The 130,203-nt window shown below is 45.9% G+C and overlaps 7 protein-coding genes and 1 pseudogene across 10 annotated transcripts; 7 read left to right on the top strand and 1 right to left on the bottom strand.

Annotated features, from left to right (window-relative positions):
- The first annotated feature begins 51,050 nt into the window (after positions 1-51,050).
- Positions 51,051-52,505, top strand: LOC117190738 (GTP-binding protein 128up-like). The gene is made up of 4 exons (XM_033395801.1): positions 51,051-51,162; positions 51,248-51,368; positions 51,425-52,265; positions 52,326-52,505. Exons 1-4 carry the CDS (start codon positions 51,121-51,123, stop codon positions 52,426-52,428), a joined length of 1,107 nt encoding a protein of 368 aa, XP_033251692.1. The 5' UTR covers positions 51,051-51,120; the 3' UTR covers positions 52,429-52,505.
- A 159-nt stretch (positions 52,506-52,664) lies between these two features.
- On the top strand, positions 52,665-56,442 carry LOC117190885 (annotated as a pseudogene).
- Positions 56,443-59,416: 2,974 nt separating this feature from the next.
- LOC117191642 (DNA-directed RNA polymerase III subunit RPC2-like) lies at positions 59,417-59,998 on the top strand. The gene has a single exon (XM_033396450.1). It carries the CDS (start codon positions 59,417-59,419, stop codon positions 59,996-59,998), a length of 582 nt encoding a protein of 193 aa, XP_033252341.1.
- Positions 59,999-61,215: 1,217 nt separating this feature from the next.
- Positions 61,216-96,712, top strand: LOC117190119. The gene is made up of 4 exons (XM_033395206.1): positions 61,216-61,501; positions 94,433-94,648; positions 94,781-95,085; positions 95,162-96,712. The coding sequence occupies exons 1-4, from the start codon at positions 61,454-61,456 to the stop codon at positions 95,523-95,525; spliced, it is 933 nt and encodes a 310-aa protein (XP_033251097.1). The 5' UTR covers positions 61,216-61,453; the 3' UTR covers positions 95,526-96,712.
- On the top strand, positions 84,853-92,916 carry LOC117190118. The gene is made up of 2 exons (XM_033395205.1): positions 84,853-84,984; positions 90,534-92,916. The coding sequence occupies exons 1-2, from the start codon at positions 84,877-84,879 to the stop codon at positions 92,547-92,549; spliced, it is 2,124 nt and encodes a 707-aa protein (XP_033251096.1). The 5' UTR covers positions 84,853-84,876; the 3' UTR covers positions 92,550-92,916.
- A 7,036-nt stretch (positions 96,713-103,748) lies between the features above and the next one.
- On the top strand, positions 103,749-104,888 carry LOC117191835. Of its 2 annotated transcripts, XM_033396605.1 has the most exons (3): positions 103,749-103,903; positions 104,136-104,197; positions 104,250-104,888. In XM_033396605.1, exon 3 carries the CDS (start codon positions 104,295-104,297, stop codon positions 104,664-104,666), a length of 372 nt encoding a protein of 123 aa, XP_033252496.1. In that variant the 5' UTR covers positions 103,749-103,903; positions 104,136-104,197; positions 104,250-104,294; the 3' UTR covers positions 104,667-104,888. The 2 variants fall into 2 exon arrangements, with proteins under 2 accessions (XP_033252496.1, XP_033252495.1); XM_033396604.1 differs by lacking the exon at positions 104,136-104,197 and having other exon boundaries at positions 104,250-104,887.
- Positions 104,889-112,252: 7,364 nt separating this feature from the next.
- LOC117185856 lies at positions 112,253-123,981 on the top strand. 3 transcript variants are annotated; one of them, XM_033396787.1, is made up of 5 exons: positions 112,253-112,410; positions 112,642-112,703; positions 112,756-113,151; positions 122,675-122,884; positions 122,961-123,981. In XM_033396787.1, exons 3-5 carry the CDS (start codon positions 112,801-112,803, stop codon positions 123,183-123,185), a joined length of 786 nt encoding a protein of 261 aa, XP_033252678.1. In that variant the 5' UTR covers positions 112,253-112,410; positions 112,642-112,703; positions 112,756-112,800; the 3' UTR covers positions 123,186-123,981. The 3 variants fall into 3 exon arrangements, with proteins under 3 accessions (XP_033252678.1, XP_033252676.1, XP_033252677.1); XM_033396785.1 differs by lacking the exon at positions 112,642-112,703; XM_033396786.1 differs by lacking the exon at positions 112,253-112,410 and having other exon boundaries at positions 112,577-112,703.
- Positions 123,982-125,573: 1,592 nt separating this feature from the next.
- LOC117191641 (D-beta-hydroxybutyrate dehydrogenase, mitochondrial-like) lies at positions 125,574-127,284 on the bottom strand. Its single transcript, XM_033396449.1, has 6 exons — positions 127,274-127,284; positions 126,960-127,221; positions 126,722-126,875; positions 126,391-126,647; positions 126,113-126,214; positions 125,574-126,046 (listed from the first exon to the last, which is right to left on the bottom strand). Exons 1-4 carry the CDS (start codon positions 127,282-127,284, stop codon positions 126,439-126,441), a joined length of 636 nt encoding a protein of 211 aa, XP_033252340.1. The 3' UTR covers positions 125,574-126,046; positions 126,113-126,214; positions 126,391-126,438.
- Positions 127,285-130,203: the final 2,919 nt, after the last annotated feature.

The following is a 130,203-nucleotide window of genomic DNA, read 5'->3' as shown; positions in this document are numbered from 1 at the left end:
TTGATGGACCACTGCCACAAAATAAATGAAGAATGGGCAGGGGGTGGGGGTATGGTACACTAGGGCGCGGGAAATGAAATAAAAGCTGTTATTTGTTTGATTTATACCACAAAATATAAAATATTACAATAATATAATTACACATTTATTTCCTTACTATACCCGATACTCAAAATGAGTACTGGGGTATATTAGATTTGTGGTAAAAGTGGATGTGTGTAACGTCCAGAAGGAATCGTTTCCGACCCCATAAAGTATATATATTCTTGATCAGCATCAATAGCCGAGTCGATTGAGCCATGTCTGTCTGTCCGTCCGTCCGTCTGTCCGTCCGTCCGTCTGTCCGTCTGTCCGTCCCCTTCAGCGCCTAGTGCTCAAAGACTATAAGAGCTCGAGCAACGATGTTTTGGATCTAGACTTCTGTGATATGTCACTGCTACAAAAATATTTCAAAACTTCGCCCCGCCCACTTCCGCCCCCACAAAGGACGAAAATCTGTGGCATCCACATTTTTAAAGATATGATAAAACCAAAAACGCAGAATCGTAGAGGATGACTCTACGTGTAAAATCTCAACCAGATCGTATAATTATTATAGCCAGAGTCAAGAAAACAATTTCATTCTTTCTCGCTCTGTCTCTCTCTAACACAGAGGTTTCATGGTCTGTTTTGCCAATTGCAAAATATGAGTTCAAGGATCTCAGAACCTATAAGAGCCAGAGCAACCAAATTTGGTATCCACACTCCTGTGATATCGGACCTTGCCCGTTTCGTGTCCAAATTTCGCCACACCCCCTTCCGCCCCAGCAAAGGACGAAAATCTGGGGCATCCACAAATCTCAGAGACTATTAAGGCTAGAGTAACCAAATTTGGTATCCGCACTTCTGTTAGATCTCACTATAAAACGTATATCTCAGAATTTCGCCCCACCCCCTTCCGCCCCCACAAAGGACGAAAATCTGTTGCATCCACAATATTGCACATTCGAGAAAACTAAAAACGCAAAATCATAGATAATGACCATATCTATCAGATTCCTGAATCTGGATCAGATCAGATAATTTTTATAGCCAAAAGGAACAAATCAATTTGCAGTGGCTACGCAGCTCCCGACGTCACGATCATACTGATTTTCTGTCTCTCTCGCACGCACTCTTTGTCGTGTCGTTTAATATTAGCGGCGTCTGCCGGAGGAGAGCCATACTGACTAAGTATCGGGTATAAATGTAGAGTTGCGGTCTCCGCAGCAACTCACAACGTTCCCCGTCGTTTTAAACAGGTTTATTATAAATTATAAAAATTATGCAAACGCCGTCGGTTCTCGACTTTTTTGTTTATTATAACTAAAACAATGATGTATCTAAATGCATAAATATAAATGGAATTGGTTTTACATATATTTCAAATCAATTGACAATCGCGCGCTTTCCGACGGGAATCTGCAAAGCAAAATTTAGATGCCGGTCGCACCTTGAATACTCTCATGGACAATACCCATACATTTTCTAATTCAATTATAAAATATCTTATGTACATATATATGTACATATGATTTTGATATATTATATTATCGTATCGTATATATATCGTATTTTTTATTTTGATATATTTAATCAGCATTTCGAGACAAGGTCTCACAAATTCAATTTAAAAAGAAGCATAGTCCAAAAATGTATAATTTTAACGTCAAAAATAGATAAATATGCAGACTGGTTTAAATTTTCCGATCCGTGCTTTGTACACCGAAATCATCTGCTCAATCAGTTTGTATTAATTTTGATTAGAAAATAGGATGATAGGGAATCAAAATGCAAAATCATACGAGAAGCTCAAAATTTTGCGGCAGTAGGATTTTTAATTTCTTTTTATAAAATGTATGTAAGTTAACGACAAAGTTGCCAAAACACCAGCAACCGACACGAGCCGCTCCAGATCGCCAAAACTGCTGGATCAGCGTCTGGACGATATCCGCCAACGGCGAGGGATTCCGAGAAATACCTCGCCACGGCTGAACTGCTGTCGTTGCATCGCTGCAACATTCCGCGGTCGCGAACCCACAGTAAGAATAGGGCCTCAAAATATATTGAAAAGTAGTCTTTAATTATTCGTCAAATAAAGAACACGGACTTCGTCCGCAAGAAAACTCAATACGTTGAATTTATTAATATAAAAATTTAACTTGTATAAGTTTATTATATTTTGCTTATTTTTTATTTTCATTTATATGTATGTACATATATCTAACAGATTTAATTTTAGGCGGGGAACATGGATGTGACTTAATTACTTAAAAGTCTTGAAATGAAGTCATATCAAGTCGACTCAAAGGTCAGATTAATTTTTGACCCCATTTAATATATAATGGCCTCCTCGTGGTGTTCCCTGGGTACCGATCTTCAATCGGGAGCCAATTTGAGCGGCGACTTTAAGTACATATGTATGTATGTATGTATTTACGTTGTAACGTGTCACCTACGCACGTCTGTGTATATAAATCCTGCCAGGCTAGCTGTTATTCAGCGAAGGGAAGCACACGCTTTGGGTTTCCGGCCTCTGCTCGTCGGGGGACAACTCTTTATTCTCCCTTAGCCCTTCTCTTCTCTTCCCGCAGCACTTACCCTAATCGGACTCAGCGCTATACGGCTTCTGACGACTGAATAGCCCACTCGCCTTCAACCAAGAATCTCGCAGTCGAATCTTGGATTTAGATATTTAGATTCCCTAGAGTTTTTTTCTTCACTAAATTCTTGCTTTTTCCTTTTCGTCGGACCGATACGCAACCGACTCAATTGACTTTAACGAGGGAATAGCCGATAGGGACGCCAACGTTCTGGCGGCAAATCCTCTAACAGGTCCCTGGATGCATTTTCAACAGAGATAGCCTGACGTTTTGACCTGTTACCGTCTTTTTGGTTTTCCCTTGACCCATCGTTCGCCTGCCACTCTGAGCACTAGATGGCGCCACAAAAAAACTCAGCATTTCCTGCTACAAGCGCTACAACGTATATATACATATATAGTTACATATATGAACATTCTTAAGGCATATCCTCTTTTTATAGAAAGAAATATATATATTTATGCAAATTTATTTAAGTATATATAGTGACATATCCATAATTCCCCACATCCCATACACATTATGTTTATGTACAATTCATCCACCCCATCCACACAAGTAACAGGACCCCACTCAAGAATCAATAACTGTTTCTTCCCATACTCCAAGCTAGGGCCCCCCATAATATAAACAATGGACCACATTATTTCATCAACATTAGAATCACGCCACTCTCGAGAAATCGATTCTTTAGAATCACGCCACTCATGAGGACCAATCAAAGCTAGACATAAAACCAAGGAGTATCACATTCCTAGCTCCGTCATGTAATGCAACACCGATCGCCAGCAGTGGATGCCTTTCATCAAAGCCGACGCATCCCCAAATATCGATCCAGGCACGTACGCCACCGACACGAAGATGCAGCCGAGGAAAGCAACGCCCGAAGCCAGAGTCGGGAGTTCCAAGAGAAGGGCTCATGGAAACTAGCCAGCAGCAGAGAGATCAGTTCCGTTTGAGACAAGCAGACGTAAAGTTAAGTCGGGGAATTCAACCAATCTTGTGACATAAAGAAATTAAGTACTAAAAATAAAATCTTTTTTAAAAACTAAATTTCGAGTTGCGGATATTTAACTGGCGCAGTCGGTAGGATTTCGTTTAAAATTAACTCCTATATTTCGGTAATGGTCAGCTTGAGTAATTTCTAATTACTGTGATCACGTAATCCCGGAATCGTTAATAAAATTGTGAGATCCGCCAAAGAACCTATGTGTTACGAGCACATACGATTTGCAAAACTAAAATTAGGTGAACTGAAGTAAGCGGAGATAGTGATCCACCAAAAACAGTGAAACACTAAATACAAAATCAAAAAACTTACAAGTGAACCAAAATAAAGTTAAAAACTACTGAAAACAAAACAAAACCCAATCAACACCAACAACATGGCGTTACCACCACTATCATTGAGCGAAATCCACTTGAACCAGGCACTGCTGTCGATCAGACAAATACCTGCCTATGACGGTTCATCTGGACAGCTAAGCTCATTTATCAAACGAATCGAATATGTATGCGGATTATATCCAACTGAAGATCTTCGCCAACAAAGGATCCTATTTGGAGCGACCGAGATCCAACTGTCAGGAGAGGCACAACGCATATCGCAAATGATACAACCCAACACGTGGCTCGAACTGAAGACGGCGCTGATCAACGAGTTCAAAAATCACACACCATATGAAGAACTCTTACGACAACTATACACCACCAGATTCAACGGCAGTCTTCGTAAGTTTATAGAAGAATTAGAGATAAAAGCATTATTAATAAACAATAAGCTAAACTTAGAAAACATACCAGAAAATAATGTCATTTATAAAAACGCTTTAAACAACACAATTAAAGATGTCATTACTCGAAAACTTCCTGACAGAATGTTCATGACCTTAGCAAGAAAAGATATTACCACATTGTCTAATCTTAAGAAGGCAGCACAAGAAGAAGGATTGTACGAAGCTAGTTCAACAGATTCAGGTACAAATAAAGATCAATCGAAATCGTCTAAATCAAATCGAAAGAATGTTGGAAACTATTATCCAAATTATAATACTACTAACTATCACAATCAAACTCAGAGTTCATCTGGAACAGGTCAGACTAATCGAACAAATCAAAATCAAAATTCCCAAAATCCTGGATTATACAATGAGTTCAAAAATTCCTTGAATCAAGGTAGGGCTCAGAATCTATTCAATCAGCAAATATCTCAAAACCAAGCTAGTGGGAGTGGACCCAACTAACCTACTAAAAGAGGGAGGGAGAGCCAGAGTGGCCAAACGAAGATGGACGTAAATTTTCATCAAGCCGCCTCGGAAGAAACCGAGGAGGACCCTATATAAACATTACCATTAATAAAAGAATATTAAGGTGTATCGCTGACTCGGGATCATCGATCAACATCATGAAAGAAAATTATACAGATATCGAGAGAAAAGACGATAACCTTACGGTCCATACCATCAATGGACCTGTCCGTTTAACTAAGAGTATAATGAGGAATGCGAACAAAACATGTCTGTCCGTACAAAAGTTCTACATACATAACTTTTCCGAAAATTATGATATTTTATTAGGAAGAGAATACTTGATGGCAAGTAAAGCCGTGATCGATTACAGAAATGACACTGTAACACTAGGAGCTAGGTCGTACCCAATCATTCAGAGTGGAGAAGCTATTAAAGCCGGCAAGACCGCACAGAAGTGAACTGATCCCTCTACAAAAGAAGAGAAGATCGCACCTAAGTGCCTTGACCCATCTCCAGAGGGAGATCAATACTTCGCTTCCGCTCTAGACAGTGAATTAAGGGAATGTAATCAATTAAGATTGGAACACTTAAACGACGATGAGAGGGAAGAGTTAAAGAAGGTCTTATATGAGTTTAAGGATGTGCAGTACAGAGAAGGTGAAAATTTGACTTTCACAAGTACAATCAAGCACGAGATCAAAACTCTACATGAAGACCCGGTCTACAGACGACCATACAAATATGCCCAGATACATGATCAGGAGGTAAACCAGCAAATCAAAGATATGATCAGGCAGGGAATAATTCGAAAGTCGAATTCTCCTTACTGCTCGCCCATATCTATGATTCCGAAGAAGATAGATGCTTCAGGAAAGCAAAAATATCGAATGGTAGTAGACTATAGAAGTCTAAATGAAATAACAGTTAAGGAAAAATTCCCAACTCCACGAATGGATGAAATCCTAGACAAACTAGGTAAATGTCAGTATTTTACGACAATCGATTTAGCAAAAGGTTTCCATCAAATACCCATGGAACCTAGCTCAATCCCCAAAACTGCGTTCTCCACTAAGCATGGACATTACGAGTTCACTCGTATGCCCTTTGGGCTAACCACTGCCCCAGCTACCTTCCAAAGATGTATGAACAATCTGATAGAAGAGTTAATCTTCAAAGATTGCTTTGTATACTTAGATGACATCATTATATTTTCCACTTCATTGGAAGAACACTTGTTGTCACTAAGGAGAGTATTTGGAAAGTTGAGAGACGCCAACTTGAAGCTACAAATGGATAAATGTGAATTCATGAAAAAGGAAACTGAATTCCTAGGTCATGTAGTCACTACTGAAGGAATAGTACCAAGTCCAGGCAAAATCGCTGCCATAGTCAAATTTCCATTACCAGAAACGACTAAACAAATAAAGTCATTCTTAGGTCTGTGCGGGTTCTACAGGAAATTCATTCCTAATTTTGCAAACATAGCAAAACCCATGACACTCAAACTAAAGAAAGGAGCTGTCATAGACCCCAAGGAAGAAAAGTACGTCGAGGCATTTGAGAGACTAAAAGTACTCATCACCTCAGACCCTATCCTTGCGTTCCCAGACTTTGACAAAATGTTCACGGAAACAACCGACGCTAGTAACATAGCATTGGGAGCGGTTTTGTCACAAGAACACAAACCGATCTGCTACGCTAGCAGAACCCTAAATGAACATGAAATAAACTATTCAGCCATCGAAAAGGAATTATTAGCGATCTTATGGGCAACCAAGTATTTCCGTTCATACGTTCATGTTCGGTAGAACATTCGAGATACAAAGCGATCATAAACCCTTGATTTGGTTGAACAACCTCAAGGAGCCAAATATGAAATTACAAAGGTGGAAAGTAAAACTGAATGAGTTTGATTTTAAAATGAAATATCTACCAGGCAAAGAAAATCATGTAGCTGATGCCTTATCAAGGGTAAAGATTAATGAAAATCTCCTTGGAGAAGCTTCCAATAGCGTTGGTGCAACTGTACATAGCGCACAGGAAGACAATCTAAATCACATTGCTATCACGGAAAGACCAATTAACTATTACAGTCGGCAAATTGAGCTAATAAAAGGCAATGAAGATAAGGTAGAAACAATTCGTTATTTTCACAAGCTAATCATCAAGATCACGTATAAGGAAATGACTAACACCTTAGCGAAGGATATAATAAAGGAATATCTATGCACCAAAAAGAGCGCATTATATTTCCATAACGAAATAGATTTTCCTCCATTCCAAAAAGCCTATTTAGAAATCATTAATTCTAACAATATAACCAAAGCTATTAAATCAAGCACGAAACTCCTAGATATTCAGAATTACGCTGCATTTAAAGAAACCATATTAAAGAATCATAAAGGCTTACTCCATCCAGGGATAGAGAAAACCGTCAATTGGTTTAGGGGAAAATACTATTACCCGGATTATCAAAAACTAATCCAAAATCCATCCATAAACGAATGTCCTACTTGTAATATTGTCAAATCAGAGCATAGAAATACGAAGTTGGCATTCGAAACTACACCGGAAATACTGAACATCAGAGAGAAATACGTTATAGATTTCTATATGGTTGGTAACCAACAGTTCCTATCATGTATTGACGTATACTCGAAGTTTGCCACTCTTGTAGAAGTAAAAAGTCGTGACTGGTTAGAAGCAAAAAGAGCCATCATGAAAGTTTTTAACGAGATGGGCAAACCAATTGAAATCAAAGCCGATGAAGATTCAGCTTTTATGTGCACAGCATTGCAAGCATGGCTGAATGCGGAAAACGTCAAAATAGAGATCACTTCCAGCAAAAATGGAATATCTGACGTAGAAAGATTTCATAAAACAGTGAATGAAAAATTAACAATAATATCTAGCGAGGATAACCCAGAAGATAGATTCACGAAGTTTGAATTAATTCTTTATACTTATAATCATAAAACCAAACATAATACCACAAATAGGACACCAGCTGATATATTCATTTATGCAGGCTTGTAGCGGGCCTGAAGCGACGTAGAAGAAGTCGATAGGATTGGCGGGAAGGATTAATCGGCTAAGATTTGAAAGAAAAATTGAAAGTCAAGACCATGATATCGATCTCGGGGCCAGGGATGCATGCTGCCACCCTTTGACAGGAACAGGGTTACTTTGACCTGTTAACAGGCGCAGGGTTACTTTGACCTGTTAACGCGCAGAGATGCTTTGGACATCTGACAGGCCATGTCAAATTCCTTTTCCGGTTAAAGATCTCGTTGAGAACGGGTGTGGGCGCAAACGAATCTTTTGTAAGAAGTGCCATCATAGGAAAATTCCATTGTGAAACAACTCGACACGGTACGGAAAAGACATACCTTTCGGTTGATCGCGATATTTTGGGTGAGTGCGATTGGAAAAATCCACAGAACAGGTTTTCATCTGATTTTCTGCAGCTCACGCAACCGCTGATTCCCTTGCTCGTACAAGTGGAGTGACGGGGCGACAGATCCTGCTCGGAGGAAAGACGCCACAGCTTCAAAGACCGGACGGTCTTTCGCTTATTGCGTGGGGCAGCGACCCACGCCATTTAAACGCACCCCATCGTCCAGTCGCCGGCTAAGTAAGCCGCAGAGCGCAGTCAGCCGGGGCTGGAATAAGCAAACGCCTTCCCGCTTGGGACCCTTCGCCTGCGAGGAGCACCCTAGACAGGGTTAAACAGCAGCGCGCGCCAAGGCGCGTGAAGAAGAAGCAGGAGCAAATCAGCGATGCTGCAATGCTAAAGCCACCTGCGGCCTTCGTTTTCTCGGTTGCCCGAGCGCAGACCATGCTGCAGTGATGAAGCCAACTGCGGCCATCGTCTTCCTGGTTGCCCAATCGTCGGCCAAACAGAGGCAGAATTCTCCGCCTTCGGCTGTCCTCTTCGCCCCGACTCTGTCCAGGATTCCACTTCCAGCAGCTTCAGGGAGCACAGTTCACCAAATCATAGGGTTCAGCGGAGGCTAGCCTCGTCTATTACCATCCTAATGTTTAAAGTATAAAAATCTCACAAAATTTGTATATTCATGAAGAATAATTATCAGCCAACCTCATTAACGTTCAAGTTCCCCCTGGGAGTTCGGGAAATGTGTTCAGAATTTGCAGTTATAAGTATTGTTAAGACATCGCTAGTTAATTCATTTTTCGTTACACATTCGTTAAACTCATATCATGCTTAAGCAATCTTTACAAATATTCACAAGCTATTGTTGTCAGTTAAGTTCGGATTGAATTGTCAGGGAGAAAATTCGCCCAAAAGTTCTGTGGCTCCACATACAAGGAGTAGGTCGAAGTTGGGAATTCTGAGTTGTAGCAAGAGATAGAGTCTTCGTACTGTAAACCACCTTTCCGAATTAACGCTTGTTTTCAGCCTACGCCGGGAGATCGATCTTTCGTCGTTGGAAATTGAACAGTGAGTGAGTAAGCATACCTTCCAAAAGTTGAAATGTACGTAGTTTTGAAAACCAACTGATCCTTGCCCAACCTCGCGAATTTGAAACCTCTGGCCCCTGCCTATTGAGGCTTTGCCTTGAGCGATCTGATCGTTGGCTAATTAGAGATGCCATCTGCATCCAGTCATCGACTGAACTCCGCATAGGAGATCACGTTTTGTCAGCCAGACCGCCTCTTTGATTTTCGACTCATTCCGAAGTTAAAAGATTTAATGATTTTTCCACATTTGTGCGAAAAGCGAAAGTAACGAACTTAAAGTATTCAATGATTTTCCCATGTTATGCGAAAAGCGAAATTTATGAATATAATTAGAATTTAACTCGAATTACAGTCTTATTATATATATACTCAATACATTATCAAATATCTTTATATACCCAACCATTACGAATCCCCTATTTTTAGTAATTATTAAGATCATTTACTATGTTGCCATATCGGATTTAATTTTTGTGTTGAGGAAATAATGTTGAAGTTTAGATAAAAGAACAAAATGGACTCAATGCTAGCTCGCGCGTTTTCGTAAAAGGTCAAAAGGGGTCATCGAAAAACGGCTATTCCGTGAGGATGACGAAAGGCAGGGTGGGTTTAGACTCCGCATAACATCTGCGGACATATACACCGATGTCTCTCCGTTTTCCTTGGTTCTCACTTCCCTTTCCTCTTTATCCTTCTTTCCTTTCGCCTCCCTCTCTCTTCCTGTTCTCTATCCTCTTTAGCTTCGTATCTTTTTCTCGTCAAATCTACCGTTCTAGCACAAGTCGCAGCACGCTAAATTCTGGCAATATTATTGGTAATTGAAGCCTCGAGTCTGGGTTGATCTGAGGGAGCAACAACTCCACCCCCAAAGCCGACGAGCTAGAGCCGGATGATTATTAGCGTGCCCAGCTCTCTCAAATCGTAACGCCCGTTTTCGAACAGGACTCGTTGCACGTTACAGTTATAATTATTAATAATATTAAAAGTGGCGCCCAACGTGGGGCCCCAGTGGGTACTTCGAAATATTCCACGGGGACTCCTGGATGATTATATAGATTCTTTCATTTTTTCCTTTTTCTAAATTTTCCGCTTTTATTTTCCGGAGGAGTTATTGCCGTGTTAGAGTCCGCTTGGAAGACAGATAGAGAGAATACCCGTATTCCCTTCTGACCGCGGATTACTGGTTCGGTGACGATTTTTCTAAATATGCAAGCGACGTTAGGCCACTTTAAGCGGAGGAATTGCAGGACGAGGTCGACTCCGATTGACCACCCGACCCTGTAGAGAGTGCCGCGTCATTGGCTTATTGGTGTTCGATGTTAGATTGGTTCTTTTACGCTGCCGCGTCGGAAAATAAATAGACAGCTTTCGAGAGTCTCTTTATCCAAGGACGCTGGAGAAAATCTTCGGTTGATTTTTCTGAAGAAGCATTAGAGGTAGCCATCGAAAGCTGGAAAACCGACAAACCGTTGTTGAACAGTTGTCTGTCCGCTGCGGTGTGAGCTGCTGACGGGAACATCGTTCGTTTTGAGGAATAAGTCTGGAGATTCCTGACTGCCCACGACCAAGCGATTTACTTGAGAGTAGTAACTCTAATCTTTTTCCGTGGTGAGGGAGATATCGGTTGTATGATTAGGACCTTACGATTCGCTGCGTAGCTGCATTGAGTTCAAGCTAGTCCAAGTTAGTTAAAGTTAGTTCAAGTGAGTTCAAGTTAGTCAATTGAGTTCATCATTGGTATTAAAGTTATTATCGGAATTGTAGGTGAATACAACAAAGTTAGGAAGAATTATAGGCACGACTTTGAGTATAGTATTTCTGGCCATGGGTTTGGACAGATCTCCCGGCAAGGAAGCCCAAGGGGCAGGTGAAGGCGTCAGCCCGCTGTGCGCGCTGTGCCAGAAAGCCATACTGACCACGGATGAGGTATTCAGATCGGTTTGCGAGCACGTGTTCCATCTTCCCTGTATGACCACCCATTTAAAGACTAGCAATGTTTGCCCGGTATGTAAAGGCAGGTGTAGAACTGTAAGCGGGGCGGTGCCGAAGGTAGTAGCGCAAAATACTCGCGCTCAGTCTAAGGAACGTGCCAAAGGGGGAGAAGAAGCGAGTTCTTCTAAAAATATAGATCTGGTGGCAATGGAACAGAGATTGCTCACTTCACTAAGCAAACGAATGGCAGAACTGATTCAAAGCTTGGTAGTTGATTCAATGCAACAGTTAACCCGAACCTCAAGTCAGTCCACTGTCACCGCAGCTTTAGACCGTTCTTCAACGCCGTTGTCCGAGCAGTTGCAAGCAACCAACTATGGTGAGGGAACTAGTCCTGGCCATAGACTAGAACCCCAAAGCATAGCTCATCCGTCACTATTGAGAAGCGGGTTTTCTGATTTATCCCAGAGACCGGACAAAGTAGTCCATATACTTAATGGCTGGAAAATTAAGTTCTCGGGAGTCGGAGTATCGATAGATAACTTCATATATAGAGTAGAGGCATTGACCCATCAAACTTTGGAAGGAAATTTTTCCGTGCTTTGCCGGAATGTGAGTGTTTTGTTTGAAGGCAAAGCTAACGAGTTCTACTGGCGACATCACAAGGCCGTAGTTGAAGTTCAATGGAATACTTTATGTGCTGCCTTACGACTTCAGTTTCGCCAAGAAAAAGATGACGTCGACATCGAAGAGCTGATCCGAAACCGAAAGCAAAGGGCAAGCGAGACTTTCGATAGTTTTTACGATAGCATCTCTAACTTGACCGATCAGTTGGAAGTACACTGGACCATTCGGAAGTTGGTCTGTTGAATATCGATTTAAAAAGTGTACAGGAGCTCAGGGAAGAGTGCCGCAGGCGGGAGATGTTTTTAGAAGACGTCAAAAGTACGAATGGGTATACCAAAGCTGTTCCATTTCGACGTGAAGTATCAGAACTACTGCTAGATCGGGACCTACGAGAAGACTCAGACACCGAGAGGGAGTTGGCGGTAGAAGCCATCTCGTTAATCTGCTGGAACTGTCATCAGACCGGTCACAGATATCAAGATTGCGTTTCAGAACGAAACGCTGTTACGGCTGTGGAGCCGCGAACACTTATAAACCAAGTTGCGAAAAGTGTACAAAAAACTCCAAGTCCAGCACGCCGAAGTCGCAGTACAAACTGAAGACTTCGAGTGTGCTTCGCCATCAAGGCACAAACACCGATTAACTTCGGAGCCAACAACAGTGACATCACTGATTACACCGGACTTTCAAAAAAGCAACAATGATTTAGCGTTGGATTGCAAACTCGAATCAAAAAAAATTTTAACTGGCTGTGAATTACCAGAGACCGTAGGGAAGAATAAATCTCGGGGAAAGAAGCGAATGATACGATTCTGGCAAGAAGTAAAGAAGAGTAAATCAGGTGTGGCGTATCTAAGCGCTCTCTCTGAAATGGCTAGAGATCCTCGTCCGTTTTTACCGATTCAACTGTTAGACCGCACAGTATACGGTTTGCTGGATTCGGGAGCGTCCATCAGCTGTATAGGAGGTAACTTAGCGAGCGAAGTGATGTGCGGAAACGTACCTTACAAGAGAATCACGGAAAAGGCTAAAACCGCTGATGGAAGAGCACAACGGATAGCAGGGAAAATGAGGATAGACATCGAATACGGAGGTGATAAAAGGTCACTAGAGATTTATTTGATTCCTTCATTGAAACATGACCTATATCTCGGAATTGATTTCTGGAATTTATACGATTTACTGCCTAGTAGGTTGCGGGTATCAGAAATAGAGGCTCCGCCAACGAAGGATAGTGAGGAACAACATTCGTTAACCAGAACCCAAAAGGACCAACTGTCCAAGGTCATAGACGCCTTTCCCTCGTTCGCTGTAAATGGCTTAGGTAAAACGAACTTAATCACACACGTGATCGACGTAGGAAATGCCAAGCCAGTAAAACAAAGGCATTTTCCTGTTTCGCCAGCCGTTGAAAAGGCCATGTATACCGAAATAGACCGGATGTTACAGTTAGGTGTGATTGAGGAATCGGACAGTCCGTGGTCCTCACCGATAGTAATGGTTACTAAGCCCGGAAAGGTTCGGATCTGCTTAGATTGTCGAAAGGTAAACGGTTTCACAGAAAAGGACGCTTATCCTTTGCCTCAGATTAGTGGCATTCTTAGCCGACTGCCGAAGCCAGAATACATCACGAGTCTCGATTTGAAGGACGCCTACTGGCAAGTACCGTTACAGCTCAAGTCTCGTGATAAGACCGCGTTTACGGTTCCGGGTAGGCCTCTATAACAATTCAAGTTAATGCCGTTTGGATTGTGTAATGCCACCAGCACCATGTCTCGCTTAATGGATAAAGTAGTTCCAGCCCGGTTGCGGAACGAAGTATTCGTTTATTTAGACGATTTATTAGTTGTTTCCTCGAATTTTGAAAAGCACCTAGAGGTTTTGTCAGAGATATCTAGGCATCTGAAACAAGCAGGATTGACGATCAATATTGCTAAAAGTCATTTCTGCATGCGACGAGTGCGTTACCTAGGTCATGTCATAGGAGATGGGGGTATCCGGACAGATCCCGAGAAGATCAAGGCGATCACCAGTTATCCCTTACCCAAAACTCTAAAGGGACTGAGAAGTTTTATGGGTTTATGTGGATGGTATCGTAAATTCGTACCAAATTTCGCTTCGCTCTCTGCTCCATTATCGGACGTCATGACCACCAAACGGAAATTCACTTTGACGGATGAAGCGGTAAAAGCTTTTGACGCCTTGAAGCATGTCTCTGTGAAGCCCCGGTACTGAGAAGTCCAGATTTTACAAAACCTTTCTACATTCATTGCGACGCCAGCAAAACAGGAGTGGGAGGAGTATTAGTACAGTTGTCAAAAGAGGGAGACGAATGCCCTATTGCCTTCGTTTCAAAGAAGTTGAACAGAGCGCAACGTAATTACACTGTGACGGAGCAGGAATGCTTGGCGGCAATAGTTTCTTTGAAGAACTTCAGAACATACGTGGAAGGTCATGAGTTCACGATCATAACCGATCACGCCTCGTTAAAATGGCTTATTTCCAACACAGATCTAAGTTCCCGGTTAGCTCGTTGGGCCATTGCTCTGCAGAGGTATCGATTCAAGATCGAACATCGTAAAGGTGCGCAGAACGTAGTACCCGATTTTTTGTCCCGGGTCAACGAAGCTGAAGTAGCAGCTTTGGATTCACCTGATGGGTCGTTGGTCGATTTATCTTCTAAACACTTCTTATCGTCCGAATATACGGATTTAGTACAGAAGGTCCAGGCTAACCAGAACCAGCTGCCTGACTTAAAAACGGATAAGGGATTTGTGTACCGTCGCGCTGAACATCTGACCGGAGAACAAGTTCACGACGAGTACGCTTGGAAACTGTGGATACCAAAGATAATGGTTCCCGACGTGCTTGCGCGCGCTCACGACAATTCGTTAGCGTCCCACGGAGGAATCCACAAGACTATTGAACGCATAAGGCGACATTATTTCTGGCCTGGTCTAGTATCCGACGTAAAAGCACACATCAATGCTTGTCTCGTGTGTAAGACGACCAAAGCCCCGAATTATGTTCTTCGACCTCCGTTAGGGAAAGCACCGGAGAGTCAGCGGTTCTTTCAAAGACTGTTCGTGGATTTCCTGGGACCTTATCCCAGGTCGAGAGGCGGAAACATAGGCATTTTTATCGCACTGGACCACTTCTCGAAATACATCTTCCTGAAGCCCGTCAAGAAAATAAGCGCTGACGTGGTGGTTAAGTATCTCGAAACTGAATTACTCATGGCGTTTGGTGTTCCCGAAACAATCGTATCTGATAATGGATCCCAGCTCCGATCCGAAACGTTTCGAAAGCTTTTAAGTCGGTTTGAAATAACACACACTTTAACGGCCGTGCATTCACCGCAAGCGAACGCCTCTGAGCGTGTGAACCGGTCAGTGATTAGCGGGATCAGGGCGTACCTACGAACCGATCGGAAGGATTGGGACGAGCACCTAAGTCGCATTTCATGTGCGCTAAGATCCGCGTCTCATGCTAGTATAGGGACTACCCCGTACTACATGGTGTTTGGCCAGCATATGGTCACCGCCGGGTCGACATATTCGCTACTCAGGAAATTAAAGTTACTAGACGATCGATCCTTGGTATTCAACAGACCCGACTCGCTTGAAATCATACGCAAGGGCGCCTGTGTACAAATGCAGAAGATGCACGATCAAAACGAGAAGCGATACAACCTGCGCTCAAGACAAGTAGATTTCGCCGTAGGTCAGGAAGTGTTCCGGAGGAACTTCAAGCAAAGCTGCTTCCAAGCAGGGTACAGTGCCAAATTCGGACAAGCGTTTGTGAAGGCTCGAGTTCGAAGAAAGCTTGGCGGGGCGTATTATGAATTGGAAGACTTGCAAGGACGATCTTTGGGGAACTACCACGCAAAGGACATACGACAATGATAAGTCGCTTCAGGCGGTATCAGCCTAGGAGATGTAACCACCCCTAGTCTGATCTGGTGGGGGGGCTTTGTAGCGGGCCTGAAGCGACGTAGAAGAAGTCGATAGGATTGGCGGGAAGGATTAATCGGCTAAGATTTGAAAGAAAAATTGAAAGTCAAGACCATGATATCGATCTCGGGGCCAGGGATGCATGCTGCCACCCTTTGACAGGCACAGGGTTACTTTGACCTGTTAACAGGCGCAGGGTTACTTTGACCTGTTAACGCGCAGAGATGCTTTGGACATCTGACAGGCCATGTCAAATTCCTTTTCCGGTTAAAGATCTCGTTGAGAACGGGTGTGGGCGCAAACGAATCTTTTGTAAGAAGTGCCATCATAGGAAAATTCCATTGTGAAACAACTCGACACGGTACGGAAAAGACATACCTTTCGGTTGATCGCGATATTTTGGGTGAGTGCGATTGGAAAAATCCACAGAACAGGTTTTCATCTGATTTTCTGCAGCTCACGCAACCGCTGATTCCCTTGCTCGTACAAGTGGAGTGACGGGGCGACAGATCCTGCTCGGAGGAAAGACGCCACAGCTTCAAAGACCGGACGGTCTTTCGCTTATTGCGTGGGGCAGCGACCCACGCCATTTAAACGCACCCCATCGTCCAGTCGCCGGCTAAGTAAGCCGCAGAGCGCAGTCAGCCGGGGGCTGGAATAAGCAAACGCCTTCCCGCTTGGGACCCTTCGCCTGCGAGGAGCACCCTAGACAGGGTTAAACAGCAGCGCGCGCCAAGGCGCGTGAAGAAGAAGCAGGAGCAAATCAGGGATGCTGCAATGCTAAAGCCACCTGCGGCCTTCGTTTTCTCGGTTGCCCGAGCGCAGACCATGCTGCAGTGATGAAGCCAACTGCGGCCATCGTCTTCCTGGTTGCCCAATCGTCGGCCAAACAGAGGCAGAATTCTCCGCCTTCGGCTGTCCTCTTCGCCCCGACTCTGTCCAGGATTCCACTTCCAGCAGCTTCAGGGAGCACAGTTCACCAAATCATAGGGTTCAGCGGAGGCTAGCCTCGTCTATTACCATCCTAATGTTTAAAGTATAAAAATCTCACAAAATTTGTATATTCATGAAGAATAATTATCAGCCAACCTCATTAACGTTCAAGTTCCCCCTGGGAGTTCGGGAAATGTGTTCAGAATTTGCAGTTATAAGTATTGTTAAGACATCGCTAGTTTAATTCATTTTTCGTTACACATTCGTTAAACTCATATCATGCTTAAGCAATCTTTACAAATATTCACAAGCTATTGTTGTCAGTTAAGTTCGGATTGAATTGTCAGGGAGAAAATTCCCCCAAAAGTTCTGTGGCTCCACATACAAGGAGTAGGTCGAAGTTGGGAATTCTGAGTTGTAGCAAGAGATAGAGTCTTCGTACTGTAAACCACCTTTCCGAATTAACGCTTGTTTTCAGCCTACGCCGGGAGATCGATCTTTCGTCGTTGGAAATTGAACAGTGAGTGAGTAAGCATACCTTCCAAAAGTTGAAATGTACGTAGTTTTGAAAACCAACTGATCCTTGCCCAACCTCGCGAATTTGAAACCTCTGGCCCCTGCCTATTGAGGCTTTGCCTTGAGCGATCTGATCGTTGGCTAATTAGAGATGCCATCTGCATCCAGTCATCGACTGAACTCCGCATAGGAGATCACGTTTTGTCAGCCAGACCGCCTCTTTGATTTTCGACTCATTCCGAAGTTAAAAGATTTAATGATTTTTCCACATTTGTGCGAAAAGCGAAAGTAACGAACTTAAAGTATTCAATGATTTTCCCATGTTATGCGAAAAGCGAAATTTATGAATATAATTAGAATTTAACTCGAATTACAGTCTTATTATATATATACTCAATACATTATCAAATATCTTTATATACCCAACCATTACGAATCACCTATTTTTAGTAATTATTAAGATCATTTACTATGTTGCCATATCGGATTTAATTTTTGTGTTGAGGAAATAATGTTGAAGTTTAGATAAAAGAACAAAATGGACTCAATGCTAGCTCGCGCGTTTTCGTAAAAGGTCAAAAGGGGTCATCGAAGAACGGCTATTCCGTGAGGATGACCAAAGGCAGGGTGGGTTTAGACTCCGCATAACATCTGCGGACATATACACCGATGTCTCTCCGTTTTCCTTGGTTCTCACTTCCCTTTCCTCTTTATCCTTCTTTCCTTTCGCCTCCCTCTCTCTTCCTGTTCTCTATCCTCTTTAGCTTCGTATCTTTTTCTCGTCAAATCTACCGTTCTAGCACAAGTCGCAGCACGCTAAATTCTGGCAATATTATTGGTAATTGAAGCCTCGAGTCTGGGTTGATCTGAGGGAGCAACAACTCCACCCCCAAAGCCGACGAGCTAGAGCCGGATGATTATTAGCGTGCCCAGCTCTCTCAAATCGTAACGCCCGTTTTCGAACAGGACTCGTTGCACGTTACAGTTATAATTATTAATAATATTAAAAGTGGCGCCCAACGTGGGGCCCCAGTGGGTACTTCGAAATATTCCACGGGGACTCCTGGATGATTATATAGATTCTTTCATTTTTTCCTTTTTCTAAATTTTCCGCTTTTATTTTCCGGAGGCGTTATTGCCGTGTTAGAGTCCGCTTGGAAGACAGATAGAGAGAATACCCGTATTCCCTTCTGACCGCGGATTACTGGTTCGGTGACGATTTTTTTAAATATGCAAGCGACGTTAGGCCACTTTAAGCGGAGGAATTGCAGGACGAGGTCGACTCCGATTGACCACCTGACCCTGTAGAGAGTGCCGCGTCATTGGCTTATTGGTGTTCGATGTTAGATTGGTTCTTTTACGCTGCCGCGTCGGAAAATAAATAGACAGCTTTCGAGAGTCTCTTTATCCACGGACGCTGGAGAAAATCTTCGGTTGATTTTTCTGAAGAAGCATTAGAGGTAGCCATCGAAAGCTGGAAAACCGACAAACCGTTGTTGAACAGTTGTCTGTCCGCTGCGGTGTGAGCTGCTGACGGGAACATCGTTCGTTTTGAGGAATAAGTCTGGAGATTCCTGACTGCCCACGACCAAGCGATTTACTTGAGAGTAGTAACTCTAATCTTTTTCCGTGGTGAGGGAGATATCGGTTTTATGATTAGGACCTTACGATTCGCTGCGTAGCTGCATTGAGTTCAAGCTAGTCCAAGTTAGTTAAAGTTAGTTCAAGTGAGTTCAAGTTAGTCAATTGAGTTCATCATTGGTATTAAAGTTATTATCGGAATTGTAGGTGAATACAACAAAGTTAGGAAGAATTATAGGCACGACTTTGAGTATAGTATTTCTGGCCATGGGTTTGGACAGATCTCCCGGAAAGGAAGCCCAAGGGGCAGGTGAAGGCGTCAGCCCGCTGTGCGCGCTGTGCCAGAAAGCCATACTGACCACGGATGAGGTATTCAGATCGGTTTGCGAGCACGTGTTCCATCTTCCCTGTATGACCACCCATTTAAAGACTAGCAATGTTTGCCCGATATGTAAAGGCAGGTGTAGAACTGTAAGCGGGGCGGTGCCGAAAGTAGTAGCGAAAAATACTCGCGCTCAGTCTAAGGAACGTGCCAAAGGGGGAGAAGAAGCGAGTTCTAAAAATATAGATCTGGTGGCAATGGAACAGAGATTGCTCACTTCACTAAGCAAACGAATGGCAGAACTGATTCAAAGCTTGGTAGTTGATTCAATGCAACAGTTAACCCGAACCTCAAGTCAGTCCACTGTCACCGCAGCTTTAGACCGTTCTTCAACGCCGTTGTCCGAGCAGTTGCAAGCAACCAACTATGGTGAGGGAACTAGTCCTGGCCATAGACTAGAACCCCAAGGCATAGCTCATCCGTCACTATTGAGAAGCGGTTTTTCTGATTTATCCCAGAGACCGGACAAAGTAGTCCATATACTTAATGGCTGGAAAATTAAGTTCTCGGGAGTCGGAGTATCGATAGATAACTTCATATATAGAGTAGAGGCATTGACCCATCAAACTTTGGAAGGAAATTTTTCCGTGCTTTGCCGGAATGTGAGTGTTTTGTTTGAAGGCAAAGCTAACGAGTTCTACTGGCGACATCACAAGGCCGTAGTTGAAGTTCAATGGAATACTTTATGTGCTGCCTTACGACTTCAGTTTCGCCAAGAAAAAGATGACGTCGACATCGAAGAGCTGATCCGAAACCGAAAGCAAAGGGCAAGCGAGACTTTCGATAGTTTTTACGATAGCATCTCTAACTTGACCGATCAGTTGGAAGTACACTGGACCATTCGGAAGTTGGTCTGTTGAATATCGATTTAAAAAGTGTACAGGAGCTCAGGGAAGAGTGCCGCAGGCGGGAGATGTTTTTAGAAGACGTCAAAAGTACGAATGGGTATACCAAAGCTGTTCCATTTCGACGTGAAGTATCAGAACTACTGCTAGATCGGGACCTACGAGAAGACTCAGACACCGAGAGGGAGTTGGCGGTAGAAGCCATCTCGTTAATCTGCTGGAACTGTCATCAGACCGGTCACAGATATCAAGATTGCGTTTCAGAACGAAACGCTGTTACGGCTGTGGAGCCGCGAACACTTATAAACCAAGTTGCGAAAAGTGTACAAAAAACTCCAAGTCCAGCACGCCGAAGTCGCAGTACAAACTGAAGACTTCGAGTGTGCTTCGCCATCAAGGCACAAACACCGATTAACTTCGGAGCCAACAACAGTGACATCACTGATTACACCGGACTTTCAAAAAAGCAACAATGATTTAGCGTTGGATTGCAAACTCGAATCAAAAAAAATTTTAACTGGCTGTGAATTACCAGAGACCGTAGGGAAGAATAAATCTCGGGGAAAGAAGCGAATGATACGATTCTGGCAAGAAGTAAAGAAGAGTAAATCAGGTGTGGCGTATCTAAGCGCTCTCTCTGAAATGGCTAGAGATCCTCGTCCGTTTTTACCGATTCAACTGTTAGACCGCACAGTATACGGTTTGCTGGATTCGGGAGCGTCCATCAGCTGTATAGGAGGTAACTTAGCGAGCGAAGTGATGTGCGGAAACGTACCTTACAAGAGAATCACGGAAAAGGCTAAAACCGCTGATGGAAGAGCACAACGGATAGCAGGGAAAATGAGGATAGACATCGAATACGGAGGTGATAAAAAGTCACTAGAGATTTATTTGATTCCTTCATTGAAACATGACCTATATCTCGGAATTGATTTCTGGAATTTATACGATTTACTGCCTAGTAGGTTGCGGGTATCAGAAATAGAGGCTCCGCCAACGAAGGATAGTGAGGAACAACATTCGTTAACCAGAACCCAAAAGGACCAACTGTCCAAGGTCATAGACGCCTTTCCCTCGTTCGCTGTAAATGGCTTAGGTAAAACGAACTTAATCACACACGTGATCGACGTAGGAAATGCCAAGCCAGTAAAACAAAGGCATTTTCCTGTTTCGCCAGCCGTTGAAAAGGCCATGTATACCGAAATAGACCGGATGTTACAGTTAGGTGTGATTGAGGAATCGGACAGTCCGTGGTCCTCACCGATAGTAATGGTTACTAAGCCCGGAAAGGTTCGGATCTGCTTAGATTGTCGAAAGGTAAACGGTTTCACAGAAAAGGACGCTTATCCTTTGCCTCAGATTAGTGGCATTCTTAGCCGACTGCCGAAGCCAGAATACATCACGAGTCTCGATTTGAAGGACGCCTACTGGCAAGTACCGTTACAGCTCAAGTCTCGTGATAAGACCGCGTTTACGGTTCCGGGTAGGCCTCTGTACCAATTCAAGGTAATGCCGTTTGGATTGTGTAATGCCACCAGCACCATGTCTCGCTTAATGGATAAAGTAGTTCCAGCCCGGTTGCGGAACGAAGTATTCGTTTATTTAGACGATTTATTAGTTGTTTCCTCGAATTTTGAAAAGCACCTAGAGGTTTTGTCAGAGATATCTAGGCATCTGAAACAAGCAGGATTGACGATCAATATTGCTAAAAGTCATTTCTGCATGCGACGAGTGCGTTACCTAGGTCATGTCATAGGAGATGGGGGTATCCGGACAGATCCCGAGAAGATCAAGGCGATCACCAGTTATCCCTTACCCAAAACTCTAAAGGGACTGAGAAGTTTTATGGGTTTATGTGGATGGTATCGTAAATTCGTACCAAATTTCGCTTCGCTCTCTGCTCCATTATCGGACGTCATGACCACCAAACGGAAATTCACTTTGACGGATGAAGCGGTAAAAGCTTTTGACGCCTTGAAGCATGTCTCTGTGAAGCCCCGGTACTGAGAAGTCCAGATTTTACAAAACCTTTCTACATTCATTGCGACGCCAGCAAAACAGGAGTGGAAGGAGTATTAGTACAGTTGTCAAAAGAGGGAGACGAATGCCCTATTGCCTTCGTTTCAAAGAAGTTGAACAGAGCGCAACGTAATTACACTGTGACGGAGCAGGAATGCTTGGCGGCAATAGTATCTTTGAAGAACTTCAGAACATACGTGGAAGGTCATGAGTTCACGATCATAACCGATCACGCCTCGTTAAAATGGCTTATTTCCAACACAGATCTAAGTTCCCGGTTAGCTCGTTGGGCCATTGCTCTGCAGAGGTATCGATTCAAGATCGAACATCGTAAAGGTGCGCAGAACGTAGTACCCGATTTTTTGTCCCGGGTCAACGAAGCTGAAGTAGCAGCTTTGGATTCACCTGATGGGTCGTTGGTCGATTTATCTTCTAAACACTTCTTATCGTCCGAATATACGGATTTAGTACAGAAGGTCCAGGCTAACCAGAACCAGCTGCCTGACTTAAAAACGGATAAGGGATTTGTGTACCGTCGCGCTGAACATCTGACCGGAGAACAAGTTCACGACGAGTACGCTTGGAAACTGTGGATACCAAAGATAATGGTTCCCGACGTGCTTGCGCGCGCTCACGACAATTCGTTAGCGTCCCACGGAGGAATCCACAAGACTATTGAACGCATAAGGCGACATTATTTCTGGCCTGGTCTAGTATCCGACGTAAAAGCACACATCAATGCTTGTCTCGTGTGTAAGACGACCAAAGCCCCGAATTATGTTCTTCGACCTCCGTTAGGGAAAGCGCCGGAGAGTCAGCGGTTCTTTCAAAGACTGTTCGTGGATTTCCTGGGACCTTATCCCAGGTCGAGAGGCGGAAACATAGGCATTTTTATCGTACTGGACCACTTCTCGAAATACATCTTCCTGAAGCCCGTCAAGAAAATAAGCGCTGACGTGGTGGTTAAGTATCTCGAAACTGAATTATTCATGGCGTTTGGTGTTCCCGAAACAATCGTATCTGATAATGGATCCCAGCTCCGATCCGAAACGTTTCGAAAGCTTTTAAGTCGGTTTGAAATAACACACACTTTAACGGCCGTGCATTCACCGCAAGCGAACGCCTCTGAGCGTGTGAACCGGTCAGTGATTAGCGGGATCAGGGCGTACCTACGAACCGATCAGAAGGATTGGGACGAGCACCTAAGTCGCATTTCATGTGCGCTAAGATCCGCGTCTCATGCTAGTATAGGGACTACCCCGTACTACATGGTGTTTGGCCAGCATATGGTCACCGCCGGGTCGACATATTCGCTACTCAGGAAATTAAAGTTACTAGACGATCGATCCTTGGTATTCAACAGACCCGACTCGCTTGAAATCATACGCAAGGGCGCCTGTGTACAAATGCAGAAGATGCACGATCAAAACGAGAAGCGATACAACCTGCGCTCAAGACAAGTAGATTTCGCCGTAGGTCAGGAAGTGTTCCGGAGGAACTTCAAGCAAAGCTGCTTCCAAGCAGGGTACAGTGCCAAATTCGGACAAGCGTTTGTGAAGGCTCGAGTTCGAAGAAAGCTTGGCGGTGCGTATTATGAATTGGAAGACTTGCAAGGACGATCTTTGGGGAACTACCACGCAAAGGACATACGACAATGATAAGTCGCTTCAGGCGGTATCAGCCTAGGAGATGTAACCACCCCTAGTCTGATCTGGTGGGGGGGCTTTGTAGCGGGCCTGAAGCGACGTAGAAGAAGTCGATAGGATTGGCGGGAAGGATTAATCGGCTAAGATTTGAAAGAAAAATTGAAAGTCAAGACCATGATATCGATCTCGGGGCCAGGGATGCATGCTGCCACCCTTTGACAGGCACAGGGTTACTTTGACCTGTTAACAGGCGCAGGGTTACTTTGACCTGTTAACGCGCAGAGATGCTTTGGACATCTGACAGGCCATGTCAAATTCCTTTTCCGGTTAAAGATCTCGTTGAGAACGGGTGTGGGCGCAAACGAATCTTTTGTAAGAAGTGCCATCATAGGAAAATTCCATTGTGAAACAACTCGACACGGTACGGAAAAGACATACCTTTCGGTTGATCGCGATATTTTGGGTGAGTGCGATTGGAAAAATCCACAGAACAGGTTTTCATCTGATTTTCTGCAGCTCACGCAACCGCTGATTCCCTTGCTCGTACAAGTGGTGTGACGGGGCGACAGATCCTGCTCGGAGGAAAGACGCCACAGCTTCAAAGACCGGACGGTCTTTCGCTTATTGCGTGGGGCAGCGACCCACGCCATTTAAACGCACCCCATCGTCCAGTCGCCGGCTAAGTAAGCCTCAGAGCGCAGTCAGCCGGGGGCTGGAATAAGCAAACGCCTTCCCGCTTGGGACCCTTCGCCTGCGAGGAGCACCCTAGACAGGGTTAAACAGCAGCGCGCGCCAAGGCGCGTGAAGAAGAAGCAGGAGCAAATCAGGGATGCTGCAATGCTAAAGCCACCTGCGGCCTTCGTTTTCTCGGTTGCCCGAGCGCAGACCATGCTGCAGTGATGAAGCCAACTGCGGCCATCGTCTTCCTGGTTGCCCAATCGTCGGCCAAACAGAGGCAGAATTCTCCGCCTTCGGCTGTCCTCTTCGCCCCGACTCTGTCCAGGATTCCACTTCCAGCAGCTTCAGGGAGCACAGTTCACCAAATCATAGGGTTCAGCGGAGGCTAGCCTCGTCTATTACCATCCTAATGTTTAAAGTATAAAAATCTCACAAAATTTGTATATTCATGAAGAATAATTATCAGCCAACCTCATTAACGTTCAAGTTCCCCCTGGGAGTTCGGGAAATGTGTTCAGAATTTGCAGTTATAAGTATTGTTAAGACATCGCTAGTTTAATTCATTTTTCGTTACACATTCGTTAAACTCATATCATGCTTAAGCAATCTTTACAAATATTCACAAGCTATTGTTGTCAGTTAAGTTCGGATTGAATTGTCAGGGAGAAAATTCCCCCAAAAGTTCTGTGGCTCCACATACAAGGAGTAGGTCGAAGTTGGGAATTCTGAGTTGTAGCAAGAGATAGAGTCTTCGTACTGTAAACCACCTTTCCGAATTAACGCTTGTTTTCAGCCTACGCCGGGAGATCGATCTTTCGTCGTTGGAAATTGAACAGTGAGTGAGTAAGCATACCTTCCAAAAGTTGAAATGTACGTAGTTTTGAAAACCAACTGATCCTTGCCCAACCTCGCGAATTTGAAACCTCTGGCCCCTGCCTATTGAGGCTTTGCCTTGAGCGATCTGATCGTTGGCTAATTAGAGATGCCATCTGCATCCAGTCATCGACTGAACTCCGCATAGGAGATCACGTTTTGTCAGCCAGACCGCCTCTTTGATTTTCGACTCATTCCGAAGTTAAAAGATTTAATGATTTTTCCACATTTGTGCGAAAAGCGAAAGTAACGAACTTAAAGTATTCTATGATTTTCCCATGTTATGCGAAAAGCGAAATTTATGAATATAATTAGAATTTAACTCGAATTACAGTCTTATTATATATATACTCAATACATTATCAAATATCTTTATATACCCAACCATTACGAATCACCTATTTTTAGTAATTATTAAGATCATTTACTATGTTGCCATATCGGATTTAATTTTTGTGTTGAGGAAATAATGTTGAAGTTTAGATAAAAGAACAAAATGGACTCAATGCTAGCTCGCGCGTTTTCGTAAAAGGTCAAAAGGGGTCATCGAAGAACGGCTATTCCGTGAGGATGACGAAAGGCAGGGTGGGTTTAGACTCCGCATAACATCTGCGGACATATACACCGATGTCTCTCCGTTTTCCTTGGTTCTCACTTCCCTTTCCTCTTTATCCTTCTTTCCTTTCGCCTCCCTCTCCCTGTTCTCTATCCTCTTTAGCTTCGTATCTTTTTCTCGTCAAATCTACCGTTCTAGCACAAGTCGCAGCACGCTAAATTCTGGCAATATTGAAGCCTCGAGTCTGGGTTGATCTGAGGGAGCAACAACTCCACCCCCAAAGCCGACGAGCTAGAGCCGGATGATTATTAGCGTGCCCAGCTCTCTCAAATCGTAACGCCCGTTTTCGAACAGGACTCGTTGCACGTTACAGGCTCACCTGATTATGACACCCAACTAAATAAAGTGAATAAAATCACCCAATTAAATAAAAACCGCATAGAGTATGAAGTAGATACCCGCTATAAACTATCACATCTAGTTAAGTCTAAGGTAACAAATCCTTTCAAAAGGACGGGCGAAATTAGACAGGTAGACGAAAAACATTATGAAGAAAAGAATAGGGGTAGGAAAATAACTCATTATAAATCAAAATTCAAGAAAAAGAAGAAATCTAATAGAAGCAAATATAATAATTCCAGAGAAACCGAGGAAGTTAATGGAATCGGCGAACTTCAACACAATTAAAATCCTCATCTTCCTCATAATTACCATCGTAATGGCACAGGGCCAAAACATAGAAATAAATCCTATAAAATCCCAAAACGGATATATGATATTCAAAACTGGATCGATTAACATACCTATCAATTACGAATACCATTATCTAACTGTTAATGTAACTAAAACCGAAGAACTATACCAAAATTTATTAATGCAAGCCACTAAATTCCAGGACATAATCCAAATAAAATATCTAGTAGACAAATTGCAAAGAGAAATGAACGGGCTAAAAATAACCAAAAGAAATAAAAGAGGCCTAATCAATATAGTAGGAACAGCCTACAAATATCTCTTTGGAACACTAGATCAGAAAGATTTGGAACAAAAAATAGAAAATTTAGCCAGCCATAGCATTCAAATGAATGAACTAAATTTGGTAATAGATGCAGTTAATAGCGGAATAAACGTTATAAACAAACTAAATGAATAAAAAGACAGGAATCAACAAATAGAAATTTTGATATTCAATCTACAACATTTCACAGAATATATCGAAGATATAAAACTAGGTATGCAATTAACTAGGCTCGGTATATTTAATCCAAAATTATTAAAACAAGACTACCTGGAACAAATAAATTCTGAGAAAATACTAAATATAACGAGGGGGAACGTTGTGAGTTGCTGCGGACACCGCAACTCTACGGTTATACCCGATACTAAGTCAGTGGGGCTCTCCTCCGGCAGACGCCGCTAATATTAAACGACACGACAAAGAGTGCGTGCGAGAGAGACAGAAAATCAGTCTGAGCGTGACGTCGGGCGCTGCGTAGCCACTGCAAATTGATTTGTTCCTATTGGCTATAAAAATGATCTGATCTGATCCAGATTCAGCAATCTGATAGATATGGTCATTATCTATGATTCTGCTATTATTATCTAGTTTTCTCGAATGTGCAATATTGTGGATGCAACAGATTTTCGTCCTTTGTGTGGGCGGAAGGGAATGGGGCGAAATTTTAAGATACACGTTTTATAGTAAGATCTAACAGGAGTGCGGATAACAAATTTGGTTACTCTAGCTTTAATAGTCTCTGAGATTTTTGAATATCCCCAGATTTTCGTCCTTTGCGGGGGCGGAAGGGGGTGTGGCGAAATTTTGAAACAAACTCGTCTCGGTCCGATATATTAGGAGTGTGGATACCAAATTTGGTTGCTCTAGCTTTAATAGTCTCTGAGATCTAGGCGCTAATGTTTTACTCTAAGCAAAGCCGCCTATGCTACGTGTGCGTTAGAGAGAGACAGAGCGAGAAAGAATGAAATTGTTTTCTTGATGCTGGCTATAATAATAATACGATCCAATTCAGCTTCCGCAGTCTTTAAGATATGGACATTCTCTACAATTCTACGTTTTTGGTTTTCTCATATCTTTAAAATTGTGGATGCCACAGATTTTCGTCCTTTGTAGAGGCGGAAGTGGGCGGGGCGAAGTTTTGAAATATTTTTGTAGCAGTGACATATCACAGAAGTCTGGATCCAAAACATCGTTGCTCTAGCTCTTATAGTCTTTGAGCACTAGGCGCTGAAGGGGACGGACGGACGGACGGACGGACGGACAGACGGACAGACGGACAGACAGACAGGGCTCAATCGACTCGGCTATTGATGCTGATCAAGAATATATATACTTTATGGGGTCGGAAACGATTCCTTCTGGACGTTACACACATCCACTTTTACCACAAATCTAATATACCCCAATACTCATTTTGAGTATCGGGTATAAAAACCTCCACATGTCTTAAATCCGATACCAACGAAATTCTAATAATTTCCAACATTCCCAAAGACATTACAAAAGTACCAATCTATAAAATCGTTCCGTATCCAGACGAATTAAATAACATGTTAACAGATATGAAATACGACAAGTACTACATAAAAAATGAAGAAGTATTTGTTAAAGAAACTAGATTGAAAACCAATGACCATTGTATAAAAGGAATTTTAATGCAAATTCCCACTAAATGTCCATATTCCAAAACTTTTCAAAACTTACAAATAAACTTTATTGAACCCAATATACTAATCACATGGAATCTTCCAAAAACAACGCTAAACCAGAATTGTGTAAACCAAGAAATCATAGCGGAAGGAAATACCATTATAAAAATCTACAACTGTTCAATCCAATTAAATGAATTCACAATATCAAACACAATGTTAGATTTTGCCCAGAATGTTTATGTCAACAACAACATAACTAAAATAAAACCACTGTCGTATGTCCAAACTAATGAAATAATTATGCAATACACCAAATATAGTAACCTATTACAAATAAGTCTACTAATTTCATTTGTCATAATTATATTAGTACTACTAAGTTATGTAGCTGTTAAATTTAAGAAAACTTCTAAAAGAGTCACGGTTAAATGTATTAACCCTATAATAGAAGCAGAAGAGGAACCAACCTCAGCCACCGCACTTGACACCCCGTCACTATACCCGAGGGTAATCGCCTAGGGACAGGCTAATAACAAACGTTGGGGGAGTGACATATCCATAATTCCCCACATCCCATACACATTATGTTTATGTACAATTCATCCACCCCATCCACACAAGTAACAGGACCCCACTCAAGAATCAATAACTGTTTCTTCCCATACTCCAAGCTAGGGCCCCCCATAATATAAACAATGGACCACATTGTTTCATCAACATTAGAATCACGCCACTCTCGAGAAATCGATTCTTTAGAATCACGCCACTCATGAGGACCAATCAAAGCTAGACATAAAACCAAGGAGTATCACATTCCTAGCTCCGTCATGTAATGCAACACCGATCGCCAGCAGTGGATGCCTTTCATCAAAACCGACGCATCCCCAAATATCGATCCAGGCACGTACGCCACCGACACGAAGATGCAGCCGAGGAAAGCAACGCCCGAAGCCAGAGTCGGGAGTTCCAAGAGAAGGGCTCATGGAAACTAGCCAGCAGAAGAGAGATCAGTTCCGTTTGAGACAAGCAGACGTAAAGTTAAGTCGGGGAATTCAACCAATCTTGTGACATAAAGAAATTAAGTACTAAAAATAAAATCTTTTTTAAAAACTAAATTTCGAGTTGCGGATATTTAACTATATACATAACTATAATTTGTTGCCTTTGCAAAGGCATGTTCTGAGAGGCTGAAAGCACTCAATCTTCCATTTAGACAAATAAATTCAACAGTATTGGATTTAATTTTGTTTCTTCTTTTGTATCTACTGATGTAATAGTAGGTATTTTATTTGTTATATCCAATAGTGCCAGTGTAGTTCCTTTGAGGATACTTTTCCGCTAGCTTATAAGTATTAGCGAATGTTATTTGTACCATTAATGTAGAGAGTCAAAAATGAAAATATACCGGAAAGCAACCGTCTGGTCTAAGAGTTTTGTGGAGCAAAACTAATTATGCGCATTGATTTGCATTAAAATATATCTTGATACATTTTCTATGCGCATAAATTGCTGTTCCCAGTCCAAAATATTCACCTCGTTGAATCTAAACGTCTGCAATCGGTTCGGTCCAACGAAGCGGCCCACCAGATGGACAGTGCAACCTTAAAAGCAGTTCAGAGATATTAAAATAAAAATATGTAGTATGTAAACTTTTAATAGCACGGTTTTATTATATGTTCTTCTTTTTTGATCGTCGTATTCGAATCAATGTGTGTTGGCATATCGATACTTGTCCTCGACAAGTATCGATATATCGAGTACATTGGTATTTCTTATAATACTATCGATGAGTAAATCTTAAACTAATATTCAAATCTTATAAACTAATATTCATATCTTACATTCGGGCAACCTGACTACAGATCGCCCACGATCTACACACTAAGGCATACAGTTGGTTAAACATTTCTTATTCGGTATTGTCTTACTTAACATACTATTTCATCGATTAACAACATGAGACCATGGTTTTATCCTTACACTCTACCCAGGGTTTAAGCCTTGCTGGTTCTAGTATACTTCGGAATGGCATTTGCGTCAACTGACAGTCCTCAATGTCGACAACCTCATAACGATCATTATCCAATACTCTATTGATCCTGTACGGTCCTCGATACTTTGGTGCGAACTTCTTATTGATCCCCGGTGTTGTGTCCACATGCCGGACTGCTACATAGTCACCGGGTTCATACTTTAATGGGGCTCTATGTTTATGGGCATACATCTTCTCATTTCTTTTCTGCGACAACCGTATGTTCTCACTTGCTATTTCTCTTATAGTTTCCAACTCTCTAAGTTCTGACGCTAACTTCTCCTCTAGGTATTCGGTTAATTCATCTACAACGGGTCCTTTCTGGGGTATTCCAAGTAACAATGTGCTAGGTGTCTTTTTCGTACTGCTGTTAGCGGAGTTATTAATGGCGTGCTCTACCTTGCTCATCAGCCTATACCAATCGGCTTGGTCCAGGGGCTCTGACAGTTTTTCTAACATAGGAGTAAGAACACGATTCACCCGCTCCACTTGGCCATTCGCCTGCGGTGCACCTGTAGCTACCTTAATGTGCTCTATCCCTCTCTCCTGCAGAAAACTAGAGAACTCTAACGAGGTGAAACAGGTCCCACGATCTGATATTATCCTAGTAGGGCGACTATAGAAATCAAAATATTTACTTAAGGCATCCTTCGCTTCCCGCGTGCTGGTACTATTAACCGGGAACAATTTGACAAACTTAGTGAATACATCTACCACAAGGAGGTGTTTTCGCTTAGATCTAATACTCGGCAACGGACCCAAATGATCAACATGTAGGGTATGAAAAGGAACACACGACTTTGGGATACTATGGAGCGTTCTGTTATGGATTGTTTTAGGCATCGAGTGTAGTATACACGGTAGACAGTTTCTGATGAACCTTGCAGCTTTACTTCTCATTGACGGAAACCAGTAGGTCCTCAAAAGGTCACTCACGCACTTCTCTGCGGCCAGATGTCCTAGTTTTTCGTGTGACCGCCTTATCAACTGCTCTTCCATACACATTGGTACATAGAAACATAGTTTGTTTTCACAACTCCTCTTGTAAACAATACCATCTATCATTTCAAAATCTACTTCAATTCCATCCTCTAGCATTTTTCGAATCCTAACTACTTCCTTGTCTCGCATCTGTTCTGTTTGCAATATCAAATCAACATCTTCTGGCGTTGCACCTACTACCCCAACTATCAATGATTTTAGTAATCTTTCCTCCTGAAACTCTAACTTGTCCCTCTCTACTGTATCCTCAACACATTTTTTCTCTTTATCTGAATTCCTACTACTAGTGTACTTTACTCCCCCCACCACATCGTTAACGCTTCCTCTACATTGGCTCAAATCTCTAATTTCAATCTTCGATCCATCCTCTTCCCTATATTCACTATTCTCTATGTTATCTCTACAATCACTACCAAGGTTCTCTCTATCATCAGACTTCCACCTATTTCCCAATCTACTTCCTACTGCACTTGATTCTCCACACTCAATCGCAGGGTTCTGTACGGTACTACTACGCTCTCTACTGATATTTAATTCTCTACACTTAATCACAGGGTTCTCTACGGTACCTCTATGCTCACTACCAGGCTTGTCTCTACGTACACTATTCCTTGTATATTGCTTTCTACTCTCATCTTTTTCTAAATTAGACTTTTCTAAACAGTATTTGACTCTATAACCATCCTCTAACATATTCGTCACTTGATCTTGTCTGCTCAGCGCATCAACGTGCGCCATACTGGCCCCAGGTCTGTGCATAATGGAGTAATCTTAGGACTAATTGACTTTCTGGTTAACGTCTGTACTAACGAATTACAATCCGTGATTATTTTGAAGGACCTATGCTCCAAATATGCTCTAAAACGCCTCAATGCATAAATTATAGCCAATGTCTCTAGTTCGAAACTATGATAACGTGATTCTCTTTCTGTTGTTTTGCCGGAATAATAGGACACAGGGTGCATCTTCCCATCATCTTGTCTTTGCATCAGTAGTGCGCCATAACCGTATGAACTTGCGTCTGTATGTAATTCCGTTTCTCTATTTGGGCTAAAAATGGTTAATACCGGAGGATTTGCCAACGCATTCTTAAGAGTTTCAAACGTCTTCACCTGTTCTCTATTCATGGGAAACGGACCACTTTCTTTTAACAACTGCACCAAGGGCTTAGCTGTCGTCGCAAATGACAACATGAAACGTCGAAAATACGAAAAGAATCCCAAGCATGAGTGCAGTGCTTTTACATTTTGAGGGACTGGGCATTTTTTCAAGGCCTCAATATGGGAATCACTTCCGTTTTGATTAACTTTATACCCCAGGAAATCGATGTTTCGATTGACAAACCTACACTTTTTTAGATTTATCTCTAAATTTTGCTCGCTAAACCGAATGCATAGTCTTTTTAATATATCCATGTGTTTTTCAACTGTTTTAGTCGCTACTAATATATCATCCATGTACACTACAATGCTTTTGTTCCTAATAAAGTCTCTCAAGAGCTCCGAAATAAATCTTTGAAAAATAGCGGATCCATTTTTTAACCCCAAGGGCATTCTCAAGTACTCATACTGTCCTTGCGGTGTCACAAACGATGTATACGGAACTGATTTTTCTTCTACGCCTATTTGATGATACCCACTTTTCAAATCTATAATGGAAAAACAGCACTTGTTTTCTAAAAACTCAAGACAGTCCTCAATAAGTGGCAATGGGAAATTATCTTTAACAATTCGTTTGTTCAGACCACGGTAATCGACACACATTCGAAGTTCTCCTGATTTTTATACCCGATACTCAAAATGAGTATTGGGGTATATTAGATTTGTGGTAAAAGTGGATGTGTGTAACGTCCAGAAGGAATCGTTTCCGACCCCATAAAGTATATATATTCTTGATCAGCATCAATAGCCGAGTCGATTGGGCCCTGTCTGTCTGTCTGTCTGTCCGTCTGTCCGTCCGTCCGTCTGTCCGTCTGTCCGTCCCCTTCAGCGCCTAGTGCTCAAAGACTATAAGAGCTAGAGCAACGATGTTTTGGATCCAGACTTCTGTGATATGTCACTGCTACAAAAATATTTCAAAACTTCGCCCCGCCCACTTCCGCCCCCACAAAGGACGAAAATCTGTGGCATTCACAATTTTAAAGATATGAGAAAACCAAAAACGTAGAATTGTAGAGAATGACCATATCTTTAAGACTGCGGAATCTGAATTGGATCCTATTATTATTATAGCCAGCATCAAGAAAACAATTTCATTCTTTCTCGCTCTGTCTCTCTCTAACACACACGTAGCATAGGCGGCTTTGCTTAGAGTAAAACATTAGCGCCTAGATCTCAGAGACTATAAAAGCTAGATCAACCAAATTTGGTATCCACACTCCTAATATATCGGACCGAGACGAGTTTGTTTCAAAATTTCGCCACACCCCCTTCCGCCCCCGCAAAGGACGAAAATCTGGATATATTCAAAAATCTCAGAGACTATTAAAGCTAGAGTAACCAAATTTGTTATCCGCACTCCTGTTAGATCTTACTATAAAACGTGTATCTTAAAATTTCGCCCCATTCCCTTCCGCCCACACAAAGGACGAAAATCTGTTGCATCCACAATATTGCACATTCGAGAAAACTAAAAACGCAGAATCATAGATAATGACCATATCTATCAGATTGCTGAATCTGGATCAGATCAGATCATTTTTATAGCCAATAGGAACAAATCAATTTGCAGTGGCTACGCAGCGCCCGACGTCACGCTCAGACTGATTTTCTGTCTCTCTCGCACGCACTCTTTGTCGTGTCGTTTAATATTAGCGGCGTCTGCCGGAGGAGAGCCATACTGACTTAGTATCGGGTATAACCGTAGAGTTGCGGTGTCCGCAGCAACTCACAACGTTCCCCCTCGTTTTTTTACTAGGACCAACGGGGAAGCATAAGGAGACTCACTGTTGCAGCAGACGATCGTAATTACCCTATCGTAGCGTGTGCGATGTTGTGAGCAGAGCTTTTGCTCTCACACGCCGCGCTCTTGTACTGCTCTCTGCGCATTCAAGATCGGCTCGACGGTGGAGTCGGGGAGTTTTGCTATCTCTGGCTGCGACCAGCCCAATAAATGCTTTGAAGTCGAGCACTTGTTTTTTTTTAGTCATACATTACCTGACAATTTAAGGTAAAAACCGAAACTAGAGCCCGCTGGACCGGAGTCATCATCACGTTTGTTTTTGGAAAAAGTCTTCCGAATTTACATTGGCGCCCGAGCATGGACATCGGCATCCAGCATTTCGTGGAAATTCGCACGACAAACCAGTGACCTACAGTGCATCTTCGTTGTCTCGGCACAAGTCATTGGTTTTTTTTGTTCTGTTGCGAATAGAGCTCTAGCTGGCTGGTTTTGTGCGACAAATTGGATTCATCTTTACTCAACAAAAAAGGAAAGTGTTCGGCTAATCTATGCCGAATTCTCAGGTATTTAGTGCGAAAAAAATTGAGTGCTAGAACCAAGCCACCATTTTGTGCGCTGTGTTTCTCTATTTGGCCACTGATCTCAATTTCATTGGCACCTCGTTGAATTGGAATACCAATTAAATAAAACACAAAGTGATAAAATAAACCAAAGTGAACAGCCAGCAACATAAAATATTTATTATATGCGGAATATTGGTGGATTGAAGAAAAGTGCAAATTGATGAGGGTTTACGGTACTTGCTAATCAGACGCTCCGGTCATTGCCGCTGTTTTCAATTCTCTTTTGCGAAGTACCGCTTATTGGTGCTGCCTTTACTTCGGTAACGCTATCGTTGCGCCAAATTGTGCATAATTTGGCTGCGTTTGGTTGTGTGCATTGGCAGCATAATTTGTGTTTGTTTCGCTGCGTTAACCCTTTGAAGCCGATACATAGTTTTTTGTGGAAATTTCGCGTTCTTTCATAGTTTTTGCATACCCTACAGTATTTTGGTTAACCATTGTCTAAACCCAGTGCATTACTTTCCGACCCTCTTGAAGTAAGAGAAAGCGCCAGAATGAGTGAAAAGGAAAGGGAAATTGTGACCAGGGAAGGAGGTTCAAAAGAAGGAGGGGGTCCAAAAGTCCTACAAAAGTTAGCAACAGCAATGCAAAGACACGATAGGGTGATGGGCGATCTAAGGCGTGTGAGAACGGCCTTTGAAGAAAAAACTATTTCGTTCGACTCTCTTCAAATTAAATGCAGACTCGAGCTGATCGAAAATTATTGTGAAAAGTTGATGGATATACAGGCAGACGTGGATTGTTTAAATCCCAACAACGATCTACGAGCATCGGTCGAGGATATGTGTGTTACCACAAAGGCTCTGTACATGTCTGCACTTAAAGAACCCGAAACTCAGCGAATACAGAGGAGGGATAGGAGTAGCCAGCGTCATTCATCACATCTGCCTAAAATGAATCGCCCCAAGTTTAGTGGAAAACATTCTGAATTTAAAAACTTTATAAGCCTTTTCGAGAGTTTGGTGCATAACGACCCAATATTATCAAATGTGGAAAAATTCAACCACTTACTGTCGTGTCTCGTTGACGATGCATTGGGAACAGTGAAGGCGTTTCAGATCTCTGCAGACAATTATGAGAAGGCTCTTGATAGTTTGAAGGAGGTTTACGACAAAAAATATTTGATCTTTTCTGATACTGTTTCGCAGTTGTTTGACATTCCCAGCACAACAAAAGCTTCTGCTTCATGCCTTAGGTCCCTCATTGACACGGTGTCAGCCATATATTCTTCTCTGCAGTCGTTAGGAAGTGAAAAAGACATAAATAGCGCGATGCTAATTCACATAGCGCTGTCTAAAGTAGATCCCACAACGAAGTCTCGGTTCGAAGAGCAACTGGATTACGATAAACTACCGTCCTGGTCCGAGTGCGCAGCCCAGCTGAATCGGCGCTATCAGCATCTAGCTGCCGAAGAGTCAACACGGAATAAGGGTAAAACTAAACAAGAGACAAGTAAAGGACCCACTAAATCGTCATTTTCATGTGCAAAGACGGATAGGCGAGCTGATTCGAAATGTAGCTATTGCCACGCGGGGAATCATACTATAAGCAATTGTCAATCGTTTAGTGCTCTTCCTGTTCTTCAACGGTTCGATATCACCAAGCAACTCCGACTGTGCATAAATTGTTTGAAGCCAGGTCATACAGTGACGAGGTTCAAGACAGCAAAATGTCGAGTGTGCTCTAAGCCCCATAACACTCTGCTTCATACGGGGTTGAGCCACAGCAAAATGGGCCTAGTTCTGTGCCAGTAGAACATTCGTCATCGTCTGAGCCTCAGACAGCTTATTCTAGTCACGTTGCTAGTGCTGACCAGGTTATTCTTGCTACCGCTGTTGTAAAGGTGCAAGATCGGTCCGGACAATTTCAGTATGCACGTGCACTTCTAGATTCCGGCTCCCAAATTAATTTTATATCCGAGGATCTAGCCCAGCGCTTACGATTGCGCCGTGATGAGTCGTGCCTTAATATCACAACTGTTGGAAAAAACTCGTCCGTCATAAAGCACAAGATTCATACTTCTGTCCAATCTCGTATCAACGATCACAACTTTGATTCCGATTTTTGGGTGTTAAGGTCGATTTCCACATACCAACCCGATCATGTTGTCAATTTCGCCCAATGGAAGATACCAGCAAACCTGCAGATGGCAGACCCGCAGTTTTACAAGCCTGCTAAGGTTGACTTATTGATAGGGGCAGAAACCTTTTTTGAGTTAATGTGTGTAGGCCAATTAAAGGAAAGTTCCGAACATCCAACAATCCAGAAAACATTGTTGGGATGGATTGTATCAGGAAAATATAAGGCATCAGCACAGGATGCTGTATGCAATATCGCTGTTGGTAGCGATCATTGTTTTCTCGACTCTCTGGTGGAGCGCTTTTGGGAATTGGAACAGGTCCCAGAGAAGTCGAAGGCTGTATATACAGCTGAACAATTGGCTTGCGAACAAAACTTTAAGCAGATTTTACGCAGGCTCGAATCGGGTCGTTTTGAAGTGGTGCTGCCATTTAAAATAAATCCCAACGTGTTGGGTTTCTCGTTCGAGACGGCAAAACGCCGCTTTCTACCCCTAGAACGCAGACTTGCACGAGATCAGTATTTTCATGATCTGTATATGGAGTTTATGAAAGAGTATCTCATCCTTGGCCACATGTAATTGCTTCCAGACACTCCTCCAGGACGCCATTACTACATTCCACATCAATGTGTCCTGAGACCTGATAGTAAAACCACCAAGCTACGCGTCGTTTTCGATGCATCGAGCAAAACATCGACTTCAATCTCATTAAATGAGACTTTGATGGTGGGTGCAACTATTCAGAGGGAGCTTTACGCAACTCTTGCCCGATTTCGATTAAATGGTTTTGCGCTCACAGCTGAAATCTCCAAAATGTATAGGCAAGTTCAGGTCGCCGAAGAAGACCGAAATTTCCAATTGATTCTATGGAGGGATAAGGCAAATGTAGATGGTCAAACGTATCGCCTGAATACGGTTACTCATGGGACAGCCTCAGCTCCATTTCTGGCCATCCGCTGTCTCGTTGAATTGGCAGACGTTTATGCTGAGTCCCATCCTATTGCATCACAAGTCATAAAAAGTGACTTTTACGTCGATGATATGCTTACTGGAGCAAACAGTCTGGAAGATTTAGAACGTATTCGGCTGGAAGTGTGTGAGGTCTTAGAATCCGGGGGTTTTAAGTTGGCCAAGTGGGCGTCAAATCATCCCCAGCTGCTGTCCGATAGTGGCCAGGAGAAATCGCTGCAGTTTGATCCTTCGTCGTCTGTTAAAACGCTATCATTTAGATGACTCATTTGATTCATTGACCCCTACAAAGCGAAACATTTTGTCAGTTGCGTCCCGATTGTTCGACCCATTAGGGTTATTATGTCCCTTAATAACGAGGGCAAAAATATTGCTGCAGCAATTGTGGCGGCAAAAGTTGGATTGGGACGAGTCGGTTCCCATGAGTTTGCACACGAGTTGGAACCACTTCAAGCAAAATTTGTTTGAATTAGACAAGATAACCATACCTCGCTACATTGGCCTTCCCACGCATAAAAGCGTTCAGATTCACGGATTCGCAGACGCATCAGGTGAAGCGTACGGATGCTGCATTTACATCCGTACCAGTGATGGTAAAAATGTCGTGTCTAAGCTTCTTACCGCAAAGTCTCGAGTAGCTCCTCTCAAAACGAAATCGATTCCAAGACTCGAATTGTGCGCAGCACTCCTGTTATCCACTTTATGGGCTCAAGTAAAACCGCTCCTGGACAAGTTCATGATCGAAAGTGTGAACTTTTGGTCGGACTCCCAAGTCACCTTCTACTGGCTGGAAAGGGATCCAGCCACGCTCGCAACGTTTGTGGCCAATAGGGTTGCTGAAATCCAGGAATCGTCAAGCGGTGTGACTTGGCGGCACGTTCCTACTGAGCAAAACCCAGCCGACTTGGTGTCACGTGGCACAGACGTAGACGGTGTAACGTGCTCATTGTGGACTGAGGGTCCCCAATTTCTGCTCAGGAATTCTGAGGAGTGGCCATGTCTACATCAGGTTGAGTTGTCCCCAGAAATGGAACGGTCGGAAAACAAGAAGTGTTTGGCAACACATTCAGTGGCAAAGTGTCAGGCCAATGATTTCATCGAGTTGATTGAAAGATGCTCTTCCTTTGAGAAATTGATTCGGATTATGGCATATGTAAACCGGTTCCTACAAGGAAGCAAGCGTAGTCGAGAGGTCGTTCTGTCAGCCAAAGAACTTAAGGTCTCATTTCTAAGGCTGGTAGAAGTAGTCCAAAGACACGAGTTGGGACCAGAATTCCACAAGCTAGCGAGGTCGGAAATCCTGTCACCGCATCTTCAACGACTAAACCCGTTCATACATACGAGCGAACTCGACGGAGTAACGCTGCGACTGATTCGAGTGGGAGGAAGGTTGCTCAACGCAGAGATTCCGTATGACGCCAAATTTCCTCTGCTGCTGTCGCAAAAGTCGCAGTACGTGACGCTTTATCTTCGCAATTTGCATCGGACTCACTACCATGCAGGCGCCAAAGTCATGGTTTCGTTGCTAAGGCAGCAGATATGGCTAATCAATGCTCGAGAAGCATGTACAAGGATCCTGAGAAATTGTGTGCACTGCTTCCGATACAAGCCAGTCCTACAGGGACAGATCATGGGAAACCTGCCAGCTGATAGAGTGCGAAGAGCTCGGCCCTTTTTGATTTGTGGGGTAGATTTCTGCGGCCCATTCTACGTGTCTCTCAAGATTCGCGGCAGGCCCCTATTAAGACATATGTAGCCGTCTTCGTCTGCTTTGTATCAAAGGCTGTTCACCTGGAGCTTGTAGCAGATTTGTCCACTGATAGTTTTTTATCTGTTTTTAAAAGGTTCATCGGGAGAAGAGGCCTTCCGGAGAAGGTGTACAGCGACAACGCCACCAACTTCGCGGGCGCGAGCAAGGTGCTGAACGAGCTGCATCAAGCGTACCAGAGGGACCAGGACCGGCTCAAGGCGTACGCAACGCGCCAAGGCGTCGAGTGGTGGTTCATACCACCGAGAGCACCACACTTCGGCGGATTGTGGGAGGCAGCCGTCAAATCAGCCAAGCAGAGGTTGGTACGCGGAGTGGGCAACGCCAAGCTCACCGCGGACGAGCTGTGCACCCACCTGGTAGAGGTAGAGGCTCTTCTCAACTCCCGGCCAATCGCGTCCCCAGGCAACGATCCCAGCGATGGAGAAGCGCTAACGCCAGGGCACCTGCTGATCGGGCAGCCGCTTCTTTCGCTGCCGCCCGAATCAGATCACGACGACAGATGCAGCAGGGGAAGCTTCGCGTACTTGAAGCGGTGGCGAATGCTGTCAGCGCTCAAGCAGCAGTTTTGGCAGGGCTGGTCCAAGGACTAAATGGTCAGCCTGCAGAAGCGTCACCAGTGGGCTACCAAAGGGCCAGACTTGGACATTGGCTGTCTAGTGCTCGTCCACGAGGACAACACACCGCCACAGAAGTGGACCACAGGACGAGTGGTGGCCGCAATCAAGGGAGAAGATGGGAGAGTGCGCGTCGCCGAGGTGCGAACACCCGCGGGCGTAATTAAACGCCCCATACATAAATTGGCAAAACTGCCAATAGACGGTTGAAGCACCGGAGGTCTTCAACGGGGCCGGAATGTTGCAGCAGACGATCGTAATTACCCTATCGTAGCGTGTGCGATGTTGTGAGCAGAGCTTTTGCTCTCACACGCCGCGCTCTTGTACTGCTCTCTGCGCATTCAAGATCGGCTCGACGGTGGAGTCGGGGAGTTTTGCTATCTCTGGCTGCGACCAGCCCAATAAATGCTTTGAAGTCGAGCACTTGTTTTTTTTTAGTCATACATTACCTGACAATTTAAGGTAAAAACCGAAACTAGAGCCCGCTTGACCGGAGTCTTCATCACGTTTGTTTTTGGAAAAAGTCTTCCGAATTTACACTCACTATGACGGATTACTTTCATTTCTAACAGATCATCTACTATTTCAGCTAATTTCTCTCTCTCATGGTAGGATAAACGACGCGGAGTACAATGAAATGGTGTTGTTTCTGTTACACGAATCTGCATCTGATACTTTGGTGGGGCTTTGAAGGCAAATTCTTTGTGTAAATAGTATGTCTTAATAACTTCCCTACACTTTTCCGCAAGAGTGGGGCCAAATTCGAAACCTACGTTAATATGTTCCTCTTCATCAATCTCTACCGACGCACAAAAGTTACTGAATTCGTCGCCTTGATTCATATTCTCGATGACCATTTTGTCATTCCTTGAGTTTTCTTGTGTCTGATTTTTAATGGATTAGAACGTTTGATTAGCTCGCTTCTTTCTGATTGATTACCATCTAACTTATCATATAGTCTTATGTTAATATTATTTTTACTTTCGGTGAATAAAGACGCGCAGGTTAAACTAATAGCTTTTTGCTTTAACGAACTTAATGGTGTGTGTTGCTTTGCATTGATATTTTTCTTATGAAATAATTTTACTTCAATAACTTTAAGGGCATCGCGTCCCAACAATACCGGCAAAGGCAGCATGTTATCATCTACGATGATTAATAAAACGATATATTTCTTTGTGCAAAATTCAATATGGCACTTAAATTTTCCCCATATGGGAATTGGTTGTCCTCCTAGTCCATAGTATTTCCTAACTTCATTATAGGCTTCAACTATAGCCGACTTCGGTATCAAAGACTTATGAATAAAACTTACAGGGCTACCTGTATCAAAGAGACTAAAAATACTGACGCCTCTTTGTTCACCAAACGGAAGTCATAAAGTGATTAACTGGACAGCCGCTAAATCGTCGTTGTTTTTTTCTCCTGGTCGCTCCTCATCTTGAACTGCAGCTACCCTAGTGGCCATCTTTCGTTTCGGGCACTGCGAATATAGGTGGTTGGTACTCCAACAGTTAAAACATGCCCCATCCGGTCTCTTTGGCTGACTGCATTCCTTCATAACGTGCCCAAATTGCCGACAGTTGTAGCAACGCATTGCGCCACCACCTTGCTGCTGCCCAACTGCCATACTCACATTTAGTTTTCCCTTTGTCATACCTTCGCTACGAATTGCTACGACGCCAGGAGCTCTTCTGACCTTATCATAGGTGACCATCTTGTCACGCAACTCGTTGAGTGTGCTGCAATATAGCATGGATGCTGCCATGCCCGTCTTGTCCTGCAGTCCCTCTACGATGAATTTTACCACATCGCTCGTGGCCATGTCTGCTTGCGACGCTATGCTGCACATTGCGACGAAATATTGCAATGCGCTTTCATTATTTGCAATTTTCCGTGCCTCCAGTCGCTTTCCAATGTCCCACGCTGTCACTTTCTGCTCAAAGACGTTGAGCAATTCTGCTCGCATCAATTGCCAAGTCAAAGGCGCCACATGGTCGATGTACGCCTTCGCCGATCCGCCTAGCAGCCGCTTCGCTAATATCCAGCATTTTGACTCGGATACACCATGGAAGTTCATAATGTCCTCAAAGTTACTTATCCAACTGGTTACAGCCTGGTCGTCATCTCCAGAAAATGGACGCATCAACGCCTCAATGTGTGTCAAGTCGATGCAATCTCTCGGCGTTTCCATTTCCATAGCCTCTTTCTCCGTTTTCAATATGCTTAATTTGAGATCAGCTAAGCGCTTGCGAGAAACGTACAATTGTTCCAACTGCTGCAAACGGCGCGATTCTTCTTCGTATTCATCTGATCGCATGGTCAATTTCGAACAAGCGTTGCCTTGTCGCGGCATGATTGCTTCTCGAGCCTTCTGCACATTTTCACCATATTCTTCTGGCGCCGCTTTTACTGCGTGTTGTGCACTACGGTTGTCTCTATCTATCTCGCGCTCAACCGGGTCTGCAAAAATGTCTGCCTGCATAGCCTCGTCTGCGCTTTGCGCCGTATTTCCTAGCTCCTGCGTGTCTTCCATGATTTTTTTCACTGCTGTACGTAATTGGTGTATGTTGGCATCTTGATCAAAATATACGTTTTGCCTACGCAATATGTCGCTAAGTTCACTTTTGGTTTTCGCTCTTATGTCTGCATAGTTCATCGCAGAGTTTTTTTTTTTTTTTTTTTGGGCAAACCCCACACCTGATATGTAAACTTTTAATAGCACGGTTTTATTATATGTTCTTCTTTCTTGATCGTCGTATTCGAATGAATGTGTGTTGGCATATCGATACTTGTCCTCGACAAGTCCTCGACAAGTATCGATATATCGAGTACATTGGTATTTCTTATAATACTATCGATGAGTAAATCTTAAACTAATATTCAAATCTTATAAACTAACATTCATATCTTACAATTAAAAATTGTTTGAGCTTGCCAATGGACAATGTGTTCAGATCGCCTTCAAAATCGTAGTATATGCCTTGGAGGATGGGTCCTTCACAACGCACCAGTAGGGTGTGCTTACACCTCTTTCCTTCGATAATGCGTGCCAGTTTCCCTGTGAAATGTTAAATTATTAAATGTCTGATAGCTATAAGCATTTAAATAATAATCAGCCCCACCATATACGTTCCAAATAGCATTCAAATCAGGATACATTTTGTGCCTGGTCAAACAAAAATCCACGCGCCCTACTAGACTTAGCAAATCACGACCCCGCTTGGAAATTGGGGAGGCTGGCGGCTCTGCCATTCCCATGGGCTCCATTTTGATGGGTGCGGTGGTCGTTTTGGATGCCACGCAAAGGGATTTCGACTGCAGCTTTGGTGGTGGCATATAAATAAATTCATGCGGTGCCCTAATTCTGGGAACCTCCTCTACAAAGCCTTCATATTTCAGTTTTTTATCTTTTAGACAGACAGTTAGCTTTGTTTGCCGGAGCTGGCTGCCACTTTTGCGAGAAAGTTCTGCGGCCGTTGGAAAGCTGCGATTCAACAGCGACGAATTACTTTCAAGCTGGCTCTTGAATTTCGCCTGGCTATTAAACGACGATGTCCTTGGTTTTCCTTTAAAGAAGAAAAAACTTCATATTTATGTTGGGAAATGCATTAATATTAATAAATTTACCTTTGGTGAACATTTCAACGTAACGTTTGTTTAATAACTGTAAAAATATAGATATCTTAATCGATACATCGATACCATATTTTATGGTTCATATAGTATATATTGGGATAAGTAAACGATTTCAACAATGAATTTAAATATAAAAAAAATTTTCACAAGTACTGCGTATATTGCCAGTTTCTTATGCATCATGTGAAAGTATTTTCTCCGAAGCGAACTTAACAAAAACAAATACAAGAAATAGATTTAAGAATATAAATGTTTCAAACCTTTTGTAGGCTTATGTCTTCAAATACCAGCAACATTGCGCCTGTTTTTTTTGTTAAACTATTTTGTTTAAGCCTTGTTTTAGCCAAAATACAATAAAAGCAAGGACTAAAAACTAGACAATCTTGAAGACAATTTATTCATCAACGGCCTAAAATTATGTGGGCAGAACTAAGGGTTTTAGTTAGCCAGAATTATTCAACGGAAACTCTAAATTGAGCAATATGAACGACTATCCTCTTTCGTTCTTTCTTTTTTTTTTTTTGTTACATATTTTGCTAAAACCTTATTTTAGACAAGATCCAATAAAAAAAGTATTCAGAATAAGTCAGTTAAGTAAAAATTGATTCTTAAATCGTATAAAAGTATTTGGGCATTGCAAAATGTTTTATCTAGCGAATAATATTCGACGGAATATCAAAATTACACAATAGGAATGACTATCCTCTTTGGTTTTTTTTGTTTTACCATTTTTGTTACAACCTCTTTTGAGGCAAAATGCAACAAAAACAAGAGTTTAAAATAAACCAGTCAAGTGGAAAATACATTAATTAATTGTATAAAATTATGTGGGCATAGCGTGGGCGCTTTTATCTAGCTAGTAATATTCGATGGAATATCAAAAACGGGGAATATGTAAAATAGAACGAATTCGTCAGTATATTTACGGTATATTTTGAAATTGAGACGGTATGTTTCGGTATATTTGTGATGGTCGGTCACACTGCTCCCGCTGTCCACGCGAGTGCCCAGTTTTTATATTTTTTACATCACTTCCTTTTCATCAGCGAGCGAGACCGGTCGTGTTTTTTCTTAACAGTCTGAAAAGTGACTTTTTCCAAGCAACAAAGGCTTAATTAAAAGTGATTGTAAAAATTGGATCATTGTTTATTTCATACAAATCTTCATCAATATATAAATTATTCCTCTTTTCATTTCCCAAAGGAGAGGTAAGTCTTTGGCAATCTGGTTAAACCAGCAAGTATGGCGGACGCCGGTCACTCGGTGTCTGCCAAATTGAAACCCCCTGATCAGGTGGCAAAAAGAAAAAAAGCAAAATTCAAACCCAAAAAACAATAGCAAAAAACTTCAGTGCTTTGTGTTCAGGTGTGAAAGAGGACATATTCGTTAGCTTGACTAACGAAAATTACCCAGCAAAAAAGATGCGCAAGGAACAAAAAAGCGACAACACCAATACAGACATAAATAACAAAATGCTGATAGACGATGACAGTAACAAAATGGTGGAGGCTTCTGACGGTGTGACCGTTCACAATTCTCACACAAATGCCATAAATGGTTTTACTGGAAATACTGAAATGACTAAAACACTGAACAAAAATACTAATCCGATTATAAACCCATCAAATGTAGGTATCGAAAGAGAAACAGTGCTGTATAGTGAGTGCCACATCGGTGATGCGGCTGTACTAGTATCGACTAAGAACAGTACCATCTTCGAAAACAAAAACACCAAAAATGGCTTATTCTTTTTTGAAAAAATAAGACACCTTAAAATCAAAGGAATTAAAGAAAACGTAGCTCTTGCGCCTACACTATACAAGATTTATTTTAAGGTTTTCAGCGAAGCAAATGATTTAGTTTTAAATGAGGAGTTAAAAATTTAGTGGTATTTATACCAAAAGACTATGTGGAATCCAATGGAGTAATTAATGGGGTGCCCCTCGGTTTTTCTGAGAATGAAATTATGGATAATATTACTTCTAACATAAAAATTAAGTCAATTGAAAGATTAGCAAGAAGGCAGAAAATTACAACCTATGACAACAACGAAACATTCAAGCTCATACCATTAGAAACAGTCAAAATTGGTTTTGAGGGTTCAGACATCCCAGAAAAGGTATCTCTTTTTGGGATATGTGGGATGAAAGTAAGCATATATGTTCCCAGAGTAAGGCAATGTTATAATTGTGGCAGACTTGGTCACACTTCGACCAGATGCAAATCAGCTAGGAGGTGCTATAAATGCGGAGTCGAGGAGTGCAATGGGTCGTGCACTGGTCTCAAGTGTATCCTTTGCAATGGGAAAAATCACTCAGCTAGGGACAGACTGATGTGCCCAGTATGGGAAAAGGAGATGGACATTAACAAAATAATGACAATCAAAAAAATCGCGCGTAAGGAAGTGCTTAGCACTTACTCAATCCATCAAAATTTTTCGCTGTTAGATAATTATGAAAAAAAAACAATCCAAAACTAGACATAAATAAGGAAAATGTTCAAAACAAAAACGTTAAAGCAAATGAAGTTTTAAAAAAACACGGTTATGCGAGCAGGTTAGTGCAGAGACCTTTGGTTCCTGCACAAAAACCCCACTATCACTTAGAATCATATACCAGCGATTCTAGTAATCACGTACCATTTTTTGAAAACAAAGAACTAAAAGAAAACAAATTTACCATTCAACAGATGGTTGACATGTTGTCTCGTTTAGTCGACTCAAATGATGTGTCACATCCATCAAAAAAAGTGACCAGTACAAATGATTACAATATGGAACATAATGCAGACAGAAAAATGAACAAACAGAGAGAAACGAACCTTTTTAAAACATCTAAATAAATATGAAATTTTTACAACATAACATTCAATCTATTAAAGCCAATAAAAACGACCTAGTATTCTACTTAAACAATGAAAACTTCGACTTTGCCATTCTGGCTGAAGTTTTCTCTCACGATCTCCGTTTTAGGAAACTAGCCAACTTTAATATGTTAGAAAAACATAGAGAGGACGGTTATGGAGGAGTGGCGATTTCCTACAAAAAAGAATTAAGAGTTAAAAGACTGATATATGAGACAGAGCAAGATATAATTATAGCAAGAACCATCAACAACAAAGATAAATTTCTTATCACCTCAGTATATTTTGAACCTTTGTTGTCTCTTGCATCCTTCAAGCAAGCGATTAACAATCTCCTTGAATATTTAGATGCATTCGGAAAAGTCATAATTGCAGGAGATTTTAACGCAAGACATACCTTTTCTGGAGACAGAACCAACAGTGGAAAGGGAACTTTTCTCATGCAAGCTATGTCAAATGCTGGCTACAGTCTAGCAAATGACCACAGTCTCACATTCAGAAGACACATCGACTCAACATCAGGGTCTGTACTCGATTTAACTTTCACAAAGGGTATTCATATAGAGAATTGGAAATGCGAAAAGTTTTACCTAGGAGGCACCCACCATCACCCAATAACCTTTGAAACAGCAGGATATCAACACAAACTTAAAATTGCCAAAAGAACTAGCTATACCAGGAAGTTAACAGAGTTAAATGTAAAATCGAACTCAAGAGAAGCCTGGAGATTCCTCAGAAATCTAAAAAACTGTCAAGAGGACACCCCAGAAATTTTCGACCCTGACAAAGCTGGGCCATACCTGGAATTCCTTAACGAACAAATAACCTCAGAAGCAAAGGATGTAGACGAAGAAATGTACTCAACCAAGAACAATGAAAATCATTTCTTTTCCTTGGAAGAGTTAGAGGCTGTGTTAGTCAGAAACAGAAAAACGGCAGGAGGAATAGATCACCTCACATACGAGATGCTGAGTGCTCTTAACACTAGTATAAAGACAGAACTTGTACATTTTTACAACCGTCGAGTGGCTATGTGCGATTTCCTAGTCGAATGGAGATCTATCAGAATTGCACCAATACCGAAAAAAAACATGGATCTGACTGACTTAAAACATTTTCGACCCATATTCCTCATTTCGGTTCTAGCCAAGACAGTAAATGGCATGGTGAAAGCCAGGCTGGAAAAGCTTATACAAGAAAACAAGATTATACCCTACAGATCTTATGCATACCAAAAAAACAAGTCTGCAGCGATGTGCATAAATGATGTCATCAATGTGGTAGCGGCAAAGAAAAAGAACAAGGAACACGTTACTCTTGTGGTTGTTGACCTCAACAATGCCTACAATTGTGTCAACCTGAAATTCTTAAAAAGACTAATGGAAAATGAGTGTTTTCGTAAAACATACATTGACTGGATCATCAGTTTTATGTCTATGAGACTACTGAAAATAGGGGAAGCTGTTCAGGTAGTTCAGGGAGGAATCCCACAGGGCTCTTGTCTGTCGCCCCTCCTTTTTAATGTATACACAAAAAGACTACATCAGATCTGTGATAGAAATACTCATATGATGCAATTTGCAGATGACTTCGTTATAATCTCTCACAACAGAGAGTTTACTGTAGCGGTTGAAAACCTTAATAAGAAACTAAATGACTTTAACCTTCTATGTGGTGATCTCGGTTTTAGCTTCAATCCAAGCAAATCTGCAGCAATGAATGTATGAAAAAGACAGGTCAGAGCGGTAAATATTTCTGTTGGAAATGTGCCTATACCAAATCGAAAAGATATCCGTTTCTTAGGCAGACTGATTAGCGCAAACATGTCAAATGTCAGTTATGTAAAAATGGTTAAAGAACACACAAAACGAGGGGGAATGTTGTGAGTTGCTGCGGACACCGCAACTCTACAGTTATACCCGATACTTAGTCAGTATGGCTCTCCTCCGGCAGACGCCGCTAATATTAAACGACACGACAAAGAGTGCGTGCGAGAGAGACAGAAAATCAGTCTGAGCGTGACGTCGGGCGCTGCGTAGCCACTGCAAATTGATTTGTTCCTATTGGCTATAAAAATGATCTGATCTGATCCAGATTCAGCAATCTGATATATATGATCATTATCTATGATTCTGCGTTTTTAGTTTTCTCGTATCCTCAATATTGTGGATGCAACAGATTTTCGTCCTTTGTGGGGGCGGAAGTGGGCGGGGCAAAGTTTTGAAGTATTCTTGTAGCAGTGACATATCACAGAAATCTGGATCCAAAACATCGTTGCTCTCGCTCTTATAGTCTTTGAGCACTAGGCGCTGAAGGGGACGGACAGACGGACAGACACGACATGGCTCAATCGACTCGGCTATTGATGCTGATCAAGAATATATATACTTTATATACATCCACTTTTACCACAAATCTAATATACCCCAATACTCATTTTGAGTATCGGGTATAAAAATGCAACAGACTCCTCCAGCTTGCGACTACTATCAAATCAGGTCTAAAACCTAAAACAAGTACCAACATCTTCAAAGCTTTTATTAGAACAAAACAAGAATATGCTATCACAAGTTTTTCAGACATGGGATCTGGAGCAAGTAAAGATATAGAAATAGCGCAAGCTAAATCACTCAGAAGGTGTGTTGGGGTGCCACCTGACACAAGCAAACACGAAATTTTTGTCCTCGCTGGTGTAATGACACCTGTTTTCAGGGCGAAATGGCTTACAGCCAAAGAACTGCTTAAAATTAAAAGGTTCAATCCAACAATGTTTGACGAGCTAATACGCTCAAAAGCGGATACGAGTTACACACGTACTTTAAGAGAATTTAATTCCATCTTTGTAAACACTCAAGAATGTGATAGTGTTAACACATGTAACAAAATCCATGTATTAGATAAATTTTTAACTAAGGGTAAAGAAGAATACTCGAATGAAGAAATAAAAACTATATTTTATGAGATTCTGAACAAGTACAGAAAGGACGACTGGAACATTCTATCAACAGATGCCTCAGTTACAGAAAGTACATGTGGCATAGGAATAGTAGAATGGCCTAGTGGAAATATCCACAAGTACAAAATAGAAAACAGATTATCCTCAGTAGGTGCCGAACTCGTAGGCCTTAAAAAGGCCTGCGAACTATGTCTTAAATATAATTACAAAACGGCATTGATTTTAAGTGATGGATTAGGAGCTATTAATTTAATTAAAAATAAGAATACAGACTCGTACCTAGTGAATGATATTCACAACATAATTAACCAATCAGACATTCAGAAACTTGACATTCTATGGGTCCCTGGTCACAAGGGTGTGGCCATCAACGAAAAGACTGACATAGCAGCAAAGGCTGCTACAAGTGAGGGGTTTACAATAAATATAAAATACAGCTACAAGGAGGCTCAAAGAGAAATTATGAACTTTTTAGTATACAAATGGAATGAGGACTACAGGACGAAGTGTAGGACGAAGGGATCCAGCCTCATAGACATATTTCTAGACATACCCAGTAAACCCTGGCATTTTTCTCTTAAATGGAATGCTAAAAGCATCAAGACCATTAACAGACTTATGACGGGACACACATACGACAAAGTCTTCCTACACAGAATCAAAGCAATTGACTCAAATATCTGCGAAACGTGCAATGTAACTGAATATGCCGAACACCTGATCTTCGATTGCCAAAGATTTGCCGGGCTCAGAAGGAAATTCAAAATCTTTAAATATTATAACAATTTACATCAATTATTAATAAAAAAAGAGCCGCTACATCTCAGAGAGCTGGCAAACTTTATCAAAACTGCTGACTTAAACTTTTGACCCCTTTTTTCTTCATCATGTTATAAAGTAATTTCAGTTTATTTTCTAAAACAGTTAAGTAATTTTCCTCTTTTTTTTTATATACCGACCTGTCAAACTCGCCAAACTACATCACCAGTATCCGATCATCCTTGAGATGATTTAAAACCAAAAAAAAAAAAAAAAAAAATATTTTTTACATGCATATTTAATAATAAAGCAGTTCGTTGATCAAATAAAATTTACCTGAGACGTAGCCATGAGTACGATTCTGGAGAAAATTTCGGCCATCGAGTCGGAGGTAAGCGAAGCCACAATCAATAGCAGAGCACACAGAAACTAACCTGTCTGGTATCGTTCCCCTCTTCACCTTCTTTACCGCACAGATGGCACGCACGCAGAAGAACAAGGCGACATCGGCGCATTTGGGTCTGCTAAAGGCGAAGCTCGCGAAGCTTCGGCGTGAGCTGATCTCCCCCAAAGGAGGCGGCGGTGGCACTGGAGAAGGTACGTCGACACTCGCCCTCCTTTAAATAGATAATTAACTGGTAATTAACTTTTAGCCGGCTTTGAGGTGGCCAAAACTGGAGATGCACGAGTGGGTTTCGTCGGCTTTCCTTCAGTGGGCAAGTCTACGTTGCTATCAAATTTAGCCGGAGTGTACTCGGAGGTGGCCGCCTACGAGTTCACAACCCTGACGACGGTGCCTGGATGCATCAAGTACAAAGGAGCCAAGATCCAGCTGCTTGATTTGCCCGGTATCATCGAAGGAGCAAAGGATGGCAAGGGTCGAGGTCGTCAGGTGATTGCCGTGGCCCGTACCTGCAATCTAATCTTCATGGTGTGGGATTGCCTCAAGCCGTTGGGCCATAAAAAGCTGTTGGAGCACGAATTGGAAGGTTTCGGCATTCGGATAAACAAGAAGCCGCCAAACATTTACTACAACCGGAAGGACAAGGGCGGCATCAATCTCAATTCAATGGTTACTCAATCGGAGCTGGACACGGATCTGGTTAAGACGATTCTCTCGGAATACAAAATACACAATGCTGATATTACGCTGCGTTACGATGCTACCAGCGACGACCTGATCGATGTCATTGAGGGCAATCGCATTTATATACCCTGTATCTATTTGCTGAACAAGATCGACCAGATCTCCATTGAAGAATTGTACGTCATATACAAGATTCCCCATTGTGTACCCATTTCGGCGCATCACCACTGGAACTTTGACGACTTGCTCGAATTGATGTGGGAATATCTAAGGCTGATTCGGATTTACACCAAGCCCAAAGGACAGTTGCCAGACTACAATTCGCCCGTGGTTTTGCACAATGAGCGGACCAGCATCGAAGACTTTTGCAACAAGCTGCATCGCACCATAGTCAAGGAGTTCAAATAGTGAGTGTAAATCGAGCATAATTGTGTGAATTTAGATTTCAAATATTCTTGAATTTTTAGTGCGCTCGTTTGGGGCTCTTCGGTCAAGCACCAGCCGCAAAAGGTGGGAATTGAGCACGTACTGAACGACGAGGATGTGGTGCAGATTGTGAAAAATGTTTAAAGCTTCGTGTTTATTACATTTTGATTATGTTTGATTGCAGTTTTGCATTTGAAAATAAAAAAACGAATACGCTGTAATCTATTGACTTTTTCCATTTGATTTTCGAGCCAACTTAACATGGCTCTGCTAAGTCCATGCGATAGGTGGGCTGTTAAGCGCATGTGGTTCTAAATAGCGTTTACCAACACTTGAACCGTGCATGCCGTTTTGTTATTTATTTTTACGAAATACAAATAATCTGAATCGCATAGATGGTGGAGCTAAAGAAAGGCGACGCCCATATCGAGGCCAATATCTGGGACCCAGTCGACAGCAAGGAATGGGCCACACCCATCAAGCCGCTGGAGGAGAAGTTGAAATTGCTGCCGGCGTTTCTACAGGTGAAGGGCCTCGTCAGGCAGCACACTGATTCCTTCAACCACTTTATCAATGTGGACATCAAGATAGTTCGTGCGAACGAGCTCGTCACCAGCGGCGCCGACCCCCTCTTCTACCTCAAGTACATGGATGTGCGGGTGGGCAAGCCCGACATCGATGATGGCTATAACATAACCAAGGCGACCACGCCGCATGAGTGCCGCGTGAGGGACACCACGCGGGACGCAGCGCATCAAGAGGAACAACCTGCTCATCGGCAGGATGCCTCTCATGTTAAGATGTTCCAACTGCGTGCTGACTGGAAAGTCCGAGTTTGAATTATCCAAACTGAACGAGTGTCCACTGGATCCTGGCGGCTACTTTGTGGTGCGTGGTCAGGAGAAGGTGATACTCATCCAGGAGCAGTTGTCGTGGAACAAAATGCTAACCGAGGACTTCAATGGCGTAGTCCAGTGCCAGGTGACGTCCTCCACCCATGAGAAGAAGTCCCGAACTCTGGTGCTGAGCAAGCACGGACGCTATTACATGAAGCACAACTCCATGACGGACGATATACCAATTGTGGTCATATTCAAGGCGTTGGGCATTGTCTCCGACCAGGAGATTATGGCACACATTGGCATAGACACAAAGTCGCAGAATCGGCTTGGTGCCTCCTTGCTGGAGGCCTTCAACTTAAAGGTGTTTACCCAGCAGCGGGCTCTGAACTACATGGGTGAGAGCTTACTGTTAACTTCGAAACTAGCCGTCTAATTTGCACACGTTTCAGGCTCCAAATTAGTGGTAAAGCGCTTCCAAAGCTCCACCACAAAGACACCCGCAGGAGAGGCACGTGAGCTGCTGCTCACCACGATTCTTGCGCACGTTCCAGTGGACAACTTCAACTTCCAAATGAAGGCCATCTACGTTTCCATGATGGTGCGACGTGTGATGTCCGCAGAGCTGGAAAAGACGCTCTTCGACGATCGGGACTATTATGGCAACAAGCGTTTGGAATTGGCTGGCTCACTCATCTCGCTCATGTTCGAGGATCTGTTCAAGCGCATGAACTGGGAGCTGAAAATGATCGCGGACAAGAACATACCCAAAGTGAAGGCTGCGCAGTTCGATGTGGTGAAGCATATGAGAGCGGCACAGATTACCGCCGGCCTGGAGTCGGCCATCAGTTCGGGCAATTGGACCATCAAACGATTCAAAATGGAGCGAGCTGGCGTAACGCAGGTGCTCACCCGCCTCAGCTATATCTCCGCTCTGGGCATGATGACGCGAGTGAACTCGCAGTTCGAGAAGACCAGGACCAGGTCGTTGCAGCCCAGTCAGTGGGGCATGCTCTGTCCATCGGATACGCCCGAGGGAGAGGCCTGTGGCTTGGTTAAGAATCTGGTTTTGATGCCGCACATCACGACGGAGGTGGAGGAGCGTCCGGTGATGATTTTGGCATTCAACGCCGGTGTGGAAGACATACGGGAAGTGAGCGGTAATCCCATCAACAATCCCAATGTCTTCTTGGTATTCATCAACGGCAATGTCCTCGGTCTCACGCTGAATCACAAGCATCTGGTGCGGAATCTTCGCTACATGCGCAGAAAGGGTCGCATGGGCAGCTTTGTGTCTGTGCACACCTCCTACACCCAGCGGTGCATCTATATACACACCGACGGCGGACGCCTGTGCCATCCCTATATAATTGTTGAGAAGCGCCGCCCTAGTGTCAAACAATTCCATCTGGACGAGCTGGAGAGAGGCGTGCGAAAGTTTGACGATTTCCTCTTGGATGGACTCATCGAGTACTTAGATGTGAACGAGGAGAACGATTCGTTTATTGCGTGAAACGAGGAGCACATAGAGGAGGGCACTACACACCTGGAAATTGAACCATTCACGCTGCTGGGGGTGTGTGCGGGCCTCGTCCCCTATCCGCATCACAACCAAAGCCCCAGGAACACCTATCAATGCGCCATGAGCAAGCAAGCCATGGGCATGATTGGCTACAATCAAAAGAAGCGCATCGACTCGCTGATGTACAACCTGGTCTATCCCCAGGCACCAATGGTCAAGACCAAAACTATAGAGTTGACAAACTTTGACAAATTGCCGGCAGGACAGAACGCCACTGTGGCCGTGATGAGCTTTTCGGGTTACGACATCGAGGATGCCTTGATCCTGAACAAGGCCTCCATCGATCGCGGGTACGGACGCTGCCTGGTCTACAAGAACTCCAAGTGCACGGTGAAGCGTTATGCCAACCAGACCTTTGACAGGATTATGGGTCCCGTGAAGGATGCCCTCACCAACAAGGTGATATTCAAGCACGATGTTCTAGACACAGATGGCATTGTGGCACCGGGCGAGCAGATACTAAATAAGCAGATTATGATCAAAAAAGGAGATGCCAATCGACTCAGCTCCCCTACACAGCGGTGCCCATCAGCTACAAGGGGCCCGAGCCCAGCTATGTGGAGCGTGTGATGGTCTCTGCCAACTCGGAAGAGGACTTCCTCATCAAGATCCTTCTGCGCCAGACGCGCATTCCGGAGATTGGCGACAAGTTCAGCTCGCGGCACGGTCAGAAGGGTATCACAGGGCTCATTGTGGACCAGGAGGACATGCCTTACAATGATTCTGGCATCTGTCCGGACATGATCATGAACCCCCACGGTTTCCCCTCCCGTATGACAGTGGGTAAGACTCTAGAGCTGCTCGGCGGCAAGGCTGGAGTACTCGAGGGAAAATTCCACTACGGCACGGCCTTTGGTGGCTCAAAGGTGTGCGACATTCAGGCGGAGTTGGAGCGCCACGGCTTCAATTACATGGGCAAGGACTTCTTCTACTCGGGCATCACTGGAGCTCCCTTGCAGGCATACATCTACTCCGGCCCGGTCTACTATCAGAAGCTGAAGCACATGGTCCAGGACAAAATGCACGCCAGGGCGCGGGGTCTCAAGGCCGTGCTCACACGCCAGCCCACCCAAGGCCGGGAGTCGGGAGGGAGGCCTGCGCCTGGGCGAAATGGAACGCGACTGTTTCATCTCGTACGGCGCCAGCATGCTGATTATGGAGGAGAGGAGGTGATGAAGGTACTGCCCCACAAGGACTCGGATTTCACGGAGGAATCCATGAAGAACGTTCCCTATTTGCGTGCCAGCATCAAAGAGTCGCATCGGATGTACCCGCTGGCTGTTATGAATGCCCGAGTTCTCAATCGGGACAGCGTTTTGAGCGGATTCCAAGTGCCAGCTGGTACCTGTGTGTCGATGGTTCCCCTGAGCTTGCTATCAAGCGAGGAGCACTTCCCCAAGGCTGCTGTGTTCCTGCCAGAACGTTGGACTCGTAACGCCACAGACTCCACCGGGCAATGCCTGGCAAATGACTTGAAGCTGAAGAAGATTATGATGATTATCTGATGATTTCCTCCGATGTCTTTGAGGTGGATGTGTGTCACACCTGTGGCCGCCTGGCCTACTGCTCCTGGTGCCACTTCTGCCAGTCGTCGGCTCACGTCTCGAAGATATCCATGCCGTATGCTTGCAAGCTGCTCTTCCAGGAGTTGACCAGCATGAATGTTGTACCCAAAATGATCCTGGAGGACTATTAATGGATGGACCTCGTACTTTAAAATAAAATGTTTGCCTTTCTGTAATCTACCAATTGCAGTGTTTGCTCGCTCTAGAATCCTGGTTTGATAAATGTCTATGGCTGTCACCAAGGACTGGACTGCCCCCAGGCGGTTCACTTTAGTTGCTTTACTTTACAGTTTTACATATTTATGAAGGTCCTGTCACCCCCCAACGAAGGAGCGGAACCAAGGAGTCCGTTTGCTTAGCAGAGCTGGTAGCTAACATCAGCTTAGCAGCTTTTAATTGCTTCTGTTATCCCTTTTTAGTCCTTTTTAATTGATAATTAATGTGGATTTTGTTGTCTTTCTACTATTTATGGTTGTCGTTCCTCTTATATTGGGTGTTTAAAGGAGCTGCATTCAAGGGGCTTCTTACGTTGGTTGTACCGTAATTTACTCGCCTTCTTTTGTGTCACCTGACTGTGAATAAAAGCCTCAACCCAGATAGGAGCTCGAGTCAACGTCTCTCAGTGGTCAATGCACTGTCCGGGGCACGTGACTCGGCACATAACACCCACACAAGGCAATGTCCTTGTGCGTCATTTCAAGTGACTTGCGCTCGAAATAGTCAAAGCCACCTGCCAGGCCCCCAATCCGCCACTCAGAGTGACTGCCACAGATGCTGTTGTTGTTGCTGTTGTTCCTGTGTTGGAGGCAGTGCAATGAAAAGACTGCAACAAGGGGCAAGCTGCCAGCAACAGTAGCAAAAGCAACAGCAGCCAATGGGGCGCACAATGATGACAATTTAAGGCTGCCGCCAGCACCCCACCCCATCGCCTAGCCCACCGTCTATCCATACCAGGCCATACCATTCCTTCCATTCAGCTTCCAGAGCAACTCAACTCAATCTGGGGTCACCTTCCGGCTTCGCTTCAGTTTTCCTTTCAGGTCTTTTGGCTATTTGTCAAAAAGTTTGCTGTTTGCTCCCTAGCAACAAGGGGTCTGGGGTGGGATTTGTGTGTGTCTGTGAGTGTGTATAGATATTATAGATTTAAATGGGTGTTGGCCACTTGGGCGGAAAGTTAAGTGCTGTTTAACTGTCCTGCTGGGGGAGGTACGATGGATGGTCAAAGGTGGGGATGGATGATTGCACTGATGAAATGACCCATGGTTGTCCCCTTTGATGCACCTTCTGAGTGGGATAGGAATCAGTGCGGGGATTAGCTTTGCTTTGTACTCCTATTTAATGCCCACAAATGTTGAATCTAGTAAATTCCGGCTAAATTTCATCCTTACCTGATAACAGCGCTCTGCTGATAACATAGTAAGCTTGGGACTTCTCTCTCTCTCTCTCTCTCTTTCTCTCAATTTTCGTGCTCTTTTGTAAGCTCTACATTGACATGCTCTCTTTTACTTTTCAGTGATGCCGATTCTGCGGGGCTAGAATTCAAATTCCGCAAGTTAGTTTCTAGTAATATAATATAATTTTGTTTTAAAAGGAAAAAAAGAAAGGATACCCTTTGATAACCTTGCAGATTCATCCTTCATATTGAAAATATACTCGTAGGTATCCGATTTTCAAAAACACTTGATTTATATATGTAAAAACATGTAAGCCACACCATTATGATATAGATGTATAATGAAACTATGGGACGGCTACATTTAGGTTGTATAGTTCGCCACTTCAGCCTGCGTTCAGAAGCCACTTTTGTACTGGATTAATTCCTAGCTTTTTTCCAGTTAAAAGACCTGGAATGGGCTATAGAATGGGCTATAAAAGCAGGCGCCTGGCGTTGCCAGAAGCTGAGTCGAAACCGGCGCTCTCTGCACGTCGCACAAAGAACTCAGCTAAGAAAACTGAACTTATTCTGACTTCAAGTGCAACTTCTAAAGGAATTCAAAAGTCAAACATTGTTAGTGTGGTGCGGGTGCGGCAGTGTAACAATTAGTAACAGATCGGGGAATAGTGAATGATGTATGCTGTGTAGAAGATACTATACGCTTGGAGCGAGCATAATTTAAAGTTTTAGATAAAGATAAGTTTCAGAAGTGAATTTAAACAATGCCCAACGCCATGGAAACAACAACGAGCTCGAAAAAACCATTCAAAGTGAGTTTTTAGAAGGAGCTCATTATATTTTTATAATCATACAAAGCCCAGAAGGCAAACAAAGCGACGCCTGGCCGAGCTGGCCATGGCCTTTTTTGGGCGTTGTGTCTCGCTGTTGTTGTTGTGTTGGCCGCGTGCTGCGTTTGGGTTTTATTTGTTCCTTTTTTTATGGAAACTGGGTGAACTTTTAGTTGTAAGGCAATGAAGAGAGTGTAAAAGCTGTGGCAGCCTAAAGAGAGGCGAAAGCTCAGTAATGTGCTCTCTTCGAAAGGCAGAAACTTGACACCAATTCTCACCTCTGTGTTTTTGTTTGCCTTTGCTTGGCTTTGCTTGTGCAATTGTTTGTGTTTGGCACCCGGCTTGGGGCTGGGACCTTTGTTCCCGACTAATTTGTTTATTTGCCGTTTAAAGAGCACAAGCCCTGCCTCCACCCCTTCCTGTGCATCCTGAAGCCGGTAAAACCCACACGCAGTACATGCAACATGCAACACAGAGAAAACTTTAAAAATCCAAAAGCCGCAGCGCAATTTCAACTGTCTGTCAGAAGCAGAGATATAGAACATCTTTCTTGCTGACCGCACCTACAGAAGTTTGGAATTGGGTTCCATTTCTGCCAGATCAGATCCATTGAAATTCCGCAGCTTATGAAAATAATTAATTCAAAAACCGCCAAGCACAAATCGGCTTAACAGCCCTGTCGCATGCCCAGACAGCCATGAAAATGCCATTAGGTTAGGTTAGGTTAAGGCGGTAGCCGGGAGGGGGGTAAGAGCCTCCCGCCCCCAAGCTCACTTGGACCTATAAAAGGTCCGTTGTGTTGCCGCATGGGCATGTGCCCCTTCGCGTTACCCGAACCGTGAGAGCATACTACTGCAGGTTAAGGGCAGTCCCATCCGGTGGCTTGGATGTATTTGGACAAGTTCCCTGGTTTCCCCTCACGTATGACAGTGGGTAAGACTCTAGAGCTGCTCGGCGGCAAGGCTGGAGTACTCGAGGGAAAATTCCACTACGGCACGGCCTTTGGTGGCTCAAAGGTGGGCGACATTCAGGCGGAGTTGGAGCGCCACGGCTTCAATTACATGGGCAAGGACTTCTTCTACTCGGGCATCACTGGAGCTCCCTTGCAGGCATACATCTACTCCGGCCCGGTCTACTATCAGAAGCTGAAGCACATGGTCCAGGACAAAATGCACGCCAGGGCGCGGGGTCTCAAGGCCGTGCTCACACGCCAGCCCACCCAAGGCCGGGAGTCGGGAGGGAGGCCTCCGCCTGGGCGAAATGGAACGCGACTGTTTCATCTCGTACGGCGCCAGCATGCTGATTATGGAGGAGAGGAGGTGATGAAGGTACTGCCCCACAAGGACTCGGATTTCACGGAGGAATCCATGAAGAACGTTCCCTATTTGCGTGCCAGCATCAAAGATTCATTCAATGTCTCTCAGTGGTCAATGCACTGTCCGGGGCACGTGACTCGGCACATAACAACCACACAAGGCAATGTCCTTGTGCGTCATTTCAAGTGACTTGCGCTCGAAATAGTCAAAGCCACCTGCCAGGCCCCCAATCCGCCACTCAGAGTGACTGCCACAGATGCTGTTGTTGTTGCTGTTGTTCCTGTGTTGGAGGCAGTGCAATGAAAAGACTGCAACAAGGGGCAAGCTGCCAGCAACAGTAGCAAAAGCAACAGCAGCCAATGGGGCGCACAATGATGACAATTTAAGGCTGCCGCCAGCACCCCACCCCATCGCCTAGCCCACCGTCTATCCATACCCGGCCATACCATTCCTTCCATTCAGCTTCCAGAGCAACTCAACTCAATCTGGGGTCACCTTCCGGCTTCGCTTCAGTTTTCCTTTCAGGTCTTTTGGCTATTTGTCAAAAAGTTTGGTGTTTGCTCCCTAGCAACAAGGGGTCTGGGGATGGGATTTGTGTGTGTCTGTGAGTGTGTATAGATATTATAGATTTAAATGGGTGTTGGCCACTTGGGCGGAAAGTTAAGTGCTGTTTAACTGTCCTGCTGGGGGAGGTACGATGGATGGTCAAAGGTGGGGATGGATGATTGCACTGATGAAATGACCCATGGTTGTCCCCTTTGATGCACCTTCTGAGTGGGATAGGAATCAGTGCGGGGATTAGCTTTGCTTTGTACTCCTATTTAATGCCCACAAATGTTGAATCTAGTAAATTCCAGCTAAATTTCATCCTTACCTGATAACAGCGCTCTGCTGATAACATAGTAAGCTTGGGACTTCTCTCTCTCTCTCTCTCTCTTTCTCTCAATTTTCGTGCTCTTTTGTAAGCTCTACATTGACATGCTCTCTTTTACTTTTCAGTGATGCCGATTCTGCGGGGCTAGAATTCAAATTCCGCAAGTTAGTTTCTAGTAATATAATATAATTTTGTTTTAAAAGGAAAAAAAGAAAGGATACCCTTTGATAACCTTGCAGATTCATCCTTCCTATTGAAAATATACTCGTAGGTATCCGATTTTCAAAAACACTTGATTTATATATGTAAAAACATGTAAGCCACACCATTATGATATAGATGTATAATGAAACTATGGGACGGCTACATTTTAGGTTGTATAGTTCGCCACTTCAGCCTGCGTTCAGAAGCCACTTTTGTACTGGATTAATTCCTAGCTTTTTTCCAGTTAAAAGACCTGGACTACTCTATAGAATGGGCTATAAAAGCAGGCGCCTGGCGTTGCCAGAAGCTGAGTCGAAACCGGCGCTCTCTGCACGTCGCACAAAGAACTCAGCTAAGAAAACTGAACTTATTCTGACTTCAAGTGCAACTTCTAAAGGAATTCAAAAGTCAAACATTGTTAGTGTGGTGCGGGTGCGGCAGTGTAACAATTAGTAACAGATCGGGGAATAGTGAATGATGTATGCTGTGTAGAAGATACTATACGCTTGGAGCGAGCATAATTTAAAGTTTTAGATAAAGATAAGTCTCAGAAGTGAATTTAAACAATGCCCAACGCCATGGAAACAACAACGAGCTCGAAAAAACCATTCAAAGTGAGTTTTTAGAAGGAGCTCATTATATTTTTATAATCATACAAAGCCCAGAAGGCAAACAAAGCGACGCCTGGCCGAGCTGGCCATGCCCTTTTTTGGGCGTTGTGTCTCGCTGTTGTTGTTGTGTTGGCCGCGTGCTGCGTTTGGGTTTTATTTGTTCCTTTTTTTATGGAAACTCGGTGAACTTTTAGTTGTAAGGCAATGAAGAGAGTGTAAAAGCTGTGGCAGCCTAAAGAGAGGCGAAAGCTCAGTAATGTGCTCTCTTCGAAAGGCAGAAACTTGACACCAATTCTCACCTCTGTGTTTTTGTTTGCCTTTGCTTGGCTTTGCTTGTGCAATTGTTTGTGTTTGCCACCCGTCTGGGGGCTGGGACCTTTGTTCCCGACTAATTTGTTTATTTGCCGTTTAAAGAGCACAATCCCTGCCTCCACACCTTCCTGTGCATCCTGAAGCCGGTAAAACCCACACGCAGTACATGCAACATGCAACACAGAGAAAACTTTAAAAATCCAAAAGCCGCAGCGCAATTTCAACTGTCTGTCAGAAGCAGAGATATAGAACATCTTTCTTGCTGACCGCACCTCCAGAAGTTTGGAATTGGGTTCCATTTCTGCCAGATCAGATCCATTGAAATTCCGCAGCTTATGAAAATAATTAATTCAAAAACCGCCAAGCACAAATCGGCTTAACAGCCCTGTCGCATGCCCAGACAGCCATGAAAATGCCATTAGGTTAGGTTAGGTTAAGGCGGTAGCCGGGAGGGGGTAAGAGCCTCCCGCCCCCAAGCTCACTTGGACCTATAAAAGGTCTGTTGTGTTGCCGCATGGGCATGTGCCCCTTCGCGTTACCCGAACCGTGAGAGCATACTACTGCAGGTTAAGGGCAGTCCCATCCGGTGGCTTGGATGTATTTGGACAAGTTCCCTGGTTTGATTACGGACAGGTCCGAAATGTCCGTGAGGAAAGCGGCCCCGAGAATACGAAGACGACGATTTCCAAGGGCTGGGCAGTGGCAGAAGAAGTGGGGGACCGATTCCTCCTCCTCCTCGTCGCGACAAGGTTAAGGGCAGTCCCATCCGGTGGCTTGGATGTATTTGGACAAGGTCCCTGGTTTGATTACGGACAGGTCCGAAATTTCCGTGAGGAAAGCGGCCCCGAGAATACGAAGACGACGATTTCCAAGGGCTGGGCAGTGGCAGAAGAAGTGGGGACCGATTCCTCCTCCTCCTCGTCGCGACAACTCCTGCAGAAGTCGTTATGAGGGATTGACAGTCTAGAGGCGTGAGTGCCGATCTGCCAGTGTCCCGTAATGGCTCTAGTAACTGCAGAGCACTGTGCTCTGCTGAGTTTATACAGCTCTGCTGAGCGCTTCTTCGATCGATATGGCCATATCAATCTTGAGACTTTACAGGAAACGGTTTGCTGCCATCTCCTATTGGCATTTTGTTCGAACAATTCGTGCGTTAGGAGCCTGCACGTAGCCAAGGGCATCGCTACTTGCTCCCTCTCCGATAGGAGAGGAATCGTAGTACCCTGCCTGGCTAGCTCGTCGGCGGCGTCATTCCCCTCGATGTCCCTGTGGCTGGGGACCCATATAAGGAAAAGATCTAACTGCTCTGCGATCTCGTGCAGAGACCTGCAGAGTCTCATCAGGATTCCCGAGTGCCCAACCGCGGATGCTTTCCACAGTCTGGCTTCTCTCATTCTGAGGGCGGAAAGTGTTGCCACCTTCTTTCCCATGAGATCCACAGGGAGGAGGTCCAGCACAGTATCCAGGGCTTCCCCTGGAGTAGTGCGTAGCCCGCCAGTTATGCATAGCTCTGCCATGCGTTGAACTCTGCTGAGTTTATTGAGGCATGTCCTTCTGTCCAAGGCTGGCCACCATACCACCACTCCATAGAGCATGATTGGTCGTATGATGGCGGTGTAGAGCCACCGAACTATATAGGGCGTCATTCCCCATTTTAGTCCGATGGCTTTCCTGCAAGTATGGAGGGCCACTGTGGCCTTCTTTACTCTATCCTCTATGCTCAATTTCCAATCGAGCTTTCTATCGAGGATTAGGCCAAGATACTTGGCGTTGTTGCTGAAGACTAGCGTTTCCCCACATAGTCTTGGGGAATCAGTACCGGAACTTTGTACTTCCTAGTGAAAAGCACCAGTTCCGTTTTAGACGGGTTGACGCCTAACCCGCATTTGTCTGCCCATTTCGACATTTTCGTGAGAGTACTTGTAATGCACTCACACAACGTCTGCGGAAATTTTCCGGAGAATGCTATGGCAACATCGTCCGCGTACGCCACCACACGGCAGCCACCCCCCTCTATCTCCAGCAGCAGTGTGTTCACTGCCACGTTCCATAGGAGGGGCGAGAGGACGCCGCCCTGCGGTGTGCCTCTGCTGACAAATCTGGTACACGTTGACGTCCCCAGTGATGCCTCAACCGTCCTACATTGTAGCATCTGATCGATCAGGCTCACCGTCCTGGAGTCAACGCCCAGATCTGTCAGTGCGCCCGTGATGGCGGTCGGAAGGATGTTGTTAAAGGCGCCTTCTATGTCGAGGAAGGCTACTAGGGTGTACTCCTTAAAGTTAAGGGACGCTTCGATGATCAATGTGATCGAGTGTAGGGCCGTTTCGGTGGATCTTCCCTTCCGATAGGCATGCTGGGAGTCTGAGATCAGACTGGACGGAATGCACGCCGTTAGATGCAGCCCCAGGAGCCGCTCCATCGCCTTATCCATAGACTTATGGGTCTGAAATCTTTTGAAGCCAGGTGTCAGGAATGCACCCGTGGGAGAAGATTCCCTCGTAAATTATTTTGAGCCAGTTAATGGCTTTATGTCCCGCGTAAATCAGTTGGGCAGGGAAAATGCCGTCTGGCTCCGCGAACTTGTAGCGTTTAAAACTTCTGATCGCCCAGGAAATGTTCTCCTGGCTTAGCAGTCTCAGGATGGCATTTGAGGCGACAGAAGGAGGCGCGAGGTAGTTGGGTCTGTTTTCATCGCAGCCAGGGAAGTGGGTATTTAGGAGAAGATTTAGCGACTCATCGCTGGACGTAGTCCACGACTGGTTGGTGTTCTTCAAGTAGCCCAGGGTGGGTGTTGTCTTCGAGAGACCTCTGCGCAAGCGTGAGGCTTCTGAGTTACTCTCGATTTCGCTGCAGAACTTACGCCAGGAGGCGCGTTTGGCTTTTCTAAGTTCTTTGTTGTAGGTTGACAGACTGGCCTTGTATTCGGCCCAGTTTTGCTCAACGTTTTCAGCCTTAGCTTTATTGAAGTCTCCGGGAGGCTTTCCGGAGCTCACCCAGTTTCGGATTCCACCATTCAGGTTTCTTCCGGCCTCTGTTCTTGCCAGAGGGGCATGCTTTGTCGAGCGCCTTATTGCAGATCTTAAGAAGACGAGTCGTGGCCTCCGTGGAGAACTCCTCCTCAGATGGGGGCTCTAGGAGAACACGACAGAGGTAATCAGAGTACCGAGTCCAGTTTGTCCGCCTGATGTTCCGGAATCGGACTGGCTTCGGTACTGAGAAGGAGAAGACAGTTTCCACGTACCTGTGGTCCGAGAAGGAGTGCTCTTCCAGGACCCTCCAGGATACAATGTTACGCTGTATCTCATGAGAGGCAAGCGTGAGGTCCAGGACCTCCTTGCGGTTTTTAATGATAAAGGTGGGATCACTACCCCGGTTTAATAAGACCATCTGAGTGGTCAGTAAGTAACTGAAAAGGTACTCACCCCTTTCGTTTGTGTCAGTGCTTCCCCACTGACAGTGATGTGCATTGGCATCGCACCCCACAATTAGGCCGATATCCTTGGCCGAGCAGTCTGCGATTAGAGCCCGGAGAGGCGCGTGTGGAGGGGGGTCTGGTTGTTCATGCCCCATGTATGCGGAGCAGATCCTCAGTGAGCGCTCCTGGCCTTCGAGGCTCACTGCGGTGTGGTCTTCATTGCTGAAATTTGGGAGCAAAAATAAGTGCAACTCTCTTTTTGCAAGAATGCAGGTACGAATTTTACCTGCGGTTTTAGCTACATATAGCTTGTAGTCAGAAGTCCTCAGACCGGAGACCCTGTTTCCGAGGATCCAGGGCTCCTGAATGAGGACTATGTCGGCTCCACCCTTGGCCAGGGGGAGCAGTAGAGCAGCGCATGCTGCCTTACAATGGTGGAGGTTTATCTGCAGGAGCGTCAACGACATTCCTGAGGCTCGCCTCCACCATTGTTGCTTCTAGATCGCTGTCAGGGGACTCCGGCTCCTCCCCGACAACGATGTGGCTGAGACCTCTGGATAGGTTGCTCTCGTCGAACGCGTAGTCGTCCAAGATGTCGTCCGACATCATGGACGCCGCATCCGACGCCGGGTTGTCTTCCTCGCACGAGGCCCCCTCTTTCGGGATCTCCGGCAGCTCCGGGTCTGGCTCGACCTCCGCTTGCCTGCCCTTCCGATCGGACTTGTAAGTGGATATGGTGACCTTCTTGTAGCCATAATCCACTACACCGTCCGACTTTGCGAGGAGATCAATGGATTTCTCATTTAGGACGAGGATAATCTGGCGCCTCTGCCCTTGGATATCGTCCACCTTTGCCACCTTCCAATCGGCTTTAGGAAGGTGGGGGTTGCAGACCTGCAGTAACCTGAGGATCTTCTCAGGCTCTGCAGGCTTAGCCGAGACCCACGCTCTGGCTCTCGGGCGACTAGGGACATCTTCCCACTTCACGGCGTCCAGTTTCGCCCCTGGATAGACCTCTTTTAGGGACGCCACCGCCTTCATGTAGAGGACCGCAGAGCGAGCGTCTTGGCAGGCGATGGCTTTCACCTTGCCTTGATGCCACCCTGCGTCCTCACACTTTGGCGGTGGTCCGCCGTTCTCCTCCAGTTCCAGTAGGAACCGGTCCTGGAGCTCGTTCTCCACCAGGTGCCACTTATCGCGAGGGACATGGCCGTCCTCGGCGCCCCTGTCCAGGACACCGATCAGGGTCTTGCCCCTCGCCACCTCAGCGAACGACCGGTTCGTGAGGTGGGTCTTCACCCGCTTGGCTTGCTGGGCTTGGCCTGGCTGATTTGCCGCTTGTTGGGGGCCTTGGATGCGCCCTTTCCGGGTTTGGCTGGCTGGAACAGTGGAAGGATTGAGCAGGCCCACAGCCTCTGCTCCTTTCCTTCGGCTGACGCCTTGAAGTTCGGGTCTTCGTTGGACAGGATGAAAGCCGCTCGTCTCCTGTCCTGGTACGACGGCTTTCCTCCCCGTGGTGCAGAGACGCTGCCCGCCGGGGCTCCCATGGGTTCTTCGGTCCCGGTGCGCTTACCAGCCGCGATTACGCTCTGCTTGGCAGCCACCCCGGTATCCGCTTCGCCCTTGGAGCCACCCGACTTGGAAGGACCCGATTGGCTTTTCGGGCCCCCCCTCGCTGCGGCTGCTGCCTGAAGACGGTGGACCGACTCAGTCTCCTTCCCCGTCTTCTTTGGACCCGGTTTCCCAGGCGCTGGTGCAGAGGGATTGGCTTGTCGCTCCGGTACTTTAAGAGGAGTACCGAGCTCCTTTGCGGTTTTGTTGGTTTTTATATATTTAGTATTTGGCATAGTAGTTCCCACGAGTAGGCGGGAAGGGGATGGTCACCCGAGTCATAGCCCGCTTGCCCCGGGAAGCCTGATTTAAACTGGAGGTCGGCAGGTATCCAGAGTCCGCATATTAGCGACCGGGCACCCCCCCGGCCATGCATCCCTCGGCATATAACAGTGTCACCTTGGCCCTCACGGGGAGAGTATAGTCGCACTTCCACCGGTGTGCCCAGTTACGGCGGGTGACGGTTCGCTCGCAACCCTCTGTGTCCTAGGGGGGGTGTGAGACGCAGACCGCACCGGGTGTTACTAACCGGAGCGGCTGCGCCTCAGTTCCGAGCTCACAGTTGTGCGAGCCGACCCGTCATCCGTTTGTCCCCCTGTAGCACCCGATGGCTGACGGCCAAAAATGCCATTAAAAAGGGAAACTTTTCACCCCGTCATGTCTCTGCAATTAGCGCAGCGCCACGCCCACCGCCCACCGCCCACCGACCACCGCCCACCGACCACCGCCCACCGCCTATTCAGCCCCTTGGCTTAAATAATTTATTAAACAATTTACATAATTCCATGTCAAGTCATAGTTGGAAAGCAATTTAAGGCTGTACTAAAGCATAATTTCCCCGGGGCCGTGAATATCTGCGGCGTACGCCCATCAAATATTTAAAGGGCGACCTGTGGATCCGATCCAAGATGATGCAGGTGACTGGGAAGTGAAGCCTCTGCTCTGCCACAGAGTCCCAGACATGTAGGCGACAGGACTGCCTTTATGGGGATCCCCCGATAGTTGAGCAGTTTGAGCTGGTTGTGATTGAAGGGCCATCAGGCTAATGCCACATGCAGAATCCGTACAACTTTGTTTGGAAGCCTGTCAGGCTAAAACAAAAAAGTTATCGTCTACCAAATTTCTATGGAATTTAGTCCCCCGTTAATTGCTTGCTTTTCTGTGGCTTTTTATACCCGATACTCAAAATGAGTATTGGGGCATATTAGATTTGTGGGGAAAATGGATGTGTGTAACGTCCAGAAGGAATCGTTTCCGACCCCATAAAGTATATATATTCTTGATCAGCATCAATAGCCGAGTCGATTGAGCCATGTCTGTCTGTCCGTCCGTCCGTCCGTCCGTCTGTCCGTCTGTCCGTCCCCTTCATCGCCTAATGCTCAAAGACTATAAGAGCTAGAGCAACGATGTTTTGGATCCAGACTTCTGTGATATGTCACTGCTACAAAACTATTTCAAAACTTCGCCCCGCCCACTTCCGCCCCCACAAAGGATGAAAATCTGTGGCATCCACATTTTTAAAGGTACGATAAAACCAAAAACGCAGAATCGTAGAGAATGACCATATCTTTTAGACTGCAGAATCTGAATTGGATCGTATTATTATTATAGCCAGCATCAAGAAAACAATTTATTTTTTTCTCGCCCTGTCTCTCTCTAAAACACACGTAGCATAGGCGGCTTTGCTTAGAGTAAAACATTAGCGCCTTGATCTCAGAGACTATAAAAGCTAGAGCAACCAAATTTGGTATCCAGACTCCTAATATATCGTACCATATTGTTGTTGTGTTGGCCGCGTGTGCTCTCTTCGAAAGGCAGAAACTTGACACCAATTCTCACCTCTGTGTTTTTGTTTGCCTTTGCTTGGCTTTGCTTGTGCAATTGTTTGTGTTTGCCACCCGTCTGGGGGCTGGGACCTTTGTTCCCGACTAATTTGTTTATTTGCCGTTTAAAGAGCTCAATCCCTGCCTCCACACCTTCCTGTGCATCCTGAAGCCGGTAAAACCCACACGCAGTACATGCAACATGCAACACAGAGAAAACTTTAAAAATCCAAAAGCCGCAGCGCAATTTCAACTGTCTGTCAGAAGCAGAGATATAGAACATCTTTCTTGCTGACCGCACCTCCAGAAGTTTGGAATTGGGTTCCATTTCTGCCAGATCATATCCATTGAAATTCCGCAGCTTATGAAAATAATTAATTCAAAACCCGCCAAGCACAAATCGGCTTAACAGCCCTGTCGCATGCCCAGACAGCCATGAAAATGCCATTAGGTTAGGTTAGGTTAAGGCGGTAGCCGGGAGGGGGGTAAGAGCCTCCCGCCCCCAAGCTCACTTGGACCTATAAAAGGTCTGTTGTGTTGCCGCATGGGCATGTGCCCCTTCGCGTTACCCGAACCGTGAGAGCATACTACTGCAGGTTAAGGGCAGTCCCCTCCGGTGGCTTGGATGTATTTGGACAAGTTCCCTGGTTTGATTACGGACAGGTCCGAAATGTCCGTGAGGAAAGCGGCCCCGAGAATACGAAGACGACGATTTCCAAGGGCTGGGCAGTGGCAGAAGAAGTGGGGGACCGATTCCTCCTCCTCCTCGTCGCGACAAGGTTAAGGGCAGTCCCATCCGGTGGCTTCGATGTATTTGGACAAGGTCCCTGGTTTGATTACGGACAGGTCCGAAATTTCCGTGAGGAAAGCGGCCCCGAGAATACGAAGACGACGATTTCCAAGGGCTGGGCAGTGGCAGAAGAAGTGGGGGACCGATTCCTCCTCCTCCTCGTCGCGACAACTCCTGCAGAAGTCGTTATGAGGGATTGACAGTCTAGAGGCGTGAGTGCCGATCTGCCAGTGTCCCGTAATGGCTCTAGTAACTGCAGAGCACTGTGCTCTGCTGAGGTTATACAGCTCTGCTGAGCGCTTCTTCGATCGATATGGCCATATCAATCTTGAGACTTTACAGGAAACGGTTTGCTGCCATCTCCTATTGGCATTTTGCTCGAACAATTCGTGCGTTAGGAGCCTGCACGTAGCCAAGGGCATCGCTACTTGCTCCCTCTCCGATAGGAGAGGAATCGTAGTACCCTGCCTGGCTAGCTCGTCGGCGGCGTCATTCCCCTCGATGTCCCTGTGGCTGGGGACCCATATAAGGAAAAGATCTAACTGCTCTGCGATCTCGTGCAGAGACCTGCAGAGTCTCATCAGGATTCCCGAGTGCCCAACCGCGGATGCTTTCCACAGTCTGGCTTCTCTCATTCTGAGGGCGGAAAGTGTTGCCACCTTCTTTCCCATGAGATCCACAGGGAGGAGGTCCAGCACAGTATCCAGGGCTTCCCCTGGAGTAGTGCGTAGCCCGCCAGTTATGCATAGCTCTGCCATGCGTTGAACTCTGCTGAGTTTATTGAGGCATGTCCTTCTGTCCAAGGCTGGCCACCATACCACCACTCCATAGAGCATGATTGGTCGTATGATGGCGGTGTAGAGCCACCGAACTATATAGGGCGTCATTCCCCATTTTAGTCCGATGGCTTTCCTGCAAGTATGGAGGGCCACTGTGGCCTTCATTACTCTATCCTCTATGCTCAATTTCCAATCGAGCTTTCTATCGAGGATTAGGCCAAGATACTTGGCGTTGTTGCTGAAGACTAGCGTTTCCCCACATAGTCTTGGGGGAATCAGTACCGGAACTTTGTACTTCCTAGTGAAAAGCACCAGTTCCGTTTTAGACGGGGTTGACGCCTAACCCGCATTTGTCTGCCCATTTCGACATTTTCGTGAGAGTACTTGTAATGCACTCACACAACGTCTGCGGAAATTTTCCGGAGAATGCTATGGCAACATCGTCCGCGTACGCCACCACACGGCAGCCACCCCCCTCTATCTCCCGCAGCAGTGTGTTCACTGCCACGTTCCATAGGAGGGGCGAGAGGACTCCGCCCTGCGGTGTGCCTCTGCTGACAAATCTGGTACACGTTGACGTCCCCAGTGATGCCTCAACCGTCCTACATTGTAGCATCTGATCGATCAGGCTCACCGTCCTGGAGTCAACGCCCAGATCTGTCAGTGCGCCCGTGATGGCGGTCGGAAGGATGTTGTTAAAGGCGCCTTCTATGTCGAGGAAGGCTACTAGGGTGTACTCCTTAAAGTTAAGGGACGCTTCGATGATCGATGTGATCGAGTGTAGGGCCGTTTCGGTGGATCTTCCCTTCCGATAGGCATGCTGGGAGTCTGAGATCAGACTGGACGGAATGCACGCCGTTAGATGCAGCCCCAGGAGCCGCTCCATCGCCTTATCCATAGACTTATGGGTCTGAAATCTTTTGAAGCCAGGTGTCAGGAATGCACCCGTGGGAGAAGATTCCCTCGTAAATTATTTTGAGCCAGTTGATGGCTTTATGTCCCGCGTAAATCAGTTGGGCAGGGAAAATGCCGTCTGGCTCCGCGAACTTGTAGCGTTTAAAACTTCTGATCGCCCAGGAAATGTTCTCCTGGCTTAGCAGTCTCAGGATGGCATTTGAGGCGACAGAAGGAGGCGCGAGGTAGTTGGGTCTGTTTTCATCGCAGCCAGGGAAGTGGGTATTTAGGAGGACGTAGTCCACGACTGGTTGGTGTTCTTCAAGTAGCCCAGGGTGGGTGTTGTCTTCGAGAGACCTCTGCGCAAGCGTGAGGCTTCTGAGTTACTCTCGATTTCGCTGCAGAACTTACGCCAGGAGGCGCGTTTGGCTTTTCTAAGTTCTTTGTTGTAGGTTGACAGACTGGCCTTGTATTCGGCCCAGTTTTGCTCAACGTTTTCAGCCTTAGCTTTATTGAAGTCTCCGGGAGGCTTTCCGGAGCTCACCCAGTTTCGGATTCCACCATTCAGGTTTCTTCCGGCCTCTGTTCTTGCCAGAGGGGCATGCTTTGTCGAGCGCCTTATTGCAGATCTTAAGAAGACGAGTCGTGGCCTCCGTGGAGAACTCCTCCTCAGATGGGGGCTCTAGGAGAACACGACAGAGGTAATCAGAGTACCGAGTCCAGTTTGTCCGCCTGATGTTCCGGAATCGGACTGGCTTCGGTACTGAGAAGGAGAAGACAGTTTCCACGTTCCTGTGGTCCGAGAAGGAGTGCTCTTCCAGGACCCTCCAGGATACAATGTTACGCTGTATCTCATGAGAGGCAAGCGTGAGGTCCAGGACCTCCTTGCGGTTTTTAATGATAAAGGTGGGATCACTACCCCGGTTTAATAAGACCATCTGAGTGGTCAGTAAGTAACTGAAAAGGTACTCACCCCTTTCGTTTGTGTCAGTGCTTCCCACTGACAGTGATGTGCATTGGCATCGCACCCCACAATTAGGCCGATATTCTTGGCCGAGCAGTCTGAGATTAGAGCCAGGAGAGGCGCGTGTGGAGGGGGGTCTGGTTGTTCATGCCCCATGTATGCGGAGCAGATCCTCAGTGAGCGCTCCTGGCCTTCGAGGCTCACTGCGGTGTGGTCTTCATTGCTGAAATTTGGGAGCAAAAATAAGTGCAACTCTCTTTTTGCAAGAATGCAGGTACGAATTTTACCTGCGGTTTTAGCTACATATAGCTTGTAGTCAGAAGTCCTCAGACCGGCGACCCTGTTTCCGAGGATCCAGGGCTCCTGAATGAGGACTATGTCGGCTCCACCCTTGGCCAGGTGGAGCAGTAGAGCAGCGCATGCTGCCTTACAATGGTGGAGGTTTATCTGCAGGAGCGTCAACGACATTCCTGAGGCTCGCCTCCACCATTGTTGCTTCTAGATCGCTGTCAGGGGACTCCGGCTCCTCCCCGACAACGATGTGGCTGAGACCTCTGGCTAGGTTGCTCTCGTCGAACGCGTAGTCGTCCAAGATGTCGTCCGACATCATGGACGCCGCATCCGACGCCGGGTTGTCTTCCTCGCACGAGGCCCCCTCTTTCGGGATCTCCGGCAGCTCCGGGTCTGGCTCGACCTCCGCTTGCCTGCCCTTCCGATCGGACTTGTAAGTGGATATGGTGTCCTTCTTGTAGCCATAATCCACTACACCGTCCGACTTTGCGAGGAGATCAATGGATTTCTCATTTAGGACGAGGATAATCTGGCGCCTCTGCCCTTGGATATCGTCCACCTTTGCCACCTTCCAATCGGCTTTAGGAAGGTGGGGGTTGCAGACCTGCAGTAACCTGAGGATCTTCTCAGGCTCTGCAGGCTTAGCCGAGACCCACGCTCTGGCTCTCGGGCGACTAGGGACATCTTCCCACTTCACGGCGTCCAGTTTCGCCCCTGGATAGACCTCTTTTAGGGCCGCCACCGCCTTCATGTAGAGGACCGCAGAGCGAGCGTCTTGGCAGGCGATGGCTTTCACCTTGCCTTGATGCCACCCTGCGTCCTCACACTTTGGCGGTGGTCCGCCGTTCTCCTCCAGTTCCAGTAGGAACCGGTCCTGGAGGTCGTTCTCCACCAGGTGCCACTTATCGCGAGGGACATGGCCGTCCTCGGCGCCCCTGTCCAGGACACCGATCAGGGTCTTGCCCCTCGCCACCTCAGCGAACGACCGGTTCGTGAGGTGGGTCTTCACCCGCTTGGCTTGCTGGGCTTGGCCTGGCTGATTTGCCGCTTGTTGGGGGCCTTGGATGCGCCCTTTCCGGGTTTGGCTGGCTGGAACAGTGGAAGGATTGAGCAGGCCCACAGCCTCTGCTCCTTTCCTTCGGCTGACGCCTTGAAGTTCGGGTCTTCGTTGGACAGGATGAAAGCCGCTCGTCTCCTGTCCTGGTACGACGGCTTTCCTCCCCGTGGTGCAGAGACGCTGCCCGCCGGGGCTCCCATGGGTTCTTCGGTCCCGGTGCGCTTACCAGCCGCGATTACGCTCTGCTTGGCAGCCACCCCGGTATCCGCTTCGCCCTTGGAGCCACCCGACTTGGAAGGACCCGATTGGCTTTTCGGGCCCCCCCTCGCTGCGGCTGCTGCCTGAAGACGGTGGACCGACTCAGTCTCCTTCCCCGTCTTCTTTGGACCCGGTTTCCCAGGCGCTGGTGCAGAGGGATTGGCTTGTCCCTCCGGTACTTTAAGAGGAGTACCGAGCTCCTTTGCGGTTTTGTTGGTTTTTATATATTTAGTATTTGGCATAGTAGTTCCCACGAGTAGGCGGGAAGGGGATGGTCACCCGAGTCATAGCCCGCTTGCCCCGGGAAGCCTGATTTAAACTGGAGGTCGGCAGGTATCCAGAGTCCGCATATTAGCGACCGGGCACCCCCCCGGCCATGCATCCCTCGGCATATAACAGTGTCACCTTGGCCCTCACGGGGAGAGTATAGTCGCACTTCCACCGGTGTGCACAGTTACGGCGGGTGACGGTACGCTCGCAACCCTCTGTGTCCTAGGGGGGTGTGAGACGCAGACCGCACCGGGTGTTACTAACCGGAGCGGCTGCGCCTCAGTTCCGAGCTCACAGTTGTGCGAGCCGACCCGGCATCCGTTTGTCCCCCTGTAGCACCCGATGGCTGACGGCCAAAAATGCCATTAAAAAGGGAAACTTTTCATCCCGTCATGTCTCTGCAATTAGCGCAGCGCCACGCCCACCGCCCACCGACCACCGCCCACCGCCTATTCAGCCCCTTGGCTTAAATAATTTATTAAACAATTTACATAATTCCATGTCAAGTCATAGTTGGAAAGCAATTTAAGGCTGTACTAAAGCATAATTTCCCCGGGGCCGTGAATATCTGCGGCGTACGCCCATCAAATATTTAAAGGGCGACTTGTGGATCCGATCCAAGATGATGCAGGTGACTGGGAAGTGAAGCCTCTGCTCTGCCACAGAGTCCCAGACATGTAGGCGACAGGACTGCCTTTATGGGGATCCCCCGATAGTTGAGCAGTTTGAGCTGGTTGTGATTGAAGGGCCATCAGGCTAATGCCACATGCAGAATCCGTACAACTTTGTTTGGAAGCCTGTCAGGCTAAAACAAAAAAGTTATCGTCTACCAAATTTCTATGGAATTTAGTCCCCCGTTAATTGCTTGCTTTTCTGTGGCTTTTTATACCCGATACTCAAAATGAGTATTGGGGTATATTAGATTTGTGGTGAAAATGGATGTGTGTAACGTCCAGAAGGAATCGTTTCCGACCCCATAAAGTATATATATTCTTGATCAGCATCAATAGCCGAGTCGATTGAGCCATGTCTGTCTGTCCGTCCGTCCGTCCGTCCGTCTGTCCGTCCCCTTCATCGCCTAATGCTCAAAGACTATAAGAGCTAGAGCAACGATGTTTTGGATCCAGACTTCTGTGATATGTCACTGCTACAAAACTATTTCAAAACTTCGCACCGCCCACTTCCGCCCCCACAAAGGATGAAAATCTGTGGCATCCACATTTTTAAAGGTACGATAAAACCAAAAACGCAGAATCGTAGAGAATGACCATATCTTTTAGACTGCAGAATCTGAATTGGATCGTATTATTATTATAGCCAGCATCAAGAAAACAATTTATTTTTTTCTCGCCCTGTCTCTCTCTAAAACACACGTAGCATAGGCGGCTTTGCTTAGAGTAAAACATTAGCGCCTAGATCTCAGAGACTATAAAAGCTAGAGCAACCAAATTTGGTATCCAGACTCCTAATATATCGTACCAAGACGAGTTTGTTTCAAAATTTCGCCACACCCCCTTCCGCTTCCGCAAAGGACGAAAATCTGGGGATATTCACAAATCTCAAAGACTATTAAGGCTAGAGTAACCAAATTTAGTATCCGCACTCCCGTTAGATCTCACTATAAAACGTATATCTCAAAATTTCGCCCCACCCCCTTCCGCCTACACAAAGGACGAAAATCTGTTGCATGCACAATATTGCAGATTTGAGAAAACTAAAAACGCAGAATCATAGATAATGACCATATCTATCTGATTGCTGAATCTGGATCAGATCAGATCATTTTTATAGCCAAAGGAAACAAATCAATTTGCAGTGGCTACGTAGCGCGTGACGTCACGCTCAGACTGATTTTCTGTCTCTCTCGCACGCACTCTTTGCCGTGTCGTTTAATATTAGCGGCGTCTGCCGGAGGGGAGCCATACTGACTTAGTATCGGGTATAACTGTAGAGTTGCGGTGTCCGCAGCAACTCACAACGTTCCCCTTCGTTTCCATTAGTTTAGTTGAAAATTCGGCGAATACCATATAATACATTTGTGCTGCCAAAAATTTTAATTAAGTAGCACGAAAGAGAAAACCTCAACTTTTCACAAGTTTCATTTCAGAACAAACAACTCAATTATATTTTCGCTTCTAGAAGAGCTCCCCACATCTTTGAAATACATACATACATACATATGTATCTGCTGCATTCGGGAAAGTTTTCAATGTGGAACAGTTTTTCAGTCAAAGTGTTGAGGAACGTATAACAAGTCCATCGCTAAGCGAAGAACCATCGGCAAAGGAGAACAAGATGAGAATGGAAGAGACGAAAATTTGTATACACACATATTCTTACCGCCGCTGCGACGGCATTTTCTCAGTACCAAATAGACATCGAACTGGACAAGAACAAAATAAATACAGTCCACTAAAATCAAATCCGTCGAGCATATTATTCGCGAACATTCTTTGGTCCTTCGAGACGGATTCTTGAACAGTTTTGTGTGCTTTGGTGTTCATTGAAAATTGTTTACAATGGAACAATTAAAGGCATTGGTAAAAGCCCGTGGCAGACTCAAGGCCATTATCACAAGTGCATTGGCTTGGGCTGAACGGGAGGAACCAACTACAACGGCGCAGGTCACCTCACGAATGGAACTGCTCCAATCGGCTTGGAAAGAGTTCTCACAACTTGGAGATTCCATAGCCCTTCTCGAACACGTGGATGGGTATGGGGATCCAGAGGAAGACAATGCACTCTACGAGGAAAAGTATCTATTGGCACATGCAATGATTTTGGAGAAAAAGGGGTTAGTACAACCAACTACAACTGCAACGATCAAAGGGGATGACAGCAGAGAGCTTCATCTAAACAACGACGCAGTACTCAGCCTGCTACAACAGCAACAACAGCTATTTGAACAGTTAGCTGCAAGCCAGAACACGACGAACATGTCTATGCGTGCTGCTGGAGAGAGCGAGAGCGTCGAGTTTAGAGGCGCGGTAAATTCGAATTCTGCAGTTGGTGCGGTCACACCAATACAGAGCGAATTGCCAAAAATTCAAATCAAACGGTTCGCTGGCAGCTACACAGAGTGGCCAGAATTTCAGGATATCTATGAAAGTACAATTCATAGCAAGCAGCATTTGACGAACACACAAGTTTCTTCATTTGAAAACACTACTCATCGATGAGGCTGCCAACTTGGTACGACATTTGGCGATCACGGACACTGCTTACAACACTGCATGGGAGCGTCTCAAGGAAAGGTACAATCGGCCGAGGCATATCGTAAACTCGTTTTTGGAACAATTTATGAGGTTGCCCACAACTACTAAAATTGATGCGGCGATTTTGCGTAAAGTGTCCGACGGTGCAAACGAAATTGTACGTGGTCTGGACGCCGTAAATCAAACGGGACGCGACTGTTGGATTATATATCTAGCACTGGAAAAACTTGATGCCGACACGAGGCGCAGGTGGATTGAACGCAGTTTGAATAAAGACTCACCCACTCTCGACGACTTCTTCAAGTTCTTGGATGCTCGTTGCGAGGAATTGGAACTAAGCAAAGGGGAGCCTGCGTCTGAAGGGAAAACAGTAACTCACGGGGACAAATCAAAAAGAATCACACACTCGATGGTGGCAGTTGAATACAGCAACTGCACCAAATGCCATTCGACACAACACATTCTGTATGGCTGTCCACAATTTTTGGAAATGACAGGTTTGCAAAGGCGCTCTTTTGTAAAAGATAAAAATCTATGCTATAACTGTTTGAAGCCTGGTCATTTGAGCAACAAGTGTAAATCAAAATACACATGTAAACAATGCAAAGGTCATCACCATTCACTCCTCCATTTACCAGATACTACATCGGGTATTATCGGGATCTTTGCGCAAACAAAAGGGGATAATCAGAGCAATTCAAACGCGCATTATAACACTTCGGTGACTTCAAGTCACATTGCCCAAGCAGAGGGCACACCATCGATTGTATGTGCGCAAGGCACTGCACAATCTACTCAAGCAAAAGGATTGAACAGAAGCACATTACCCACGGCCATGGTTTATGTTAAAAACGCAAATGGGGACTACATAACATGGCGCCTCTTATTGGATACTGGCTCAGAACTCTCGTATATATCGGAACGTTGAATTCACGCTCTTGGATTGGCACGTTCACAATCACGCATCCTTGTTTCGGGAATATCTTCAGTAAAAGCCGACACCACAAGGGGATTCAGCACACTTCACATCAAGTCCCGAATTTCTGAGGATTATTTGACTGTAAACGCCCATGTACTTGGCAGAATCACTTCATCAATGGGAAGGCAAAACATTGATGCATCGGCACTCGATGTGTTTAGTGATCTTCAATTGGCTGACACACACTTCTGCACAAACGCACCAATTGACATACTATTGGGTAGCGAACACGTATGGTCTACATTTACAGGAAGGAAGATGTATGACAGCAAGGGCAATCTTATCGCCATTTCATCAATTTTTGGATGGGTTATTACGGCACTCATGACACCCCAAGCAAGCAACGCAATTTCACTAACAACAACATTGGATATAGATGCTTCGCTCCAGAAGTTTTGGGAGCTGGAGAACGTCGACTGCACGACCAAACTTGAACCCGAAGATGAACAGGTCGAGAAACACTTTCTCACCACACACACTCGCGATGCAAATGGGAAGTATATCGTGGAGCTTCCATTCCACACCACACACCCGGAATTTGGAGATACTCTACAAGGAGCTCTACAGCGTTTCGAAATGGTTGAACGTCGCTTGCAACAGAATGAGCAGCTACGAATACAATACATACATTTCATGCGAGAATATCAGACTTTGGGACACATGCGACAACTGCCAACTGAAGAAATCACCTCTGGGCAACATTTCTACATGCCACACCACCACCCTGTGTTGGGTCGAAAACTCCGAGTAGTTTTCGACGGGTCATTCCGCGACGCCAATGGTAAGACTTTGAACGACACTCTCTTTACAGGGCCGATCATTCAACGCGATCTGTTTGCTGTGTGCCTGCGCTTCAGAATGTACAAATTCGTATTCTCAGCGGATATTGTGAAAATGTTCCGCCAAATATGGGTCTGCAATAAGCATCGAGATTTTCAGAGAATCGTTTGGAGGGAAGATCCAACCGATCCAATCAAGCACTTTCAACTATGTACCGTCACCTACGGAACTTCATGTGCGCCATTCCTAGCGGTTCGGGTGTTGCAACAACTGGCTTCGGATCATCATCATGAATTTCCGAATGCTGCAAAAATCCTACTGGAAGATTTCTACGTTGACGATGTTCTTAGCGGATCAAACAATGAGGATGAGCTACTGCGGAACCGGAACGAACTTATACAACTAATGTCCTGCGCCAAGCTAGAGCTCGGGAAATGGGTATCCAATACCAAAGGCATAGCAGAGGAGGATACCGACGCCTACACACAACCAACCCAACGGTCACCAGTAAAGGTTCTGGGACTCTACTGGCATCCTGGAAAGGATACGCTAACATACAATGTGGGTCTATCTGCAAATCCTAACTGCACAAAAAGACAAGTCTTGTCCGATGTTTCACGGATATTCGACCCACTTGGACTCTTGGCACCCGTCGTGGTTCAGTTCAAGATTCTTTTTCAGCGACTATGGTTACTCAATCTGGATTGGGATGATCCACTTCCAACAAAACTGGCGGACAATTGGCTGAAGTGGCGCGCTGACCTCGACACATTGCAGCAGTTTCAACTACCACGTTTGGTTGTCAACTACGCAGACAACATCGAGTTGCACGGATTCTCCGATGCTTCTATCAAGGCATACGCGGCTGTAGTTTACAGCAGAGTAATACACGACGACGGCTCTGTGTCCGTATCTTTAGTGGCTGCAAAGACAAGGGTGGCTCCACTCAAGCAGCAATCCTTGCCACGCCTGGAGCTTTGCGGAGCACTTCTTCTGAGCCAACTCATACGATCAATTAAGGCTGGATTACGACACAAAGATACAACTGTATTTGCATGGTGCGACTCTACAATTGTATTATCGTGGTTATCATATGCACCAGCCCAGCTGAAGACGTTTGTTGGGAATCGAACCTCGGAAATTCTGGATTCCATTCCATGCCATGCTTGGCGTCATGTGGACTCCAAAACAAACCCAGCTGACTGTGCGTCCAGAGGCCTCATGGCTGCCGATCTCATCGACTTTCGGCTGTGGTGGACTGGTCCTTCATGGCTACGTGACAACGATCAATTCTTGGTAAAGTTGAACAACTCAAAGTTTTACGTTACTCTTTCAGAAACTGGCATACAAAACGAAGTCAAAACCAATTGTTTGTCTACATTGGCCGAATCACAATTGGATAATCCGCTGGAAGAACTAATAGCCCGAGTCTCCTCCTGGCGGAAGCTGGTGCACACTATTGGCTATGTCCTTCGCTTCATCCAACGCACAAAACATCCATCTCGGGACAGGAGCTCCCAATCTCTAACATTTCATGAGATACGGACTGCACGGATTCTGTGTTTGCGTTACGCGCAAACCTGCTTTCGATATGACTACCAATTGCTACTTGCCAAGAAGCCATTACGGAGCCGATCGCAGCTTGTGAAACTGTCACCAATCATTGACAAAGACAATCTACTCAGGGTCGGCGGACGATTGCATCACTCTCAATTGCTAGAAGAGGCGAAACATCCAGTTTTGCTGCCAAAGACTCATCGCATCACGAAACTGATCTTGGAACACGAGCACCGGGTCAACCTCCACCCTGGTGTCTCTGCACTCTTCGTAATTGTTCGGCAAAGGTTCTGGATATTTGGCGCACGTAACCTCGTACGCAAAATCACGCACGAATGTTTGGCATGCTTTCGACAAAGACAGCATACATCACAGCAACGAATGGCTGATCTACCCAGCATTCGTATCACACAAGCACTGCCATTTGTCAACACCGGTTGCGACTATGCTGGGCCAATCCTTCTCAAGGATGGCAAGGTTCGCAAACCACGTATAAGCAAGGGCTATATATGCCTATTCGTTTGCCTGGTCACATCGGCAATACATTTGGAACTTGCCACGGATCTCACCACTGAAACGTTCCTGGCTGCACTGCGGCGCTTCATATCTCTACGTGGCAAGTGTGCCAAAATCTACAGTGACAACGGCACAAATTTCATCGGCGCGAAACGCTCACTTGATGAAATGCAAACCCTACTGGCGTCACAGCAACACACCGACCTGGTTACTCATACCCTGGCGGATGACGGCATACAATGGGTATTCATTCCGCCTGGCTCACCTCATTGGGGTGGAAAATGGGAATCGGCAGTTCGATCTGTTAAACTGCACCTTCGACGAGTCGTCGGAACCTTAATGCTTACATTTGAGCAGATGCGTACCCTACTTGCGCAAGTCAGCGCAGTGGTCAACTCACGTCCTGTATCACACCGGATACTGAGGTCAACTATTTATCGCCGGCTCACTTCTTAACTGACTTAGTATCGGGTATAACTGTAGAGTTGCGGTGTCCGCAGCAACTCACAACGTTCCCCTTCGTTTCCATTAGTTTAGTTGAAAATTCGGCGAATACCATATAATACATTTGTGCTGCCAAAAATTTTAATTAAGTAGCACGAAAGAGAAAATCTCAACTTTTCACAAGTTTCATTTCAGAACAAACAACTCAATTATATTTTCGCTTCTAGAAGAGCTCCCCACATCTTTGAAATACATACATACATACATATGTATCTGCTGCATTCGGGAAAGTTTTCAATGTGGAAAAGTTTTTCAGTCAAAGTGTTGAGGAACGTATAACAAGTCCATCGCTAAGCGAAGAACCATCGGCAAAGGAGAACAAGATGAGAATGGAAGAGACGAAAATTTGTATACACACATATTCTTACCGCCGCTGCGACGGCATTTTCTCAGTACCAAATAGACATCGAACTGGACAAGAACAAAATAAATACAGTCCACTAAAATCAAATCCGTCGAGCATATTATTCGCGAACATTCTTTGGTCCTTCGAGACGGATTCTTGAACAGTTTTGTGTGCTTTGGTGTTCATTGAAAATTGTTTACAATGGAACAATTAAAGGCATTGGTAAAAGCCCGTGGCAGACTCAAGGCCATTATCACAAGTGCATTGGCTTGGGCTGAACGGGAGGAACCAACTACAACGGCGCAGGTCACCTCACGAATGGAACTGCTCCAATCGGCTTGGAAAGAGTTCTCACAACTTGGAGATTCCATAGCCCTTCTCGAACACGTGGATGGGTATGGGGATCCAGAGGAAGACAATGCACTCTACGAGGAAAAGTATCTATTGGCACATGCAATGATTTTGGAGAAAAAGGGGTTAGTACAACCAACTACAACTGCAACGATCAAAGGGGATGGCAGCAGAGAGCTTCATCTAAACAACGACGCAGTACTCAGCCTGCTACAACAGCAACAACAGCTATTTGAACAGTTAGCTGCAAGCCAGAACACGACGAACATGTCTATGCGTGCTGCTGGAGAGAGCGAGAGCGTCGAGTTTAGAGGCGCGGTAAATTCGAATTCTGCAGTTGGTGCGGTCACACCAATACAGAGCGAATTGCCAAAAATTCAAATCAAACGGTTCGCTGGCAGCTACACAGAGTGGCCAGAATTTCAGGATATCTATGAAAGTACAATTCATAGCAAGCAGCATTTGACGAACACACAGAAGTTTCTTCATTTGAAAACACTACTCATCGATGAGGCTGCCAACTTGGTACGACATTTGGCGATCACGGACACTGCTTACAACACTGCATGGGAGCGTCTCAAGGAAAGGTACAATCGGCCGAGGCATATCGTAAACTCGTTTTTGGAACAATTTATGAGGTTGCCCACAACTACTAAAATTGATGCGGCGATTTTGCGTAAAGTGTCCGACGGTGCAAACGAAATTGTACGTGGTCTGGACGCCGTAAATCAAACGGGACGCGACTGTTAGATTATATATCTAGCACTGGAAAAACTTGATGCCGACACGAGGCGCAGGTGGATTGAACGCAGTTTGAATAAAGACTCACCCACTCTCGACGACTTCTTCAAGTTCTTGGATGCTCGTTGCGAGGAATTGGAACTAAGCAAAGGGGAGCCTGCGTCTGAAGGGAAAACAGTAACTCACGGGGACAAATCAAAAAGAATCACACACTCGATGGTGGCAGTTGAATACAGCAACTGCACCAAATGCCATTCGACACAACACATTCTGTATGGCTGTCCACAATTTTTGGAAATGACAGGTTTGCAAAGGCGCTCTTTTGTAAAAGATAAAAATCTATGCTATAACTGTTTGAAGCCTGGTCATTTGAGCAACAAGTGTAAATCAAAATACACATGTAAACAATGCAAAGGTCATCACCATTCACTACTCCATTTACCAGATACTACATCGGGTATTATCGGGATCTTTGCGCAAACAAAAGGGGATAATCAGAGCAATTCAAACGCGCATTATAACACTTCGGTGACTTCAAGTCACATTGCCCAAGCAGAGGGCACACCATCGATTGTATGTGCGCAAGGCACTGCACAATCTACTCAAGCAAAAGGATTGAACAGAAGCACATTACCCACGACCATGGTTTATGTTAAAAACGCAAATGGGGACTACATAACATGTCGCCTCTTATTGGATACTGGCTCAGAACTCTCGTATATATCGGAACGTTGAATTCACGCTCTTGGATTGGCACGTTCACAATCACGCATCCTTGTTTCGGGAATATCTTCAGTAAAAGCCGACACCACAAGGGGATTCAGCACACTTCACATCAAGTCCCGAATTTCTGAGGATTATTTGACTGTAAACGCCCATGTACTTGGCAGAATCACTTCATCAATGGGAAGGCAAAACATTGATGCATCGGCACTCGATGTGTTTAGTGATCTTCAATTGGCTGACACACACTTCTGCACAAACGCACCAATTGACATACTATTGGGTAGCGAACACGTATGGTCTACATTTACAGGAAGGAAGATGTATGACAGCAAGGGCAATCTTATCGCCATTTCATCAATTTTTGGATGGGTTATTACGGCACTCATGACACCCCAAGCAAGCAACGCAATTTCACTAACAACAACATTGGATATAGATGCTTCGCTCCAGAAGTTTTGGGAGCTGGAGAACGTCGACTGCACGACCAAACTTGAACCCGAAGATGAACAGGTCGAGAAACACTTTCTCACCACACACACTCGCGATGCAAATGGGAAGTATATCGTGGAGCTTCCATTCCACACCACACACCCGGAATTTGGAGATACTCTACAAGGAGCTCTACAGCGTTTCGAAATGGTTGAACGTCGCTTGCAACAGAATGAGCAGCTACGAATACAATACATACATTTCATGCGAGAATATCAGACTTTGGGACACATGCGACAACTGCCAACGGAAGAAATCACCTCTGGGCAACATTTCTACATGCCACACCACCACCCTGTGTTGGGTCGAAAACTCCGAGTAGTTTTCGACGGGTCATTCCGCGACGCCAATGGTAAGACTTTGAACGACACTCTCTTTACAGGGCCGATCATTCAACGCGATCTGTTTGCTGTGTGCCTGCGCGCCAAATATGGGTCTGCAATAAGCATCGAGATTTTCAGAGAATCGTTTGGAGGGAAGATCCAACCGATCCAATCAAGCACTTTCAACTATGTACCGTCACCTACGGAACTTCATGTGCGCCATTCCTAGCGGTTCGGGTGTTGCAACAACTGGCTTCGGATCATCATCATGAATTTCCGAATGCTGCAAAAATCCTACTGGAAGATTTCTACGTTGACGATGTTCTTAGCGGATCAAACAGTGAGGATGAGCTACTGCGGAACCGGAACGAACTTATACAACTAATGTCCTGCGCCAAGCTAGAGCTCGGGAAATGGGTATCCAATACCAAAGGCATAGCAGAGGAGGATACCGACGCCTACACACAACCAACTCAATGGTCACCAGTAAAGGTTCTGGGACTCTACTGTGGGTCTATCTGCAAATCCTAACTGCACAAAAAGACAAGTCTTGTCCGATGTTTCACGGATATTCGACCCACTTGGACTCTTGGCACCCGTCGTGGTTCAGTTCAAGATTCTTTTTCAGCGACTATGGTTACTCAATCTGGATTGGGATGATCCACTTCCAACAAAACTGGCGGACAATTGGCTGAAGTGGCGCGCTGACCTCGACACATTGCAGCAGTTTCAACTACCACGTTTGGTTGTCAACTACGCAGACAACATCGAGTTGCACGGATTCTCCGATGCTTCTATCAAGGCATACGCGGCTGTAGTTTACAGCAGAGTAATACACGACGACGGCTCTGTGTCCGTATCTTTAGTGGCTGCAAAGACAAGGGTGGCTCCACTCAAGCAGCAATCCTTGCCACGCCTGGAGCTTTGCGGAGCACTTCTTCTGAGCCAACTCATACGATCAATTAAGGCTGGATTACGACACAAAGATACAACTGTATTTGCATGGTGCGACTCTACAATTGTATTATCGTGGTTATCATATGCACCAGCCCAGCTGAAGACGTTTGTTGGGAATCGAACCTCGGAAATTCTGGATTCCATTCCATGCCATGCTTGGCGTCATGTGGACTCCAAAACAAACCCAGCTGACTGTGCGTCCAGAGGCCTCATGGCTGCCGATCTCATCGACTTTCGGCTGTGGTGGACTGGTCCTTCATGGCTACGTGACAACGATCAATTCTTGGTAAAGTTGAACAACTCAAAGTTTTACGTTACTCTTTCAGAAACTGGCATACAAAACGAAGTCAAAACCAATTGTTTGTCTACATTGGCCGAATCACAATTGGATAATCCGCTGGAAGAACTAATAGCCCGAGTCTCCTCCTGGCGGAAGCTGGTGCACACTATTGGCTATGTCCTTCGCTTCATCCAACGCACAAAACATCCATCTCGGGACAGGAGCTCCCAATCTCTAACATTTCATGAGATACGGACTGCACGGATTCTGTGTTTGCGTTACGCGCAAACCTGCTTTCAATATGACTACCAATTGCTACTTGCCAAGAAGCCATTACGGAGCCGATCGCAGCTTGTGAAACTGTCACCAATCATTGACAAAGACAATCTACTCAGGGTCGGCGGACGATTGCATCACTCTCAATTGCTAGAAGAGGCGAAACATCCAGTTTTGCTGCCAAAGACTCATCGCATCACGAAACTGATCTTGGAACACGAGCACCGGGTCAACCTCCACCCTGGTGTCTCTGCACTCTTCGTAATTGTTCGGCAAAGGTTCTGGATATTTGGCGCACGTAACCTCGTACGCAAAATCACGCACGAATGTTTGGCATGCTTTCGACAAAGACAGCATACATCACAGCAACGAATGGCTGATCTACCCAGCATTCGTATCACACAAGCACTGCCATTTGTCAACACCGGTTGCGACTATGCTGGGCCAATCCTTCTCAAGGATGGCAAGGTTCGCAAACCACGTATAAGCAAGGGCTATATATGCCTATTCGTTTGCCTGGTCACATCGGCAATACATTTGGAACTTGCCACGGATCTCACCACTGAAACGTTCCTGGCTGCACTGCGGCGCTTCATATCTCTACGTGGCAAGTGTGCCAAAATCTACAGTGACAACGGCACAAATTTCATCGGCGCGAAACGCTCACTTGATGAAATGCAAACCCTACTGGCGTCACAGCAACACACCGACCTGGTTACTCATACCCTGGCGGATGACGGCATACAATGGGTATTCATTCCGCCTGGCTCACCTCATTGGGGTGGAAAATGGGAATCGGCAGTTCGATCTGTTAAACTGCACCTTCGACGAGTCGTCGGAACCTTAATGCTTACATTTGAGCAGATGCGTACCCTACTTGCGCAAGTCAGCGCAGTGGTCAACTCACGTCCTGTATCACACCGGATACTGAGGTCAACTATTTATCGCCGGCTCACTTCTTAACTGACTTAGTATCGGGTATAACTGTAGAGTTGCGGTGTCCGCAGCAACTCACAACGTTCCCCTTCGTTTCCATTAGTTTAGTTGAAAATTCGGCGAATACCATATAATACATTTGTGCTGCCAAAAATTTTAATTAAGTAGCACGAAAGAGAAAATCTCAACTTTTCACAAGTTTCATTTCAGAACAAACAACTCAATTATATTTTCGCTTCTAGAAGAGCTCCCCACATCTTTGAAATACATACATACATACATATGTATCTGCTGCATTCGGGAAAGTTTTCAATGTGGAAAAGTTTTTCAGTCAAAGTGTTGAGGAACGTATAACAAGTCCATCGCTAAGCGAAGAACCATCGGCAAAGGAGAACAAGATGAGAATGGAAGAGACGAAAATTTGTATACACACATATTCTTACCGCCGCTGCGACGGCATTTTCTCAGTACCAAATAGACATCGAACTGGACAAGAACAAAATAAATACAGTCCACTAAAATCAAATCCGTCGAGCATATTATTCGCGAACATTCTTTGGTCCTTCGAGACGGATTCTTGAACAGTTTTGTGTGCTTTGGTGTTCATTGAAAATTGTTTACAATGGAACAATTAAAGGCATTGGTAAAAGCCCGTGGCAGACTCAAGGCCATTATCACAAGTGCATTGGCTTGGGCTGAACGGGAGGAACCAACTACAACGGCGCAGGTCACCTCACGAATGGAACTGCTCCAATCGGCTTGGAAAGAGTTCTCACAACTTGGAGATTCCATAGCCCTTCTCGAACACGTGGATGGGTATGGGGATCCAGAGGAAGACAATGCACTCTACGAGGAAAAGTATCTATTGGCACATGCAATGATTTTGGAGAAAAAGGGGTTAGTACAACCAACTACAACTGCAACGATCAAAGGGGATGGCAGCAGAGAGCTTCATCTAAACAACGACGCAGTACTCAGCCTGCTACAACAGCAACAACAGCTATTTGAACAGTTAGCTGCAAGCCAGAACACGACGAACATGTCTATGCGTGCTGCTGGAGAGAGCGAGAGCGTCGAGTTTAGAGGCGCGGTAAATTCGAATTCTGCAGTTGGTGCGGTCACACCAATACAGAGCGAATTGCCAAAAATTCAAATCAAACGGTTCGCTGGCAGCTACACAGAGTGGCCAGAATTTCAGGATATCTATGAAAGTACAATTCATAGCAAGCAGCATTTGACGAACACACAGAAGTTTCTTCATTTGAAAACACTACTCATCGATGAGGCTGCCAACTTGGTACGACTTTTGGCGATCACGGACACTGCTTACAACACTGCATGGGAGCGTCTCAAGGAAAGGTACAATCGGCCGAGGCATATCGTAAACTCGTTTTTGGAACAATTTATGAGGTTGCCCACAACTACTAAAATTGATGCGGCGATTTTGCGTAAAGTGTCCGACGGTGCAAACGAAATTGTACGTGGTCTGGACGCCGTAAATCAAACGGGACGCGACTGTTGGATTATATATCTAGCACTGGAAAAACTTGATGCCGACACGAGGCGCAGGTGGATTGAACGCAGTTTGAATAAAGACTCACCCACTCTCGACGACTTCTTCAAGTTCTTGGATGCTCGTTGCGAGGAATTGGAACTAAGCAAAGGGGAGCCTGCGTCTGAAGGGAAAACAGTAACTCACGGGGACAAATCAAAAAGAATCACACACTCGATGGTGGCAGTTGAATACAGCAACTGCACCAAATGCCATTCGACACAACACATTCTGTATGGCTGTCCACAATTTTTGGAAATGACAGGTTTGCAAAGGCGCTCTTTTGTAAAAGATAAAAATCTATGCTATAACTGTTTGAAGCCTGGTCATTTGAGCAACAAGTGTAAATCAAAATACACATGTAAACAATGCAAAGGTCATCACCATTCACTACTCCATTTACCAGATACTACATCGGGTATTATCGGGATCTTTGCGCAAACAAAAGGGGATAATCAGAGCAATTCAAACGCGCATTATAACACTTCGGTGACTTCAAGTCACATTGCCCAAGCAGAGGGCACACCATCGATTGTATGTGCGCAAGGCACTGCACAATCTACTCAAGCAAAAGGATTGAACAGAAGCACATTACCCACGACCATGGTTTATGTTAAAAACGCAAATGGGGACTACATAACATGTCGCCTCTTATTGGATACTGGCTCAGAACTCTCGTATATATCGGAACGTTGAATTCACGCTCTTGGATTGGCACGTTCACAATCACGCATCCTTGTTTCGGGAATATCTTCAGTAAAAGCCGACACCACAAGGGGATTCAGCACACTTCACATCAAGTCCCGAATTTCTGAGGATTATTTGACTGTAAACGCCCATGTACTTGGCAGAATCACTTCATCAATGGGAAGGCAAAACATTGATGCATCGGCACTCGATGTGTTTAGTGATCTTCAATTGGCTGACACACACTTCTGCACAAACGCACCAATTGACATACTATTGGGTAGCGAACACGTATGGTCTACATTTACAGGAAGGAAGATGTATGACAGCAAGGGCAATCTTATCGCCATTTCATCAATTTTTGGATGGGTTATTACGGCACTCATGACACCCCAAGCAAGCAACGCAATTTCACTAACAACAACATTGGATATAGATGCTTCGCTCCAGAAGTTTTGGGAGCTGGAGAACGTCGACTGCACGACCAAACTTGAACCCGAAGATGAACAGGTCGAGAAACACTTTCTCACCACACACACTCGCGATGCAAATGGGAAGTATATCGTGGAGCTTCCATTCCACACCACACACCCGGAATTTGGAGATACTCTACAAGGAGCTCTACAGCGTTTCGAAATGGTTGAACGTCGCTTGCAACAGAATGAGCAGCTACGAATCCAATACATACATTTCATGCAAGAATATCAGACTTTGGGACACATGCGACAACTGCCAACGGAAGAAATCACCTCTGGGCAACATTTCTACATGCCACACCACCACCCTGTGTTGGGTCGAAAACTCCGAGTAGTTTTCGACGGGTCATTCCGCGACGCCAATGGTAAGACTTTGAACGACACTCTCTTTACAGGGCCGATCATTCAACGCGATCTGTTTGCTGTGTGCCTGCGCTTCAGAATGTACAAATTCGTATTCTCAGCGGATATTGTGAAAATGTTCCGCCAAATATGGGTCTGCAATAAGCATCGAGATTTTCAGAGAATCGTTTGGAGGGAAGATCCAACCGATCCAATCAAGCACTTTCAACTATGTACCGTCACCTACGGAACTTCATGTGCGCCATTCCTAGCGGTTCGGGTGTTGCAACAACTGGCTTCGGATCATCATCATGAATTTCCGAATGCTGCAAAAATCCTACTGGAAGATTTCTACGTTGACGATGTTCTTAGCGGATCAAACAGTGAGGATGAGCTACTGCGGAACCGGAACGAACTTATACAACTAATGTCCTGCGCCAAGCTAGAGCTCGGGAAATGGGTATCCAATACCAAAGGCATAGCAGAGGAGGATACCGACGCCTACACACAACCAACTCAATGGTCACCAGTAAAGGTTCTGGGACTCTACTGGCATCCTGGAAAGGACACGCTAACATACAATGTGGGTCTATCTGCAAATCCTAACTGCACAAAAAGACAAGTCTTGTCCGATGTTTCACGGATATTCGACCCACTTGGACTCTTGGCACCCGTCGTGGTTCAGTTCAAGATTCTTTTTCAGCGACTATGGTTACTCAATCTGGATTGGGATGATCCACTTCCAACAAAACTGGCGGACAATTGGCTGAAGTGGCGCGCTGACCTCGACACATTGCAGCAGTTTCAACTACCACGTTTGGTTGTCAACTACGCAGACAACATCGAGTTGCACGGATTCTCCGATGCTTCTATCAAGGCATACGCGGCTGTAGTTTACAGCAGAGTAATACACGACGACGGCTCTGTGTCCGTATCTTTAGTGGCTGCAAAGACAAGGGTGGCTCCACTCAAGCAGCAATCCTTGCCACGCCTGGAGCTTTGCGGAGCACTTCTTCTGAGCCAACTCATACGATCAATTAAGGCTGGATTACGACACAAAGATACAACTGTATTTGCATGGTGCGACTCTACAATTGTATTATCGTGGTTATCATATGCACCAGCCCAGCTGAAGACGTTTGTTGGGAATCGAACCTCGGAAATTCTGGATTCCATTCCATGCCATGCTTGGCGTCATGTGGACTCCAAAACAAACCCAGCTGACTGTGCGTCCAGAGGCCTCATGGCTGCCGATCTCATCGACTTTCGGCTGTGGTGGACTGGTCCTTCATGGCTACGTGACAACGATCAATTCTTGGTAAAGTTGAACAACTCAAAGTTTTACGTTACTCTTTCAGAAACTGGCATACAAAACGAAGTCAAAACCAATTGTTTGTCTACATTGGCCGAATCACAATTGGATAATCCGCTGGAAGAACTAATAGCCCGAGTCTCCTCCTGGCGGAAGCTGGTGCACACTATTGGCTATGTCCTTCGCTTCATCCAACGCACAAAACATCCATCTCGGGACAGGAGCTCCCAATCTCTAACATTTCATGAGATACGGACTGCACGGATTCTGTGTTTGCGTTACGCGCAAACCTGCTTTCAATATGACTACCAATTGCTACTTGCCAAGAAGCCATTACGGAGCCGATCGCAGCTTGTGAAACTGTCACCAATCATTGACAAAGACAATCTACTCAGGGTCGGCGGACGATTGCATCACTCTCAATTGCTAGAAGAGGCGAAACATCCAGTTTTGCTGCCAAAGACTCATCGCATCACGAAACTGATCTTGGAACACGAGCACCGGGTCAACCTCCACCCTGGTGTCTCTGCACTCTTCGTAATTGTTCGGCAAAGGTTCTGGATATTTGGCGCACGTAACCTCGTACGCAAAATCACGCACGAATGTTTGGCATGCTTTCGACAAAGACAGCATACATCACAGCAACGAATGGCTGATCTACCCAGCATTCGTATCACACAAGCACTGCCATTTGTCAACACCGGTTGCGACTATGCTGGGCCAATCCTTCTCAAGGATGGCAAGGTTCGCAAACCACGTATAAGCAAGGGCTATATATGCCTATTCGTTTGCCTGGTCACATCGGCAATACATTTGGAACTTGCCACGGATCTCACCACTGAAACGTTCCTGGCTGCACTGCGGCGCTTCATATCTCTACGTGGCAAGTGTGCCAAAATCTACAGTGACAACGGCACAAATTTCATCGGCGCGAAACGCTCACTTGATGAAATGCAAACCCTACTGGCGTCACAGCAACACACCGACCTGGTTACTCATACCCTGGCGGATGACGGCATACAATGGGTATTCATTCCGCCTGGCTCACCTCATTGGGGTGGAAAATGGGAATCGGCAGTTCGATCTGTTAAACTGCACCTTCGACGAGTCGTCGGAACCTTAATGCTTACATTTGAGCAGATGCGTACCCTACTTGCGCAAGTCAGCGCAGTGGTCAACTCACGTCCTGTATCACACCGGATACTGAGGTCAACTATTTATCGCCGGCTCACTTCTTAATTGGACGACCATTCACCACTATACCGGAGGCTGACTTGGGTCACATTACTGTGGGTCGATTGGGGTACTGGCAGAGTATCCAGTCCATGTACCAAGGCTTCTGGAAACAATGGCATCAGGAGTACCTGACCACTCTTCAACAGCGTCCAAAGTGGACCACGTCTAACCCTAATATCTCGATCGGAGACGTTGTGCTTGTTAAGGAGTCCAACAGCCCACCGGCTTCATGGCACATCGCAAGAGTTATAGAAGCCTATCCAGGAAAGGACGAACTGGTTCGAGCTGTCAAGCTTAAGACCGCATCTGGAGAATTAACCCGACCAATTACTAAAATCGCGGTATTGCCCCGTTCCGAAACTTTGTTTCAGGGGGGCCGGGATGTTGAGGAACGTATAACAAGTCCATCGCTAAGCGAAGAACCATCGGCAAAGGAGAACAAGATGAGAATGGAAGAGACGAAAATTTGTATACACACATATTCTTACCGCCGCTGCGACGGCATTTTCTCAGTACCAAATAGACATCGAACTGGACAAGAACAAAATAAATACAGTCCACTAAAATCCAATCCGTCGAGCATATTATTCGCGAACACAAAGTATGATGTGATTAATATTTGACACTGGCGATGCGAAAAAGTTGGCTCGCTTGAAGCGGGAATTCAATGGCGGAGGGCCGGGAAACGGGTAAATGTTAGCTGAAATAAAAAATTTGATTGGGCAACGCGATTGCTCTAATATATATGTATGAACGACTCAGAGGAGGTCTTGCACGCTCCTCAACGTTTTTGGGACAATAAATTTCGGAATGCACGCTGCCTCAGATCTGTTGGCCAGGTCTAATTTATGTTCCTTTTAACCTTAGCGCTGAGGCACCATTTAAGGTGCATGCAAGTTTAATGGAGCCTGGTGGAGGCATGTTGTCCTTGCGCCGCGCACTCGCCCATGGCATTTGCCCGCCGTCTCCCCCTCCCCCACCGTCTCCGTCTCCACCAGCGCCTAAGCATACAGCATACAGCATGAAGCATGAGGCATGAGGCATGCAACGCAAAACTGCTGACAGGCATAACTTGTCACATAAAGAAAGTAGTGGCAGAGCTCCAAGGAGGCACAAGAGGAGGTGCAGCATAAACGGGTAAATATTTGTGCCGCAGCCCAAGAGAAGTGCAAGTCAAACTGGGTTCGAGATGATGCTCCGCAGCAGCAGGAGCACGCAAACAAACCCCCATCCCCCATCCTTCCTCCCCTATATACCGTTCGAAACTAAAGCTAAGCTCTGAATTTCCGCTTAAACTGACGAATATCATAGTTCTTTCTATACAGAACTTTCTGCCACGAGTCTCAATTAGCGTTTGCGTCATATCATGCTTATTTATTCCTGTTCTACCCAGCTCTACCAGGAGGGAGAGTAGTCCTTCTCGCGGAGATTATCATGTGTTTGCGACTGATGGGAGTAATTTACGATTATTGATAGTAATTGGAGAGGAAAAAGGGTCCCTCAGCCTCCCCTCGCTGGGGAGTACCTTCCTTTGTGAGGGAAAAGCAATTAACTGAAAGTGCCGCCGATTGAAAAGTACTTTCTAGTAATCGGCTTGACAGTTGAGATATTTTATTACCCCGCTTCATTCCGCTCTTTTTCTGTATCCTGTCTTTTCTGTTTTTGTCTCTGTTGTGTGCTTTGGGTGCTGTCCCGTTTCTTGGACCCGCTTAAATATTTCATTGGCCTGTTCGAATGTCGAGAAACATCTGTTCCTTTTGCTGGCATCTGTATTATTCATAATGGCCATATGTAACTGTAAAAACATGCAATTATTCCCTTTTCCTTTTCCCTTTCGTTTCGGCCTTCTCCTGTTTACTGTTTGTTTACTGCCTTGTGGCGGCCAGGTCAAGGACGTAACGCGAAACATTAAGAAGGCCGTGTGCGGCGCCAGCCTGGAGGAGATACGGGACAAGGTGGCGGAGAAGTTCGGCAATGGTGACCACGTGCCCACCATCCACCTGGACTCGGATGGCACCGAAATCGACGATGAGGAGTACTTTCGCACGCTCGGCGAGAACACAGAGCTGGTGGCTGTCTTCCCCGGCGAGCACTGGATCGATGTGAGTGTCCTAATTGGATAATTTATAACTACATTTGTTGCGCCCTGAAAATGTCCACAAATTGAGTTTTGTGACGGAAGAAGAGATGCGTAATAATGTCCTTGCCTTGTTTGTTTGTTTTCCCGGTTACAGCCCACGCACTACGTGACCATAACGACGGCGCATGGCGGCGAGACCGTGACTGGCAACGGCGACATCTCTTCAGGAGGAGTAGGAGGAGGAGTCGGTGGAAGCTGTGACGGAGGCGACACCACCGATGCCAACCACTCGGAGTCGGCGGCACGCATCCGGCAGCTGGTCGGACAGCTGCAGAACAATCTCTGCAACGTGTCCGTGATGAACGATGCGGATCTGGACTCGTTGTCCAACATGGATCCCAATTCATTGGTGGACATCACCGGAAAAGAGTTTATGGAGCAGCTAAAGGACGCGGGCAGGTCGGTACAACACAATTGTTCCCACAATATGTTCAGATTTATAGCCAAGTCCAATCTTTGTCACTATTTTCGCCAGACCGCTGTGCGCCAAGCGCAATGCCGAGGATCGTCTGAATTTGCTGAAGCTGCTCAAGGCCGGAGCCATCTTCTGCTCGGAACGCTATCCGGAAGATGCCGAGGCCATCGACCGCGAGATCGGGCGCCAGCTGAACGAGGCGGAGAGCGGACACGTGACGGCCACATCGGCCAGCAACACCCGCACCATCGAGGTGGTGCAGTGCGACAATCAGAACACGACGATCACCATTACTGTTGCCGAGGCCAGCAGCACCTGCATGGCCACGGGCAACGGTTCGCTCTCCTCGGTGGAGGCGGCGGCCAACGAGGCTAATGCCAATGCCAATGCCAATGCGAACGGGAATGCCGGTGGAGACATCTGACTGCCCATGCTGGGCGGCCTCAGGTCAAGTCTGCCGCTCGAGGTTTAGGCCTAAGAACTAAACGGACATGAGAATCAGCGGAGGAGATCAAGAAAATTAAGGAGCGCTTATGGAGACATCAGTCCTGAAACATTGGGTTAACATATAATATACATTTGTAGATTGTAATTCGGCGCTGTGGCATCTGCAAGGCAATTGAAACGAAACGAAGACAAAATCAATCTAGAAATCACAGAGAAAGCTTCATAGGATCTAAGAGTAAATGAATGTTAACGACGAAATACACGTACTAGTATTAAATACATACAAACAAACATATATGCAGGAGGAGATGCCAGACTTCAAGGCACATAAGCTACACTAGTTATGAAGAGTCTTTTAACAATCAGAGTCAGATCAGAGTCAAAATCGTTATCAGTAAGTATCAGTATCAGTGTGGACATAAGAATCATAGAAAATCAGATTAGGGCAGATGCAGATGCAAATGTAGATGCATATTCAATAATCAAACCCAAAGAAGTAGAAGATTATATATTACAATGAGATAGAACCACAAGTCTAGAGAAATATTGGTACGAGTACAAGAGTAAGCCCAGAGAAGAGTGTCGCGTTCGAAATGCGTTGATTCCGGGATGGAAATTGTTGGTTTTGTTTTTTGCCTTCTTTGGAGATTTTGTTGGTAGTTAACTGTATTTAATCAAGTTATGCAAAGGAGACGCACATCAAAAATTGTTTTTACACCGATGCCATTGTGAATGTCATTCGTTAAAGGCCAATTGAGACTGACTGTATTTATGTGTAATACTCGTAATAGATTTTTGTGGGCCCGGGTCGAGATGGATGCATGTCTGGATGGATGGAGAGAAGCACCCCAAGCCCAAAGAGACCCCCCCCCTGGTTCTATTGCCGAATGAATTTAAGCAACGACAAACATTAACATTAGCAAATTAAACAATAAACAATAAACGCGACATACAATTGCACAACAAAAAACATAAAGAACATCAAATACTACTAAACCCAACCACGAAAACTACAAGTCTACAATTCGAATAAGCAATAAGGGAAATCCAAATGGAAACGAAACAATTATTAACTTTAGCAAAGTGAAACGAATTCAGATGTAAACTATATAAACGAGACGAGTAATGAACGAATAAATAAATAAAAATAAATAATTAACGAGAGTTGAGTGAACCAAAAGCTAACTAGACACCACATCAGCGCGTATGCGCAACATAGAGTTCTATGCCCACCGTGTGCAACAGGGCGTATGGGTGTTCCGTTCCGTTGCGTTGCGTTGCGCTGCATTGCTCTTTCGCTGGTAAAAGAGCGAGCAGAACAGAGTAGAGCAACGCAGAGCAGGTCGTGAAGAGAGAGTTACGATACTGCATACAGTTAATTGTTTTAGCTTGGATTCGGACTTGGAGTCGGCTTGGGTTGGTGTGCGTTCGTTTGTGACGTCACAAGGCTGTGCTGTGACGTGTGTTGCACCACGGGGGTCCGTGCCGCAGGATGGATAGATGCCCTACTAACACAGTTAAAAGCTCCTTCCCCAATGACCCAAATTCGTGCCGACAGCAACAATTTGCGCCCTCAGCAGTGAGCAGTGGGCGTGGCTTGAGCCAAATGAATTACATTTGTTAAATGTGACCTTTGTACACTTAATACCAGTACTTCTCATTCGAATAAAATCTTTTTCCCATTTCAAAGATCTCTTTTCCTTTGATGTGTTTTCAATTTTCAGATTTTTTTTTTTTAGTGAATTGCACAAGCAAGCATTTGAAAGCACATAAAAAATATTAACGAGGGGGAACGTTGTGAGTTGCTGCGGACACCGCAACTCTACAGTTATACCCGATACTAAGTCAGTATGGCTCTCCTCCGGCAGACGCAGCTAATATTAAACGACACGACAAAGAGTGCGTGCGAGAGAGACAGAAAATCAGTCTGAGCGTGACGTCGGGCGCTGCGAAGCCAGTGCAAATTGATTTGTTCCTTTTGCCTATAAAAATTATCTGATCTGGTCCAGATTCAGCAATCTGATAGATATGGTCATTATCTATGATTCTGCGTTTTTAGTTTTCTCAAATGTGCAATATTGTGGATGCAACAGATTTTCGTCCTTTGTGGGGGCGGAAGGGGGTGTGGCGAAATTCTGAGATATACGTTTTATAGTGAGATCTAACAGAAGTGCGGATACCAAATTTGGTTACTCTAGCCTTAATAGTCTCTGAGATTTGTGGATGCCCCAGATGTTCGTCCTTTGCGGGGGCGGAAGGGGGTGTGGCGAAATTTGGACACGAAACGGTCAAGGTCCGATATCACAGGAGTGTGGATACCAAATTTGGTTGCTCTGGCTCTTATAGGTTCTGAGATCCTTGAACTCATATTTTGCAATTGGCAAAACCGACCATGAAACCTGTGTGTTAGAGAGAGACAGAGCGAGAAAGAATGAAATTGTTTTCTTGATTCTGGCTATAATAATTATACGATCTGGTTGAGATCTTACATTCTAAAACAAATAGTCATCCTCTACGATTCTGCGTTTTTGGTTTTATCGTATCTTTAAAAATGTGGATGCCACAGATTTTCGTCCTTTGTGGGGGCGGAAGTGGGCGGGGCGAAGTTTTGAAATATTTTTGTAGCAGTGACATATCACAGAAGTATGGATCCAAAACATCGTTGCTCTAGCTCTTATTGTCTTTGAGCACTAGGCGCTGAAGGGGACGGACAGACGGACGGACGGACAGACGGACAGACGGACAGACAGACAGGGCTCAATCGACTCGGCTATTGATGCTGATCAAGAATTTATATACTTTATGGGGTCGGAAACGATTCCTTCTGGACGTTACACACATCTAATATACCCCAATACTCATTTTGAGTATCGGGTATAAAAATGGAACCAAACTCTTGCCTTTCTTTGCCTGGTTTTGGGGTGCGGTCGCATTTCGCATTTTCCGTGCTCGTATATGTACGGTCGATGGGCGTGGCTGTCTCAGACTGCCACAGCCCACACCCCGCGCCTTGGCCTTAATTTGTCCTGAATTTCCTTTTCTTTTGAAGTTCCATTTGTATATTAATGTGAAGGGGGCCAAAGAAATCTCGGCTACAAACACTAATTTGGTTGGGAACTCCCCACGAGTTCCTGGATTTGGTTGGCTCTCGATCGAATGTTCGTTGCGATATTTTTTGTCTCAAATCAAAGCCGTTTTCAACTCTTTATTCCACCTGCAATCACAATTATTGTACACTCATCGTCATCGGCATCGTCAGACGATGTTGCACGCTTGTTGTCGCACCTTTTGAGGGTCAAATGTCAAATGTTCCGCTGGAAAGAAAGCCGGGAGGATGTCTGAGCATGGCACCGCGTGGGCGTGCCTGAGTAAACAACATATTGAGTGAGGATTTGCCCGGATAACGAGTCGCCTGCCGCTCAAGCGAGGGCATAATTTTCTACAATTTCTGCTGCTTGCCTTTTCTTTACCCACCCCCACACACACACACACACACATACATGCTCGTATTTCCCCGAAATAAATGTCACGGGCAGAGAACGGTGGGGGGTTTTTTTGGTGGGTAGCTAAGAGCGTGGTGGGGGGTGCGGTGACTACCAGCAGCAACAGCAGCAGCCGCCTCTGGCTGTTTGCTTTTCTCAGTGTGGCTTTCGTAGTAAACATAAACAAGGAGTTCTCTAATAGATGCCGCAATGGGCATTACTAATGCGCCCCGTGGCGTGTGTGGGAGTGTGTGTGGGTGGATAAGTAGGGGTCTGTGTGGCGGCAGGCGGTTCATAATTGTGCAACCAGATCCACGGCCAGCAGCAAACTGCTGCTCAGACTGCCTCATTTGGGTGTTTGGCTTTCCTCGGAAGTCATTAGGGCAAATCTGAGCTCACAAACATATGACCATGTGTCCATAAATACATACATATGCACGGGTATGCACTGTACTGATGGAAATGGAAGTGAATGCCCCGGAGCCCCATAGCAATGAGCCACCTGTCAGCAAGTCAGTAATGAAAATTTAACCAACTTTGGCATACACAAATATGAAATTATCCGTTTTGCTTATCCTAATGCAATTGCTGGCGACTCTGATGCTGATGCTGGCGCCCACTTCGAAGGGAGAGGCCTCCGTGGCCCCGTCGAAGAAAGAGGTTTCCGTATCCGCCTCCGTGGGCAAGCTGGAGACAAGTTCGTGCCTTGCGGGGTGCCTCAAGGCAAGCAACATCAGCAGCGTGGACCCGCCGACAGAGTGCCCCCAGTATGAGCGGACCCTCGACTGCGCAATGATCTGCTTGTTTAAGCATTAGCTATAGTGGCGAGAATCGAGTATAGTATAGGGTATTCACGCTTTATCTGCTGTGTGATTCAACCTTTATTTGGATTATACGAGTATTTCCAGGAGAAGTAAGCATCATTCAAGCTTTTGATTTTATCACTCTTTATGGGTGGTATATTTTTACGCTTTATCTACCTTATAGAGCCGTATTTGGCGTGTTGGCCCGTTGGCATGTCCCCTGCATTTAAGCCGTAAGCGAATTAAGCGTAAATGCATTTCGATGTACGAAAATAAAAGAGCAGCCCACACTCTTTGCCAAAATACAAATCAATTACGTGTACCATTAATTTTAATTGCATGTTACACATTCGAGTTCACACAAAAGTTTGGCAAAAACCAACTGTCGGGCTTGCTCATATAGTAGACCCGTATATTTTAATTAAATTAAAATGTTTGCAGTTTTTCCAGCATGTTCTCCCATATTGAAATTCCGATTTTTATACCCGATACTCAAAATGAGTATTGGGGTATATTAGATTTGTGGTAAAAGTGGATGTGTGTAACGTCCAGAAGGAATCGTTTCCGACCCCATAAAGTATATATATTCTTGATCAGCATCAATAGCCGAGTCGATTGAGCCCTGTCTGTCTGTCCGTCTGTCCGTCTGTCCGTCCGTCCGTCTGTCCGTCCCCTTCAGCGCCTAGTGCTCAAAGACAATAAGAGCTAGAGCAACGATGTTTTGGATCCATACTTCTGTGATATGTCACTGCTACAAAAATATTTCAAAACTTCGCCCCGCCCACTTCCGCCCCCACAAAGGACGAAAATCTGTGGCATCCACATTTTTAAAGATACGATAAAACCAAAAACGCAGAATCGTAGAGGATGACTATTTGTTTTAGAATGTAAGATGCCAGATCGTATAATTATTATAGCCAGAATCAAGAAAACAATTTCATTCTTTCTCGCTCTGTCTCTCTCTAACACACAGGTTTCATGGTCGGCTTTGCCAATTGCAAAATATGAGTTCAAGGATCTCAGAACCTATAAGAGCCAGAGCAGCCAAATTTGGTATCCACACTCCTGTGATATCGGACCTTGACCGTTTCGTGTCCAAATTTCGCCACACCCCATTCCGCCCCCGCAAAGGACGAAAATCTGGGGCATCCACAATATTGCACATTCGAGAAAACTAAAAACGCAGAATCATAGATAACGACCATATCTATCAGATTGCTGAATCTGGACCAGATCAGATAATTTTTATAGCCAAAAGGAACAAATCAATTTGCACTGGCTACGCAGCGCCCGACGTCACGCTCAGACTGATTTTCTGTCTCTCTCGCACGCACTCTTTGTCGTGTCGTTTAATATTAGCAGCGTCTGCCGGAGGAAAGCCATACTGAATTAGTATCGGGTATAACTGTAGAGTTGCGGTGTCCGCAGCAACTCACAACGTTCCCCCTCGTTTTCTCTTTTTTCCGTTGCTGTTCATTTAGAATGGCAAATGCCAGAACAGAGCAGGGGGCAAGAGCAGGAGCAGAAGCAAATATTTGGCATTTACACATTCGGATGCCATGCCGACTGAATCCTCGCGTGCCGCTCTGACAAGTCCAAAAAAAAAGCAAGCAGCGACCAGCGACCAGCAGGAAGAAGAGAGAATCGAATGGCGGGTATCTAACATTTGAGAGCCTTGAATGCCGGAGTTACCGATCGCTGCCTTTCGCCTTCCACTCCTGTGGGAAATTACAATATATATATATAAATAAATATATATGTATGTATATATTTACATTTAAAAATGCATACCAAAGATTTTGTCCAAGAGTGGAAATTGTAAATAAAAAGTTTTCAGTTACACTTTGAAATTCAAATAAATATATTTCGCATTTAAATTACACGTTTTTATATTCGTTGTTTCTATCGAAGTGAACTCTATTTCATTTCAATACTTTTCTATTTAAAAAAAGGACATTTAATTTGTATATGGATTATTTATTTGGTGATCTTGCATTGAGTAAAATGTGAAAGTACGAGTATTTGTGCTACTGATTGAAAGTACAGACATTTTTGAACCATATATGTATGGCCCCGACATCAAATCAGACAAAATAGTTTACCTATTTTGGAAAGAAGTTCCATTCGGATGGTTTTTGAGCTGAGGGACAAGCTTGCATATGAAACAGGAAAACAGGAGGACAAGTCTGTTAACGGTTTCTTCTGGGCGTCAGAAACATTTGGTCAATTCATAATACTCCTACCGTCTGCAAGGGTATTTAAAGTGCAACAAACCAAATCCATTTCGAATATCAAAGGTTGAACCTGCAGCGGATCAGGACCAGGCCCAGACCGAGACCTTGCGGCAGGACAATTAATCATTGCCACATGCGTTGAGTGTGACCTTTTTGGAGGCACTTCCTGCTGCTGATGTTCCGGCTGATGTTGTTCCTCATGCCGCGACGACATGTGAGTTAATTAATCTAACTGCCCAATGGCTGCCAGACTGAAGACTGCAGACGAGGACAATGGCAGAAAGAAGGTCGATGATGAAGGGGCTTTCGGCAGGCCAACCATCACCACTTCCTCGGCGACCCACCTGGCTGACGCGACGCATAAATTTCAATTTGTTCCACCGTCTGGTCGGGTGGGGTCTATGCATTTAAATTGATATCGGTTCTCGCTGCATATGCGAAAAGTTGTTCGCGCCACGGCCCAATGCACAATTAGCGGACCGAGGCACATAAATTATGTGGCGGCCACCCGAAAGGGGAAATGGAGGCGGAAATTATTGCCTGAAGGGCGAACCAGCAGGCGAATGTGCAAAATGGCAACCGACATTCGCTGATGCGATGCGGTCGGTCAGTCAGCTAAAATATGCACAGAGTGCTGCCTGCTTTTAGGCGAAGAATGTGCGGTTTCCAAGGACTCACCGCGGGATAGCGAACAATCAATGAGCGAGGTACGCGAATCACTCGCAATTCCTGCATGACGTGTCTCTGGAAATGATCACGTGCCCATATCCGTCAGAGCTACTGGATGTCCGCACTGCGTTGACAGATTGGCAATTACTTTAGCCGCCGCATACATGCCGTATACGCTATATTTTGGCATTGTAAGCTCAACTCAGTTATAAATTTCTTCCCCACATCGTGTTTAAGCTTTAAAGCTCCGCTTTTGGCTCTGGCTTTTGAAAATAAATTTGATATCAGGTCAAAAGAATGCATTTGCACCATGACATCGACAGATGGGGGTCTAATAAATCGGTTCCTTTGTCTCTTAACCTCAACCAAAGCAGCTTTGAACTTAAACTTTTACCACGATCTCGCTCCATGGCTTAATTATGCAGCCAGGGAAAGGGCATCGGCTTCGGGCTCGGCCTCGCCCCCTCTCATTATGCCGGGAAGCGAAATTTTTCGGTCTTCAGACCCTTTGCATTTATAGGAGTTTTTGGCCCTGAAACTGCCAACTTTATTTTATTGCGTTTGCAAACTTTGCCCTTACGCCTCGAAAAGTTCGGGCTAAATTATTTATAGTTACTGCCTTTATGTACATTCTCCTCTATATGCGGGTGTTGTTCGGTCAAGTGCAACTATTTGCTTGGCTGTGGCACCTGCTCCGAGAATGTTTGTTCCATTCACAGGTCATAGAGTCCCATAGAGTCCAATAGAGTCCCGTCCCGGCCAGACATTTCATGGGTGTCTGCTTCCCAGTCACGCCCATTCAGCCTCTAGCCTAACAGAACCTTAACAGGCCTCTGTTAGCGCTCTGGCGCTCTCTTTGCGAAAGCTCCGAGTTGGCTTTTCTTTGTTGGGTTTTCCTGGTTTTCCCTCTGACTTTGCTTGGCGGGTGCTGGCTGTGCTTGCAAAGGCCGAGGCTATTGCCGAGCGATGTCCTGACTTGTTTAAATACAGGGCGGTCGGATGTCTGGCAATTTATTCCAAGCTCGACCGGCTTTTGTTGCACTTGGCTGTTGAGAAGCGGCGGAACTCCGGCGGTGTCTCACGTAGCGTATTTAATCGGCAATAAATTGGTGAAAAATGTTTTGAAAAACAATGTGAACAGTTCCCCGGTGCAAAATTAATTAGAAGGTAAACACAAATCCATAGGAAAAACATTACACAAATAAAGTGTTTAAGTAAAAAAAAATAAATTTAATAATCCTAATATGTTAAAACATTTAATCATTTTTCTAAAGCCAAAAGGAGCTAAACATTGAAAACATTTAGTACATTTTCCTGATGGCAAAAGTTCGTAAAAGCATTTTGTAAACATTTATTCAGCTATGAGAAATGATGGGTTTTTCCTGTAACCGTTTCCCAGGGGAAAGTGTTCTTAACTGTTTCAAACTCGTAGGATCCATTACCGCATTCCCAGCGAACTAGGTATTTCAATTAATGCTCAAATTTTGTTTGCTTGTCATAAATCCTTTGGTAGTGTTGCAGACTCGAAAAGTTCGGAGAGAAAAAAGAGAGGACAGAAATGAATGCAGCGGAAGATAGTAAAATTGTCACCGGAATGGCAGATGCAGACACTGGAATGGAATCGCAAGGAGCAGAGGGAACAGGAATAGAAACTACAAAGGGACCAGGAGCACTCGCAGGCGCTGGATCTGTATCTGGATCTGCCCCACCATCCAGACAACAAACATTGACACGGACCGCAGAACTGGATGCGGATGGCGATGACATTGAAGTGGATGCCGAGGCGGATGATGCCACGGACAGCATCACACTGGAGCTGGCTCTCTCGCCCCACAGCAGCACACCCACACCGCCGCCCACCATGTCCGAGGAGGATTTCGCCCAACTGGACAACAGCAAACCCTTCAAGGTGGGTACCGTACAGCCATAGCCTTTGTGCGCGCTACGCCCTTCATGAGCTTTATGCTCACTGGGCCAGAATTCCGTTCAGTGATTATGGCAGTGCCCCGCGCTGTTGCTGGTGTAAAAGTTGTGAAGAGTCAGTCCAACACCAGCATCAGCAGCATGGCCCGAAAAAAGCTGTCCGGGCCACTTCAGAGCCATCCACGTGGAGGGGCATCGACATTGGTGCTTCTATGGCCGCCGCCGCTGAAGCGTTTGGTTAATTTTTGAAGTTTTTTTGGCCGAGGCAGGGCTGAAGCAAAAAAAAACCCTAATTCCCAGCCAGAATATTTTCATTATTATTCTTTTTATACCCGATACTCAAAATGAGTATTGGGGTATATTAGATTTGTGGTAAAAGTGGATGTGTGTAACGTCCAGAAGGAATCGTTTCCGACCCCATAGAGTATATATATTCTTGATCGGCATCAATAGCCGAGTCGATTGAGCCCTGTCTGTCTGTCCGTCTGTCCGTCTGTCCGTCCGTCCGTCCGTCCGTCCGTCCCCTTCAGCGCCTAGTGCTCAAAGACTATAAGATCTAGAGCAACGATGTTTTGGATCCAGACTTCTGTGATATGTGACTGCTACAAAAATATTTCAAAACTTCGCCCCGCCCACTTCCGTCACCACAAAGGACAAAAATCTGTGGCATCCACATTTTTAAAGATACGATAAAACCAAAAACGCAGAATCGTAGAGGATGACTATATGTTCTAGAGTGTAAAATCTCAACCAGATCGTATAATTATTATAGCCAGAATCAAGAAAACAATTTCATTCTTTCTCGCTCTGTCTCTCTCTAACACACAGGTTTCATGGTCGGCTTTGCCAATTGCAAAATATGAGTTCAAGGATCTCAAAACCTATAAGAGCCAGAGCAACCAAATTTGGTATCCACACTCCTGTGATATCGGACCTTGACCGTTTCGTGTCCAAATTTCGCCACACCCCCTTCCGACCCCGCAAAGGACGAAAATCTTGGGCATCCCTAAATCTCAGAGACTATTAAGGCTAGAGTAACCAAATTTGGTATCCGCACTTCTGTTAGATCTCACTATAAAACGTATATCTCAGAATTTCGCCCCACCCCCTTCCGCCCCCACAAAGGACGAAAATCTGTTGCATCCACAATATTGCACATTCGAGAAAACTAAAAACGCAGAATCATAGATAACGACCATATCTATCAGATTGCTGAATCTGGACCAGATCAGATCATTTTTATAGCCAAAAGGAACAAATCAATTTGCACTGGCTACGCAGCGCCCGACGTCACGCTCAGACTGATTTTCTGTCTCTCTCGCACGCACTCTTTGTCGTGTCGTTTAATATTAGCAGCGTCTGCCGGAGGAAAGCCATACTGAATTAGTATCGGGTATAACTGTAGAGTTGCGGTGTCCGCAGCAACTCACAACGTTCCCCCTCGTTTTCTCTTTTTCCGTTGCTGTTCATTTAGAATGGCAAATGCCAGAACAGAGCAGGGGGCAAGAGCAGGAGCAGAAGCAAATATTTGGCATTTACACATTCGGATGCCATGCCGACTGAATCCTCGCGTGCCGCTCTGACAAGTCCAAAAAAAAGCAAGCAGCGACCAGCGACCAGCAGGAAGAAGAGAGAATCGAATGGCGGGTATCTAACATTTGAGAGCCTTGAATGCCGGAGTTACCGATCGCTGCCTTTCGCCTTCCACTCCTGTGGGAAATTACAATATATATATATAAATAAATATATATGTATGTATATATTTACATTTAAAAATGCATACCAAAGATTTTGTCCAAGAGTGGAAATTGTAAATAAAAAGTTTTCAGTTACACTTTGAAATTCAAATAAATATATTTCGCATTTAAGTTACACGTTTTTATATTCGTTGTTTCTATCGAAGTGAACTCTATTTCATTTCAATACTTTTCTATTTAAAAAAAGGACATTTAATTTGTATATGGATTATTTATTTGGTGATCTTGCATTGAGTAAAATGTGAAAGTACGAGTATTTGTGCTACTGATTGAAAGTACAGACATTTTTGAACCATATATGTATGGCCCCGACATCAAATCAGACAAAATAGTTTACCTATTTTGGAAAGAAGTTCCATTCGGATGGTTTTTGAGCTGAGGGACAAGCTTGCATATGAAACAGGAAAACAGGAGGACAAGTCTGTTAACGGTTTCTTCTGGGCGTCAGAAACATTTGGTCAATTCATAATACTCCTACCGTCTGCAAGGGTATTTAAAGTGCAACAAACCAAACCCATTTCGAATATCAAAGGTTGAACCTGCAGCGGATCAGGACCAGGCCCAGACCGAGACCTTGCGGCAGGACAATTAATCATTGCCACATGCGTTGAGTGTGACCTTTTTGGAGGCACTTCCTGCTGCTGATGTTCCGGCTGATGTTGCTCCTCATGCCGCGACGACATGTGAGTTAATTAATCTAACTGCCCAATGGCTGCCAGACTGAAGACTGCAGACGAGGACAATGGCAGAAAGAAGGTCATGGAATGCAATTAAGAGCGGCGGTCGATGAGGAAGGGGCTTTCGGCAGGCCAACCATCACCACTTCCTCGGCGACCCACCTGGCTGACGCGACGCGTAAAAATTTCAATTTGTTCCACCGTCTGGTCGGGTGGGGTCTATGCATTTAAATTGACATCGGTTCTCGCTGCATATGCGAAAAGTTGTTCGCGCCACGGCCCAATGCACAATTAGCGGACCGAGGCACATAAATTATGTGGCGGCCACCCGAAAGGGGAAATGGAGGCGGAAATTATTGCCTGAAGGGCGAACCAGCAGGCGAATGTGCAAAATGGCAACCGACATTCGCTGATGCGATGCGGTCGGTCAGTCAGCTAAAATATGCACAGAGTGCTGCCTGCTTTTAGGCGAAGAATGTGCGGTTTCCAAGGACTCACCGCGGGATAGCGAACAATCAATGAGCGAGGTACGCGAATCACTCGCGATTCCTGCATGACGTGTCTCTGGAAATGATCACGTGCCCATATCCGTCAGAGCTACTGGATGTCCGCACTGCGTTGACAGATTGGCAATTACTTTAGCCGCCGCATACATGCCGTATACGCTATATTTTGGCATTGTAAGCTCAACTCAGTTATAAATTTCTTCCCCACATCGTGTTTAAGCTTTAAAGCTCCGCTTTTGGCTCTGGCTTTTTGAAAATAAATTTGATATCAGGTCAAAAAAATGCATTTGCACCATGACATCGACAGATGGGGGTCTAATAAATCGGTTCCTTTGTCTCTTAACCTCAACCAAAGCAGCTTTGAACTTAAACTTTTACCACGATCTCGCTCCATGGCTTAATTATGCAGCCAGGGAAAGGGCATCGGCTTCGGGCTCGGCCTCGCCCCATCTCATTATGCCGGAAAGTGAAATTTTTCGGTCTTCAGACCCTTTGCATTTATAGGAGTTTTTGGCCCTGAAACTGCCAACTTTATTTTATTGCGTTTGCAAACTTTGCCCTTCGGAGCTCCTCATCGCCATGGAGCAAGGGCTCGCCGACATAGCTCTAGTCCAGGAGCCCTGGATTGCGACAGGCAATTCAGTGGCCGGACTAAAGTCCTCAAATCACAAACTGTTCTACGCAACATCGGTAAGCAGGAACAGAACCGTCGTACTCGTACGAAAGGGAATCCATGCTTACCTTATGTCTCATTACAGCACGGATGACCTGACGGTTGTGATGCTGGAAAGCGAGGAAAAGCGCCTTCTGGTGGCTTCCTGCTACATGGCTCACGACAGACCCGCACCACCCGACTAACTCAGGAGCCTGGTGACAGAAGCCGGCACCAAAAACTATCAACTCGTCATCGGGACGGATGCCAATGCCCACCACAATGTGTGGGGAAGCACCGACATCAATGATAGAGGTGAGTCACTCTTAGACTTTATACTTTATACTAATCTATATATAGCAAACGTCGGGGAGGAGCACACCTTCGTGGGTCCGACTTCATCCAACGTGCTAGCCCTAACACTAGCAACGGGAAACAGTACTACGGTATCTAGCTGGAGGGTCCTTGAAAGACCCTCCTTCTCAGATCACAAGTACATTCAGTTTAAGTGCGACTTCAAACATTCTTCGAAGGTAATAGTCTATAGAAACCCCCGGAATACAAACTGGGAAAAGTTTAAAAAGACAGTTACTTCGAAGCTCGCGAGTCCGGGCAAAGTGAAATCCACGGAGGACATAGAGAAGTCTCTAGAGACCCTATCCAACGCGTTGCTGGACGCCTACCACACATCGTGCAAACCCTCGAGGACGAAGAAGAGGTCCAAGCCACTCTGGTGGAGCCGGGATCTCTCTCTTCAAAGGGACAACCTCAAGGAATTCTTTAAGATCGCCAAACAAGCGAACGAAGGGATCGTCTATGAGGAATACAGACTCCTACTCAGGAGCTACAAGAAGGAAATACGTAAAGCACAACGGAACTCGTGGAGGACCTTCTGCTCCAACATCGAGAAAGTACCAGAAACCGCACGGCTACGGAAGCTGCTCTCTAAGAAGCCTACCATACAAAGCCAATTAAAGCTAGATGACGGACAGTGGACAGAGGGCAGTGACGAAGCCCTAACAGCACTAATGGAGGAACATTTCCCTGGTTGCACCGAGGTCGCTGATGCCAAAGAGCACCAGGACCTAGCAACCGAGGAACAACACCCCCCAACAGATTTGTTAACCACCAAGCGAATCCACTGGGCAATAGACTCCTTTGCGGGCACAAAAGCACCAGGACTTGACGGGATATTCCCAGCCATGATGCAGGTGACCAAAGAGGCGATTACCCCATGGCTCTCCGCAATATTCACAGCTTGTATAAGTACTGGCTATATCCCTATCCAATGGAGAACCTCGAGAGTTGTCTTCCTCCCAAAGGCAGGAAAGTGCAGCCATGCGAGTCCCAAGGACTATAGACCGATAAGCCTTACCTCCTTTATATTAAAAACGCTAGAAAAGCTGCTGGACTTACACATCAGAAATGAGGTAGGGGGACTGATGTCAACCAACCAGCATGCCTATACTAAAGGGAAATCGGTGGAGACCGCACTACATTCGGTAGTAGCTACCATTGAGAAAGCCCTTCACAATAAAAAGTATGCACTGGGAGTATTCGTGGACATCTCCGGAGCATTCAACAACGTGGCTACGGAAGCAATAACAAATTGCCTGGTAGCAACTAATACACACCCAGCAATCAACCTGTGGATAAGGAACCTCCTAGGTTGCAGACGGGTGCAATCGGAGTGGGGCACCGCTTCCATGGTGAAAGAGGCACACAGAGGCACACCCCAGGGTGGAGTCCTGTCGCCCCTCCTGTGGAATCTGGTGGTCGACGACCTCATCAAGAGATACGAAAGGAAGGCCCCAATAATAACAGCTTATGCGGACGACATAAGCATACTTATTACGGGTGTTTGCCCATCGACCCTCAGCTCACTAATGCAACGAACACTCAGGGAGATACGCGAGTGGGCGGAAGAAGTAGGACTCAGTATCAACGCGGACAAGACGGACCTCATCCTCTTTACCAAGAGGTACAAGGTACCGATATGGACCCCCCGAAGATCAATCAAACTAGGCTAACCCCAAAAACACAAGTCAAATACCTGGGCACAGTACTGGATAGTAAACTGGCATGGAAACCCAATGTATTGGAAAGGGTGAAGAAGGCCACCATTGCGCTTTATGCATCCAAGAAGATGCTCAGCAGCACATGGGGCCTATCTCCGGCTCTGATGCATTGGATTTACATCTCGGTGGTGCGACCAACTCTGCTGTATGGAGTCTTAGTGTGGTGGCAAGCTACTGGAAAGAAAACGTATCATAAGCTTATGGAAAGGACTCAGCGACAGGCTTTGCTCTGTATTACAGGGGCGCTGAGGTCAACCCCAACAAAAGCACTCGAAACCCTACTTGGAATCGAACCCCTAGACATCCACGCCCGTCTGACTGCAGGAAAGGCAGCACAACGCCTCATCGCTTCAGGAAATATGTCGCCACAAGAATACGGGCATAGTTCAATTGGAAGGGAAATGAACAGATCAACTGATTACATGACCCCCCAAACATGCCTCGACGTAAAAACAGCTGCATCCTTGGGACCTGAAGACTGGAAAATCGGAAGAGACCAAACGGAGCACCTCAATATATATACGGACGGCTCCAAGATGGACGGAGGAGTAGGAGCGGGCCTATACTGTACAGACCCTGAGATAAGGCTGTCATATAAGCTACCGGACCATTGTAGCATATTCCAGGCAGAGGTTTTTGCCATCAGGAAAGCAGCGGAAGTCGCTCTTCTCACTGAAAGAGCACACGATGCGGTCAACCTATTCGTCGACAGCCAAGCGGCGATAAGATCCATGCAGTCGTCCGCAGTCAGTTCCAGAAATGTCTTGGCGAGCAGGGAGGCACTAGATACCCTAAGCACGACAAAGTCAGTGCGGATCTACTGGATTCCCAGCCACCAGGGCATCGAAGGGAACGAGACGGCGGACGTACTAGCTAAGGAAGGCGTCGGGCTGGCGAATACGAGAACCGAGAACGTGCCTGTCTCCCTCAGAACGCTGCAAAGCGATCTAGAAAAGCAGGCCGGATCACAAAACGAATGTAGGTGGAGGAGTACCACCGCCTGCAGAACCTCGAAAATCATGTGCAAGGAACGCAATGACAAACTCAGCCACTACCTGCTGCACCTACCACGGAAGGACTGCAGATTATTAGTGGGAATATTAACGGGCCATTGCCTGGCTGCGGCGCATGCAACAAAGCTAGGCATCACAAACAGAGACAGTTGTAGGAAATGTGACGAACCTGGGGCAACCGAAACCCTGGAACATCTCATCTGCAACTGTCCTGCTCTCTTAAGGGCAAGGAGGAGGTACCTGGGCGCCCCAGTGCTGGCATCACTGGAAGATGCCTCCAAGAGGACGCCACAGCAACTACTGGCCTATGCGAAAAATACCTCGATCCTCGAGGACTTCAAAACCCACTAAACACTGCCGCGACGGTTCATACCCCCCCCCCCCTATCCGGACAACTAAGGGCCATACTGGCCTATGTGGGGCCCCCTCTGAGGGCCGTCCGGGTCAACCTAACCTAACCTAACCTAAACTTTGCCCTTACGCCTCGAAAAGTTCGGGCTAAATTATTTATAGTTACTGCCTTTATGTACATTCTCCTCTATATGCGGGTGTTGTTCGGCCAAGTGCAACTATTTGCTTGGCTGTGGCACCTGCTCCGAGAATGTTTGTTCCATTCACAGGTCATAGAGTCCCATAGAGTCCAATAGAGTCCCGTCCCGGCCAGACATTTCATGGGTGTCTGCTTCCCAGACACGCCCATTCAGCCTCTAGCCTAACAGAACCTTAACAGGCCTCTGTTAGCGCTCTGGCGCTCTCTTTGCGAAAGCTCCGAGTTGGCTTTTCTTTGTTGGGTTTTCGTGGTTTTCCCTCTGACTTTGCTTGGCGGGTGCTGGCTGTGTTTGCAAAGGCCGAGGCTATTGCCGAGCGATGTCCTGACTTGTTTAAATACAGGGCGGTCGGATGTCTGGCAATTTATTCCAAGCTCGACCGGCTTTTGTTGCACTTGGCTGTTGAGAAGCGGCGGAACTCCGGCGGTGTCTCACGTAGCGTATTTAATCGGCAATAAATTGGTGAAAAATGTTTTGAAAAACAATGTGAACAGTTCCCCGGTGCAAAATTAATTAGAAGGTAAACACAAATCCATAGGAAAAACACTACACAAATAAAGTGTTTAAGTAAAAAAAAATAAATTTAATAATCCTAATATGTTAAAACATTTAATCATTTTTCTAAAGCCAAAAGGAGCTAAACATTGAAAACATTTAGTACATTTTCCTGATGGCAAAAGTTCGTAAAATATTTTGTAAACATTTATTCAGCTATGAGAAATGATGGGTTCTTCCTGTAACCGTTTCCCAGGGGAAAGTGTTCTTAACTGTTTCAAACTCGTAGGATCCATTACCGCATTCCCAGCGAACTAGGTATTTCAATTAATGCTCAAATTTTGTTTGCTTGTCATAAATCCTTTGGTAGTGTTGCAGACTCGAAAAGTTCGGAGAGAAAAAAGAGAGGACAGAAATGAATGCAGCGGAAGATAGTAAAATTGTCACCGGAATGGCAGATGCAGACACTGGAATGGAATCGCAAGGAGCAGAGGGAACAGGAATAGAAACTACAAAGGGACCAGGAGCACTCGCAGGCGCTGGATCTGTATCTGGATCTGCCCCACCATCCAGACAACAAACATTGACACGGACCGCAGAACTGGATGCGGATGGCGATGACATTGAAGTGGATGCCGAGGCGGATGATGCCACGGACAGCATCACACTGGAGCTGGCTCTCTCGCCCCACAGCAGCACACCCACACCGCCGCCCACCATGTCCGAGGAGGATTTCGCCCAACTGGACAACAGCAAACCCTTCAAGGTGGGTACCGTACAGCCATAGCCCTTGTGCGCGCTACGCCCTTCATGAGCTTTATGCTCACTGGGCCAGAATTCCGTTCAGTGATTATGGCAGTGCCCCGCGCTGTTGCTGGTGTAAAAGTTGTGAAGAGTCAGTCCAACACCAGCATCAGCAGCATGGCCCGAAAAAAGCTGTCCGGGCCACTTCAGAGCCATCCACGTGGAGGGGCATCGACATTGGTGCTTCTATGGCCGCCGCCGCTGAAGCGTTTGGTTAATTTTTGAAGTTTTTTTGGCCGAGGCAGGGCTGAAGCAAAAAAAAACCCTAATTCCCAGCCAGAATATTTTCATTATTATTCTTTTTATACCCGATACTCAAAATGAGTATTGGGGTATATTAGATTTGTGGTAAAAGTGGATGTGTGTAACGTCCAGAAGGAATCGTTTCCGACCCCATAAAGTATATATATTCTTGATCAGCATCAATAGCCGAGTCGATTGAGCCCTGTCTGTCTGTCCGTCTGTCCGTCCGTCCGTCCGTCCGTCCGTCCGTCCGTCCGTCCGTCCGTCCGTCCGTCCGTCCGTCCGTCCGTCCGTCCCCTTCAGCGCCTAGTGCTCAAAGACTATAAGATCTAGAGCAACGATGTCTTGGATCCAGACTTCTGTGATATGTCACTGCTACAAAAATATTTCAAAACTTCGCCCCGCCCACTTCCGCCCCCACAAAGAACGAAAATCTGTGGCATCCACATTTTTAAAGATACGATAAAACCAAAAACGCAGAATCGTAGAGGATGACTATATGTTCTAGAGTGTAAAATCTCAACCAGATCGTATAATTATTATAGCCAGAATCAAGAAAACAATTTCATTCTTTCTCGCTCTGTCTCTCTCTAACACACAGGTTTCATGGTCGGCTTTGCCAATTGAAAAATATGAGTTCAAGGATCTCAAAACCTATAAGAGCCAGAGCAACCAAATTTGGTATCCACACTCCTGTGATATCGGACCTTGACCGTTTCGTGTCCAAATTTCGCCACACCCCCTTCCGACCCCGCAAAGGACGAAAATCTTGGGCATCCCTAAATCTCAGAGACTATTAAGGCTAGAGTAACCAAATTTGGTATCCGCACTTCTGTTAGATCTCACTATAAAACGTATATCTCAGAATTTCGCCCCACCCCCTTCCGCCCCCACAAAGGACGAAAATCTGTTGCATCCACAATATTGCACATTCGAGAAAACTAAAAACGCAGAATCATAGATAACGACCATATCTATCAGATTGCTGAATCTGGACCAGATCAGATCATTTTTATAGCCAAAAGGAACAAATCAATTTGCACTGGCTACGCAGCGCCCGACGTCACGCTCAGACTGATTTTCTGTCTCTCTCGCACGCACTCTTTGTCGTGTCGTTTAATATTAGCAGCGTCTGCCGGAGGAAAGCCATACTGAATTAGTATCGGGTATAACTGTAGAGTTGCGGTGTCCGCAGCAACTCACAACGTTCCCCTCGTTCTTTTTATTGTTTGTGTTCTTTATTCATTATTTCGTTTTTCATGGCTATACGAATAATATTAGTTCACCACAAACTGGGCAAAAGGATGCCAATTTTGTGGATGGCCAAGAATTGAAAATTAATTAAAATGTTTAAACTGTTCGTTCAGCTAGATAAAATAGCAAAAGCAGCAGCAGGAGAAGCATGCGGGCGCCAATATGAATTGAACCAGATTGAACGGCACCCCCTCCTGCAATCGACCAACCATCCAATAAGCCGTCTCGTCTGCAGCCATCCGTGAGACGATAACGAGCCGTCTGGCACTCGGCACGGCATCATCGGGCTGGGCCAAGAACTGCTCCTCTCAAGGAGCTCTGGCCTAATCGATTGAGTGTGTGCTAAAGCCATTAAAGAGACTGCCGCCACAGCAATACGAGATGGCCAAAAGATCAGCACCGGGCCCACTGCATAAATGATAAGCTCTGCCCACAGCCACGCCCACGGAGACAGACAGGAGCAGCAATAGCAGTAGCAGCAAAAGCATATAACAATTAATTGACAGCTTGCCAGTGCCCGAAAGTTGGGCAATTTATTAGTGGCACGCAGAGGATAGAGGGCAAAGGGATGACGGATGATAAACAAATGTGTAATTCATGCGTATTTTAGCTAATTAATTAACCCCACCTCGGACTCCTCTTCCATCACTCTCCTTTCAAAGCAGTCCGTGTGTGTGGGGATGGTGCTTATCAAATTTGTACAGCTTTGAGAGAATGGAATTGATGGAACATGCAATCTACTCGCTGGGAGAGTCAATGAAACTGCATGGGAAAGTACATATATGTAGGAACTAATGAGTTTATTGGATTACTTACACTCCGTTGACTTTATGGGGAAATCTGACATCAATTGTACTCTGCTGGAGCATATTACTTGCTAGAACAACACATATCATTTCGTGTGAAATCAATCAATGATTCTGCGAATTTGATCACAGAAATTGCGAAGCATCGCTCAGTTAAAAGTTCACTGAATTGCACGTATGATTCCTGAGGGACTGACATTTTCCCACCATGTCCTGTCGGCATTCGCTCCACGCACAGTTCCTGAGTCGCAAATGCGATTTCCATGTTGCAGTCCACATCCAATTGGATTCAAAAAAAGTCCCGTGCTCCAGAGTGCACAGCCACATACCCACACAGACACCTTCCAAATGAGCTTAAAAGCGGAAAAAGGAAGAAAAAGCAGCCGCGTCATGGCCGGAATTAAATTACCCACGGGGCCACAGAAACGATGAATAACATCAGAGAACAAGACAGGAGCCAACAGAAAACAGAAACCAGAGAACGGCATTTGGAAAAGAAGACGTCAAGGGAGAAGCCTCGCCCGCCAACTCCGTGCGCCCCGGTCCCAACTCGCTCTCGCGCGCTCGGAGGGGCGCTCGGATCCACAATCCCCGATCCACACGGCGCTCACGGCAGAAAAAGCACCATAAGGCATAGAGTTAAGCAGTTACGATTTCACCCCCGCTTCAGACGGCCGATCTACCGCGCGACCGTCCAACCAAATACACACACATAATTATATATATACCACTAAACATAACGGTTTTCATTTCTTATGACGGCTACAGCAATTGCGTTGTGGGAGAGTTGAGCTTCGATCCGCCCCCCTACAAACATTGGTCCTTCGAGCAGGATCTTCGCCTTCCCCATAAGGAGAAGCTCACCCCAGCCAGCATCGGCGGATCGCTCCAAGTTCAAGAGAAGTACTCTTCGATTGTGCCTAACAACAGTGCAGTGATTTTGTGCGAGTTTTCCATCCCAGTCCGAGTTCCCGTGGCATATGTACATGCATGTGTATGTACATACTTCGTTCTGCCAACGGTTGTGGCTTCCTACTTCTCCAAAGGTTTAATTTGATCCGAGCTAACTCCTGCGTTCAGCTTCCGATCCAGTGTAAATAATATTCTTACCTCTCCAGCTACCAGCTGAACTTTCGTTGCTAACATACATACATATGTACATACATGTATGTACACATCGCAACGCAATCCAAGCGGCTGGCAACAAACATAAAGGCATATTCTTGCAATTATTTTTGTGGTTTATTCCGTGCATGCTCAACGTTCCATAGTTTGTCGGTTTTATAAGGAAATAAAATAACAAATCACTGCGCCTCCTTATTTAACTAATTATACTACCAACAAAATAACGATCCATACATACTGCACATACATACATATGTATTTATCTTACATATCTATACGTACGCATTTTAAATTAGCATATTCTTGCACATCTACATATATAATATACATATTGTATATAAAACGGTTATCCACCGTTTTACCCGTTGTTTGACATCTCTTCAACCCAAGCCGCGGTACATAGCACTTACAGCCATACATACACACATACAAGCAGCAGCAGCGGTGCATTCTTTTCGTTTTTCTTTTCGCTTTCGCTTCTCCACCGTTTGCCTGCGTTGTAGTTGTTGGGAGAATATTTTTCGGTGCCGCGCTTGACTGTAACGGAACGCCAAGTGACGCGCTACCCTGCATTTCGAGAGTATATTGTTTTCAACCGTAGTTCAATCGTAGTATTTATATCTATATATTCCGGCCACGGTGTACTATTTCCATAATTTAAATACTCGCAATAAATTCCACCAAAACCACATATCCACGGTTCGTAGTTCTAATATTCCACGTCGCCATTTCCGCTCACCTACCTTTGCGACTCTACTACGCGTTATCGCAGATCCATCAGCAAAACATGCCCACTGTTTTGAAGAAATCTCGCAAGAAGTTTAAGCGGGTGAGTTCGCTGAGTTTGACCCATCCACCCAGCTCCAACGGCTCAGTCACTACGCCCACATCTTCCCGTCCGGCCCCAGCTGAGCGAGGTCCGACCACGTCCAGGGCTCACGCACCACATGCCTTCGAGGATTTGTTGCTCCCCTCGGGAGTCCCTCGCACGGCTCCTAGCACTATGGCCGCCAGTTCCGCACAAACTAAGTTTGCCTTGGCCGCAAGCAGACTGACCCGCTTCGACCAGAAGCTCAGCGCTCCAGATGCTAGCACACCAACCCGCTCGCTCTCCCAAGTCCATCGAGAACAACTCCGAAGCCTGTGGGCAAAGGTGGACGCGGAGTTCGCGGCCTGTTCGGTGACGATGGCGGAAGAGGATCCAGAGGGTGTAGCTTATGTCCAAGAGATGTACGATGACTGCTACGCGGTCTACGCGCAATGCCTGGCCGAACTGAACGATCAGCTCGAGCCCCCGACTGTCCCTCACACGCCGCAACTGGCCGTTCAAGTGCCGACTTCCGTCGGTTGCCGCCTCCCTCCATGTGACACTGAAGTTTTCAGTGGGGACTACCAGCTGTGGCCCACGTTCCGAGACCTGTTCACCGCCATCTACATAGAAAACCCAAGGTTGGCTCCAGTGGAAAAACTGTTCCACCTCAACAAAAAGATCAGCGGTGAAGCCCACGACAAAGTGGCACAGGCTCCACTTACGAACGAGGGTTTCGCGTCCGCATGGAACGCCCTCCGTGAGCGTTTCCAAAACAAGAGGCTGATACTCAAGGCCCAGCTGAAGATCCTTTTCAGTCTGCCCCAAATCCGTACCGAGTTAGAGCTTTGGGAGCAATCCGTGACGCACAAGTCCGAAATTCCCACCTGGCACGCCATGGACAAGTTCCTGGCGGAGCGGTACCTGTCTCTCGAAGTGACCGAGGACGACCATCCAGGCATGGAGACTCAGGCCCACTCCAGGGCTAGCATACGCACTGCAGACAATTCGAGAAGCAATCCGTTTCGGTCTCAAGGAAGTCCTTATCCTAGGAGTGCCCACTCGTTCGAGACCACAGTGAATCAAACGAGGAGCACGTGTGATCTCTGCTCCAAAGAGTATCATCCAATCCGGTTATGCCCTTACTTCCTTCAAATGCCCGCTGGCGCTCGCTCCGACTACATTAAGCAAAAGCAGCTTTGTTTGAACTGCTTTGCAAGGGGCCACCAGATACGAGCATGCCAAAGCGCCCACAATTGCATAATTTGTGGAGACCGGCGCCACCCGCTTCTCCACCGTAGCAATCCAGCAAACTCCAGCGAGGCGATTTCCACAACGGCACAAAATTCCTCAGCGTGGCCCGAGCTACATCTACGAGTACCAAGCGTACAAAATCCAAGTTCGTCCGAAGCCCAGCCAAACGTTCAGTCATATTTCGCCTCCGGCACGAGTGCTGTCCTCCTAGGCACGGCCATCGTTAATATTTGCCACCTGGGAAAAACTTTCCACGCCCGCGCTCTGATCGACTCTGGCTCAGAGGCGACGTTCATTACAGAACGTCTTGTGGACATGATCAAATTGCCATTCCAACGTATCCAGGCACAGGTATCCGGCCTAAATAATGCCGTATCCGCTTAGTCAAAGAAGCTCTGCAGTTTTTCCATCCGTTCTCCGACTAAGCCGGGCTTACAACTAAATGCCACAGCCTACGATATTCCGGAATTGGCCGCGAATATTCCATCGCATCCGATCTCGCAAGGGTTCTTGAAAGACCTGCCGAACCTCTCATGGGCGGATCCGACCTTCTATGAGAGTTCACAAATAGATATCCTGATTGGAGCGGATATCCTTCCGTCCATTCAGTTAAGTGGCTCACTGACCATCATCTGTGGCTCTCTCCTCGGGCAGGAGACCATTTTCGGCTGGGTACTCACAGGTCCAGTGCCTCAGGTGATGAATCAAATCTCATCGTTCTCGAGTCAAATTTCCAGACGACCTATCACACTGGTAGAAGACTCGGGGTCTTTTTACGACAGCAATTTCCTTCCAGCTCCCTCCGCAGAAGTTCTCGAACGGTCTCCTGACCGACGGAAATATTTCCAAAATATGCACTGTATGAAAGCTCTACGCTCCGGTCCGAATTCGAGCCTGAACTCGAAGGTGAATCCGTCCTTAGATCAACATAGCCTCACCAGACTATGTAACCGGGCGGCAATTTCCAATGTCTTAAATGTGCCTCTCACCCGTTCCAAGATCGTTACTAATGTGTCTTCGACGCCTTTATTTCAATTTAGTTCTCCGCACCCAGATATGGCCCACGTCCCCGCGCCAACCGCACCAGGGAGAACCGACGTGCTCGGGAAATTGGCTCCTACCGTTGCCGAATCTGCCAAGGAGTCATTCCGCTACGGACCTACCACCAATTTCTTCTTCTGAGCCCCGAAGAGAAACTCCGAGCTGTCCTTATCAACCAGTATTGCGGGAACTGCCTGGCTCACCAACACTCCGGCAAAAACAACCACACGCTACTCCACGTACCCACGTCTCGTCGTCCGGTCCGCTCAGCCTCGGGAGCATCGTCGCCATCTAAATCGAACCATGCAAAACGCCGCCCTCGTCGTCCAGCCCGCTCAGCCGCGACTGTACCGTCGCCATCTACATCGGCTCACGACGAACGACACACTCGTCTCCCCGCGAGCCGCCCCGTCGTAGGAACCACGGCGCCATCCACAGATTCCTCAAGAGCAACTCCCGTTTTGCGCATCCTCACGCCTATCCGACCGTGGAGCGACACTGAGTCGACGTCCTTGTCAAGTCCAGAGCGCCTTTTTTTGGGATGAATCGGGTCCGGGGCGTACGCCCAGCCATAGGCCACCCCATTATACTTTGCAATCCTGCAAGGGGGGGGGGGAGGATGTTCAGGCCAGCCGTAAACAATTTCCGCGCACTGTGCCAACTCCGTGCGCCCCGGTCCCAACTCGCTCTCGCGCGCTCGGAGGGGCGCTCGGATCCACAATCCACGATCCACACGGCGCTCACGGCAGAAAAAGCACCATAAGGCATAGAGTTCAGACGGCCGATCTACCGCGCGACCGTCCAACCAAATACACACACATAATTATATATATACCACTAAACATAACGGTTTTCATTTCTTATGACGGCTACAGCAATTGCGTTGTGGGAGAGTTGAGCTTCGATCCGCCCCACTACAAAAACATAGAAAATGAAGGAGGAAAATTTCCTGCGAAGTACCATAACACTCCATTGCGGTACCCTCTTCTCTCTATCGGCTTGTGTCAATTTAGAACCTCTAATTGTCCCCAATTTGCATGGTTTGTAAGCACTACTCGTATTAGCACGGCATAGTCCAGAGCTGCATACACTCCGACATAGAAACAGAAACAGACACACATAAAAGTTGCCTCCTCCTCTTGTGTCTCTCGTGGTCCTCATGTTGAATTCATGTCTTCATTGGCATGGGCATCTCTGCCCATTGCCCGTGTAATGCTTTGGCCTGTCCTGCCGCTGCTCCTGCTATACAAACTACAAATTTACAGGGACAATATTGACAGTGGCAGGCAAACAGAAATGCGAGTACCAACGCAGACCCAACCGCACAGAGGTACATATTGGCCCTGCCCGGCTCACGGCTCACCTGTGTACTCATGACTGCTCTCATTAGAGCCGAGCTCCGATAGATCGGGACACCGAGTGGAAGAACAATCGTGTTGATCTGGTTGATGAATCCACTCAGCAGGGCAGGGCCATTGAGTTGATTGTGACTGAAAGACTCCTGCACAATGTTGAAAGGAATTTGGGCAAGGGGTTTTCCAAAATTTAGGGTTCATTGCCAGCCCGGAGCCAACGCCGACTCAACCACTCAGAAAAAAAATTGTTTCCATCAGCTAAGAGACCGAGCAACAGCAGAAGCCCAAGTTATAATGACTTTTTGGCAGCAGAAAGTAGAGGCAACAGCCTCGAAAGGAGAATAGGTGTGGGCTGACATTCAGAAAAGCCAAGTCGAAAGACGTATAAAGTGCAAACAAAACCGCAGGCCATTGGCATATGGCCCAGACTTACCCTTGCCCTTTGGACAGGCAGATAGCTGATTGAATACACGTACTGTGCCATACCCACATAATGGATTCAAGGGAAACTCCCTTGTCTAGTCCACAAACCCACAAACCAGTTGAAAATATCCACGTAATATAAGTGCGATCCCACTTAACCCCCGCCGTGACTGGCATCCATTCGAATTCGCGTGAAAGGCATGATACATTTTCATTGTCGTCGAAGCATCAGACATCCAGACGAGCAGACGTCGAGCTGTCGAGACTCTGGCCAGACTCGAGATGTGGTTGGTCATTTGATGGGTCCTCTAAGCATCGTATAATTGGGTTACGAGACAAAGTGGCTGGCGAATTGATTGATGCCAGTCGTCGGGGAGTCGTCCAAGTCAGAGTGCCATCGATTAGGAAGTCGGAGAATAGAGATGGTACTGCGATTAAATGGCCGCAAACCGCCTGACAGTCGGCTGTCAGCAGTCGACACCTGCAGATCCATCATAGTGAGCGGAAATCCTTTGGCGATTGGCCCGGCCCAACCTATTCCCGACCCTTTGGAGCGGGGCGTTTGCTCCTTTTTGATTGCTCTGGGCTGGTTTGTGCCATTTTTGTTTCTGCTTCTGTTGCTGACTTCGTTGTCCTTTTGCTTGACCCTTCCATCCATCAATCCATTCTAGGCTTTTACTTTAAGCACTAGGCTTTAAATATTTCAGTAGCAATTTCATAGGCCCGAAAAAAAAGACAGACGAGTGAAAGGAATGAAAATATAATCGGTTACCTGGCCTCGACCTTGCCATTGTACGGGTGCTTTGTTGCGCTGGCAAATAATAAATTGATTGGTTGCCTCTGCCTGCCTCCGGCATCTCTATCAAGAATACTTACACAATACATCTCCATTACCCTCATGTTTTGTCTCCTTATCACAGCCGCTTCATTGGTTTTTATTGTTTGTATTGAGAACTTAAGGGGAGAGATACGTACACGTATGCCGCTGGGGGCTTTTGTGAGTTAAAGCCAACATTTTCTGGGGCCGTTGTGGGGCTTTCTTTCGGGGGACATACATTATAACTTTAAATGGGAGCAACTGAGCAATTTTAAATGCTATGTTCTTTTGTTATTTGGCGGAGTTTTTGGTTTTCTACTACTGGGCAAATATATCCACTAAATTGCTTTAACCTGCAGATCAAGGACATCACACGCAACATACGCAAGGCTGTGGTGGCAACCACACTCGCGGAGATGCGCCTGAAGGTGGCAGCAAAGTTCCAGCGCGCTGACCCGGCGATACACCTGGACTGCGATGGCACCGAAGTGGATGACGAGGAGTACTTCAGCACCTTGGAGCCAAATGCCGAGCTGATTGCAGTCTTTCCGGGAGAGCTGTGGCGAGATGTGAGTTAGACCTAACACATTTTCCCTCTCACCTCTCACTTTTTCAACCGGCCTCTTCCAATGTACTGCCCCGCAGCCGAGCGATTATAATGCCAATTTGCGGCGACCCTCATTGGATGCCCAACGCCTACGGAAATTGGTGGGCAAGCTGCAGCAGAACTTCGTCAATGACGACTATTTGGACAAGCTCTCCAACATGGATCCCAATTCGCTGGTGGACATTACAGGACGGGAGCCAAAGGACAGCGAATACTGTGCGCAGAGCGAGACGGCGCGGCGATCCATGGAGCTGTCCTGCTAGGGGACATCCGTGAGTCACATTGAAGAGTTTGGGATAATTGGGAATGGAATGGGAACGGCACAGAACGGAACCGCCGCTTATGATAGAAATGTAAGGAATTTGTACGAGTTTTTATTGTCAAGCCGGAACCCCAAGATTTCGGGTATTTTTGGAAACACGTTTTGATGCTGGCACTTGGAGCGAAGCGACCGATTTGAAGTGATTTTGCGGGGGTTTTATCTGCATGTCTAGCGCTAATTGTTGTGTATTTTTCGAGCCCACATTTTCATAGATATACTCTCACCTAGAATGTCCAATCTCAGTCTCAGCCGACCATTGTTCCTAGACCAATAGCTGTGTAACCTAAAAGGTCTCAAAGGCCGATCCCCAGTCTCTTAGATACCTTTACACTCGTCCCACCCAGTGGGGCATCGACGAAACGGCCCTGTCTGTACCTTACTCCTCCATAATGAGAACACACCATTCTTTGGTATGTCTGTTGACTCCGTAGCACAGTCCAGGTAAATACCAACCAAAAAGCAATAGTTTTTGGCTGTAATTGAGTCCAAATCAAATGCCTGTTGCATAAATGCTCACACTAAGCACCAACCGAATTGTACTTAATGTTTTTATGGATTTGTTCACAATAAAACAAAACACTTTTCTGCACCAAATAGGAGGAGAGGGTAATTTATTCAATCGACTTTACTTCTTCGTTTTGTCCACCAGCAATTCAATTCAAATTTTAATCTGTTACGTGTGCAATACTCGGAAAAAATTTGTGGTCATTGTGTGAAAATTACTTTTTATCGATACAATAAATGAAGAATAAATGTGTTCGAAAGGCGTTTTCTTTCCCAATTTACTTGTGGTTGTTCGACTTTTATTGTATAAGTTTGTATGTCGATGCCAGGGGCCAAGTAAACGGAAATTGCAGTATGGGCTCTCATTGTCGAATGCCGAAAGGGCATTTCCTGTGCCTCAGCTGACACTTGCAGTGCCCTTGGAATTGGGCCCAGCTTTAATTATCCGAAGTGGCCAAATGGTAGGAGAAGATGTAAATAGATGTGTTCTTTAACGTTTAAACTTTATGTGCTACGAGTTTTTCCTTTCAGTTACTGCCAAGGGCAACTACGAACTAGATGGGCTTCATCAAATTTGTAGAGCAGAGCATGTTTAATGGACACAATTGCGATCCAGAGCAGTGGACTGCAACGGCCAGCAGCAGAATTGATTCGGCGTCCAGTGAGAGTAAGGTACGTTTATATCGGATGGAAGCCTGCAAAGAAGCCTGAAAAGCAACATTCCAACGAATTTGGCGAATTCCTCAATCGAGCGTCAGAGCCAACCTAGTCAGCTCATCTACTGTGAGCATCACAGTGGAAGTCCGACAGATTGGTAAGCCAAATACAACTGCTCTGGGAAACGGAAGGCGCCGACAGAGACAAAGGATGTTACGATGAAAATAGAAACGATGAAGACCGGAGGCCAGAGACCCGAGGCCAGCGCAGCTGGAATTTTGACAGATAAATGCAGACAGAGAGACGGAATCACACATAGAACCTTTGGTCTGTGTCTTATAGTGGCTTGTAGGGAAATATGTTCCCGGGTTTATCTGTGTGTTTGAGCTAACCGACTCATTTCCCAGGCAACTTTTGTGCTTTTTGTTCGTTCAGTTGATATTCTTTCGCAAAAGTTCGAACTTGCGGCGGATGCCATCTGAGAGGCGGATTGGGAGTAGCTGCCAGCTGTGGTTTACATTAGCAACTATGAGAGATTTATGCACGAGCTATGCGCGTCTGGGTACCCTATAAACTCCCTATAAACTCCTTCACTATGGCTCCATAGCAGCCCACTGAGCTGGTGGGGGACGGGGACTGGCTGGCAGCACCTGAGCTCCCCTCATACTCGTTTCGAATCACATGCATTCAAAATTTATATAATTTATTTGTGTCTGCTTTCCAGTGCTTCTGACAGTGCACTTAAGCTTAGTCCCGGCTGGGATGTGGGGGTATGATGAGCAGGAGCTGGAGTGGGAACTGGAGGTATGTCTAATGCCGTTGAGTGGAATGGCATGATGTCTGGATTGAGCAGATCAAACCATCGTCTCATTGGAGAGGCAGCACTCAACCAATGGCAAACAAAAGCAATTAATGCCTAAAGGGTGCTCCCAAGAGTGGAGAGGAGGTGGTAATATGACATTTTCTACAAATCAAACAATGCTCCACTTCATTGGATTGCTTGTCCGACCAATTCCTCAACCAACAGGCCAAAAGAATGAAACACTAAGAAATGATTCTTGTCCAGCTGTTCGTGTTCACATTTTCCAGGAACATCCGTTAGAATTCAGGTAAAATTCATGGTTTACTCGTATTGTTTTCATTTTACTTTTTCTTTTACTTTTTCCTATCATTCATCGTTTCACAATTCGTTCTAGCAACTAAGGATAATAACATTATGCAGATACGCGGGAAATTGCCATAAATTGAGAATAATTATCAAAATAATCGGGAAAAAACATAGCTAAATGCTCATTGACGACCGTCAGCGCTCCTCCTTTGACAGTTTTCTTATAAATGCCCTATACAAAAGGGAGCCACGAGGGAGCCACGAGGGACATGGCACAAGGGACATAAGCAATCAATAGTATTCCAAGGGGCGGCTGGTCGGGGCTGGCATGGGCATGATCCTGGGGTGTCTGGGTGTTCTCGGATCAGTAGACGAACTTCGACTCGTATACCGACTCGTACAGGGAGGGGGCCAGGTGCTCGGCCAGGAAGATCTGCAGCTTTTCCATGGCCGTCACGGGCGTCACCTTCCGTGGGGAAGGTCCTGGTCACAGCGCCGATTAGGACACGCAGCGTGGGCTGGATATCGGCGGCCTGTGGAGGGGGATTAAATGCTCGTTAGCTCTCGGACACGTCGGGCACTGCTGTGCGGCCCCTCACCTCGCGGGAATACTTCTCCACCGACGTCATGGCCGCCTCGTAGTAATCCTCGCCGTAGGTCTTCTTCTGCTCCGACGATAGCTGGTTCCACATTTGCTTGGCCTTCAAGGAGACGCAAGGAGAGTTAATGAGCTCCTAGTTCTGCCAGTTCCCCCGCTTCGACATGGTTATGGTATCGTAAAAAACAAAAAGCATGGCAAGGCTCCTCAGGCTGCATGGCCTCCGCTTTTGCCGCTGCCTCTGCCAAGCCATTAAGAGGGGAAGCATCTAATGCTCACCTGGTCGCGGAGTTCCGCCTCATTCAGCCAGCCATTGCCAGGAGCGAACTATCCCGCCGCCACCACAGACACATCCACGCCTCGTGTGCGCATCTCCTGGCGCAGGCAGGCGGCAAAGCAGTCGACGGCAGCCTGGGTGGTGCACTGGATGCCACGCACGGGCGATGGGACGCGGATCAGGCCGGAGGTGAGGAACACCACGCGTCCATGGGCACGACGGACCAGCGGCAGGAAGATTTGAGTGAGGCGAGCGGCTCCTGCAAGGGTAACGCAACGGCACGGGTCAGTACTGAGTACCGGAAAAGTCCTGTTCAGTGGCGCCCCCACTTACCGAGTAGATTGAGATCCAAGCTTTTGCGCAGCACAGCGAATGGAATCCACTCAAGCTCCCCCAAAGCTATCCAGTAGGCGCAGTGCACCACAGCCCACAGTCCTTGGGAGCCGTGCGGCAGGTGCTGTGACACAAAGTGGGCAGCCTCCAAAAGCTACCGATAAGTGTTGTCATGTGGAGCGGAGTTTAGCTAAAAGCTTCGTGGGGAAAAGCTATCAAAAGCCTTGTGAAGACTTACGGTTTTCTCCGACGTAACGTCCAAGTGCAGAAGCTTCATGCGGCCGGAGGTCTCCTCCTTGAGAATGCCAGCCTCGTCCGACTCCTCGATTGGGGTGTTGAAGCCAGCGTAGATGGTGAAGCCCAGATCGTCCAGTTTCTTGGCCAAGTACCAGGCCAGCGGGGCCTCGCAGCCGGTGATTAGCACGCCCTTGCCCGAAGCCGACACCTGACGAAACGGGCGAAACGGAAGGAAAAGGTGAATGATTTGTGGTTGTTCAACCCTTTGACGGTCACCGAGACAATCACTTAATTTATGTTCAATAACTTTAATACCAATTACTCATCTCCTGTACTGTGTGTGGGTGGGTGGGGGTTGGTTGGTTTTTGGATGCGGTGCTTCTCGTCTTTCAGTGCATACTTGAGGGAGGGCGTCCCCTCAGATGTTTGACCTTTAGCCCAGCCAAAAATGTCTTTGTTAGGCTCAAAATTTGGCCACTCATTAAGGCTACTTAAAAGTCATGTCGTGTCAACTGGGCTTAACGACTTTCTGCTCTTCAAAATTGGCTAATTTTGGGCGAATTTCGAGAGCAAAACATAGTCGACACCGAATGCGTGGATATTTGTCTAACTTCAGCTCTGACCCACTGATGGCAGACAGTCGACAGTCCAGGAAGACGTGTGCTCACTGATACTTCCGCCTCAGACACGCGCCAATCCACTCCACCAGCACCACTCCACCTCCACCTCCACCTCCACCTCCAGCTCAACCTCCAGCTCAACCTCCAGCTCAACAACCTTCCCCCTCCTTGGTCCTGGATCTGTCAGTCAACGCGCCTGCGGTAGTGCTGGTGTCATAACTCATCATGCCATTAACCAATGGAGCTGCCCAGACTATTGGCTGGCTCGGGCTGAGTCTCGGGCTCGAGTGGGCGTCTGGGTGGGTCTTCAGAGTGCGTCAGCCGGTTTCGAGGGAAAAGTGGAAATGGAAGTGGATGTGGAAGTAGAAGTAGAACTAGAGATGGCTACTCATTGTTCGGGCTATCAAACTGTTATAAAGTGCTCGTAAAATTGTTAAAAAATTAGGAGATTCGGAGAAAAGGAGGCGGCAGCGGCACGGGGTACGGGGCACGGGGCAGCGGCAGTGGCAGTCGAGAGTCGGCGTGTGGGGGGTTTGTATTATTATTGGCCGTGCTGTTGACACCCATTAAGACTGGCCGACATTTTATTGTGGCCATAAGTGTTTGGCTTATCGAAATCTGTTGGCCGTTCTTTGGCGTTAATAAAAATAAAACTATTCACTCCCTCCCTTCCACCCCTCTCCCTCCCTCCCATACGCCCCAATCACTTCTCTTCTCTACGTATCTCTAGCCAACTTTACGACAAGTATTCTATCGTGGAGTTTTTATGCGAGTTTACTTCATAATACTCTTGCATATATCGCTGGATGGCGGTAATCGCGTTCCCTGCTTTTTCCTGGCACCCCAATTTATGGCGGTGCTGCAGAAATGACTTTAGACTTGGCTGCAAGTAAAAACCATCCGCAATTAAAATTCAGCATGGAAAAAGAGCAGATAAAACCGAAGGAACTGAGAAAGCGACTAAAAACCCAGCAACGAAATGCTTAGAGTCAATTAAACTGCATTGAGAGTATGGCCTGGAGACTGCTGATAGCCTGAGGCATGGACAAGGCGCAAGGGGCTAAGCATAGCCTTGGGTTCACTTGGAAAAGTTCTCGACCAAGAAACAGTTGTGCTTCAAGGGAAACTCTTGACCAAGAACTTATTAAAATTTGTGAAAATTGGTCAAAGGAAAGAGGGCGTCATATTCCAGCAGGAATCTTGGCCAGCAATTGATTGGAGTCTGCTAAATTAGTCCAAGACAAGAGGATAATGTTACATTGAACTAAGTCGAATTGCGGCGAAACTTGAGAGCTCTATTAGGGAAATGTGCTGTGAATTGTCGTCAGATGCCGTTCGTTCCTGCCCCCCTTTGTGGCCGCTCGGCCTGGCCGCTTGTGTAAAATTTCAACAGCTTATCGTGTGAGCAGGTGAAAGAGCAAAGCAAAGCAAAGGAAAGGAAAGGAACCGAAAGGAGTACTGCACGTCGCAAGCCGTCCGGGATACAAAAACCAACCCCTTGACACTAGCACCTGCCACCTAACTTCGGCCTCATGCCTCATGTCACCTGTCGCCGTCTAACATTCCCTCTCTGCGGTCATGTCGTGTCTGCCAGCACGTCGGCTTGTGGTTTTTTTAAACTGTTCCCAAAATAGAAGCAAACTTGCATGCACCGAAATAGATTCAAACAAATTCACAAGGAACTCGAGTGAGACTGCAGCGGCTTAGTACTGGGGCATGTCAGTTACCTTCATTTGAACAAGTTGCTTGTGGAGGAAGAGCGAAATGCGAACGATTGGCTGAGCGGAAATGGGACTTTTCCACATTTTTCCGAGCATGGGAAGCGAGCAAGTCAATGAAGAGGCACACACAGAGGGGCCCTCCTCCTGCTTCTGCTCCCATCCTTTATTGCATTTTAATTGCAATTGCAACTGCGATGGGAAGTAGAAGTGCTAGCGGAAGATTTATGCCACAGGCCGTGAGCAGCAGGTGCCGCCACCCAAAGCGGACCATTTTCCACACACTTTTAGCCGAATCTGGTCAGGGCAGGGGAATTCCCCTGTCCGGCAGGGGAATTGCGTGGGCTTGTGACTGTGGGACTGTTGGACTGTTGGAAATGTGCATAAATATTACTCGGGATGTAAGTAAAGACATTTAAAAATGAAAGAACTATTCCTGTTCCTGGGTCATACAATAAATTCTTGCTTAGAACCCCGATAAAGGGGGATGAGCTACTAGAGCGATAAACCGAAAGCTGAGTATAGATTTTCACAGTCAAATGTATTATCTTGTTTGTATGCCTGCTATCATTTGTACTTTCTATTCGGTCGCTATTTTGCTTTCCCTTTCACCAGGCAGACACATAAACCTCCTTAGAAGACGCGACATGCTTGACCGCTCGAGAGCCCTCGAATAAATCTACATAAGCATAACGCAGGGAGCGTGAAAGTGGGGAAGATAGAGATATGGATGTGGCGGAGTACGAGTTGAAGTGTGTTCAAAGTGACCGCCACGATAATTAGATATTGATCTCTAACAACACTGCGCATATGCCCTGCTGCATATCGATGTTCTCATGTCGATGTTCTCATATCGAAATTCTTCTTTCGGCGTCTGTCTCTTGCGTATGTTACTCGGAAGCACATA

The sequence above is a fragment of the Drosophila miranda genome, assembly GCF_003369915.1.
Source record: "Drosophila miranda strain MSH22 chromosome Y unlocalized genomic scaffold, D.miranda_PacBio2.1 Contig_Y1_pilon, whole genome shotgun sequence".
Classification (NCBI taxonomy): domain Eukaryota; kingdom Metazoa; phylum Arthropoda; class Insecta; order Diptera; family Drosophilidae; genus Drosophila; species Drosophila miranda.
The sequence above is the reverse complement of the archived record's forward strand: the minus strand, read 5'-3'. Positions and strand labels throughout refer to the sequence as shown.

Coding starts and splice junctions, on each gene's coding strand:
- LOC117190738 (XM_033395801.1), top strand. CDS start 51,121: ATGAGTACGATTCTGGAGAAAATTTCGGCCATCGAGTCGGAG. Junction 51,369..51,424: donor CGGCGGTGGCACTGGAGAAG/GTACGTCGACAC, acceptor ATTAACTTTTAG/CCGGCTTTGAGGTGGCCAAA. Junction 52,266..52,325: donor ATAGTCAAGGAGTTCAAATA/GTGAGTGTAAAT, acceptor TTGAATTTTTAG/TGCGCTCGTTTGGGGCTCTT.
- LOC117191641 (XM_033396449.1), bottom strand. Junction 126,876..126,959: donor ACGTTACGTCGGAGAAAACC/GTAAGTCTTCAC, acceptor ACTTATCGGTAG/CTTTTGGAGGCTGCCCACTT. Junction 126,648..126,721: donor CTTGGATCTCAATCTACTCG/GTAAGTGGGGGC, acceptor TTACCCTTGCAG/GAGCCGCTCGCCTCACTCAA.
- LOC117191642 (XM_033396450.1), top strand. CDS start 59,417: ATGACAGTGGGTAAGACTCTAGAGCTGCTCGGCGGCAAGGCTGGAGTA.
- LOC117190118 (XM_033395205.1), top strand. CDS start 84,877: ATGTCCTGCGCCAAGCTAGAGCTCGGGAAATGGGTATCCAATACCAAA. Junction 84,985..90,533: donor CTCAATGGTCACCAGTAAAG/GTTCTGGGACTC, acceptor TCACCAGTAAAG/GTTCTGGGACTCTACTGGCA.
- LOC117191835 (XM_033396605.1), top strand. CDS start 104,295: ATGAATGCAGCGGAAGATAGTAAAATTGTCACCGGAATGGCAGATGCA.
- LOC117190119 (XM_033395206.1), top strand. CDS start 61,454: ATGCCCAACGCCATGGAAACAACAACGAGCTCGAAAAAACCATTCAAA. Junction 61,502..94,432: donor GCTCGAAAAAACCATTCAAA/GTGAGTTTTTAG, acceptor TGTGGCGGCCAG/GTCAAGGACGTAACGCGAAA. Junction 94,649..94,780: donor CCGGCGAGCACTGGATCGAT/GTGAGTGTCCTA, acceptor TCCCGGTTACAG/CCCACGCACTACGTGACCAT.
- LOC117185856 (XM_033396785.1), top strand. CDS start 112,801: ATGAATGCAGCGGAAGATAGTAAAATTGTCACCGGAATGGCAGATGCA. Junction 113,152..122,674: donor ACAACAGCAAACCCTTCAAG/GTGGGTACCGTA, acceptor TTTAACCTGCAG/ATCAAGGACATCACACGCAA. Junction 122,885..122,960: donor CGGGAGAGCTGTGGCGAGAT/GTGAGTTAGACC, acceptor ACTGCCCCGCAG/CCGAGCGATTATAATGCCAA.